At 30.4% G+C, this 144,179-nt stretch overlaps 10 protein-coding genes, 3 long non-coding RNA genes and 3 pseudogenes across 38 annotated transcripts; 7 read left to right on the forward strand and 9 right to left on the reverse strand.

Annotated features, from left to right (window-relative positions):
* The first annotated feature begins 344 nt into the window (after positions 1–344).
* Positions 345–2,652, forward strand: LOC149889088 (uncharacterized; annotated as a pseudogene). The gene is made up of 2 exons (XR_016453050.1): positions 345–609; positions 816–2,652. The product of XR_016453050.1 is annotated as an uncharacterized LOC149889088 (transcript).
* Positions 2,653–16,811: 14,159 nt separating this feature from the next.
* On the forward strand, positions 16,812–17,506 carry LOC149889089 (uncharacterized). Its single transcript, XM_090089183.1, has 2 exons — positions 16,812–17,107; positions 17,287–17,506. Exons 1-2 carry the CDS (start codon positions 16,812–16,814, stop codon positions 17,504–17,506), a joined length of 516 nt encoding a protein of 171 aa, XP_089945309.1.
* A 6,165-nt stretch (positions 17,507–23,671) lies between these two features.
* Positions 23,672–24,519, reverse strand: LOC149889090 (uncharacterized; annotated as a pseudogene).
* A 3,871-nt stretch (positions 24,520–28,390) lies between these two features.
* Positions 28,391–30,609, reverse strand: LOC149889091 (uncharacterized). Its single transcript, XR_016452758.1, has 2 exons — positions 30,154–30,609; positions 28,391–29,864 (listed from the first exon to the last, which is right to left on the reverse strand). It is a non-coding gene; the product is annotated as an uncharacterized LOC149889091 (long non-coding RNA).
* A 1,569-nt stretch (positions 30,610–32,178) lies between these two features.
* On the reverse strand, positions 32,179–36,286 carry LOC149889092 (uncharacterized). Its single transcript, XM_090088187.1, has 5 exons — positions 36,040–36,286; positions 33,968–34,441; positions 33,557–33,801; positions 33,225–33,382; positions 32,179–32,527 (listed from the first exon to the last, which is right to left on the reverse strand). The coding sequence occupies exons 1-5, from the start codon at positions 36,263–36,265 to the stop codon at positions 32,506–32,508; spliced, it is 1,125 nt and encodes a 374-aa protein (XP_089944313.1). The 5' UTR covers positions 36,266–36,286; the 3' UTR covers positions 32,179–32,505.
* A 3,743-nt stretch (positions 36,287–40,029) lies between these two features.
* On the reverse strand, positions 40,030–61,547 carry LOC149889093 (uncharacterized). The gene is made up of 3 exons (XR_016452742.1): positions 61,430–61,547; positions 60,145–60,284; positions 40,030–41,134 (listed from the first exon to the last, which is right to left on the reverse strand). It is a non-coding gene; the product is annotated as an uncharacterized LOC149889093 (long non-coding RNA).
* LOC149889094 (uncharacterized) lies at positions 58,560–59,547 on the forward strand (annotated as a pseudogene). Its single transcript, XR_016452726.1, has 2 exons — positions 58,560–58,949; positions 59,019–59,547. The product of XR_016452726.1 is annotated as an uncharacterized LOC149889094 (transcript).
* Positions 61,548–62,797: 1,250 nt separating the features above from the next.
* Positions 62,798–72,410, reverse strand: LOC149889095 (uncharacterized). 12 transcript variants are annotated; one of them, XR_016452736.1, is made up of 7 exons: positions 67,786–68,558; positions 67,120–67,445; positions 66,942–67,030; positions 66,621–66,768; positions 64,451–65,518; positions 64,102–64,291; positions 62,798–63,489 (listed from the first exon to the last, which is right to left on the reverse strand). It is a non-coding gene; the product is annotated as an uncharacterized LOC149889095 (long non-coding RNA). The 12 variants fall into 12 exon arrangements; XR_016452732.1 differs by adding an exon at positions 72,191–72,410 and having other exon boundaries at positions 65,214–67,030; positions 67,786–68,387; XR_016452738.1 differs by lacking the exon at positions 66,621–66,768 and having other exon boundaries at positions 65,214–65,518; positions 67,302–67,445.
* Positions 63,443–87,593, forward strand: LOC145188862 (uncharacterized). Of its 3 annotated transcripts, XM_090088185.1 has the most exons (12): positions 63,443–63,551; positions 72,405–72,676; positions 72,978–73,021; positions 80,390–80,483; positions 81,491–81,657; positions 82,792–84,628; positions 85,008–85,138; positions 85,318–85,528; positions 85,922–86,079; positions 86,752–86,866; positions 87,116–87,206; positions 87,288–87,593. In XM_090088185.1, the coding sequence occupies exons 2-12, from the start codon at positions 72,542–72,544 to the stop codon at positions 87,524–87,526; spliced, it is 3,222 nt and encodes a 1,073-aa protein (XP_089944311.1). In that variant the 5' UTR covers positions 63,443–63,551; positions 72,405–72,541; the 3' UTR covers positions 87,527–87,593. The 3 variants fall into 3 exon arrangements, 2 of the variants coding, with proteins under 2 accessions (XP_089944311.1, XP_089944312.1); XR_016452723.1 differs by lacking the exon at positions 85,922–86,079 and having other exon boundaries at positions 87,288–87,409; XM_090088186.1 differs by lacking the exons at positions 63,443–63,551; positions 72,405–72,676; positions 72,978–73,021 and adding an exon at positions 78,832–79,569.
* On the reverse strand, positions 77,646–78,703 carry LOC149889096 (uncharacterized). The gene has a single exon (XM_090088189.1). The coding sequence runs from the start codon at positions 78,662–78,664 to the stop codon at positions 77,723–77,725; it is 942 nt and encodes a 313-aa protein (XP_089944315.1). The 5' UTR covers positions 78,665–78,703; the 3' UTR covers positions 77,646–77,722.
* A 349-nt stretch (positions 87,594–87,942) lies between the features above and the next one.
* LOC145188863 (uncharacterized) lies at positions 87,943–89,713 on the reverse strand. The gene has a single exon (XM_080065363.2). It carries the CDS (start codon positions 89,514–89,516, stop codon positions 88,065–88,067), a length of 1,452 nt encoding a protein of 483 aa, XP_079921489.2. The 5' UTR covers positions 89,517–89,713; the 3' UTR covers positions 87,943–88,064.
* A 6,387-nt stretch (positions 89,714–96,100) lies between these two features.
* Positions 96,101–98,432, reverse strand: LOC145189070 (polyadenylate-binding protein 4-like). Its single transcript, XM_080065634.2, has 2 exons — positions 96,864–98,432; positions 96,101–96,713 (listed from the first exon to the last, which is right to left on the reverse strand). The coding sequence occupies exons 1-2, from the start codon at positions 96,889–96,891 to the stop codon at positions 96,409–96,411; spliced, it is 333 nt and encodes a 110-aa protein (XP_079921760.2). The 5' UTR covers positions 96,892–98,432; the 3' UTR covers positions 96,101–96,408.
* Positions 98,433–100,654: 2,222 nt separating this feature from the next.
* LOC149889097 (uncharacterized) lies at positions 100,655–101,596 on the forward strand. The gene has a single exon (XM_090089185.1). It carries the CDS (start codon positions 100,655–100,657, stop codon positions 101,594–101,596), a length of 942 nt encoding a protein of 313 aa, XP_089945311.1.
* Positions 101,597–101,839: 243 nt separating this feature from the next.
* On the forward strand, positions 101,840–104,090 carry LOC149889098 (uncharacterized). 5 transcript variants are annotated; one of them, XM_090088200.1, is made up of 4 exons: positions 101,840–102,338; positions 103,504–103,591; positions 103,695–103,772; positions 103,857–104,090. In XM_090088200.1, exons 1-4 carry the CDS (start codon positions 102,294–102,296, stop codon positions 103,865–103,867), a joined length of 222 nt encoding a protein of 73 aa, XP_089944326.1. In that variant the 5' UTR covers positions 101,840–102,293; the 3' UTR covers positions 103,868–104,090. The 5 variants fall into 5 exon arrangements, with proteins under 5 accessions (XP_089944326.1, XP_089944323.1, XP_089944327.1 ...); XM_090088197.1 differs by having other exon boundaries at positions 103,868–104,090; XM_090088201.1 differs by having other exon boundaries at positions 103,713–103,772.
* A 3,759-nt stretch (positions 104,091–107,849) lies between these two features.
* LOC145189454 (neuroglobin-like) lies at positions 107,850–118,865 on the reverse strand. Of its 6 annotated transcripts, none has more exons than XM_090088192.1 (6): positions 117,670–117,800; positions 113,174–113,401; positions 112,954–113,017; positions 109,129–109,393; positions 108,523–108,751; positions 107,850–108,156 (listed from the first exon to the last, which is right to left on the reverse strand). In XM_090088192.1, the coding sequence occupies exons 4-6, from the start codon at positions 109,332–109,334 to the stop codon at positions 107,974–107,976; spliced, it is 618 nt and encodes a 205-aa protein (XP_089944318.1). In that variant the 5' UTR covers positions 109,335–109,393; positions 112,954–113,017; positions 113,174–113,401; positions 117,670–117,800; the 3' UTR covers positions 107,850–107,973. The 6 variants fall into 6 exon arrangements, 4 of the variants coding, with proteins under 4 accessions (XP_089944318.1, XP_089944319.1, XP_089944321.1 ...); XM_090088193.1 differs by lacking the exon at positions 117,670–117,800 and adding an exon at positions 114,231–114,442; XM_090088195.1 differs by lacking the exon at positions 117,670–117,800 and adding an exon at positions 113,919–114,161.
* On the forward strand, positions 114,283–120,744 carry LOC149889099 (phospholipase A2 imperatoxin-1-like). 2 transcript variants are annotated; one of them, XM_090088191.1, is made up of 5 exons: positions 114,283–114,457; positions 117,459–117,616; positions 117,693–117,749; positions 118,861–119,069; positions 120,054–120,744. In XM_090088191.1, the coding sequence occupies exons 1-5, from the start codon at positions 114,444–114,446 to the stop codon at positions 120,264–120,266; spliced, it is 651 nt and encodes a 216-aa protein (XP_089944317.1). In that variant the 5' UTR covers positions 114,283–114,443; the 3' UTR covers positions 120,267–120,744. The 2 variants fall into 2 exon arrangements, with proteins under 2 accessions (XP_089944317.1, XP_089944316.1); XM_090088190.1 differs by lacking the exon at positions 114,283–114,457 and adding an exon at positions 117,040–117,230.
* The last annotated feature ends 23,435 nt before the right edge of the window (positions 120,745–144,179 follow it).

A 144,179-nucleotide genomic window follows, 5' to 3' on the forward strand; every position in this document is an offset into this window, starting at 1 on the left:
AGTAATTTTTGAATTTTAAAATGGTATAACATTACTCAACCATAAAACGGAGTAATATTTTCACAAATTGCCTGACTGTCATAGGTTCAATTGTGGTGTGTACAAACAGTTTATTAAGGTTGGTTTTGATATATAAATAAAGTTTTGTGAAGTGAATTATTATGAAAAATGTAGTTTTGCAACGCCTGCTGTGATGTATAAATATAGTTTTGGGACGTCAGTTATGTCGTCTAAATATAGTTTTGAAACAACAGTTAACAATAACAAATTTCAATGAAAAAAAATTATTTTAATTTTAGTTTGAATAATTGTTAAATCTTGTTTGGTAATACAGTTTCTTAGTCATGGCAAACAGCTAACAGTGCTCCATTGGAATCAACCTAGAAAGTTAATGTCATCTCACAACATATACATCGTTGCTGGGAATTGAACCTTTTGAAGATATTCCTGAATATGAAAGAGAAATATTAATGTGGAGGACTGGGCTCTCAATAATAAATGTCAAACCAACAACTTGTCTCCATCATAAACATATTTATTTGAAGCGTTATACAACTAAATTAACACGATGTTGCAATCTATTTAATAAGCATAACAAAGTTATAAAAGGTATTTAGAGTAATCATAACTTTTAGTTTTGTGAAAATGTCGTGAGCTACAATAATGAATTTCTTGGCAGCCAAATTCTATTTTAGCTATATTTAACCTTTTAGCTGACTTCTGAAAGTGCACTATTAAATGCCATACAACTTTAAACTTTTTAAGGTTTTATTAAAATTTTTATACATATTAAAAGAACTCTTCCCTTTTTATAGGTAGTCTTCGTGAAATCAACTTGGATACAGCAAAGTACCTATGCAGTAAAGCCAAATTCGTAGTTCCAGGTAAAAAACTTTGTTCACAATGCAGACATAAATTAGCGTCAAGTGAAGAATCAGAAGAGAACGAGTTGAAGATAAAATTAACTGAAGATAATATGGAAAAAGAAATTACACTGGAATCAACAAGATCATTGCTCAACAGTACTTTATGCGAACTTGAAGTGACTCCTCTAAAAGTTAATTACCCAAAACCTCTAACAAGCTTTCACTTGGAAAGAGAAAGATAAAGCAAATTGAAGAAACAGTTATTAAGAAGCTTGCAACTGCTCTGGATGTACCGAATCCGATTTTGTTGCACCAAAAAATGAAGTTCTAAAGGAAATTTAAAGCAAAGCTCGTGATCTAGACTTCCTTGTAGAATGGTTTCTAACAGAAGGCAGCAACTTCAAATATTGACATTAACCCCAAAATCTTGGTCTATCAGAGAAGCAGCAGAAGAGTTTTCAGTGTCCAAACACAACGTTCAAAATGCAAAGCTTTTACGCGACCAAAAAGGCATCATAGCATACCCTCATCTGGTTGAACGGCATCGAATAAGTAAAGATGTCATAGAACTTGAAAAAATATATGTCAAAGAAATTAATTTTGTGTAACTTAAAGGAGCTCTATGTGGCAAATAAGACAAAGTACCCAGGCCATAAGATCGGTTTTTCTAAATTTTCCAGTCTTCGGCCTAAATGGTGCATTCTTGCTGGTCCAAAAGGTACACATTCTGTTTATGCGTGTACAATACACCAAAATGTTAAATTAATGTTGAGTGCTATAGGCCTTGAAACATCTTACCATGAAATCATTGAAAAGATTGTCTGCAGCAGAAAATCTAAAGTTTGCATGATTCACCGATGCAATTGTTGTCCTGGCATACAAGCTGCCCAAAATTATTTACAGCAGTACCTTACACAAAATTATGATCCAAAAGAGCGATATGACAGTCATAAAAATGAACAGTCAATGGATTTCAAACAGTGGACAGCAACAGATAGAACTGAACTATTAACAATAAAACTTCCATTAAATGAATTCATAGAGCTCCTGTGTGAAAGCTTGATAATATTACTTCTCATTCATTTATAGCAAAATCACAATCTAGCTATCTAAAGCATCTCAAAGAAACAATTAGTATTGATGAGGCTATTGTACTGGCAGATTTTTCAGGGAATTACACTTTTATAGTACAAGACGAGATAGAGAGTAACCATTGGAGCAAGAGCCAATGTTCCCTTCATCCAGTTGTCATCTACTACAAGAAAGTGAAATTGGAAATATCTTCTTTTTGTATAATTTCAGATGATTTGAATCATGATGTTGGATTTATCAATGAAGTTATGCATAAAACCATTAATCATATAAAAACTCATCTTTGTTCCACAATTACAAAAATTCATTAATTTTCTGATGGCTGTGCAGGGCAGTATAAAAACTGTAAACATTTTTTCAATTTATGTCACCACGCTCAAGATTTTTCTGTTTATTGCATGTGGAATTTCAATGCAACAAGCCATGGCAAATCTCCATGCGATGGAATAGGTGGCACTGTTAAAAGGCTTGTTGCAACACCTAGCTTGCAGAGTTCAACCACAGGTCATATACTGTCTTCTCAAGCAATGTTTGAACACTGTCAAAAGTCAATCAGTGGGATTACGTTTGTGTACGTCACTGCTGAAAAAATGGAGCTAGTAAGAAACAAACTTACTGATAGACTACTAATAGCAACCACTATTCCTGGGACAAGAAGTTTCCATCACTTTATACCATCTTCTCATTCAATTATAAAATTGAAAAGGGTATTCGATGATGATGATTTTGCACTAACATTTGACTTCCTCAAAAAACAAAAACATAAAATTATTAAAATTGACAATGTTATGATGTCACAATACCTATTTTGCAAATACGATGATTTTTACTGGCTTGGTATGGTTTCTGAAACTGATAAAGAGAATGATGACTTTATGGTAAAGTTTATGCATCCACATTATCTAAGTCGGTCATACTACTGGCAAAAGCGGGATGATAATTGCTGGGTGCCAAGAATTAATGTCATTTCTCTTGTTAAAACACCTTCAGCATCTTCTGGGCGTAAGTACCAAATCTCAAAAGAAGATGAAATTCTATTTGAACAAGTAGTTAATGATGTTATTAACTGCCGTTTAATTTTCTATTGTTTTAATCTGCGTTATTTGATAGGTAAAATCTTTGGAGTTAAGAGGTTGTATTATTCAAATCCATCAAAAATCTATAAAAAAATTAATAAATAAAATGAAATAAAATGAAACAAAATAGTTAAAGAGTAAAAGTAATCCTCACGAAGAATCTGCGTCCTGAGAGATTTGACGCAAATTTTTCAACGTCAGGTAAAGAATGGGCTCACTGTTTTAAAACTCTCGAAAATTTCTTTTTATCTCAGAATCTAGATCTGATGAAAAGTTAAGAATATTAACAAACTTCGTATCACCAACCGTTTATGAGAACATAACCATTTCACTAACTTTTGAAAATACGATCGACGTTCTCAAACCTCAGCACGTAAAACCGGAAAACGAAATATTCACTCGGCATCAGCTAGCATCACGTAAGAAACAAACTGGCAAAACACTACATGAATGTATTCAAACTCTCCGAACTCTTGCAAAAGTTTGTAACTTTAAAGCATCAACTTGTCAGAAACGAGGACACTTTCCAAAAGTGTGTAAATCAAATAAAAACCATTAGCTATTACTATATCCGATGATATACTTGCAATGATTAGTGCTGGGGCAGCTAATTGCCTTTCGTATGCAATTCGGAAAGTGGAAAGAAATGGGTGGAACGTTTCTGTATTAATAGATACTGGAAGCTCGGATGACTTTATCAACAAATACAAAGAAGATAATTACCAAATCCTATTTGCAAAAAGTAGCAGCAGCGAATCGGTGGCATCATCATCACTCAGTACAAAAGTCCAAGGCTATTGCAGGATATATATGATTTTCCAAAACCAAAAGTATAATGATATCACCTAGTCAATCTTACCTAACTTATGTGCTGATATTATCCTCTGTCAAGCTTTTATAAAACAGCATAGCAATATAACAATCCCTTTTGGAGGAATATTACCTCCTTGATCAGTTTGTAGCTTAAGAAATCACAAATATCACCTGCATTATTATTTGCATAAATACATAAATCTTTCCAAAGGTTGCTGACCGATAGCAACTAAATCCCGAAGATCCAGGCACGTTAATAAGCTGTTCATTAAACTCGAAATTAAGAAACTATTAATAAACGAAAATATAGAACCAAGTAACTCACCTCGGAGGGAACAAATTGTAATCATTACAAATGAGCGACACAAAAAACGAATGTTTGTTGATTATTCCCAAACTATAAACAAGTTCACTTACCTTGGTACCTATCCTCTACCTAAAATAGAAGATAAGATTAACGAATTGTCCAAGTACAACTTTTTCATTCTCTTGATCTTACAAGCGCCTATTATCAGATACCACTTCTAATAGAAGACAAACCATATGCAGCATTTTAAGGTGATGGCAAATTGTATCAATTTACTTTCTTGGCGTTCGGTTTAACAAATGGCGTTGTTGTTTTCCAACGGAGAATTGACAAATTTATAATTGAGAACTATTTAAAAAACACCTAGTGCAATTAGATAATATTACGGTGTGGCTCAAGCTGAACACGACTCCAATTTAAAGAAATTATACAAAGCAGTGAAGGGGAACAAGTTTACTTTTAACTCTAGCGAAAGTGTAATTTTAGTTAGTTCAATTAATCTACTTGGCTATTTTTTATCTCATAATAGCATAAAGGCAGACGCAGAAAGATTGCAACCCATGCTTAATTTACCTTTACCGCTAAATAGCGAAGAATTACAAAGAACTGTAGGACTCTTCTATTACTCAAAGTTTATCCGTAATTATTCTAAAAAAATTCGTCCATTTTTACAGTGTCTAACATTCCCATTCAATCAGCAAGCAACAGACGCTTTTAAACTACTAAAGAACGATATTGCGAATGCTGTTGTAAAAACAATTCATGAAAAAATCCCATTTGTTCTCATAACGGACGCGTCTGATTTTTCGTTGGCTGCATCATTAAACCAAAATGGTTAGCCTGTGCCCTTCCTCTCGAAATCTCTAAACAAACACCAAACGATTGTGAAAGCCTTTCGGAAGTAGAAACATTATTTGACCGGACGCCATTTTAACTTAAAGAGCGACCATCAAGCTATTTCGTATAGTTCAATCAGAACCATGGAGATAAAATTTAAAAACGATAAAGTTATGCGATGGTGTACTAAACTTGGTTGCTAAAACTACGACATACTGTATTGACCAGGTATGTATAACCAAAGTTATAAGAAAACTATAGTTAGGAAGCGAACAAAAGCGCATTGTTTTAATTTTTTCATACTGTTTTTTCTCGTTTCCGGACTTCGGAACCTGCCAAAAAGATTGTTGTTGTTAGCAATTGCCTGTTATTTTTTTAAGTTGTCTTTCTGTTTTTATTGAAATTAATTTTTTTTGATATGCCTGGTGAAAATTGAGCAATATTTGGTTGTTCAACTTCAAGAAGGCACTAAGGTATTAGCATTTTCAAAGTTCCTAATCCAACTCATGGTGCAAATAAGAAATGGAGTATTGAGCTAAATGGAGTAAATTTTAGAGACAGACTCATCGATGATTCTTTTAAAAAACGAATTGATTCTTTCAACCTTTATATTTGCGAGCTTCTTTTTACTGAAGATCATTTTTGGGTTTACTCATCTCGAAAGATTTTAAAGGATGGAGCATTTCCAACTCTAAATCTCCCCAAGAAAAGTATTCAACAACAGTGAAGTTCAGTATCCATTACAAAACGTGAGGAGTTTTTTGTGACGCAAGAGTTGATTTCTCGAACTACAACGTCATGTTACAAATCTTTTGATGATTTTACAAAACGTATTTTAAAGCTCTCTCTTGTTGATTGTCGGAAAATTTCTTTGAATGATAGATTTGTATTAATTACTTGTAGTTCTCCAGAGCATATTTTACCAAGATATGAAATTTATGTCGACGAGTTGCTAGACTATTGTATAAGAATTTTTTGTTGGATGTTACCAATAGATCATCTTTTGTACATTCAATATAATGGATCTTTTTAAAATGTTTCTTTATCAAAGTTTATAAATCATATTGAAACTCTTGTTCTTTGTCCTGGTGTTGAAGTAAAAAGTTTAGACTTAATCAACCAAAACTTTAAATTTGAAAAACATGTTATAACTAAAAAATTTCGCTACTTACTTTTTAAGCAACTTCCTCTTAAACCTAGATTAAATCAAGATGAGTTTTATCGTTCACTTAATTGTAATATTTTAATAAAATCCCAGAGTTATTGTTATTCATGCCATTCTTTGCAACTTAAAACTAATTATGAAGTAAGTAATAAAAATAAAACTTTAAACCAACCTGCAAAGCTGAATGCTCCTCTTAAATTTACTTCCACCGAGCGATCTAAATTAAGTTCGCAACAACATCATTTAAAATGCAATCAGCTGGAAAATAAGATTGAACATATGAAAACAGTTTTGAATATGGAAAGTGAAAAAATTAATTTAGAACTTGATCAAGACCTCATAACAGTGTACTCTAGTTTCAATCGAAAAAATATTCCAGACTTCATGAAACTATTTTGGAATGAGCAGCAAAATTATTTAAAAGCTTCTAGTCCCTGTATTGTTAAGTATCATCCTATGATAATAAAACTTTGTCTCAATTTAGCAGCTAAATCTTCGTCAGCATCAGGGCGCGACAAATCAACGAATGTGCGAACGTCTGCTAAAAAAAAGACAGAAAAACGAACGTAACGTTCCTTTACTTTTTCCAAAACAAAATTTGGCGTTATATCTTGATATAACTTGAAGAGATATCTTGCTGGAAAATGAACCTGAATTAGCAAGTATAAATTTCTTGTTAGAGATTATGCTAGCTTTCAGCGCTTCAACGGCAAGTTGTGAACGCAGTTTTTCTTTTATGAACTTACAAAAAAATATTTTTGCGAACTTCATTAAATGATGTCACTTTAGAAGATATTATGCGTATAAAGCTTGATGGCCAGTTAATTGAGGACTTTTTGCCCCAAAAACATGTCAAAAATTGGATTGACGCAGCAGTTGGTATTAGACATTTTGATGGTCATAAATTAAAAAGTTCTAGCGATTCTTAAATCCATTTATATAAATATAAAAATTATATATATATATATATATATATATATATATATATATATATATATATATATATATATATATATATGTATATATATATATATATATGTATATATATATATATATATATATGTATATATATATATATATATATATTAGGGTGGTCCTTATTCATTACAAAAAAAATTTTCTTCAGTTTTCTGACGGGGCACCCCTTTCAATGGTTGACGTTTATGAAAAAATAATTGTACTGAAAATTTTATTTGAAAAAAGTACATTTTAGGGGTCTCTACCGCAGAGTTTATATCTATAAAAGTGCCCACAGAAGGCTCATATGCTCAGTATTCTACAATATGAATGATTAGGACAAATATGATCACAGAGCACAACATTGCTTTATTGAAGCACATTTAAACAACTGTTACAGTGTTACATATTGTAATTATTATTGTCCTTCTGTGTTGAGACTGTCAAAGTGACAAAAACCGTCTAGTTAGTCCATTGCCAGGGTATTCTTCGCTCGATCAGGAAATCGCTGACGGTACTTCTTTACAATTAAGAGAAGGCACTGTTTCTGCTCCTCATCGTTTGTGTGCAGCTTGTTGTATTCGTCCATTAAGGTAACTCCACGTTCTGCTATGTCATTCACAACTCTCATACTACTGACAGTGTTCTTCGCCAACTGATAGTCAGCATCTGCAGACCAGAGCTTCACATCTTTGTTGAGGAAAGTTGACGGTAGACCAGTGATGGTGAAGAATCTACGACTGCTCTCGGTTACAAAGTCTTCCAAGTTCTTGGAGCTCACCAGCGTAGGATCAACAGTTATCCTCTTCAAAGGATATTCTGCACCCGGTGCTTGCAGGGCACTGACCATCAGACGTTTAGTGTCATCGGAGACTTCGTCATCAAAGAAAGCCAATGCAATCAGTTCTTCTGACAAGTACCACAAATTTCCTAAAATTTTCTTCATTGCGATCTGAGAGACTGCTTGATTCTGTGCCTTGTATTTGTCGATCTCCTTGATAAGCTCGAGATCAACACGAGGCGAAGATGGCGCTGACGGCGCTCTAAACCAGGCCTTGACATACAGAGTCACTGTGAAAAGACACACGTCTGCTATTCCCTTCTCTTCTTTCTTTGTCATCTTGAACTGGCTTCTCAGCATCCATATTTTCAATGAATATATAGCCTTGGCCATCCATCTGGCTTGATGCAGTCCTGCCGGAGCTTTGAATGAGCATCCTTGAGATGGAACACCTCCCAGAAACATTATTGTCAGCTCTAGCAGTTCGCGATAATCATCACGAGGCTGAAACTGTTGCAGTTGGTTTTCAGCAAATGCAATAATTTCATTTGCAACACTGGAAACGGCACTCTGCACGATGTCATTCGAACTAGATGCCTGAAAGTTTGACCGGTCAATGATTTCCCAACTGCTTTGAAACCTTTTAAAAATCATAATGTCTGAACCCTTTGAAGGGCCAAGAGAAAGAGTAACCGTTGCCTCTAAGACTATTTCTAAAATGTGATGACGGCAAGCAAACCAGAGCAAATCTTTGTCAAACTTCTGCTCCAGTAGGATGCAAGCACCATTTCTTGGACCACTATTGACGGAAGTAGTGTCGAAGCACACGCACTTGACTTTATCAGCTATGCCCCACGCTACAGTTACATCATAAACAGCTGTTGCTGCAGCTTCTCCAGTTCCAGATGGCAGCTTCGGTACACAAAGAAGTTGGTCAACTCCTAGTCCAGACACGAGGATTGGAAGCCGGTCCACAATTTTTTTGCTACTGATATCTTCCAGCGATTTCCCATCCCAGTGTATTGTTAGTGGAACTGTTGGCTTGAATTCTGCTTTCAAGTTCTCTGCCATTCTCTGCCTACATTTCATCCTTTCTCTTCGAATGGACGATCGATTGATATTAGACTCTGCTAGGTCATGATCGAGGTGCTGCAGAGCTGGAGTCAGGACTAGTGCAGCATTTCTATCACTGACCTTTGCCACATCCAGACATACTGCTAACTTGTCATTCAGTATTTTGTGTGTGCCACGTTTACGTTTAGTTCTCTTTGAAGTTGTGGTTGATGATGGCTCGCCAAATGCTTCATTATCATTACCAGACTCCTGTTCGCTTTCGGAATTCTGAAGAATAGCTTTCTCCTCTCTGGCCACTCTGTCCTGTTCTTCTCTCTCTTTTCTTCTCTTGAAGTTTTCTTCTCTACTGTGAACATCTCTTTCTCTTTTGGCCATGGCTTTGTCAACACGTCCCATCTTACCATGTCGTTCCGCCTCACGCTGAGCTAACAGGAACTCCCTGTCCTCCTGCATGCTAATCATCTTCATGGCGTCCGCATGAGCAATGTCAAAAAGACTCTCTAAGCCATCCTTCCATTCTTCTTCCTTCTTCAGTAGACTTTCAGAGCGCTTTGCTTTATTTTCCTTATTTTTCTTCAGTTTGTCATACTCATGGAACAGACATTCAACTTTTTCAACAACGTGTTTCTTCAACCGTGTCGGGATGCGGGCTTTAGCCCACACTTCAAGAACGTCATTAGTTGTTGAATGTGATGCTTCATGAACGGTCTGTTTGGTGGCCTCTTTGTAATAGAAGAAAAGTGCCATGACTTCCTTCTTTGACGGTAACTTTGTAGAGCTGAGAATTTCAGACATTTGGCCTATCAGCCACAACTCAGTTTCTCGTCTTGTAGTTGGTTTCGAAGTCCTACAGCAAGTATTGGCCATCTCCCTTAAAATAATAAATTTTATTTGTTACCATCCAATTTAATTATTCAAATTACATGTAATTTCTAACAAAAACTTATAGAGCTCAGAAAACTAACTGACAAAATTTATGTTATGCAATATAAATAAACAACAATGACATGAAAACTCTGACAAGGTCTAAAACCAATAAATAAAATACACAATTATGTGCATAAATGAAAAGTCAAGTTCGATACTATGGCACTCAGGCAATTGATATTAATTAACAATTTAAAATGGGTTTAGCACATCGGATCGGTCATTCTGTCTGTTTTATAATAATTCATTGTTAAATCAATATAATTTGCCAAATAATATTTAAGCAAAAATAAACAAAGAAAACACTCACTTTTGATCCAGTATCCACTAGGTCAGTTGTTACGAAAGTTTCCCTGAGAGAGTCAGTAGTCACTAATTCAGATTCATCAAATATTATTGTTATATTGAGTGTCTGTCAGTGTCTGATTACAAATGGCTGACAGCTAGTGAAATGCATTCTGGATAATTTAACAATGAATAAGTAACATCATATTGATAAATTATGCAGGCGGTATAGTGTGCAGTGAAAGAGTTCACCAGCATAACAACTAGTGACATGCAGCCACGGAACCCCACATGATACTTAACTATTATATATGTGGTAGGGACCTCAAAATGTTTTCAGATTTAGCTGATTTTTTTGTGAATTTTTTATGCATGCATATAAACAAAATTCAAGGGTGCCCTGTACAAAAATCAAACTTTGAAAATTAAGGACCACCCTAATATATATATATATATATATATATATATATATATATATATATATATATATATATATATATATATATATATATATATATATATATGTATATTTTAATGAGACGTCATTTTGCGATTTATTTCTTTAGTTCCGTTTATTTTAATGTCTTCACGTTTATACGTATATTTTATGAGTTAATAAATTTAACGAGCTATATTGAAAAAAAAAGTTTTATATCGTTGGATAACAGTTTACAATCGTAGCATATTAAAAATCAATAATTTGCGCGCACTTGCTTGAAAAGTTGTTTTGAAAATATGACAATTGATTAAACTCAATAAGCATCTTTGATATATCCAAAAACTTATTAACTAGAATAAAAATTTATTTGAATATGAAACTCCCTTATTTGACATGTATCTCTTAAACTAGACGTTCGTCAATAATATAAGATACGAACGTCAACGTCATTAAAAAAAAAAACGATTTGTCGCGCCCTGACTAAAGAGCCTTCATTTGCTTTGTTGGTATGGAATGCCAAGTGCCTCAATCAAGCCTTTTAGATCATTGCCATATACCGAAGAGCTAAAAGAATCACATTTTTTTAATAGAACTTTTCTCCATTTCTCAACAAAAGTATGCAGTTTCTTTAGAGAGGAGGTTGCTCTGACTAAATCAGGAAGCAAGAAATTATGCATTCTTTTTAGAAAGACTAAGATCTCTGACCAATTTCTCTAGCTAACTTTGAATGAGTGGTCATGGCAAAGTCATGCTATTCAAAGGTTCATATGTCACAAATGTGTGAGTGTCCTCCCCTTCTATAACCTCCATATCTTCTTCTCGGTCAGTTTTTTTCAGGTGTAGAAGGATCTGAAACTCCTGGACCATCTGGCAGTGATATAGTGGCAGAAGGAATATCAGGATGAACAATAATGTGCTTGTTCCTCTTCTTTTTGATACCTGAAAAAAAGTTTTTCATTCTTGATTTACATATTTTTAGTATAGCCGACCCCTGTTTTGACAACTTTAACACAATTTTCATTCAAAGAAAATCCACAGTTTTTGTACAGAATTAGAGTTTTAACAGGCCACCAAAAGATTTTTATAAACATATTTTTGATTTGTGAAGAATTGTATTTTTTTAAAATAATTTTAATCTCATATTGAAGACTGGTCATGTAAAATATGGATTCTGTCACAAGTTTCTTGCCTTTTCTCCACGCCATTGGTACACTAAGTGGCAAACAGTCTGTTAAGCCCTAACACCAGCGCATTGAGGCCACAACACAGGCTTTGCAGCACATGTGGGGCAAAGCTTCTGTCTTAGTTGCCCAGCCTAGTGACAAAAATAATGCGCAACACTTTACATTAGTTGATTATGAAGAAAACATTTCTGCTTATTGCTCGGAACATTTTATAGGTCAAAAGAAAGTAAAAAAAGGATCCAGCGTTTATTATGGAAAACATGGAGTCACATTCTGTATGCTAGAGTATCTCTAGAATTCATTTCTTTTTCGTGCGAGCTTTGTTGGTAATGTTGGTTTCTTTCTGTTGACTTTTAAGTTTTGTTTTCTGAATTTCTTAGAAATTATAAAATTCTGAAAAAACTTTATCTCCTCTGAAATTTTTTGAAATTTAGTGGGGTAAAGTTAGTTTCTCGTTAAGTATGATTATCTCTCCAGGATCAAACCGCATCAAAACGAGTTATCTAATCTCAAAAGGGTTTTCTTTAAGAGCAAATTTTTAGGAGACTAAACTTAATTTCGCTTCTTATGAGCATGCAGCTTGGTTGTATAATGTAACGCTTCAATCTTGATTAAAGAACGTTGGATAGAAAACTTCTCCATCAACCGCGAGATCCAGAAGAGAAAAGAACTTTGAGCACAAAAAAAATCATTTAGGAAAACATAAAGTTAATTCTAAGAATATGGTTGAAGTATTGTTGCTATCATTCTTTTGTCTTCAAAGTCTCTTAAAACTTAAATTTTACTCTATTTTGTTTTCTAATGTTACTTCAGTCTTCTTAACAAAAACACAGCATTCCCAAGAGGTTTGCTGTGTTTAATCAGATGAATAGAATTCAATAAATATCGTGTATTACCCAATTGCAAACGTGTCGAATATTTATACAGACTATCCTTATGAAAGCTCTGGAACAAGCCTTGCTGACATGATGCGTGTGGGTTTTTTTTTTAAATTGAAATTTTGTTTTACAAGAAAAAAGTTTAAGAAAGTTTGTTATCTTCTTATTCAACTAAATGAGTTAATACAGTTGCGTTTTTGAAATTTATTAAAGTTAAATTTTGATTATTTATATTTATTTAAATATATATATATATATATATATATATATATATAGATATATATATATATATATATATATATATATATATATATATATATATAGATATATATATATATAAGGTAAGTATGGGTATTAAGACCCGGCGGGTAATAAGGCCCACTAATCCAAAGTTAGGGAAAAAATAAATTGTGAAACTTTTTTTCGACATTAAAATATTAGAGTTATCTGGTTTTATCACTGGCAGCAAAAAAAAATCAGCATTTCTTTACCGCGCATTCGACAAAGGTGTGCCTTAATACCCATACTTACCTTATATATATATTATAGGGCGTCCCAGCTGCCCCACAAAACTCGAAATTTGGTCGTGGATAGCTGGATAGTTTTTGGTGAGGCGTTTGGGCCTAAAAACAGCAACTATGAACTTTTTTCTGCAATCTGATCACATATGAGTTTGCACAAGCGACATAAAGTTTGATACTGTGAAAAATATACATTTTTCGTAATAATATCTTACAAATATTTATTTTATCTTTGTTTAGTATTGTTATTTAACTAACTTTGATGATTTTTCAGATTACTAATGATTAATATATATATAAATGTATCATAATGGAAACTAGACATAATGATTGATATATAAAAATGATGTTAGGGACCACTCCTGGTATCAACGACAAGGAAATCAAGGAATATAAACAACCAACAAAGAAGCAAGTAATTCTTTGCCTGCTTGCAAACCTTAAGGGTTTAATGATGCATTATCTCTTACAATTGATAATGTCCTGAAGCATTATTTGAAGTCGAATATCCCTCCATAAGTGGAAGAAACAATATTGGCAAAATAGTTAAAGAAGAATATGATGAATTAATGAAATTAATGAAATACAATGAAAATCGAAGACATTTGGATAACCCAGGAATCAAGATATTTATGTCAACTTTAGATGGTACCATAAAATTTTATAAGAAATCTGTTTTCCAAGATATGGAAGTTCAAAAACGACATAAAACAACAAAGGAAACGAATCCATCGAATCAGGCATTGCTTTCATGCAAAGCATGATAACTGATAGGAAAGCATCTTATTCAGGAATTGACAAAACCCATTCAAAAGTTGTTGAGAAAAAGCAGAAAAGAACCTATGATAAAGTTTTTCCCAAAAGAGACCATTCGATAATGTTTAAAAAAAAATGACGAGTTTGAGTTAACCAGTAGTTTTTGTGATAAATAGGTTGGGGGGATTGCTGGACCCTGCTCGGTCTGCTCTGAAATTGAACGGCGACACAAAAGGAAAATTAAATCTGGTGAACACATATTTGTCGCACATGATATTCTCAAGAATTCAAATGTTATTGCCTGGAGTGTGAGGAATAACATTAGTAATACTTAGATGAATTCATTCGTACACTTGATGATATTTGTCTGCGGAGGAGATGTTTCAAAAATAAATCTAAGTTCCGGTTCAGCCCATCGATATTGAACATCAGTACTGCCCCATATCACCCAACAAATAAAAGACAAATGGAATCCATCTCTAAAAATGATGGTACATTGGGACGGAAAACTAATGGTTTTCCTGGACTAAAAAGACACCGATGATCGTCTACCTGTTTTAGTATCGGGAGTAAATGGAACTAAACTTCTTGGTGTGCCAGCCCTTCCAAGTTCAACCATAAAAACTGATCTGAAACATGGTAACGTTGTCTCTGTTGCAACAAAAAATCTGCTTGTAGTTTGGAAATGCGACAAAAACATCATAGGCATGGTCTTCGACACAATATCCTCGAATACAGGTTAGGCTTTAACATAGCAATTATTTATTAAATTTTGTGAAACATTAATAATTTAATTAAATTTCAAATCAACAAATCATTTTTGCAAAAACTCTAAGATTACAAATACTGTGGAGGTTTCAGTAATGGACTAATTGTAAGGCTATTAGGTATAGTTTTATTAAAGAATTAATTAATTCACTCTTTACATTACAGGACAACATACTGCAGCATGTGTCTGCCTGCAGAAAGAACTAGACCGCCCCTTGTTGTGGTTTGCATGCCACAGACATGTAGGAGAAGTCATGCTTAGCGACTGTTGGGATTCATTAAATATAGAGGCTTATCTGGTCCAAACATTCAAATTTTTAAAAGGTAAGCCTAATGTTTTAACAACATCATTGAAAAAAAAGATTTTTTTAATTGATTAAATAGACTTGCTTTAATTAGTGATAATGATTATAAATTGTTGCAGATTCAAGAGCCATTACTTATAACTTCCACCAGTTAAATAAACAAACTTTTACTATCCTGAACTTCCTAGAGAAACTGAAAAGGAAAAGAAAGCTTAACAAATTGCTTCCGTGAATTCCTAGCATTAGATTTCACTCGAGGAGATTACCAAGAACTTATTGAACTCAGCCTGTTAGTAGTTACAAAAAGATTCGAACCTCAGAAGTTTAGCATGAACCACCCTGGAACATTGCACAAAGCAAGATGGATGGCAAAACTTCTGTACACTATGAAAAGAGTATTATTGTCCGGAAAGATAATTGAATAGTATCCCAATTCAGAAGTTGCAACCAAAAATCAAATCAAGAAAATAGAAAGTTTCTGTGTGTTTGCTGTAAATGTCTACGTGCAATGGTGGATTAAATGCCCACTTGCAGCTGATGCCCCAGTTAACGATTTGATTTAGTCAAGAAACTGAAACAGTTTGCATACCATGATTTTATAATTGCTGGCAAGGGAATAAAAGCTCTTAGCAGACATACTTGGTATATGAATGAAGAGCTTGTTCCATTGGCTCTTTTCTCACAAATGGTATCAGACAAAGACAAAGAGAGCATGAGGCTCCGGCTCCTCCAATTTGAAAGTGCTGGAAGTACTACAGATCGCGTGGGAGCAACCTTCGGAAAGCTTAACCTTAAACCAATTTCAGAGGAGATTAAGTCACTGAGTGATTTGATTGGCCCGGGATCAATGAGGTTTTTCCATATTGTAAATGCTCCCTATGAGTTTCTTCAAACACCAGCCAATCAATGGACAAAACTGGACGGTTTTCTTGAACTGAAGACAATTGTTTAAATTCTTCAAGTAGTCAACAAAGCTGCTGAAAGAGGAGTAAAGCTATGTTATGATTTCTTGGGTGTAACAATGGTTGAAGAAAGGTTTCAAGATGTACTCCAAGTAGTTAAAATTTCGCGAAAAAAAGTTCCAGATCAGCGGAAACTATTATCTTGTTCTCAAGAGAAGTCGCATTTCCTAGCTCTGGATAATGATTAATGATTAAATACGTAAATGAGTTTTCCATTTTTATAATAAACAATGAGCATTCTTCACGATATTACATCATTCAATGGAAAATATTGGGTTTTTCATCCCTTAATTTGTATTTTAGTCTAAAAAGATGGTATTCTATAACATAACGTAATCTTCAATTTGATTGTCCTGGCTCAATTTCTTTAAAGTCATAAAAACACATATATTCCAAGTGTATATACAGTATCGGACAAAACATGGAGGATAAACTCAAATTTAGAACAAAAGTTGATCAAATTCTAAAAAGAACTAGTAAAACAATTGTAAATATTAATTTTTAAATAGTTCATTATGTTCTTAACAAAATTTAAAACGTTTGAATCATACTAAGAATCACAAAAAAAATTTATAACACATTTTTCTCAACAAACTACATTTTTCCTTGGACAAAACAAGGTGGACAAATCAAAACGAAGCTTTTTTTTATAAGATTTCATTGTCTTTATTCAATTTACCGCATTCTTTTGTTTTCACTTTTATCATAACATTACTCTAAAATAATAAAATAGGTTTTGGAACGTCTGGCCAATTATTTTTTCAATTAAACTAATAATAGATTTAACTCGTGATATATGGGGTAAATTGCAACTTAAAATGGCTTACAACAAATTAGGAAGTGCTTTACGTGAAAATATTGTTAAAGATTTTAAATGCGGAAAACGTCAAGCTCAAATTTGTAGAAAATATAATATAGCTAAATCGACTGTAAGCAAAACTGTCAAATCATTTGGATCTCGTGACTGCTATAAAACAAACCATCGGGGCGGACGTCCAAGAAAAACATCACAAAGGCTAGATCGAATAATTGTTAAAGAGCTTAAAAAAGATCCATTTTTGTCATCCACAAAATTAACCGAAAAACTTGAACTACAAATCTCTGTAATCGCACTGTGCGACAAAGAGCTAACGAAGCAAAATTGTTTTCTCGAATGCCTGCCAAGAAACCGCTAACTTCCTTTAAAAATAGAAAGCTAAGACTTGCGTTTGCCAAAGCACACCAAAATTGGACTGTAGACCAGTGGAAAAACATACTTTTTAGTGATGAATCAAAATATAACCTTTTTGAAAGCGACGGCAAGAAGCGAGTCTGGAGACCAAAGAACACCAGATTCAATACTAAATATACCAAGAAGAGTGTTAAGCATGGAACGTCTGCTATGAGATGTTTCTCAGCACTAGGAACTGGTCCTATACACAAAATTAATGGAATTATGGACCGCTTTGTTTACAAAGATATAATGGAAGATGTTATGTTACCACATGCTGAATGGGAGATGCCCCTAAAGTGATTTTTCAACAGGACAATGATCCCAAACATACCTCAAAAATTGTAAAACAATGGTTCAAGGACCAGAATATCACCAAAATGGAGTGGCCTGCACAAAGCCCTGACTTGAATCCCATAGAAAATATGTGGGAAATAATTGACAATAAGATTGAGCGTGCAAATGTGAAGACCAGTGAGGAATTATTTGAACAAATCGAGAAGGCCTGGCGAGAGATTGATATGAGAATTGTTGACTCATTAATTGCGTCTTTGCCTCGAAGAATGAATGCAGTAATTAAAAGTAAAGGAGGTCCTTCCAAATATTAAGTTAACTTTTGAAGTTTTTTGAAAAATAATAAGTTAATTTTTGTATTTTTTTGAATTTTCAGTCGATTTTTTGAATGTCCACCTTCTTTTGTCCAAAGAAAAATGTAGTTTGTTAGGGAAAACATGTTTTAAAACTTTTTTAGCGATTTTTAGTATGATTCAAAAGTTTTAAGTTTTGTTAACAACATAATAAACTAAATAAAAAATAGTATGTTCAATTGTTTTACTAGTTTTTTTTAGTTTTTGATCAACTTTTGTTCTAAATTTGAGTTTGTCCACCATGTTTTGTCCAATACTGTATGAAATACAGTTGCAAAATTTTGAACAGCGATTTTCCATAAAGTTGGGGCAACTGGGACGCCCTAAGATAGATATATATATATATATTTCAACTTGGTTGACAAAGTTCACTTTGGATCTAAAGATGAATTTTTTTTATATCTTCTGCTTCGTGACTTAAGTTAAACTTCAGATTTATATTATGTCTAAATAAATTATCTTAAAGCAACCGAAATTTTAAAACCAATATATCTCAATATAATATATAACTATAAAAATCAGTGTTAAGTATGTTTAAAAAAGATATTGTGTGTTTCGAATTTCCTTTAAAGTTACAAAGGAAATAAAACATATTTGATGATATTTGAAAGTTTATTTACAAATAGATTTGCGTCTTCCCATAATTAAAAGAGTTTAGAGTTTTATGATTTCTACTCAACTTTAAGAAGTTAAATATGTTCACAATTATAATTTAAAAAGTTTTCTTTGAACGCCGTGAACTTTTTCGAGGTTCATCAAAAACAACGATATATAAAAGTCCTTTTCTGAGCGCTACTTTTTTACATTTGTGCTTTTCACGGGAAACCAAATGTTAAATCAAAAATTCGTGAGAAAAAAACGAGATATGTTCGCATCTGAATAAAAAACTAGATGTGATACCAACTCAACAAAAAATCAGACGTTTCAAACTGAACGAATACTTTCTTCTTTTATGGTTTTATTAAAAGCAACAGTTTTTTGTTTTTTATTTATTGTGTTTTCGGTTCCTTAAATTTACTGCATCTTTTTTTCCTTTATCAAAGTAATCGCAATTTGCAATTAGTAGCAGTTGAAGTTAGTACTGCTATTTTCTGGAATCAAAGTTTATTAAAAATTATTTCGCTTTAACTGTAAATTGTAGAAATTGCTATAATTAAACATAATTGCTTCAATAAAAAACATGAAAATTTTGAAAGCTCTATTAATGGAAATTTACATAGTGGCGTAGCAAGGAAGGGGAATGGGAGTCTGCCATACCCAGGGCTCCACTCGTAGTCAAGAGCCAACGGGTAACCAAGACAAACAAAGTTTTCTGGAAATTTTCAGTTTGTTTTTTCAATGATTTCTGGGAAACGATATATTACAATGAATATATTTCTATATTAAATGTATATCAACAATGTAGAACTGTGCTTGGCTTTTCATTCAACAAACTTTCTTGAAATATCTTTTTCTATTTAGCATTTAAATCTTTTCGTTTTTGATTTTTTCAACAATAAACCCCTTAACTACAAAAGTTAAACCCTTAATCAAAAAGCGGCTCATGACAGGAGTTGTTTCAGGAAGTGTTTTCAGGAAGGTATTATAATTACGCTGTTCTTGATAAACTGGTTTGTTTGATGCCTTTTAATTTTACAATCTTAAGGTGAATAAATTTTTTGCATTAATTCTGGATGATAAAACTGAACAAGTCTTTTGTCTCATTTACTAAGTAGAATCCAAATTAAATCTCATTTACTAAGTAGAATCCAAATTATTAAGTAGAATCCAAATTATTAAATAGAATCCGAATTATAACTTAAACAAATTTCTATAACTATTTAAAAAATTATAAAATGAATGAATAAATTATAAATTCTATGACTCAAATAAAAGAAAGTAAAAACTAGTCCTTTTGTAAACGAGTTATTTTTCACAGTTGAATGAAACGCATAAATTTGCTCGAGAATTATTCTAATGAAACTTTTTAAGTGAAATTCAAGAATCTGCATTTTCCCTAGGTTTCAATTGCCGATGCTTTGCGCATTCCCAGCTAACACAAAACGTTCAAGAAACGTTCGTAGAACGTAAGAAACGGTCGGGCACGTTCTAAGAACGTTCTAAGAACGTTTCTACCGTTTTTCGAACGTACTCGAACGTTTTGTGTTAGCTGGGTCAAGATGCCCACTACCATGCACGCGCTATTTTATGATTGTGCATTGTAAAAGTGGTGGCTTGACATATGTGGTGACTGAAATTGCATCTACAACAACAGAGCTATATTTAAGCGGAAATAACATATCAACCTTTCCGCCAGACGCATTCCAGTCGTTAACTTCATTAAGAAGACTTGGTTTGAGGGACAACGAAATAACGACAATTACATCTGATGCATTTAAACAATTAACTTCATTGACTGACCTTGATTTATCATCCAAAAAAATATCCATTACTCCATCTGACGCATTCAAGTCATTAAAATTCTTTATCTTCCAACCCGTGGCCTAAAGTATACTTAAAGTATACGGCCTTATATTCCGCATTTTTGCCGAAAAAATAGAAGGCCATTAAAAAGAGTTACTGCGCTATATAAAGCAAAGCAAATAAGCAAACAAAATGCATTTATTCTTAAAAATACATTCTATTCAACAACATCAAAATTTCGTTTTAAGAATTTTCATTTAATTCCTTATATTTTTCTAGAAAAAAAAAAGGAAATATCGTTCATTAAAAACTTGTTCATTTTATTTATTTATTTTTAATCATGCTTTTTTCGTTGCCTTTTTTTGAAGCAAACTTTATTGTCCATAATATTTCCATCAGTAATTATTTTTCTTTTATTATTGAAGAATATATTACTGATTGTTTTGTTTATGAAATTTATCCCAAGTTTTTGGTGATCAGAACAAAGGATATTTTCTTTGAATAAAAATGTTTTTAAAATAAACTGAGCAGTTGTTCTGGCAAATCGGTGTTGTTCATTGCATCAAAAGTAAAGTCTAAAATTGCAAAAGCATCACAAGTATAATAACTCAGATTGGTGGATGGTAAAGTCAATCTTCCCCTTGATAAAATTTCAATATATTGTTTATCTGGAAAATTTTTCAATAATAGTGAACTTTTTCCTGTAACGTGAACGTCTAATGGAGCATCTTGATAAAGTATTTGCAATGACATCATCCTCTACACAAACCAAAAAATGTACACATCGTAAGAATACGCTTCCTCTTCTTCAAAGCCATGATGCATCTTTTTCTGCGTGATGAGAAACTGTCAATCTTCCTCAGTTTTTATGGCTTTTTACGCATCACAAATAGCAATATTAAATAGGATGTGAACCTGGGCTCTAAATGTCATATTTTCAGCTAAATCTTTGTTGAGGTTTACCTTTTGGTTGCTTTTAATCCTTTTATATCTGAAGATTGATCAGGATTTACTGTCCGGAATCAATTTTCTGGATTGGAGTTTGACATAAATTAGATAGTTTTCTTCTGGAAGTTAATTTTTCTAAATGACATTTAAGAATGTAATTTAAAACCTTAAGTTTTATTGATTGCCGAATTAAAGCATATCTTATGTGATTTTAGATCTTTGGAGTTGCATTTTATGATGAATGCTGGTATGACCGTTCCGAAGTTAACTGACGAAATCGGCTGACTGCCATGGACCTGTTGGAAAAGAACGCAGTATCATGGTTTACATCTTCATTTAGTCAACTTTAGACTATCTTTGCAGATATTGCTGGATTTTATTTATTTTTGGTGTTAAATGGTGGTTTGTGAGAGGATGGGGTCTATATTAATGTTTTATTCAAACAATGTGCGATACGATTTTGTTTTATGTTTTGGGGTGTTTGCAAACAAGAAGCACTTTAGTAATCTCCATTTGTAAACATTTTATTATTGTTACTTTTAACATTGTTATTTTACTCGTTTTAAGTTCATATTGTTACGGAAAAAAAAAATTTGCTAAATACATCTAAACGTTATTTCTAAAAACCAAAAAAAAACCCTTTTGTTATACCTTTCCGTTACAAGTGAAAAGATTCAAGAAGTTATTTTGCTTTTGTTAAGAGAAGATACAATTTTTTTATAGAGACATTTTCATGGCCTACTATATTACACGGCCGTTTATGTTACATTCTAGACGCCGATTCTTAGAGGCGCAATCGCGCAAAAAAAGTAACATTACAATAGATAAAAATGTAAAACTTGCATAAGATTACCGGTTTAAAGTGGACAAAAATTGTGTTGTTAAATACAAACAAACTCGACATATATATATATATATATATATATATATATATATATATATATATATATATATATATATATATATATATATATATATATATATATATATATATATATTTATATATATGTTTGTATTTTAGAAAGTTAATAAGTATTAAAAAAGCTGAATCATACTATGGTTAACAAGATTTTTGCATATGGTTGTAAAACTGGATACATCGTTTTTTTCGAAGAAAGTAAAGTTGCTTCTTTTCATTTCCCTTTAAAAAATCAACTGTTACTTAAATTATTGGGTTCATTTTATAAACTGTAGTGATTGGGTGCCTTCATAAAAACCTCCTTAGGAAAGTATTTTAATGAAAAGTACATTATCCGTGGTATAAAATGTAAGCTAAATTGGAATCTTGATCCTTTTCCTGAAACTTTTTCAAGTGAGTGCTTAAAGCGTCCTTCCATACTGCCATCACTTATTGCTTTGAGAAGACCACTTATCACTTTTATTTATCAAGAAGATGAACTTAGTTCTTGTTCTAAAAATGATAAAATTACTGAATGGAACAAGTTTAGTAGTAAACATTCACCGGAGATCTTTCAATTTAAAAAACACCTCAATTGTGTAATTCATTATATTTCAATATTTGATCCAATACCTCGTTTCCATCGGTTCTTGAAATAAAAAAAATTGAATATTGTATAAAGGAAATAATGTCCTACATTTTCCGTGGTTAATTTTCCGTGGTTAATTTTCCGTGGTTAATTTTCCGTGGTTAATTTTTCCGTGGTCAAAATCTCAATTTAACTTTTTTTGAGTATGTTAAAAAATCTTGAATCATACATAAAAATCATCGCTTCTTTTAATAGAAATATACTTCTTTATGAAATAAGTAGTCGAATATACTGTAAATGCAAAGGCCAACAACAATATTCTACCTGTAAGATTAGACATGTTTTATTGTTAAGATAAAGATGAGAACAAGTTTAGGAAATTTTACTTGAATTGTATCCATTATCATCAATTTCAAATTTCAAAAAAAAAAATAAAATAAAATAAAACAAGGTAGAGTTGATGCAATAAAGGTTGTTAAAACACTGCGTGAGAAAGGTTTAACACACGAAGATTGTAGAATTGAAGATATATAAGAATTGTAGATGAATTTCATCTTCAGACACAAGCGCAATATTTTAGTAGTATTTATGTAGGGGCTGATGACAGGGGTACTCTTGTTGGATATATTATCATATCCTTGTGCGCGACAGCCGTTTATAGGAATATTATACCTCTGTAGCGTTTCAAGAATTAAATTACCCATATCTTCACCAGTCTTCTTATTGCAGTCAACAAATGCAAGAAATCTTTCCGTAATTTCGAATTTGTTGGACTGAATAGTAACGTACCGTAAAATAAATGTAGTTTGTTCTATATGCGCAGAATTGGGTGTTGGGTCTACAATAAGGATATAATATTTCACTGTTTTTCTTTCCTTTAAAATACAAGTTCTCAAGTAATTAGCACAGCATGATATGAATTCATTTTGAATGTCTGCCGATAAATAATGTACTTGCAATCTCCGTTTTTCGTTTTGTGTCTGCTATACGTTTTTAAGATGTTTTTCTAAATTCGGATTGTAATGACTTAAAAGTTCTAATAACCCTAGAAAATTTCCATTGTTCGGATCTCTAATCAAATGAGTAACATTCCTAAGGGCCAATTCACACTCAGCAAGAAACAAAATTTCATCTAATAATCGTTTTAATAAATCTTTCCATTTCTGTGTCTCATTTTGTATTTGTTTTACTATATGGTAATCAATTGTGGTATGTTTATTAATACTTTTTTCTAAATTTCGCCACGGGATATAACAAGATTTATGATTGCTAGATTTTTCATGGTCAGGTATTCTGTCATATCTTTTATACCCTTATTAGCCTACCAACCATTTTCTGTAGCGAAAATTGATTTTAGCTCACGAAATTTATAAAAGAAACGACAAGGAAAACAAAACAAAGCATTTTTAAATTTGCTCCAAACTAACAAATCACGAAAAACAGTTTCTTTATTTTTTAAAGGAAAGCTTAATAATCTACAGGATGTTGTTGAGTATGGTTCTGCACCTCTTAGAACGGCATCTTCTACGTTTTTGGTGTTACATTTAATTTTACCACTCCAATATTGATGTTGTTACAGCCAGTTTAGAAAGAAAGTGTCAAAATATCAGATTGCACTTCAAGCGCGGAAATTCCAACAAAGTCCGTTTCATTTCTTGCGCTTAATGGGTCCGCATCAATATTTCCATTATCGCAAAAGTCATTGTTCGGCGTTTTTGAAGAAATTGTAAACCCCAAATTTTCAAGTGTTTTCATACCTCTAGAATTTTCTTCATTTCTTTTTTTGTCGCTCTTTACGTTTATCGTATCCAGATTTATGGCGAGAACTCATCTTCTGTATTTCAGAAATTAAAACGTAGCTCTTTTGTTAGCTATTAATACATTATTTATAATTAAAGTTTATGAATAATAACATATTTTTAAATAATATTAATATCTGAATAATATTATTTTGTATTTAACGCAATTGTAATATTTATCAAAAGTTTTAATTTAACACGTGTATGTTATTTACAAGTTGTAAACTAAAATTAAAATTAAAAATAAACGCTGACAAAAAACAACAGCAATTTGTGTCTAAAACGAAAATTTAAAAATGCAGCATTAATGAGAAATCAAGTCATGCAATCTTTACAATTATAAACGTTTTAAAAAGCAAATTAACAAAAGAAAATTTAGCGACATCGATTGAAAAAGATTCAAATTTTAATTTTACAAAAGAAAAATAGCAAAAAAAAAAGGAAGCATATTATGTTAAAAACTCATATATTTTTTGTCTTTAAGATTTTTTGGAAGCAATAAATAGATTTGAAAAGTGATGAATAGATAAGACTTCATGAAAAAAAGATTATTTGTACACACACGAGGCCCCGGGAATCTTCCCCGTCCCCCCCCCCCCCCCCTCTCGAAGTCCACGCTCTGCACAAAGGAGTTGTTACATTTATTATAGTTTAAAGAAATCTGTTACTTTTATTGTAAAAGTAATGCCTGGAGTTACTATAAGCGGTAAATGGCTTTCGGATCACATATCAGTTTCTATTAGTTTTCTTTCTCTATTTGATTTAAAGTTCAAGGATTTATTACTGAAAATCATGAAGCCAATATAAGTGCAGTTAGTTTGCTTCATTCCAAATATTGTAATAATTCAATTTTATTTATTCATCATCCTGATAGTCCAAATAATAAAATATGCTTATTTTATGATAATGTTCTCATTATTAAAATTTTAAGAGGCGGTCTTACTGTACCATTATTTTCACTAAAGGATTTCATATGCATATATGCAACTAAATAAGGTGTTAATTTAAAAGACGCATCAAGCTTTGTTTTTTCAAAAAACTTCCCTACATTTTATTTTACTTGCGATTTACACAAAGAATGGAATTTTAACTTTTCTTCTTAAACCATAACGTCTTTTTTAACAATAAGCAGAACCTAATCAATGTCACTGTACGAAAAGATGATAAAAGTCTTAAAAGTAGACTGAGAGAAAAATGAAGTTAAAAAAATGAACATTATAAATAGATAACATAAAAATAGATTAAAAAAATGTAAAAAGAACAAAAAACTTAACCTCTGATTTGTTTGTAAATTCCCAATGTTGTTTTCAATTTAAATTTATTATTAACAAATATAAAAATACATATTAGATTCAAATATATAATATATATATATATATATATATACATATATATATATATATATATATATATATATATATATATATATATATGTTTATAAATACATAAATCGCTAGTATAAACACAAAAAAATGCCAGTTATCTGTGAATACTTTTTTATATGTACTCGTAATATCATAATTAGTTCGGATGAGATATAATATGTTTTTTCTCTGTGATTGCGCAGCAATCTTTTTTTTAAATAGGCTTATAAAGATCGGCCTCTAATATGAAATATACACGGCCGTGTTATTTTTGGTCATGACATATTTTACGTTTATACGTTATGCCAAAAAACCAGGGATTTTATAAAAGGAGTGTTTTGCATTCCCTAAATTGATTGAAATTGAAATTACAAACTCAAAACAATAAAAAATATAATTAAAAAGCGCTCACTTTTGGTCTCAAATATTGCATGAAAATCTACTTTGGTATCAACGGTATTAATAATCCGAAAGTTGCTTTTCTTCCTGATATATTTTGATGAATTTAAGATTCGGAAAGCTTCCCTGCCGGAGCAACTGAAACAGGAAGAGTTTGTGAAAGCTATGCATAAAGTTCAAAGGCGATCATTGCAGCTTGGGGATTACATAAGCTTACAGAGCTGTCAAAACTCTTAACGTTCACCGCCCAATCAAAGTTCTTTGTGATAAAAATGCTTAAAGGTAGGTTAGTTTGTATATCTCAAAAACACTGAGCTAAAAAAAACTCTTAAAATCTAAAAAACTATACGGTTTCCGTACTTGGAATGGTTACATCTTTGAAGTACCAAAACAGGTTTTGAAGAAAATATGAAAGCTAATTATGTGATTATTAACTAAAAACTTGATTTGATGACATTAATTTCATAATTAATTGGTTTTTTTCTTAAAAACGCTTATACCACAAGCTATTTTCAAATATTTATTTCCTTTAACCAGTAGGTAAGTAAAGACATGGTTACTTTCATTTGCTAAAAGAAAGGTATGTGGGTGGGGACAACACAAAAAATAACCTTGTTTCAGAAGTATTAGCACTTCCTTTAGATGTTAAAAATATGTCCCGCTCCTTGTTGGCTTTTAAGATGTTGAAAAATGTAAACTTTATAGTGATAAAGCCTTTTTTGAAAAAAGAACTTGTTTATTGTGCTGAAATATCAATGTTAGTGAATGAAGTGTGACCTTCATGAATAATTTATTTCTTTGAACCTTTTTCATTTTGTTGCATGAAATTTCGTGTTGATATTGGCTCATGATATTCATCGTGAACTAACTTGAAATAAAACCCTTAGATTTTAAACCAGGGAACCAGATTTATACTGGTTTCAACAGATTGATCATACTAGGGATGGATCGAAATATAGAGAAAAACCATCAAAGTTCATGCTTCACTTGAAATCATATGCCAATGATGTATTTTTCAAGAAATATTTACTTGAGTGAAAATTTCATTTCAAAGGATCTTTTTTTTCTTAGAGTATCTCTACAGACAGAAGATTCCATCAGGTTGAACATCAAAACAAACATCTAAAGGAGTGCACAAAAGCTTAAACAATTTACTAATAGGGATTATTTTTTCTGAGAAACTACTCATCATGGTGACGAATTAGGAGTTACATTTTTTTAGTACAGATCATTGAAACAGTAATACAGATCAGTGAAACTAAAAGGTGTCTTGAGATTTTCAAGGATACATTTACACATGATTTAACCGAGGCAACTCTTCAGAAAGGGGTTACTAAACAAAGTAATGGGAAGAAATGATCAAAGCTGATTCTTTATTACATTCCAAAGAAATGTGGAGTTGAAATGTTAATTTCACTGTGTCGACAAATGTTAACAAAACCTGAATGCAGACATTACTCGCAAGCTGTTTTCATCAACAATTTGAATTTGACTTGAGTAAATGGTTGATCATTTTTAAGAAGTTTACAGGACAAAAACGCTTCTTGATGAAAGTTTCTTTACACTATATGAACTGCTAAGGGAAGCGAGTATTTTAAATATAAATCCACACTTGCTACCAACAGCAGCATACAATTATTACCACGTTTGAGATACCAGATGGAATTAGAATGCAAACGTAATTTCACAATAATAGCATGAACAAGCTGTTAGAAAACTCACATCAACAGCTTTTTTTACCTACAACTGTTTGTTTTGCTTTTGTTTGTAGAAGTATTTGGGGATGGAAAAATCCCGGGCATTCTCAATCTTGGGTTTTCGGGATTGAAAAATTTATTTCTGTGTAATCTCGGGGTTAAATGGAAAACAGAAAAAATCACTGGCGGTGAAGTATGAGAAGAATAAACTTTTAAGTACCAATCAAGCACTGAAAAATGATGAATTTATTGTTAATATATATATATATATATATATATATATATTATCAAAAAATAATCATTTTTTAGTTAACTAAAGTAGTTTATTTACTATTTATTTAGGTTTATTAATGAACCTAAGTAATTTAAACTATAAAACAGTACATTAAAAAAATAACAACAATATAAATAAAAATAATAATAAAAAATAATATAAATATGCATAATGAAAAATAGTATGAACATACATGAATTATATTTATTTTTAAAAGTACACCTTAAAAAACTGAAAGCGTTAATCATTTCCTCTTTTAATCGAGTTCGATTTTTCGAGCATAAAAACCCAGCCGGTGAGAATGCTCGTTTGGATTCCACACTTGTTGGCCGTATAGATAGTATATAATTATATGCTTTTTGAAGGTTGCTACCTCTTGTGGCACCACTTTCAAATAACGACATCTCTTTTTGAATTTTAGAGGTTGTACTTTCTACCCTTATAGACAGTGTTTGTGCTGATGCGAATCCTTTTTCCTTAATTTCATTTAATTCTTCACTAATAGTTTTGATCTTATTACTTGACAAAGCCTCGCTCAGTTGAACATCACTATCGCTATTCACGTCTGCTGATGTAATTATATCTGCCGAGTTTAGGCGCTTTATTTAGGTTTATTAAATACTTTTTATTTTGGGCACTCGGGTTTGATACAAAAACATTTGGGATTTTCGATAAAGTAACCTGGGCATTGTGAAGATAATAAACTATGCTGCTTAATGATGTTCTCTCTTTAGTTCGGTGACTCAAGGCGGCATTCAATTTTCCAATTTCAATTGTTGTTGTTTTATTTTGGTCATCACAAACTCAACGTTGACCAAAATAAAACAACACTAAATGCAATGTTAGCTGTAATTAAAGTTGCGTCTCTTCGACAAAGTGCTTCCACAGCTGTTTTAACGGGAGTCAAAAGTACTACATCTGATATGGTTCGATATTCGTTTTTCTTCATCTTAATTGAATAATCAAAATTGGAAATCTAATTTAAAATCTAGAAATGCTTTTTAAACACAATATTTTAACTCGTCAAATCGTTCAAGCATAAGTAACAAATTGCTCTTTTGCAATCCATAATTAAATGGATGACATTTCCAAACTCAATTTTTACGTATTTTTGTAAACAATTTTCATTTTTTATTATATTTTCATTTTTTTATTTTAAAATTTTTTTACAATTTTCTTGACTTTTGTTTTAATAGGTCCAATAATTTGATGTTTAATTGTAACCTCAGATGATTCATTAAATAAAAATGAATCGTTCGAATCTCGAGTACAATCTTCCTCTTCATAAACGTATTCTCTATTACAACCATCATCTTTGTCTTCATAAACGTATTCTCTATTACAACCATCATCTTTGTCTTCATTATCGTTATTATTTAAATTTTCAAAAACTGTGTTCTCATCATTTAAACTTTCATCAAGTTCTAAGTGACTGGCTTCTTTTTTGTAAAGAACTGATATAACTGCCAGCTGTAGACCCTGGGCAAAGCATAATTTTCGATCAATTTCTGGAAGTTTTTCAAGTTTCTTTATAACGCTTGCACCATCAGTCGTAATACCAATGGTATCATCCTCAAGGTTTATTTTAAAGTGGCGGAGTCTTTCTTTTAGAAGTGAAAAGTACTATTCTGCTGGCATAGACCCTAAAACACGAATCAAAACTAAATTCCAATAACTTTTCAACTCATTTACACTCACCTTCATATATCTGCAGTTTTCAAAAAAAAGTCCATTCATTAAGTGTTAAGGAAAATTTAGAGCCTCTTGATATTTGATCAATTATTTCCTTTAACAGTTGGTTTTTAATCTGCTAGAAGTAGTCTAATACCAATTTTTCTGATAGTATTAAGTGATTTTGGGACATTTTTATATTCTCATGCAACTTACCCGGCTCGTATGTCAATGGAATTACAAATATACTAAATGATTTACCATCTTTTGCTGCCATACGTGTCAACACTTCAGACAAATTTCCCGCTTTTATCGATGTTGTTGAAAAATAACTCGTGATTTTTGGTTTGTTATTTTGAGGTTCTTCTTCTTAATATTTCGAACTTGAAGCTCTCGTCGATGGAAACTTGGTGCTTGCAATTGCGGATGTTACTTTAATTTCATTTTTAGTTAGTAAATAGGAATGTAGACCTTTTATTGATCTACCAGCGATTTTCAATATTTTTTTGCATGTACTAACTTTGCACACGGCTCTTTCAAATATTCCTCTCAAGAAATGTCTCCATATATAAGATTTGTGGTGTTGAATTCAACGCTGTTCGTTTATGATATTTACTAATTTCTTTTACTGTTCTAAAATTCTTAAGTTATTTCAACTAACGTTTCTTTATCAGATCAATAATTCTAACTGAATTTGTTACTGTGAAAACGATTACCACTTTGAATAGCTGTAAAAAAAGTTGATTTATTTAATAAACCTTCTGCATTTTGAAAACTTCGTTAATTCAAACCGTTGCAACGGTTTCAACGACGCGTTGTTGAAGAATTTTTGAGAATCACTCATACATTTCGTCGCGTAAGAATTATAGGGTTCTATCTAATTTTTTGTGCTGTTGTAAGAATTTAACTTTCAATTTTTCTTAGTTAAAATGTTTTACTCCTGTCATTTTTTATAATTAACACTTTTTTGTTACTTATGTTTCATAATTAAATCGATAATTTTTTTTTTAATTTTTTGTTGTTATTACTAATTGTTAATTAAAACTTTTGTTATTAAAATCTTATAAAAAAAAGCAGTTAAAAACTCTAATTCTTATGCGACGATTTGAAATTAAAATGAAGCCGAAAATTCGAAATTATATTAGTTAAAGCATTGCAAACAGAATAAACACCTATAAAACAAATAGTTTACCAAAGACTATATTTTCTAGACACTTTATGATGTACAAAAAGTTTATTAGCTTTATCCCGAATGTTTAACCAACGCTGGTTGCGATTTTTAATGCACCTGTTACTGTCGCCTGACATTCACCTTTCATGAACTGATGTGTGTTCAGCTTTCCGATCGAAATGATCGAAAACTTATATAGCAACCACACACTGATCTTTATTTTATCCAGAACAGCTCTCCAACATCAAGTTTGCATTAACATTATTTGCTCATCAATTATTTAGGATTTATCCGATTTCTTTTTCCATCAGCTTCTTTTTTAATCAACGTGATTTTTATATTCTTCAGAAAGAGATGATGTACCCGTTAGCTATGTCTCTTCATTTTTAGCATACCAGAAATTGACCTTTCCGAGATATAAAAACACTTAAATCGAATTCTCTTCGAAATAATCTTCTTAATATTTCATGTTTCGGTATATTCACAAAAGGTTACAAGATTTTATCATTCACTTTCTCCATATAAGTACTGTTTAAAGGGTTCATACATTTTAATTATGGTGAAAGTCGAATTTATGTATTGCCGTTTTATTGATTTGCAGTGAATATTAGTGAATATTAGATTTATATAGGGAAAAACATAACCCTTATCATATTCTGTTACCAAGCTGGTGCTTTTTTTGCAGGAATGTTTTTGTCCACTCATCAGAAATTGAACAAATGCTTTTATAATTTTCAAGTTGAACTCTCATATTTTTGTAAACCTCGCGTTCCTTATGTTTTGCTTATGTTTCACGTTCCTTATACCCTAGTAGCAAGCAATATTGGAGCTATATTGGCCCATTATTGGCATCAACATTGGCGCATTATTGAGTACAATATTGGCACAATATTGAAAAGGGCTACATTGTGCGATATTGCGCCAATATTGATTTATAATATTGTACCAATATTGGCTAAATATTGGTACAATATTGCCTAAATAGCTTAATTTATTAGTGTTCTCAAACATGCGCCAATATTGATCTAAGTATATTTAGATCAATATTGGCACATTAGACCCATATATGGGTCTAATGTTGTTGCTTGTAGTAAAAACATTCGCGCAAACATTCATGAATAATAATGCATCAATTGGTGCATTATTACGTTGACACTTTATTAACACTTTTTTATTATTACAATTTCACAATGTTCTTTTAATTATTGACAAGCGAGAAAAATAAACATTTAAATATATATCAATTATTAGACAAAACAAGAATCACAAGCACAATTAATCAATTATTAAAATCAATGTCTATATGTTCATTGTCGATACATTGTCTATCTGGATTAATCGTTGGCACCTTTGAGAAACGATTTTTTCGACCTCCATTCCTATCTCCAGCTTGTGCAAGAAAACAGCTCATCCGATCTCTGATTTCTTTATCTGTACATTTATTAAATTTCTGTTGTACAGCAGCTGTAAGGCAAAAATATTTTATTGGTTATTATTTAACATACTATATATAGTATTTTTCTTTAGCTATTCAATATCTCAATTAACTAAAATATAAACAATAACTTTAGTTACTCTTTACAGCTAAAGAAACATAATGTCTCAAATCTTCAGCTTTAATATTCTCTGAGATTAATGACTATATCTATAATCTATTTATTAAATATTACAAAATTCGATAAAAATTCTACAGTACAATAAATTATAAATTAGATCAAACTATTGTTTTTACAAATCTTTTTCAAAATTTAGATTTTAGCTAATTAGATTATTTTTCTATTCTTCACTTGCCCAAGGCCGAGGGGGCCGCTTCAGTCGAAGAGGCTACTCTTTTTTTTTTCTCTCTTCAACTAAAAAAGAGGTTTAAAAGTTGCAATTTATATTTCTAGAAACAAGTTTTAGATCAGTAAAGATAAATTTTCAAAATAAATCAGAGATTTGTGATTAATCTCAAAAATCTGAAGTTTTGGAAAAGTGTAAAAATTGCCTCCCTTCCCATACAAATAATATAAAATAAACAATATGCAATAATACAATAAATAATTATTATACAATAAATAGTAGATATTAAAACTTTAAATGCAATCATAACTTTTTAAATTTAAGTACCATAAAAATAATAAAAAAATAGGTGGTTAATTTAATAAACACAACATTTTACCTATCACACTTATATAGCACTAAGCTTATAAAAGACTTTTTGTTCTTTCGGCCTTGCATAGAGTATTGCAGGCTAACCTCTTTTGACAATAAAGAAGCCATCACATTCGAAGTCATCTTTTTATAATCTTCCCCACCGACTAATACCAATCTGAGAATCTAATAGCCAATATGCACGAATAGATTTATTATATAAAACATTTTACTAAATTTTACTAAATTATATTCCACAATAAATTTAGCTGACCTCAAAGCAAATACTAGTTGTATGATTACAAACTGTGTTCACGTTAATGTATATTATATGTGAATATATGAGAATATATAACTTACAAGAGAATTCATTTTGTCTTTATCAGACAATAGCTGCTCTGTGGCCAGCAAATCATCATTTGTTTCAATAGGAATTTCCCATCTTATAATTGGCATTGTTTGACCAGCTGCTGATGATCTAGTAGTACTTGAAGATGATAACGCAATAGTTATCATTCGTTGCTCCATAGAGTTCAATCTTTGGTTAACCTGCTTGATTTCATATTGCATGCTGGAAATCAAGCGCAGACACTTTCCTTGAAAAGCTGCAAATGTAAAATTGATATCATGAATATAATATGGTAACTATAATTCTAATTTCATATTGATTGATTTCTTAATTGCTTTTTTAACATTATGCCATAAAAATATATATAAACAATATACAATAAAACTATAATAAAATAGTAAAAAAAATACACAAAATATTACCAAAAACTGACTTGCAAAGGTCATCTATTGTATTTATGGGTAATGGGAGAGGGATGTAGTCTTCACTACTTTCAGGCTCTTCGAAATTGTTCAATTGAGGAGATGTATTTTTAATTATTGAATCTGACTTCTTAATGCATGCATTAGTAGAGCTGCTTGCAATAAATGTTGGTTCGTAGTTTTCACTTGCCGCAATCGAAGAAATGCTGCGTTCTTCCTGGCTTGTCTGAAAACTTTTCGAACTACCTGATTTTAGATTCTTTGGTTTTCGAAAGATTTTACTCATGGGAATCGCTTCTTTAAATGAAGGCGACATATTGATGTTTTCACAGTCATGAAACTCATTAAAATTTTTTGAAGATTTTCTTTGTCGCTTTTTTAGAGGAGCAATATCAAATTCATTGCTTTCGTCACTTTCTATATTTGAAGTATAAAGAAGCTGTTCTGCTTTTTCATTTGCTCCTAATAATGTATCTACAAAAAAAGTTATATAAAAATATGTAAATAATACCTGCTTAAATATATAATAATTGCTTAAATAAATTACTAATCTAATACAGTACTACCACTTATATTTTATATTTTTCATTGTCATGCTAATGTCATGCTAAAAGCATTGTCATGCTTTTATTTATTTTTAATATATTCACCTCATGAGTATAGTCAGTAGGGTTCTTATGAGCCCTTATTGTTTTTATACACCTCTATAAATTCTATAGCTACAAGCACAAACCTTGACAAACAAAATGGAAACAAACAAATGGAGCAAATTTGTTTCTCTGCATTTCACAGTAATCTCCTAGATGATATTCATCCTAGTGGTAGTATTGCAATGAAAGTACGCAGACCTGATCTGCATACCAAATTAACATCAGGACTTAACTTCTCCATAATGTCATTTAAATGACATTATGGAAAACCATCCAAACCACAAAAGGATGTAAAACTTAAAATAAACTAAAACATATAATAGGTTTTTTATATACAATATAATAGGTTTTTTAAAAGTAATAAAAATATTTGGAAAACACTTTATATTTTCTTTCTAATGATATGATAATTATCTTTACCTTTTTTGTTTATTTTTCCTTTTTTTTATTATAAATTTTATTTTCATGTTTACTGGTTTATGTGTGTTTTGTATGTTATATGTCTATATGCTTATTATTAGTCATATTATTCCCTTCAATATAATATTATATTCAATACAATATAATATTGTATTCAATACTATATTAAATATAGTCATACAAGCCCTTCTGAAAATAAGTTTGCAGAGCTTTATCAGAAACATTGTTCCACGTCTCTAAAAACAATACTGAAAAGATGCATGCGCAGAATAAATCTATATTTCTCGAAATTGCCTTTTAAACTACCTAGCATTTTAAGGTGCTTTACCTAGCCTTTAGAAGGTACTAATTCAAAAAACTATGTTGTTATATATATTTGAGCCAGTTTTACCTCGGCATGATGCTGCACTGCATAAACCATAATATTTTGGCCCCTTGCTCTAATCATGAGAGGGAAATAAGTTTACAAAATACTTTTTAACTATTATTAACTAAATTAAAATTCATGTACAAATTTAAAATTTCATGCACTAATCTTTAAGTGTTTGAAAATTATGACTATATAAAGTTTGAACGCCCTTTAATTTTAGAGGTCATTAAACTATGGTGGGTCATATTATTTAGTAATATGAAAAATAAAAATAATTTATAGTAATAAAAAAACAAAAACAAAAGAAAAACGTATGTATAAAAATAGTTAATATTATATCATAATAATTATGATACAATATTAACTATTTTTATATATACATTTTTTTTGTTTTTTTTTATATATAAAAAATATTTTATATATATAAAAATAGTTAATATTATATCATAATAATTATGATATAATATTAACTATTTTTATATATAAATTTTTTTTTTTGTTGTTATTATTACTATAAATTATTATGATTTTGTAATAATAATAATAATTTATATTATTGTAAAAAATGATTATAGAAAAATAAATATCTTGTTATTGTTGTTATGTTATTGATTACCATTACATATGCTTACTAGAATTTCCCAGCAATCTAACAGGCAGTTTCTCCCATAGACTTTCATTAGGCATCACACAGTCAGATATGAGTTTTCCAACATGTGACATAGACTTGAGGTGACTTGGCCACCAAACTTCGTATGAACTAAGTAACCAACAAGTTGGCACAACTTCCATGCAACCTTTTTCATTTTCTTCAAAGGACACAATAGAATATTTCTTTTGAGAGTTGAGTTTCAGCATGTTCAACTATTACATAAAAACATACAAATTTTAAAAGTGGTAAAGGAAACAATTGACTAAGTTATAAATTAGTAAATAATAAATAAGAATAGCCTCTTTATGTGTAGTGGCTCCATCAGTTTTGGGGAGGTGAATCCAATAAAAACAAATTAAAAATAAAAATAGAATGCCTATATTTACTTTATGAACCCTCTTTAGTACATATTTTTTTACAATATATACACATAAACAAGAATCCCCTAGTGGGTAATTATTTACAAAAATAACTGATGACAATTTTATAACTATAACTTAAGACAATTTTCATACTATTTATAATCATCAATAAGTAATAACAGTACAGTGTGCTGTTTTATGCAATGATAATTAACAGTAATCTTAGTGATCAATGGCTGATCCATGAAGTAGAGGATAAACTACAAAATAATCTTGTTTCTGAAGAACCATACATTTTGTTTTTATTGCATTTAACTGTATGAAAACTAATTTTGAGGATAGCTGTGAAACCTTAAATACATTAAAAGTATTGGACGGACAAGGATATAAATAAAAGTTCATGTGTGTATTAAAATAATGACCAATTAAAATAATTCTGTTGTTCCTACATTTAACAACATTTTTAACCACAAATAATTTTCCAGAATCTAAGAGCACACAGTTGTTACAGGCATCTAGAGTTAGTGTAAAACCACAGTACACAAGTTTTTCATATTGAACGCAATCCATTCCTAAAGTAGGACCTTTAAAGTGCACTTTAGACACTATAGGCTCATAACTACATGGTTTATTAAAGGTATAAGATGTTGTACCTACTTCAGATAATCTTCTGCAAACTTGTTGCAGTGGCAAATTTCCATTCCTGAGTAATTTTTTTAGTCCTCCTAAGGCATTTTCAAAAGGAAACGCACTAAAGTTATCTAATGGTCCATATTTTCTTACATCATCACATATGTGTGTAAGACTATGCAATGTATAATTTACGGAACTTTCACCATACAGTTCAGGTAACTTTTGGACAAATTTATTTAAAAGTTTCTCAGCATAATCTATATAAGTGCTACAATACTCAGAACTTATCAAAATAGACACTGCCACATGTAGTAACATGAAGTGGTGATATAGTCGTGATTGTAGACGTCCTCTCAACACTAATGGCCCTAAATAGCAAAGAAAAAGTCTAAACTCTACTGCCTTCCATCGATCAATATGTTTCAGACTTCTTGGCTTACGTGCAAATTCAAGGCAAACATGTTTTGCTAAAGTTTGTAAATCAATGGAAATATTTTCTGCAATTTGAGCACTTATTTTAATATTTCTATTACCTCGTAGCCAGTGCATAAGCAACCTTCGCATAGCACCAAGACATATCAAGTGCATGTATTCTAGGGGCACATTAGAAACTAATCCAACATTAAGTGGCAATAAGGGTGACTCTGTGTCTTGTTTATGATGCTGCTTTTGTAACTGAGAAGCAAATGATTGATCTGTGCGCTTCTTGGCATTTAACTCTGGAAAGACAATTTTATGTTCCACATACTTTCCTTTTTGCACACATCTTTCACAACCGTAATATGCTGTATGTCCTTTAGTACATTTTATAAAAGCACGAGCTGGTGCATCGCAAATAAAACTATGAATATTTATAGAAAATTGACATCCATTTACATTAATGCCATTCTCTTTAACTGTTAACAATTCAACAACAAATCTTTTAAAGAATTCAGCAGCAGAAGCTGGCTTGATAGTACCAGCAAAGATAGAAACTACTAACGGCTTGGAAAACATTTGTCCTACTTTAGCAATGAACAAAATTGGCCAGAACTGCTTTGCAGAACTTTTATATAAAGGCAACCCATCAATGTTTATAAGCATTTCAACTATTTTAGAAGTATAAGATGCTGGATGATAACTTGCCAATAATATTTCAAGCTGGTTTTTAATACCTATATGTAAGTAATTGCCATTGTCACCAAAAATATCGTTCATATCTCCAATGCCAGAACATGGTTTTGTTTGTAATAATGTTCTAGCATCTTTAGGTAACGCATGATATGGAGACAAAATTTTTAATAGATCGGTTAAGCTGTTTTGACAAATATTGTGCTTTAATGCCCATTGAACAAGTGATTCTTTAATGCATGGTGTTCTTTTTGTTTCTTCATTTTCATTACTAGATTCTGATGAAAAATATATTATATTTTTATCAATGTGTAGCTGATCATCAGAAAATGATGAAAAATAATCAAATTCTTTATTAGTAATGTCATTTACACTTATCTCATCATATTTACTATCCCATGTATTATATTTCTCATTGTTAATCACATTAAAAGTACCATCTATCACTTTATTGGTTGTAGTTTCACTTGTTACATTAACCCGTGTAGCCAGGTTATCTAGACTAATAGCATTTTCAATATCCTGAAAATGTCGTTTAACAGCTCTTGTAACAGATTTATATTTTGACCAGCGATTTGAGTTACTTGCATTCATAGCTAGTTACAAACCGGAAAAATAAAAAATAAACTAATAACAAAAATAATAGAAACATATATATATATATATATATATATATATATATATATATATATATATATATATATATATATATATATATATATATACTTTTTCAAATAACCTGAAATTTTTACCGAATGTGCTCTATATTATAATTATTCAAAATCCATTTCACAAAATTTTTAAAACTCACCAGTCAATTAATTTTTATTGTTTTTTTGAAACAGTTGAATTTGGATTATTACATTTATTCACAAATAATTTCTCAGTTAGTTATACTTAATTGCTTTTGAAATATCTGAAGTTAATTCAAACAATAAATTTCAGAAAAATTTGACCTTTTGTAATGCTTTTGGTTACAAAAAACTGATATAATTGCGGGTTATTATACTGTTTCTAAACTTTTGCACGGAAGCCTTTTAAAAAAAAACAATAAAAATTATTTGACCGGTGAGTTTTAAAAATTTTGTGAAATGGGTTTTGAATTGTTATAATATAGAGCACATTCGGTAAAAATTTCAGGTTATTTGAGAAAGTTTGTGAAAAGTTATGCGTTATAAACTGAAAAAAAGTAGGTGTTTCTAAACTTTTGCACGCTACTGTATATATATATATATATATATATATATATATATATATATATATATATATATATATATATATATATATATATATATGAACATATATAAATAATTTGTATATTATGTGTAAATTATGTTAGTGTGTTCTAAAATTAGAGTGCTCAAAGAACAGAGCAGTAATAAATTAGTAAAATGAATACAAATTATATTATAATATTTATCTAATTACTAATTAATTCTATATATATTAGTTAAAACTTTAAAAGAAAAGCTAAATAGGTGTTTTTAAAAAACATCTGTATAGCTTTTCTCTTAAAATACAATTTATTAAAAAAATAAATACGAATCTTTTTTACTAATAACAAGTGTTAATTAGAGACAAGGCCTTGTCGCTAAACGTTGGTCTAACGTTAGCAGGAATTATTTTAATTTTACAATGTCATAGGTTTATTTATACATGTCACTAATAAACCCATGCCATTAAGAAAATTGTAACACTAAATTAAAATAATAAACTCTTTTAAATAAATCTAATTGAGAAAAATGTGAAATATTGTGATGTCTTCAAAAGGCGAAGTGAATAAAAAAAATTATTGCTTTTACTCAGTAATTGGTCAGCTTTACGTAAATAATAATTTTAGCAATTTTGGTTAAGTTTTTATTCACGTTAAGCTGAGCAATTTCTGAGTCAATTGCTTAACTTTACGTGAATGAAAATTTGTGCTTAACTGCTAAAGTTTTTGTTCACGTAAAACTGACCAATTACTGAGTAAAAGCATTGAGCAATTACTGAGTTAAATTGCTTTTTTTTATTTACCCGACCTAATTAGGTCGGGTAATGCGAATTCGCACATTTCAATACTTTAAAGTATTGAAATGTGCGAATTCGCATTTTGCAATATCGGTTTTTTAATAACGAGCCAATATTGGCTTTATATTGCCTAAGTTGGCCAATGTAACTAATATATTACCAATATTGGCACAATATTGCAAATCTTGGCCATTATTAGCCAATCTAAACTATATCGGAGCAATATAGCGCCAATATTGCTTGCTACTAGGGATGTTTTGCTGTTTCGCGTTCCTTATGTTTTTGCTCGCGTTCCTTATGTTTTTGTAAACCTCGCGTTTCTTTTTGTTTTGCTAAAAAACTTTGTTGATATTTTTGGTATTGTTGATCAATCTAAGATAATTTCATTGCAAAGTTTTAAATGTATCTCTTCAGAAACTGGTATCAACCCTATATAAATATTAAAATTTGCTTCTACAATTTTCAAGCAGAACTCTCATATTTTTGTAAACCTCGCATTCCTAAGGATTTTTTTTTTTTGTTTAAAATTTAGAACAAATTTTTCGCCGGCAGCCAGTCAATGGAAGATAATAGCTTCTCAATGTGTCTCGTGTATAACCTGCATCTGAAGAAAGCCAATTAAGTTCTTTATAACAAAAATGGTTGGTTTTAAAAATCCTACTTTTGAGGGAAATATTCATTGTATTTGTATCGGTATTTAAAGTTATTAGGAAGCTTCGCCATTTTAACAACCACAACAACAAAATCCAAGCGTGTTTACAAACTACTCCTTTGATTGATGTTTGTTTTTACGCAATGGGTATAAACACCAATTGCCTGTTCTGCTATTGACTTTTTCTGTTGCAAGTCATTTTCTTTATCAATAAATATTTTGTCGGAACCAACATTGTTTGGTGGGTTGTCACCGTAAAGAAAAACGTCGGTAGGTTAAAAAAGATCATCTAGCCATTGAAATGATTCCTAAAGGATAATTTTGAAAAAAAATGAACTCGTGCACCGCTGGAATTTTCCAAACTCTAAAAAGACTTTGTGGATACCCTGTATAACCGACGATATACAGGGTATCCACAAAGTCTTTTAAGAGTTTGAAAAATTTATTACAAAACCAGTTTACGAGATAAGCAAGATGTTTGTTGAAGTTTTTTTTCATATAAAACTTCTCAAGAAAAAGCACAATATGTATTGTAGTTTAATGAAACTAAACCGAATGTTCAGACTCAACGAAATTACAGATCTAAGAATAGAAGAGGTCCACCATCCTGTCCTTCTATTCGTGCATAACGCAAGAAATATATGGAGACAGGAACAGCATTGTATAAAGAGAGGAGTGGGCGACCAAGAACCTTATAGGAAAATATCGATCGTGTTTCACAAGCCTTAACTCGTTCTTCTAGGAGGTCCATCCGCACTGCTGCCAGAGAGTTACAACTACCGCGTTCAACAGTGCATATGGTCCTCTACAAGAACTCACGGTTTTATGTTCACAAGGTGCAACTGTTACAGGCTATTGAGCCAAATGATAGACCTAAACGAAGAGAGTTTGATAGACCTAAGGGAAGAGAGTTTGGTGAAGAAATGCTGATACGCATTTCTGAGGATGAAGCATTCCTCGAGCGAGTCTGTGTTAGTGACGAGGCAACTATTTATGTTTCAGTGAAATTAAACAGACACAATGTAAGAATTTGGGGGTCAGAACACCCTCATGAGACTAGAAGCTTCACCAAAATAGTCCAAAAGTGAATTCATGGTGTGGAATTCTGTTTAATTGAACAATCTTTTTTTCTTCAACGAGACAATAAAATTACTGCAGATGTTTACCTTAACTTTCTGACCGATTGTAGCATCACGACAGATTTATCTACAACCAACCATTATTTCTTGCAAGATGGTGCAGCACCACATTGGGGACGCCATGTTCGTCAGTTCCTCAATCAAACATTTCCAGACTGATGGATTAGTTTTATTACCACTATGTTCGCCAGATATTACTGCCTTAGACTTCTTTTTATGGGGTTATGCAAAGATATTATGTATCAAAGAAATATAGGGTAAGGTTGCCAATATTGTACCCCCTAAGACAAAACTAAAAAATGTAGGTAAGCTGAGTGAAAACATGGATTTTCAATAGGATTTCATAATTTAGGGATTGTTTGTTGTAAAGATGTTAAAAAAACTCAAAATTTAAAAAGCGTTAAGTCTCGAAGAATCAAATTAAAAAAATAGCGCTAAGAGTACAATTAAGGAAACTAGATCCTTAATTGTACCATTGTAATCCAATATTGTACCACTTTCTTGATTTCAATTACTTTACAGCTATGCAAATATTTTATGATTTTAGATTTAAGGAATTAAAAAAACTGATTAAAGGAATGGTTTTTATAAAATCAGCAATTGGAAATATTCTGATATAACATAACATAAAACCTAACTCCCCATAATATAATGAAATGAAGTTTTTTATTTAACAAACTCTATGCAACTTGAATTTTTTTTTCTTCTGGAAAATGCCAAAAACAGGTATCACCACATATGGTACAATTTTTATTTAAGTTGTATGTTTACCAATGGGTTAGCTAAGATTAGAATAGAGGAGGAAGGTAGGTATTAAAGAAAGTTACACTAAATAATGTAAAACAATATATACTATATCTGTTTTAAAAACAACCACACTAAATATTGTAAAAAAAAATACATAAAAACATTATTTTTGGCAAAAGTTTCAGATATATTGTGTCTGTTTTTGATTAACACCTGCACAGCCATAATGACACCAGCCTTTACATATTGGTAAAACTGAACTAGAGAGTGCATCTTTTTAAGGACTGCTTGTCAATACAAGAGTAATACTAAAATTTTTTTTTTTTTTGTTTAAGTGGTGAAGTTCGTATTGAAAGTATGGATATTTCTCTAATTGAAATCTCGAAGGGGTTTTGTTAAACTTTACACGCATTTTTTTTAGCGGTCAGAATGGTTGCGTCGCACAGTGGGCCAGGTGGTAGACAAAACCTCAAAAAAAAATATTCGAAATACTTCCAACTACTTAGTATATTATGTATATAAGAGCATAATGTATGGTTTAAAACATTATTTGTAGTTTGATAGTACATCATAAATGTACAAATATCATTTACAATTGAATATATTTAGAAATTCATTTATTAATTTTTATAATAGATATATCACCTACAACTATGACAATTAATAACCTTTAAACTATTTAACATATGCGAAATTAATTGACACATTATTAAAATTCAATTTTATAGCTTTACGAAAAATACCACCACAAATTCCAAGGTCTTGTATTAAACTCACAGTTTCATTTTGAAATATAAAGGCAAGATTCTTATTTATAATATTAAAATATTATATTAAAAGTGGCGCATATAGTTTAGAACCTGCTGGAACCGCTTATTAATGTTAAAATAAGTTAATACAATATATGTACAGCCTGTTGGTGGTGTTTAATTCTGCTCTTAGCTGCCCCTTTAAGTTTGGTAAACATTTAAAAAAAGATAATATATAGGGAAAAGGCGGTTCTGGCGCATGAGCACAAAAAGCATGCACAACGCATCAATTTTTTTAATGAAAGTAGTGTCTAAAATGCATATTTTGTTGTGTTTGAAGGTGATTTTGATGAATTTTCAGTTTTAAAAAGCGTGCATCCTTTTAAAAATGGTTTCTTCAAAAATTTAAAGCCTTGTTTTGTAGTGACCGATGGCGAAGGTGGTGTGAGTGCTATCATTCAATAGGATCCTTTTGTCGTCGTTAGCGCTGAGTGCGACCTTGTTGATTTCTTCGGTGTATACGTCATGTTCATGGGATCGGAAAACGTTCATGGTTGCAAGCTTTTCTTCCTTATTTATTAGGCAGTCATAGTAGTCTTGATGAGTGTTACCACAAGGTGTTGACAATGCTTTGAAAGTCAAGACCTTCATTCAATTTTTTCAGGACGTAAAGACACAAGTGACCGCAATAAGAGGTATTACCAAACTGTACTCTTTCGCTGTTGTAATAAACGGGGCTTTTTAAGTAATCGACCAGTTCGACAAGAGGAGGTTGTGCGTATGAATCAAAGCTGTATTTCTTATCACCGTCTTTGTACCAGCACACCCAATGAAACCCTTCAGTGCTTGAGTCGCCCGTGTTTACAATGCCGCATTCTTTTCTTCTCGGTTTTTTCGGTAACTCGTCTCTTACGAAAACACCTAGAAAGTGTTTCAGTTTCAGCTGTTTAGCAGCCTTTATCAGTTGAAAGTTGGTTAAGGCTTCGTTGGGTAAAACAATTCCTTCAACGTTGATCATTTTTTAAATTTGTTAAAAAGTTTAAATCTACAAAATCATAGATTTTCCATGGATTCGAAGAATCTAAAGAATGGAGCCTAAAATGGGTATGCTATTAAAGGGTGAGTTTGGACCGAGAAGTAAACCAGAACCAGAAATAAGAGTGGTTGCAAGCGTACCGAGCAAGGGGAGTAGAGCACCGATGAATCCTCCTGTTATTTCATGTCCTTTTCCAGTTTTAACAAAGAGTCCTTTTCCAGTTTTAACAAAGAGTCCAACGCCTTGAGTATTTCCAATCCAAGGTTTTAAGAATAAGCCTGAACCAAATTTGGTTATTTTTATTCCTTTTCCATCTTTGCTCAAGTAAAATGTTTTGGGTTTATTATGATTGACACCTCGTCCAGCGATAGAATCAACCATAGCTGAGCCGGCAGATGAAGCAAGTCCGCCTAATAAACCTTTTCCAAGTACTGGAGCTGCACGAGAGGCAAGCGTTTTTAATAAAGGTAAAAGGGCGACGATGAATCCACCTTCTACTTTTGCGTTGTGCATGAGTTGAGTTTTGCTGAGTTTAAGCGTGACACCTTTTCCAGCTTCGTAGGCTTTTCTAATTTGGTTGAGTTGTGCGTTAGTGACAGCAAGAACATGTTCGCCGTTCAAGTCTTGATGAGTGAGTTTTATGCTGGTTGCAGTTTTATCATGCATCGCTTTTTTAATTTTATCAGCTTGTCCTTGCGAGATGTTGAGTTTAATGTTTTGATACATTTTATAGAGTTAAGAAATTTATTTATTTTACTTCTCGAATGTGATAACGGATTGTAACATCCTCTCCACGAAAATCAACCAAATCTCCATTGTTATCAATGATGCGAGTAACCATGGTTGAAATTTCAGGAACTTGAACAGGAAGATAAATTAAATGCATTGGTCTTTCGATGATTTTGTAACCAGGGTCAACTTGCGGGTAAAAGGAGTAGATGCAGTTTAATTGCTTACCATTAACGTAGGATGATCCGATGACGTTATTAACAATTCTAATGGTATTGATGCTTAAAATTTTAGCGATATGATCTGACTCGCGTTCTAAATTGGAGTTTAATTTTCTTTTAGTAAACCCTAAAACTGAGGCGATGCTGTTCTCCACGTCAAAGTCAATCAGATAATTCGCTCCAAGTTTAATGGTTGATTTTAAGGTGTTGACATTCACCGCAATTTGAAGGTTGCTTGATGAGTAGCTAATTTTATTCGCAATAATATAACTTCCACGTTGAGCCTTTTGTATGGTGGATGAAATTGACCTTTGCATAAACTCATTGATGCCTTTAATTTCGTAGCTTCCGTCAGGGATGATAACGGTTTCCCAATCAGCACCATTGTTCATGCTGTATTTGAGTGAATTATTTTTGCTGTTTATGTTTGGAATGCTGTTATAGGTCTCAAGTCCGAGAAAAGCCATTTCGTAGCTTTTTCCTTTTTCAAAAACGATTTTGTCTAAAAAATTAGTTGTGATAACACTTGATTTATCATCTACATCGATTATAGTACCTGACATTTTTTATGTCGAGAAATTTTTTTTAGATCCTTTTTATTAGTCGAGAAAATAAAAATCGTCAAACCTGCTTCGGTATTTTCCATTATCTTTTTCAGAGGATAGATCAATGACGACAAATCCACGTTTTATGGACCAACAATCTCTACAAAACTTTCTAAATTCTTTTATGTCCATATCACATGAGGCGTGTATTTTATAAATTTCACCAACAGTTCTATTGTCCTGAGGGAATAGACAAATAAAATTGGCATTGGTTCTAATAGCATGCCCATCAAGATCGAAAAAATTTTGAGCAAGGTAAAACATGTCGACGTTGTAGTGCCTTCCGTGCGTTTAATATTTTTCACACATGCTTTGCTTAACTCCTTTTAAATCGTCAAAGATCATCAAGTTGTTTTTGGTTTTATCAAGTTCGGAAAGGTCAGGCACGTCTTCTTCACTTTCGAAAAAATGACACTTAATGTTTTCAGAACCTCCTTGGAAAGAATTTTTTGAAAGTTCATTAATCGAATCTTTAGGGTTTAAATTCAATTTTTTCATTTTGTTTTTATTAAGCAATTGGCAAATGAGTTCTTTTGAAAGGTTATTTTCAAAGCCTTTTTTGAGTATTTGATATTCAGGTTGGAAAAGGGATTTACCAAAGACTTGCAAGTGGTTATAATCCAGCCATCCAGGTCTTAATAACAGGTTTAACATCAATGTTGTTTTTCCACAGCCAGATTTTCCAACGATGAGTCCTCGAATGTCTCTTGGAAAGAATTTGTTATGATTTCTTGTGCTTTCTTTATCATATGACAAATCAACAATGTCCATTTTTATGTTAAAAAAACTTATTTATATATGTTAAAATGTACTGCGTTAAATGCAAAAGAGAAACTGAAACCATTCACTTGAAAAAGGAGATGACAAAAAACAATAGACCTATGTTGAAAGGGACTTGCGACTCTTGCGGAACGACCAAATGTCAATTTATTTCTTCGCATGCGCTCGATGGATCATCTTCTTCGAGATCATCTGCTACAAAAGGAGGTGATTTGGTCGAATCGATCAATAAGCTATCGAGCAAAGTGAAGCTTCCATGGGCAAAATTTCCAGGAGAAATGCATATTCCAGGAATGAACTTTGCAGGACCCGGCACAAACCTGGACAAGCGACTGACTTCCACGGACATGTATCAAGATTGGAGCAAGCCAGTAGACAGAGTAGACAATGCAGCGTATCACCATGATTTAGCTTATAAATATTTAAACGACGTTAAAAGCAGAAATTTAGCAGATCAGATGATGCTTGAGGAGATGAATTCGATTCCCAATCCCACTCAAAGAGAAATTAATGAGAGAAAGCTTATCGCTCCCATCATCAAAGCCAAAGCAAAATTTGGATTGGGTGTAAGTGATTTGAAATGGACAGACCAGCTTGCAGAGGAGCTTCATAAACCGGTGATTCATCATTTTAAAAGAAGAAAGGTGATTGTGAACGACATGGATGAGATATGGGCTGCAGATTTGGTGGACATGCAATCGTTTTCAAAATTCAACAATGGCGTGAAATATTTGCTCATGGTGATCGACGTGTTTTCAAAGTATGGATGGATCGTTCCGTTAAAAAGCAAAACAGGCTTTGAAGTAGCTGAAGCGTTGAAAAAGATATTCCAAGAAAGAAAGTGCATCAAATTGTGGGTAGATAAAGGAAAAGAATTTTACAACAAGCATGTGAGAGCGTTGGGTGTTCAATTGTATTCCACTGAAAACGAGGAAAAAAGCTGTGTCGTCGAGCGATGGAACAGAACGATGAAAGAGAGAATGTTTAAATATTTTTCGGCCAACAATACCAATAAATACATTGACGTTTTGGATGAGATGGTGAAAAATTACAACAACACAAATCACTCTTCCATCAAAATGACTCCAGTGGAAGCTAGCGATGAAAAGAATAAAGGTAGGGTATGGTGGAATCTGTATGGAAAGGATCAAACATTACCAGCAAAACCAAAATTTTTAATGGGTGATCAAGTGAGGATTGTAAAAAAGAAGTCTCATTTTGAAAAGGGGTATACACCGAGATGGACTGAGGAGGTTTTTACCGTGTCAAATGTTTAGCATACGAATCCTCCCACGTATAAAATCGCTTATGCTAACGGTGAAGAAATTCAAGGTACTTTTTACGAGCAGGAAATGCAAAAGACGCATCAAAACATATTCAGGATTGAAAAAATCGTTCGTAAAACAAAGACCAGATCGTTAGTCAAATGGTTAGGGTATCCAGACTCGTTTAATTCGTGGGTGAACAACGATGAATTAATCAGTTTGCAAGATCCAAAAAGGATTTAAAAATTCGAAGATTTTCCAGGATCATGAAATGATCTAAAATTATTTTCTTCATCTTGAAAATGCATGCTCCTCACAAGTTTTTTAGAAATGTTGCCTCAGCTGAAGTTCACAGTTTGGAATTGCAACTAAAATTTTTAGAAGAGAGGATTAGAGAGTTGGAAGAGAGAAAACCAAGTAATATTATTATGTATGCGAAAACGTTGGATCATCCACCCTATTATAACGACAAAGGACAGTATGAGATTTTTGCTCAGAAAGATATTAAATTTGCTGCTCTCTCACATACAACGATAGCTTTATCCATTGGGTTGAAGTTTGAGAAAGGTATTGCAGTGGTGACATTAATGAACAAAATCACTGAGCAGTTGAATTATAGAAAGAACGAAGTCATTATTTCAGAGTCTGTAGAGAACGTTATTATGGACGTGAACAGCAACAGCAAAGAGGACGTGATTGTTAAAAAGGGTGAAAAGCTCTGCACGATTACGCACATTGATTTAAAATAATCTTTCTTAATGAAAAAATGGAGATATTGAATGAAAAAATTTATCCAGTTCTTCCATCAGCTCCTGTAGATGAAGGGCATCGTCTTCAGAAGATCGGCGAGATTCAGAAAGAAATAGAAACTGAAAAAGTGAAAAGAATGGCTTTGAGCAAAAAGTACCATCGCGTTTTCAGGATCATTTCGAATGCGGACAATACGATGCAAGGATTATGCATAGCATTGGGTGCGACTGGAATAGGTCTTTTGTCAACGATTATTGCTAGTCCTGTAGCGATTGCGTTTGAAGGTGTGGCTATTGGAATGGGTTTTTTATCGATTATCGGAGGTCAAGTGAATAAAAAGATAGCATTGAAAGCGGAAAAGCATGAAAAGATAAAAGTGCTGGCAGAGTCAAAGTTGAACACGATCAGCGAGCACATTTACAAGGCGTTGGTAGATGGAAGAATAAGCGATTCAGAGTTTCAGTTGATTCTTGATGAGCTTCAAAAGTTTAAGACCTTGATGGAGGAAATACGAACCAAAACTAAAAAGGGTATTGATGAAGTGATGAAAGAAAACGTGATCCAAAAAGGTCGAGATGACGCGATTCAAGCGTTCAACAATATGTTCAAGAAAAATTAAGGATCCAAAGGATTCAAAGAATCTAATAAACATTAATGTGAAAACTGATTTATGATTTTTTATTAACGTATTTTAAAAAGATGCCTTTTTTTAAAATATATGATGCTAATAAAAGGGACGAAATTGTGAAAGAAATTAATGAAAGAAGAAAGAGGATTCATCAAGACAGCATCAACGGCAACATTTTAGATGCTGATTTTCAAGCTAATGCGAGCAAGCTGTTTAGGCCGCTCATCGAAAGCAACGAAAAGATGCTTAAAGGAAAGTTTGTATCCAAAATGCCTTTTGAAGTGAATAAAGTTGGAGATAAAATGTTCATCGGTAAAATGGAGGTTGAAATGGATGGAGATGATATTATTGTTGGTGATGAAAGGTATGAAAGAACAAAAGGTCTTTGGGAGCTCATGACAAAGTTTGAAATACCAAGCGAGTATACAGATGAAGATTTGGAGAATTATGAAAAAATTTTAATGGACAGTGATGCTATACGATCTGATACGAAGCCGAATAAACCGAAAGCTTCAAGAAGACCAAAGTATCAGAAACTTATTGCTCCTATTTGGGAAAAAATGGTGCGTATTGAAAAAGGGAAAAAAGGTCGTGGAGTGATTATTCTTCCAAGCGATCCGAATGCGCTGGTGGAAAAGCTTGAATTGAGTATTGCTTCCTGGCATGCTAGAAATACGGGATCTAGAAATGTAGCTGTAAGCATTTGCGATGAGTTGTTGAGACAAAAGGAAATTAATAAAAGTGAATACAAAGCGATAATGAAGACGATTGATAAAATTTAACGCCATTAGATGATCTAACATGAAAGGATCTTAACGAAAAATGCTCATTGTGAACAAAAGAAGATATGTGAAAAAGAACGTTGTTGGAGGAGGCGGTATTCTAGACTTGATTAAAAATTTCATCAAAAGAGCAGCTGCTTCAAGTATGTCAAAAGCAACAATGACTATGCTTAAAAATGCTGCATCAAGCAAAATTGGACAAGAAGCGATTACAGCTGCAAAATCTGCCGGTTCAGAGTTGGCTCTTTCTGCCATTTCTGCTGCTAAAGATGCGGCTATTGATAAAGGTAAAAAGACCATTGAGAAATTAAAGACTGGTTCATCCATTAGTAAAATGTCGAAACAGAATGCGATTCGAATCCAAGACCTAGTGAAAATGGGAAAAGGCATGAAGATCGCTTGAAGGATGAGTGTGAAATGATATAAAAAAATTTCTTTTCTGTAAAAATGATAACTACTGATCGATTAAGACTGACTGATAAACCAGAGAATGACAGTGGCATTGAAAAATTGGATTTTTTTGAGTACCTTCCGACCAATCTTGATTTAAATTCTTCAGGCACAATCACTTTTAAAATTGACTGTCAATCCATTAAAACGCTGCCATCAGAGGCTTACATTCTTATTGAAGGAGTGTTGAAAAAGAGTGATGGAACCTTTTATGAAGCCACAGACAAGATCGCCTTGGTGAATAATGCTTTGATGTATTTGTTCAACGACGTGACTTATGACTTGTCTGGAGAGCAAGTGGAAAGAGTTATTTATCCAGGTCATGCCACTACCATTCTTGGAATAGTAAAATACCCTCACGGATTTCAGATGACAGATGGTATGAAGCAAATGTGGATGATGGACACATCAAATCTTGTTGAAAATGAAGGATTTAAAGTTAGACGAGACCATTTGTTTGCAGACACTACATCTGTTGGCGCTTTTTCGTTCAGGATACCTTTAAGACACATTTTTGGTTTTTGTGAAAACTATGATAAAGTTGTTTATGGGTTTAGACACACCATCACCTTTACAAAGAAAGAATGTGATGATGCGATTTACAGAGCGGAAAGCGCTGGTATAGGAATGATTGATCTTAAAAAATTCAGGCTTTATATGCCACGCGTTGAATTGAGTGTTTCTAAAAATGCTGAATTCATGAGTTTAATAGCTCAAAAGATACCTATCGAAGTAGCTTATAAGTCAAACAAATGCGAAAGACAGCTTATTCCTGCTGGTCAAACAGAATTTACCTGGTCGCTTGGAAGGAATTCATGAGTTTAATAGCTCAAAAGATACCTATCGAAGTAGCTTATAAGTCAAACAAATGCGAAAGACAGCTTATTCCTGCTGGTCAAACAGAATTTACCTGGTCGCTTGGAAGAATCACCGGAATAAAGTATCCAAATTTTAATTACGACTTGAATTTTGGAGAAAAGAAAGTGACCATGGCTTATGCAGATACGTTTTCTTTTGATGAAAAATATTACGGCACAAACGAACTTGTTTGCCAATCTGGGTTGTCCTTGTTTCATTATATAAAATTGTATCCCTTGTTCTTTGTGGATATCAGCAAGCAAAAAGAAAGAGTGGCTTCAGAAACAGCTGAATTGGTGATCAACCTTAAATTTCGAACTTCAACTGTTGCAAATACCGTTATCTTTGCTGTGGTGATCTCTGATAAAATGCTTAATTTTGTTTCAAATGGAACTCACATGACTGCTGTTTATTGAGCAAGATCCATGGAAATGATTTTTTAACTTTTACCGTGTTAAAAAATTGAATTGACTTAAAAAAAAATCACGGCGTAAATAAAATGTATTACACAAAAAAGTTTTTAAAAGAGTTGCTGAATGAAAACGGTGTTACTAAAACAGCTAAAAATATGCCAACGTTGTTGATGCTTGCGATTGAAAATAACTTGATCAGTAAAGAAGATATTTTGGAGAGAGCCACAGAAAAGAGAAAACGTCGACCAAGAATACATGAACCTAAAGAAAAGAAGCTTGCTGATCCTGTTAAGAAAATCACTGTGAGATTGACCAACGTTCAAACAGGTGAGGTGACTGAGTACAAGTCTATTTACAAAGCGGAGAAAGAAACTGGTCATGGATGGAGATATTTTAAGCTTCGAGATGGAAAGGTTGAAAATGGAATCAAGTTTGAATATTTACACCCTTCAGAAAGGATCTAAAAAAATTTTTTTTCTTCCGTAAATAAAATGAGATATACAACGTTGTATTTGAAAAATTTGCTTAGGGAAAACGGAGTCACCAAAACCTCAAACAAATTATTAGGTCTGATGATGCTTGCAGTTGAAAATAACTTGATTAGTAAAGATGATCTTTTGGAAAGTGTGAAAGAGTGCAGACCAGTTGGTAGTCAAAAATGGGACTGGCTTTGTTCAGCAAGAAAAAATCCAATCACTGTGAGATTAACCAACGTTGAAACGGGTGGGGTGACTGAATACAAGTCTATTTACAAGGCAGTGAAAGGAACTGGACATAAATGTGAATATTTTGCTAATCGAAATGGAAAGGTTGAAAATGGAATCAAGTTTGAAATTATTTACCCTCGCTGATTTTTTCAATTCTTCAAAAAAGAGTTGAAAAATAGATTTACAGCAATGGCTTTTCATGAACATGAAGAAAAAAAGTTTGCTGAAAAAGTTTTTTCTGAAAAAAATTGAACTCGAGTAGGATCATTTACGACGATTAAAAAATATGGGTGCTAATATTAATGAATTAGAAAAAAGAATGGATGAGTTGCGAGAAAAAAAAGAGTCTATTAGAGAGGTGATAAACGCGTTAGAAAGAGAGAAAAAAGAACTGGTTCTAAGAAGAAAGGAGGTGTTAGCGGAAAGAAAAATGAAATTCCCTCTCAAATTTAAAACGTGGGAGGAAGAAAAAAAAGAGATTTTGGAAGATCTTGAATTGTCTGAGTTGAAGAGAAAAGCAAGTTCTCCCGAAGAGGTGACTCAAAAAATAAAAGAGATAAAAGAGAAAAGAAAAACTCCAATGAGTGAAGAGATGAAAGCTGAGAAAAAAATAATTTTAGAAAGAGGTAGAGAGCTCTCGATGAAAATAAAAAAGGTGAAAGAAGAAATAAAAATGCTGCATGGTAAAATAAAAGATATTAGAGGAGAGATGTGCAAATTGTGTACTAAAATAATGGATTTGAAAGGTGAAGGCAGTAATACAATTTTTGAAAACTTGCATAAATATAAGGTCTTTTCGAGGAAATGAAAAGTTTGTTGAAAAAATTGAACTGATCTAAAATCATTGACAACAATTTAAAAAAATGAAAAGGAAGTATGTGATTGAATTCGATGAGATGGGTCGTGCTCATCTGTTTGACGAAGACAAAGAAATTCATGCGGCTGGATGTGAATTTACTGCTCATGACGAGTGGGGAAGAAAGTATACGATTAGATTTGATGAAATTGGTCAAGCGCATGTATACGACTCCATAAGCGAAATTTTTGCTAATTATCTTGTTTCATAAGATCCTTTTTAATTCTTTTTTAAGAATTGAAATCGGTTGTCATGGTTACCATCGTAATTTTTTGCGGAAGACTTTTCGAAGAAGCCGACAGTGTGCCGAGATTTTAAAAAAATTGAATTGACTTAAGGAAAGTCACGGCGGAAATAAAATGAGTCGCCAATCTTCAGAAAACACCGAAAATTTTTTTCTTTCACTAATAAAAATGGAAGATAAATCGAAAGTCTCAATGGCATCATTACGAAGAGATGCTAAAAAAAGACACATCAAAGGCTATACCAAAATGACAAGTGAACAGCTCGTTGAAGCTATAAGAACAACAAAACCTGTCATTGGTGTCAAAGAGCCTGTTAATGATCGAAAAGATCGAAATAAAATGACTGTGAAAAAATTAAAAGAGATGGCTAAAGGCCGTGGTGATATCAAAGGTGTCTCAAGAATGAGAAAGGCTGATCTCATTGCAGCTTTAAATATTACCATCATTGGAAGTGGTTCACGTAGACGAACGACTGAGGCGAGACCGTTGCCTGCACCAAGACCTGTTGTTGTAAAGCCGCCAATTGCTCCAAAGCCGTCAACAATTCCACCTGTTGTTGTGAAGCCTGTCATTGCTCCGAAACCTGCTCATTTGCAAAAACCGGCGCCTGCTACTGCAGCAAAAGATGGCTGTTTTCAAGGTTTAAGGCAACTGCTATTAATGCGCTTACTGATGGCTTAAACAAAATAAATGCTCTCGTTGATCCTTTCATTCCAACCACGGTGAAAAATGCAGTGAACAGCGTAAAAAGCGGAGTGGAAAAAACGATCAAGTCAATCAAAGACGTTGCATTTGCTGCTCCAAGTCCTGTTGTAAAACCTCCTATTGCTCCTAAACCGCTTGAAAAATCTTACACCATAAAGTTTAATATGACTAAGCATTCAGCAGAGCGCTCCACCAGACTATTTTCTTACGAGCCGTCTTCTCAACATCAAGATATTGTTTCTTTCTTAAACTTGGTGAGAGAGTCTGTTATTCAGACCATGCAAGGAGAAATCAACACAAAGGTAAAAATGACTCTTGTCTGTGAAATGAAGCGTGTAAGCATCTTAACAGGCGAAGAGACTACTCAGATGGCCAACTTTTCATCCTTCATGGAAAGATTACTCAAGGGTACAGATGTGAGAGCGCTCATGAGTCAAATGGAAGAAAAAATCTTGGAAAGCAGTGCCAATTACAACAAGATGGGATCCAATTGCGTATTGTCTAAGATTTTAACAATGGATATCAGCTTTACTGATTATGAGCCTTTTAATGGATCTTCTTACATGGAGCTACCAGTCAAGTTGAAAAACAAAAAAGCCATCATCAACATGGAAAACAACGACAATGAATGCTTCAAGTGGTGTGTCACCAGAGCTCTTAACATGAAAAATAGAGACAACGAAAGAATTGATAATGAGTTGATTAAACAATCGAAAGAGCTTCATTGGGAAGGAATGGAATTTCCTCTAAAGGTGACTGATGTTGAAAAGTTTGAGAAAAATAATACTGACATTAGCGTGAACATCTTTGAGTATGAAAAGAATAAACCGCAACCTTAGCAAATATCGAAATTTCATGATCGAAAGCATAATATCGATTTGCTTCTTATCTCAAACGAAAAAACAGCCATTACTTCCTCATTAACAATTTCAGTCGGTTTGCTCGTTCTTCAGCATCAAAACATCAACATAAAAGATATTTTTGCAGAAATTGCATGCATGGTTATGACCTTGAAGAAAAGCTTTAAATCCATCGAAAATACTGCTACGATAACGCTCCAATGAGAATCGATCTTCCAAAAGAAGGGTCGACTGTTCAGTTTAAAAACTTCAGCAACACCATGAGAGTTCCGTACTGTGTCTATGCCGACTTTGAAAGTTTCATCAAGCCCGTTGATAACAACACTGAATATGATAGTAAAGAGTCATACACCAAAAAATATCAAAAGCATGTTCCAAGCTCGTTCTACTATTACATCGTAGGACCTGATGGCTTTAAAAGTAAACTTGCCAAGTACACAGCTGAAAGCGAAGACGATGACGTAGGTGAAAAGTTTGTTACTATGATTGAAAATGACTTTTTAAAAATTTATGACGACATCGAATCACGGAAAGAACAATGGGAAAACAAGAAACCTGGACTGATGAGATCAAAAGAAGTTTGAAGCTGCAACTGAATGTCACATTTGCAATAAAGATCTTAACGGTGATAAAGTGTGGGATCACTGTCATTTGACTGGAAAGTACCGTGGTGCTGCTCATAAAAAATGCAACTTGGATTATCAAATTCCAAAATTCATACCCGTTGCCTTTCATAACTTGTCTGGCTATGACAGTCATTTGTTCATCAAGAAATTAGGTGGAAAAAAGGCAAAGCTAACTTGCATACCCAACAGCGAAGAAAAGTACATTAGCTTCTCGAAAAGCATCGAAGTAAAAGATTCGATTAATAAGAAAGGAAAGCCAACAAAAGTGTATAGAGATTTGAGGTTCATTGACAGCTGCAGGTTCATGCAAAGCCCTTTGGAAGATTTAACTGACAACCTTGTTAAAGATTTGTGTGAGGAGTGCTCTAAATTAGACCCTAAGACATGCAAAAAGGACTGTCTTGATAAAAAAGACAAAAAATGCAAGTGCAAAGCCAATTGCAAAGATTGCACTACTAGAAGATTTAAAAAAGGAGACATCATGTGCAAACATCTCAATTCATTCTACAGCGGAGAACAAAGAAACTTGCTGCTAGGAAAAGGCGTTTACCCTTACGAATGGGTGGACTCGATTGAAAAGTTTTCCGAAACGCAATTGCCGTCAAAAGAAGCCTTCTATTCTAGACTAAACGATAAACACATCAGCGAAGAAGACTATGCGCATGCTCTAAACGTTTGGAAAGTATTTGGATGCAAAACCTTTAAAGACTATCACGAGCTGTACAACAAGTCCGACGTTCTTAATCTTGCCGATGTCTTTGAAAATTTTAGAGACACTTGCATGGAATATTACAGTCTCGACCCTCTTTGGTATTACACCTCTCCTGGTTTGGCTTGGGACGCTATGTTAAAAGAAACTAAAATTGAGCTGGACTTGATCACCGATATCGATATGCTCCACATGATCCAAAGAGGAATACGCGGTGGAATATGCATGATCTCGAATCGACTTGGAAATGCCAACAACAAATACATGTCAAACTATGATCCTTCAAAACCATCAACATTTATTCAATACCAGGACGCCAACAATCTTTATGGATGGGCTATGAGCAAAGCTCTTCCCGTTAGAAAGTTCAGATGGATGACTGATCTTCAGCATTGGCGCAACATTCCTTGCTTTCTCAAAGTTAATTTGAGCTATCCTAAAGAGCTTCACGATCTACACAACGATTACCCTTTGGCTCCTGAAAGATTAAAAATTGGAAAAATCAACAAGCTCGTTCCAAATTTAAACAACAAAGAAAAATACGTCATTCATCACGAAAACTTAAAACTCTATGAACGACTTGGCCTTGTCATCACCAAAGTTCATCGTGGAATCAGCTTTGAAGAAGAACCTTTCATGAAAAAATACATTGATGGTAACACCAATAAAAGAAAAGACGCTAAAAACGAATTTGAGAAGGATTTTTTCAAACTCATGAACAACTCCGTCTTTGGTAAAACCATGGAAAATATTCTAAAACATGTCGATATTAAACTGGTTACCACAAAAAAAGAAGTCTTGAAACTATCCAAAAAGGAAAGGTTTAGTCGTGCGCAAAACCTCACTGCCATTCACATGAAGAAAACACAAGTCACTTACGATAAACCTGTTTACTTGGGAATGAGCATCCTCGACCTGAGCAAGACTCTCATGTTTGAACACCACTATGACTACATGAAACCTAAATACGGTGATCGATTAAAATTACTCATGACAGACACTGACTCGCTCATTTATGAAATTGAAACAGAAGACTTTTACAAAGACATTGCTGATGACGTAGAAAGCAAATTTGACACGAGCGACTTTCCTAAAGACCATCCTGCCATTCAAAACGTTGGATTCAAAGTAGGTAAAAATAAAAAGGTTATTGGCATGTTCAAAGATGAGACCGGTGCAAAGCAAATCACGCAATTTGTTGGACTTCGACCCAAGCTCTACTCTTACTACATCCCTGAAGAAAAAAGAAGATGAAGATAAAGAACAAAAAAAATGCAAAGGGGTTAAAAAGAACGTGGTCAAAAATCACCTCACTCATCAAGACTACTATGACTGCCTAATAAATAAGGAAGAAAAGCTTGCAACCATGAACGTTTTCCGATCCCATGAACATGACGTATACACCGAAGAAATCAACAAGGTCGCACTCAGCGCTAACGACGACAAAAGGATCCTATTGAATGATAGCACTCACACCACCTTCGCCATCGGTCACTACAAAACAAGGCTTTAAATTTTTGAAGAAACCATTTTTAAAAGGATGCACGCTTTTTAAAACTGAAAATTCATCAAAATCACCTTCAAACACAACAAAATATGCATTTTAGACACTACTTTCATTAAAAAAATTGATGCGTTGTGCATGCTTTTTGTGCTCATGCGCCAGAACCGCCTTTTCCCTATATATATAAGATATTTTCGTAAAATGCTATTCGCGACAAACCTATTTTTTTGGTTTTAGGTAATAATAGGTGCTGTGCTTATTATACTGGCCTATTTAAATGTAGCTGAAATGAAAATAATGGCCATATTCTTGTTATATTAGTTTATAGTGGTTGCACTAATTATATTAAAATCATTTTTTTGTAGTTGATATGAAGATAAGTGATGTCCATAAACGTATACGGCATGACCAACTAAAACCTAGTGATAAATCATTTTCTTTGTCTGTAGAAGCTATTCTAGTCTCTATGAATTTGAGTTCTACTGGATGTGCTGCGTTTTTAAAAGTATATTAAAAGAAATGGAAGGATGCAAACCGGGGAAATATAAAGTTGGAAATATAAGGAAATATAAAGCCTGCATTCCTGGATTAGGTTTTTTGAAATGGTATTACATATTGGATACAAGCTGGAAACTCAAAAGTGGCAGTCTAGAGCTATTGAAGATAAGGAAAATGTTAAGCAAATGAAGAAACGTATCCAGACAGAATTTATGAACCAAATAGGACTGGTTGTGGATTTCCCAAAAAGTGGAGGATCTGGTAAGTGAAATTACATAAATACTTGTATATGAATCATCAGGTTAACTATCACATATATGCAATTTGTAGGTACCAGTAATGATGGAAACACCGCCCGACGAGCCTTTGCAGACTATCAATCAACTGCCAAAATTTTGAAAGTAGATGAAACTCTTTTATTTTATTTTACATCATTCTAGTCACTTTATCATCTGGATTTGAAATTGGTACTGTCAAGTTTAAAGAGTTTTGTATTACTGCTCTTAAACTTTACATATCTAAGTATTCCTGGTATTACATGTCACAATCAGTACACAAAATTTTAGTTCATGGCCATGCCATTATTGCTAGACAGTACTTGCCAATTGGACTGATGTCAGAGGAGGCACAAGAGGCCTGCAACAAGGATTTTAAAAAGTTAAGGGAAGATTTCAGTAGAAAGACTTCTAGAATAGATACAAATCGCGACCTGGTTAACAGACTACTTGCATCTAGTGATCCTGTCATAACATCATTAAGAAAAGGTCATAACAAAAATAGTAAGAGTTTTAAAAAAATCCCCAGTGAAGTTCTGGCTTTGCTGAGGGAATCAGCTCCACCTTCTTCTTATTCTTTGTAGCTAAATACAATTTGTTGTTTGATTTTTGAAAAGAAGTTTGATTTAAAAAATTTTTTTTTACTAAGTCTATTAATTGTAATTTTGTTATTAAAAATTAAAATATTCTTGATAAAAATAAATATTATTTCATATATAATGATTATTTATATATCTAAATGGATTTGGGGAGCAATTGGGTAATAATTAGGTTTTGTCCACCATATCCTATATATCTGGCCCACTGTGCGTCGGTACAATTTAGGACATGCCTTGAGGTACAATTTACGCAACTAATCTGACATTCAGTTAAATTCTAAGTATTTATTTTAAATTTAGATAAATTATGCTTTAACATTAGTACACTGAACAAATCATATCTTCTGCTTTTTTTAGAGAAATACGCTTAGTCATAAAAACCTAGAATAAGAAATCTTCAATAACAAACCAACAAGAGCTTATTCTGGGCTTATTGAAGTTGGATGACAAAAAAAACAGTTGACTACTTAATTTCATTCAGCAAAGATAAAAAATAAGTTAAAAAACTTTTTGTGGGTTGTAAAAATAACGAGTTGTGTTAAAAGTGCAATATAGGCATCGGTACAATATTAGCAACCTTACCCTACGGGATATTGATGACTTGAAGCAAAGAATTCGTATTATCTTTGCCACCATCGGATGGATATGCTACAGCGAAGATGGCAAGAAATAGAGTACCGACTTGATGTCCTTCGTGCAAGAAATGGTGCCTATATTAAGGTCTATTAAAATAGAGTTAAAAAACTTTAACAAATATTTATTAAAATAAAATCAATATTGTTTAGATATCTCATAAACTGCTTTTGTAATAAGTTTTTCAAACTGAACAGTGACTTTGTGGACATCCTGTAAGTATGTATGTATGTATGTATGTATGTATGTATGTATGTATGTATGTATGTATGTATGTATGTATGTATGTATGTATGTATGTATGTATGTATGTATGTATGTATGTATGTATGTATGTATGTATGTATGTATGTATGTATGTATGTATGTATGTATGTATGTATGTATGTATGTATGTATGTATGTATGTATGTATGTATGTATGTATGTATGTATGTATGTATGTATGTATGTATGTATGTATGTATGTATGTATGTATGTATGTATGTATGTATGTATGTATGTATGTATGTATGTATGTATGTATGTATGTATGTATGTATGTATGTATGTATGTATGTATGTATGTATGTATGTATGTATGTATGTATGTATGTATGTATGTATGTATGTATGTATGTATGTATGTATGTATGTATGTATGTATGTATGTATGTATGTATGTATGTATGTATGTATGTATGTATGTATGTATGTATGTATGTATGTATGTATGTATGTATGTATGTATGTATGTATGTATGTATGTATGTATGTATGTATGTATGTATGTATAGGTTGCGCAACAATGGCATGCAAAGTACTGAGTGTAAAATTGTTTTAGTGTCAGCGTTTAAATTAAGTTTGGTAGGCGTAAAAGCTTTTGCACTTCGCAACATTCAGTGTTCACCCTATTTAAAGAACGTTGGTCTGAGATTGTTTTATTTACGCGAAAAGAAACTGTTTTCAACAGAATTTTCATGACCACAACCTCTTAATTACGTCAAGTTATATGAAATAATCTGTAGCATTAAATAGTTTTAAAATGACTGTAACAGTACTTCTTAAACAAAACAAGTTCAGCTATTTATATACGAGGAGAATATACTTAGATAATTCATAAGGAATTTCTACAATCAATTTAATACAACAAGAGTATTTATAAAAATAGTCTTTCTATCAAAATCCAGAGCCTACGCATGAACTGTAGATTTCCAATAATTAGCAATTTATTTGCAAAAAAACATTTCTTACATCGTTCCATTCAATTTACGAGGTTGAAACAGAAAGTCAAATTTTGACGCGTTTCAAAGAAATAATTCAAACTAAACTCTGTTGTAGGCGTTCACTAGACAACCAAAAGAAATCTATTAAAAGATGCATATTTTTTAATCAGATTTAGTTTACGTTAAGATAAGCATGCTTTTAATTGCTATTGGATAAAACCTCAGATAAAAATCTACTTAAAAGCTAAAAACCACTTAAAACTACTTAAAACTCGTTAAGCTTTTGTTACAAGTACGCAGTTTCAGACGCACGCTCCCGCGTCTCTTTGTTCTAGTACGTCACTTCGTGTTTTAAATCTAAATACGCATGCTATTCTTGGTGGAGATATATAAATCTGTTTATCGACAAAACATAAATGAAACACATCTTTTTGTTTTGTTGTTGCTAAAAACCTCAAAATAATTTTTTTTTTTTGGGTCACTTACAATGTGGGTTACAGATTTTTTTTAAGAAATTTAAGAAATTTCCCGCGAATACTTTAAAAGGCATCGTGTCATGTTTACACCCTCTTACATGTTTATTGAATAAATTGTTTTTTTTAATTTAGGAAATACGTTGAGGTCTGTGCGACACTATAAATTAAAAAAATCCGATCTTTTTTTATGCATGGTGGGTAAATAAATAAAAAAGCTATTTTTTAGTTGTTTCAAAAACTTTTTTTGACTTATTAAATTATTCATTCATCAAAGACTCTAATTAATCAGCCATTATTATAAAAGAAGTAGAATTCAGCCACCATTGGCTGGAAAACAATCCCCCTATTTACTTCTATAAAAAGTATAACTCACTCTTTAATTATAACTTTGTCAAAGTGCATCCTTTTCGGCGAGAAGACCGATAAAGCGCTTCTATTACTAAACTTTATTGCGTGTGTTTGTTACTATAGTTACTAGACACTTTGAAAAGTAGCGAACATTCAATTTCGTTTTGCAAAAAATGGCATGTGCATTTCTCTGTACTTCGTACCCAGGTAACTATTAAAACATAACTATTCAAATAAGCTTTTTATAATAATTTTTTACAAAAGAGTTTCCTTCGTTTGAGTTTTTTTCCTTCATTTCAATTGGTAATTTTAACAGCACCAATGGGAATTTAGTGCTCTATAGGTTTTCAATCAAAACAGTTTCTCTCTCCCCCCTCCCACCCTCTCTTTTTTCCACAACTCATTATAAGGTTTAAACTGTTTCATTTTCTCCAAAACAATTACTCAAACAGAAAGAGTTTTATTAATGATATCGTGCAAGATTTTTTCTTTTTCCCTTTTTAAAGTTTTTGTCGTCTGGCGATAAATCTATATCGATATGCAGGCTTCAAACGTAGATAATAGATATAATAGCCGAATGTTCGCATTCTATTTTTGATTGAACTAATAACGGAATTATTTTTTACACTACAATTATAAAATTGATAAAAAATAAATAAAATAACAAAAAAAAACATGCGGATAAAATAAATCCATGCTCTCGATCATACAAAAAACATGCGGATAAAATAAATCCATGCTCTCGATCATACAAAAAAAAAACAACCTCAGCATGAACCTTCGCTATCACCAAGTTTTGATTTCGTTTTAATGCAACTAAATAGTTCATTTTTCGGAAAATGATTTGCACTTCTTTTGAGCAGACGTTGTCAACGCTTTATTTTAACCAGCGATGATTTGACGCGGTTACAAACGAAAACATTTAATTCTCAATCTGCAGCTTAAGTATCCGCACTCGCCATGAGCGGTTTTTCCATAGAGTCGTAAATTGATAGTTGCTTTAACGTCAGATTGACTTTTTCTACTATTTCTGAGCCGTTTTCTTCAGCTATCGCATTTCTTCGTTGCTTTAAACGATCTGAGTTGGCAATTGATTCCCTGACTTCATCAGTTATTTCCTCCACTTTTTCTGCCATACCTTTCAAACTTTATTTGGTCGGTGAAGTAGCCAGTGCACGAGTTTTGTTTTTGAATTGTAAACAAATGTTTGGATACATAAAAAAATTTGATGGTGGCTACGCAGATGTTTTTTTAATACTTTCCACTGTAAATAAAAGAAAAGAAAAGTAAATAACGATGAAATTTCTTCTCTTTGTTAAAAAACAGGTAATTATATTTTGATCTTGCGAAGATTTATTATCTGGTATTGAATTTCATGCTGAAGATTTATCTGCTAAGTTTATCGGGGAAAGTTTAAATCGAAAATTTTTTATTTTTTTATATGTGCGTAAATTTTGAAAAACACCTTATCGTACGGAACACACAAAAAACTTTCGTTTTTATAAATTACTTTTCTCAAATTTATATCACAATTTAATTATTTATTTTATATTGGTTTAAAATTTCTTTAATATTTCCTTCATATTTATTTTCACATTTATTTCATATCTACTTCACATTTAATTTATAATTAGCTCTTTTTATCTATAATCCTTTATTTCATTTTTTATTCATGTTTTTATTAAATGTATATTTCATTCATTCTTTCAAAAAAACACTACGTAACAAATGTAATTTATAAAACCACTTGAAAGCCGTAAGCTCCAAAAACTTGATTTATTTTTCAAGAATTCTTTTCACTCTGAAAATTCCTAAAATTCCGAACATTTAAATCATTTGCATGCTCCATTAAATATTATGTTGGCAAAGTTCTTACTTTGCAGTTAAATCTTGAGTTCGGCATGCTCTTTAAAACAGCCAACCACTTGACGCAATGTTTTATTCTTATCAGCCATCTTTATTTTCTTTAACAACAAAGTATTTCTTTTTTGCAGAAGATTCTTTCATCAAAATTATCAGCAAGAGTATTTTTGCTGCTCGCAAGAAACACACGTTTTAGCAAATAACTAAAATAACAAAATTTATTCCAATAAAAATGTAAACAAAAAAATAGTTTAGGAAGGAATATTTCTTAACAAAAAACTTTCAATAAAAATGGGGCTGGGATATTCATAAACCGATTCACAATCGTAAAAGAAATCGCACAAAAAACAAATGTTCCGTACTTTCTCTTCATTTAAATCTTATGCTTTTGAACTTTTCGATTTTTTAGTCATTTTTCAACTTGCTCTAAAAGTATTTATCAAAGAAAAAAAAAAGATTTTCTGAAATTCATTTTTTTTTTCTCGTTAACTATATTTATAAACGAAAAGCAAAAAGTGATTTTTAAAAATTGTTAAAAAATTTTGCAAAACAAATAGCATTTGAAATTTTCTTGAAAAACGAAGATGACGTAATTGCTCAAAACATAGAATGACGCATTGCTCTGAATGAAGGACCTAAAATAGAGATTTTACCCGTGATTTTTCATGTGAGTTTTTAGGTAAGGTTAAAATTATTTGAGGCGGGAGAAGTTGCATTTAATTAAAGTGAGTGTGGTCATAAATTCATGTGTAACTGAGACTTTTCGTTTTGATTATTTTGAACTTCCGTAAAATTAACGTTTAATGACAATATAATAAACTTTCAAGAAAATTTTTAACATATTTTGTGTACGGCATGTTTTCCAAATAGTGTTTCACAGAAACCCAAAAAAACGTTTGACACATAAACACAAAAATGTTGCTTGTATATTGATGCAGCAGCATTAATACAAAATTTCTTCGCAAAAAAACTTTCACCACATTTTCTATTACTATAGCTATTACAAATAAATATTAACGTTAATATATAAGCTCAAAAAATACAAGCCTTAGAAACTATAAGGTTTTACCAGCGCTAATTGAAAGAAAAACAAAAACAAATAAGCTAAATAATTAACCAACTCGCCTTTTAGCAGTTTGGATCATTTGATACCCTCCCCTGTCCATGAAAACTTTTCCTAACAAACGCCATGCTCAAAAGATTACATTGTAATATTGTAAATAAGTACAACGAATGTCATTACTTTTGCATTTGATCTGATATATGGGCAAATATCGACATAAACTTTAGGAGATGCTGATGAGTGAAAACTTTGTACTGCCACGTTTTTGAGTATTTATAAAAAATTTTTCCAGATTTGATAAGATATTGGATTGTCGGTTAAACTATTGCAGGATGCTCTTCATTTCTTTGAGAGAGGGTTGCTAAAGCTATAAGTAATCAAAAAATGTGTTATTAAAAACTTATATAAATTTATGGTGATTAATTCATAAGGTATTTCTTGGGCGATTGAGCCTCATACTTGGGGTAAATTGGCGCATGGGTTGGGGCAGATCGGGTCTCAAAACAATTTTTCGCTAAGTTTGATGTAAGAGGAGTTCATTGAGTGAAAATAGTTATACATCAATGAACGATGGTTATTTCATCATAGCATTTAATATGGTTACTACATAATACTTGGTCACAGATTAATCCTGTCTTCATTTAATGGGGCTAGAAAATAGTTACTGTACAAATATTTATTAAATAGACCCTTGAGTTTTTTTTTATGCAAATCACTGAATCCACTCTGCGTTTGGAAGGCTTGCGGATCTAAGACGCTAAACATTCTCTTTCTCTGGACCTATTTATTCTCTGTTTTCAAGGCTTAGCTTTTTCAAAAGTTCTCACTTCTTATTTAAAACTAGTGAGCTAGTGCATTAAGACGAAAGCAATCAAAACTAAACAAGGCCGGTCGAACAAAATTAACGAATTAATCTTTTTTTTTTTAAATAATTACTGTAAGTGAAATTGAAATGCTTAATTATGAATTAAAATGATGTGAGATGATAAACTACTTGGTGAAAACTTAAAATTTTTGCTTTTATTTACAATTATTATATAAGTATAAATAATAGGTTGGACATAATAATTGTAGCATTGATTTTTTAATGTTATATTACAAATAGTTTCTTTTATTAACACTAAAATGATGTAAAAGTAATTGACTGGTGTGGTTTGGATTATTGTCCTGCATATAAACCCATTTGAGTGGGATATCTTACTCTGCATATGGTAACATAGTGTTTTTTAAACATTTCGAGATAAATATTTTAATCCATAGTTCCCGTCAATCTTGCAATCGTTCCTACGCCATAATATGAAAAGCAAGCCCAAATATTTATTTTACGTACTTTTTTCTAAGAAACGCTTAAGTTTAAATCTTCTTTTAACGTGACGGAAAGTTATAAAAAGAGCGGCAACAGCAGTATGTTATACTAATCTGTCTTCATACTCTCTCGATTTTCTTATTCGACCTGTTGTCTTACTTACATTTTTTTTTTTTTAAATCACTTCTGATCATCGTGGAAGAAAAACCTAATACTTCATAAATAGATTCATATCTTTTTTCCTTCTTCATTTAACTTTATGAAAAGATGTCCTTTTTCTGCACTACAAAGCTTTACCCGACGTATATTTTCTGTTTACAAAATAAATTTATTTGATTATTTTACATATTACATTACATCAGCACTAAAATTAATCTAACCTTTGATTAATACTAAACACAAGTAAACAAACGGCTAATATAAACACACTGGTAAGAAACAACAACTTTGTTATTTTAACCAAAAAATTTAATTACGCTCATACGTAAAATTTGGGACATCCACAAAGAAATTTGAACAAATGTCATCTCTGCTTTTTACTCCCACCATTCATTGTTTGTATTACTGCTATGCCTAAATTTGTTAATTTATATTCAAATTTAAAAAAGAATTATTAAAAATAACTATTTTCATTACTTTTATTATTTAGTCAGTAGTATTACTTTGTCAAAATCTGCAGGTGGGTAACTAAATGCTTGATATATTTAATAAAATTTTAATACGCCAACCAGCCTCAGGGAATGGGCTTGTCAATTCCATTTAGCCCATGACGAGTAAAGTGGAACCTAAATTGAACTCTCGAAATCAAGTGAAAACAGGATACACTATTGCCAAGCACACTAACCGTCAAAGCCGTAGAAACTAATGTTCATTTTTCGGCAGATTTTTCTGCTGCAAGTAACACGATATGTATTAGCAAATATTTGACGTCATTAGGAGAAAGACCCATAGTATGTGTCAAGCATTTCTTCCTGTTCAGGTTGAAATCCTGAAAATCAAGAAAAAAAATGTGCCGTACAATTAAGTACCATATTGCACATTTACTTTTTTTAAATGTAATACTTGTTAATAATATATATTTTTCCTTTTTTAAATACCATATTTATATATATATATATATACATATATATATATATATATATATATATATATATATATATATATATATATATATATATATATATATATATATATATATAAATACCATATTTATATATATATAAATACCATATAGCATATCTATTGTTTTTACATTCTTACATTGCATGAATTTAAATATTACCTACATAAGATGAGATCATGTAAGCTAAAATGAAATTATCAATTACCTATTGATTTATTGGGATCAATTCTTGTCTTGTTTTAAAACTGGTAAAAAAGCTTCAATAAAAGTTGGATTTAACAATATATTACAAACACTTTTTTCCATCAAGAATTTTTTATGAATCAAAAATAATTAAAAAATGAAAAAACACGTCAAAGTCAAAATATACTTCTACACTTCTAGGCATCCCAAAAACCTAAAATTGAAAGTTTTCAGAGCGATAGAGAATATGATTAACTACCCTAGAGGCCTTATGGAATAGGATTAACTTATAAACCTAATTTTTGTATTTTAAATCAAATCTATATTCAGCACATATTTGGCTACCATCTAAATACGTTTCATTGGAACAGAGAGCTGTAAATTTACTTTGAAAAAAAATGCCTCAACAAACACTCTCAATTCTTCGTGTAATCAGCGATACTGTGAACACTGACGATAATTTGAAGACCTGAATCAACCTCGATTTCTGTCTCCATGATTATAACAGTTTACAAGCACCAATAGAAAATAATCGAGTGCGTCGCTTGTTTTGAGAAAAATGCTAACAAAACCAGTAAAGTGCTATTTCTTTAATATGTGACAAGCAGGCATCGTGTCAGTTTGCTAAAAAGTAAATGTTTCCCATCCGATATATAATTCACTAACATCAGCTTCAAATAAGCAATATTTTTAAAAAAAATACGTATATTTTAAAGAAATTACACAAAATATTCTAAAAGAAAATACAATATATGAGTGTTTTACAGAATTTAATAATCCACGTAAGTTAGCTGTGTCGATTGCGTCACGAAAAAAATCAAAATTTTAAAATTTATTCAGAATTTTTTTTTTTTTTTTTCAAAAAAATATATTTTTTTTCAAAACTGAAACTTAAGATTAAAAGGACTTTACAATTTTTAATTAATGCAAAATTAATGCAGCTACCAACAGCTGCAATTATAGCTTTAATCGGAATTTTGAGCACTTATCCTTAACAATGACTCTAGCATTTCAACCCACTGCTAGGTGATGACAGTCTTAAGGACGCCAGTGTTTGTATGGTAACAATCATAGACCCTGGCCTCAATTTACGCTCAGGTTGATATATCTTGGGAGATTAAATCTGGCTTTGGCTGGAAGTTTACGGTATCAGACAGCTATCATTGCCATGTGACAGAAAGCGTCATCTTGAAAAAGATGACATCTTTTTTCCTGAATGAATCCAAAAACCATAACATGTGTTGGATGCTTAGACTTTCGGAATGATCTGATGGCATCAAAGACTTGTTAGGCATTCTTCGTGGCCGATGATCCAGCAAAAGACGAGCTAAAAACGGTTAGTTCAACAGTTGCTGGTTCATCGACAAAATATTCGTATAAGATCAACAAACTTGGAGTTTTTTTTCCTTCAGATTTATGGAAGGTTCCAGTCTGAGACCGTCAGTAAGAAGAAAATTTTGGGTTCTTGCCAATAACATTGTATCAATTTTGCATCAACTGACATTTTCTTTAGTCAACTAATGTTGCTTACACACTGAGGTCTTTCCCTTCTCACCTGATGGCGTCCTGTCTATGAGACTTTTAATGGAAACGAACGGCTTGGGTTGAATGACAACAGAAGTCTTCTTTCTTGATCTTGGCTAAATTTTGACATGTTTTTATTTTTATAAACTGTTTTTGATTTTTTAAATTGTACTCACAGGTGTTCCAACTTATTTCATCGTGTGTGGAAATGGGATTTCCGCATGAAGCAAAGGAAATATCTCTTCAAGTGGCTCTCATTATAAGGAATAATATTGTTTGGCAATAAAACTGTATATCGCTAGTTTTTAACAACAGCTTAAAAATGGAACAGTTGTTTTTTACCGGTACGCAACTATAAAAAATTGTCATTTTTGTGAAGCAAGTCAACTTTCGCGTTGATTTTATTAATCTATATACTAAATAAATATTGTGTTGTCTACTTTGGCAAAGAACTATAGTAATGTTACATATATATATATATATATATATATATATATATATATATATATATATATATATATATATATATATATATATATATATATATATATATATACATAAGCGCCGAGTCCACGGGATCAACAGCGGCCCCTGAAAATTTATAAACACAAAAATATCTATTTGCCCCGTTGATTATCCATGATCATACATTATTAGTGTTCTGCTGCAGCTGGTAGAAGCACCAGCGAGTGTGAATTGTACACTTTGACAGTCTTTTCAAGTATCAAGGCAAGTTTTCATAAAATCTGTCAAATGTTTCTGAATTCCTTCAAAGATTTTGCGCTGACGGCTTTTTTTGGCGAAGAACATTTTTGGTTTGTTTGTTACTTAAATTTAGCGTTGCTTAATTTACTGACAACCCTAATTTAAAAATTATTCGAAAATTCGTACAAATGACTTAATTATGACAAAGACAAAAATAAAACATTCTGTTCAATATGTGAAAGGAACGAAACTCACAAGGTCATTTATTCAAAGTTCAGCACAAAAGGATTTAATAATTGGAAAAAAGCCATTTAAAAATTTTGTAGCTTGAAAAATCAGCAAATCACCAGTTAAATATTACCAAAGAATCTTACAAAGATAAAGGTATAAATATATCTTCACAAATTTCGCCCTTGCACCAAAAATGTATAAAGGAATCAAAGAGAAGCTCTTGATAAAATTATTTTTAGCGTTACCTTACTCGCGAGACAAAAACTACCCCCATTCGAGGTAATTCAGATGAAGCTTCAAATTTAAGTCGGTTTTTAAAAGTTAGAGCTACAGATGTTTTGCAATTGAGTTCTTGGTTATAGAGAACGAAATATAAATCGATTTTACATGAAATAATAAACCAATTGCTTCAAATGATAGCATCTGTAATAGTCAGAGTTATTACTGCCAAGATCAAAAAAGTTAAATAATTTTCAATAATTCTTGACGAGACTTTAGACATATCTGTAATTGAACAGGTTTCATTATGTGTTCAATCGGTAGACCGTGACACAATTAAAATTAAAGAATATTTCTTAGGTTTTTACGGAATTGACAAACTGATTGTAAAACCCTTTTCAAAGTAATTTGTGATATGTTAACCACATTAGATTTACCATAAATGACTTAAGAAGGCAATGCTTTGATGGTGAGATTAATTTTTCGGGAGTTTGTAACGACTTACAAGCAAAAATAAGAGTAATCGAATCTAGAACATTATTTATACATTTTCAAGCGCATTCACTTAATCTCGCAATCCAAGACTTTATGAAGAATGCTATCGAGGTAAAATATATTCTTCAGCTTAATAGGAAGTTAATTTATTCATGAGACCATTTTGGCCCACACAATGGCCGTTGCGATACACATCACTTCCATCAATACTGAACAATTATAAGGATTTACGAAACAATTTTTTCTGAACTGTCTCATACTGAAAAAAATGGATAAGGCAGATGCATTTATTATGATGAAAATTACTAGTAGCATCCTAAAACATTTGGAAGGAGCTAATAACGTTATCCAGAGTAAAAATCTACATTTAAAAACATACACTGGTAATATTGATACATTGAAAAACAACATTTAAAACATGAGAGAAAAATTTATTTCTGTCAAGTGGGAAGATTTAAAAGAGGAATGGAAACTTCTTAGTTTAGATCAACCGAAAGAACCAAGGAAAAGAAAGCGACCAATCAGATTTGACTGTGGATTGACAGAGCCAAACATTTTCACTGCAAAAGAGTGTTATAATAAAGTCTACAAAGAAGTGATAGATGTTGTTCTAGTTGGTCAAGCATCAAGGTTTTCTTCTGACGCCCAATTCTTGTTATTAAATACCAAGTCTTTTCTAACTAACTTAAAAGTCTCACCAAAAACAATTGGTGACTTTTATAAAGATAGTGTAATTGTAGAATTAAATCAACTTAAACTGCTTGGGGACATGTTTCATGACATAATTAAAGCCAAACATTTCAAAGTAGCATCTTTCATGGATGTCTTAAATGTTTTGAAACGTCATGAAAGAAGCATGATTCATCTAACAGAGCTAAAAAAATTCGTGCACATAATTATGACAGTTTCAATAACGACATGTACTACAGAGTAATCATTTTCTATGCTAAGAAGAATGAAGACATTTTTAAGAAATACAGTGACCTAGAAGAAATTAAATCACTTTTCCATTATCAACTGTCACAATGAAGAACTGGATATTCTGGATATGGAAGACAACCATTCAAAGCAATACTTTTGCTATAGAAGTTGTTAGCTCATAAGTTAACAAAAAATACCATTTTTAATTATTCATATAGGAACGGAAATTTTTGCCTCCTAGCATTTCCGTTCGCCCCATTTTGAAAATGTATGTATGCATGGATGTATGCATGTATTTATATATGTTAATGATTAAAATAATCGTTTCATACCTTCACTGAATCTTTTATACTTAAGATATTCATGTTAAAAGACAAAAGAAAAGTGATCATAATAGTTTTTATATGATTTGTATGTGATAATTACATTTAATTATTTTTCTAAAAATCTCTTTTCTATAATTGACGTATTCGCATTGAATTTAAATCATAATCGAATTCGATAATTCAAATAGTAAAAAATTAATAATTCTGGTTTATTTTCCAGTGCAAAAAAAACCCGCCTGGATATCTCACGATGTGCATATTTTGGAATCTGCTTGCTTGAATACGATAAGAAACGCTTCGCAGAACACCCTGTCTCGCCAAACAGCAATTAAACGACAACAAACGGAAGTTTAAAAAATGCTTTTAAAATTCTTTTTCTTATTTCTCTTTTCAACAAATATTTGTTATTTATTTCACATAAAATCAGAATCGATAAAGAAAACTCGCATAAACAGGCATTTCGCCCAAAATTCGTTAAACAATAACACACGGGTGAGTAAAACTACTATTTAACAAAATCTACAACTTTTATCTACAACAATAAATGAAGAAAGAATTTTTTTATTTAAATAAATAAATTTTTGGAGTTACGCATTGCTGATTATAAATACCATTATTGAATTTTGATGTCTCTTCTTTCTAAGTATATCTGACGTTGTATGCAAATTCAATCGAGAGTTTTTCATAAATTCGTCTGAAGAAAAACGACTTTGCGCACATTTATTGTACATTCATCACACATATTTCTTTTTTTTTTTTTCAATATCAATTTTTTTGTTTTGTTTTTTCCTAGTGCGGTAATAAAAACAAAGATTGTCTAGAAAACTATATTCACAGGTAATCGTTTAATTTAACTTTTGTTGATTCTGATTAATTTTAATCCAATTCATAGAATATTCGGCCCATTCAAAGATATTCAGAAAACTTTTAATATAAGAACGTGTAAAAGCTTTTTATTGTTTTTTTATTGTTTTAAGTGGAAGCCAAGAAAGATCAATCTGCAAATGCATTTCAAAATCTTGAAACATATTTCAAAAGTCATGTTCAAAAGATCTTAAGAATTCACCAACATTTTTTATTACGCAGTAAGAACATGTGTTATTTCCATGTAATTTAGTCACCTCACCACACCTTATTCCCAGGGCTGTGGAGTCGGTAAACTTCATTTCCGACTCCGAATCCGAATCTTTGATTTTATCATGGACAGACTCCGACTCCGGTTCCCGACTCCGACTCCTTCATAAGTCATAATTTGTAACAACAAATTTACTGTAGAAAAATAATATTAGCTATTTCATCACCATGATATCCGACCACTTAGTGCTTTAAACAATATTTATTAGAAAACAATTTCTGATCAATTTTCTTCTCTGAGCTCCTGTAAATATATATGCAATAAACTCTTATACAGTTACTAATAAAATTGTGAATTTGTCATTATCATGTTTGAAGCATAATCGGTTGGACAGAAAGAACTTTCTTTTTTAAGCTCATATTCTTGAAGAATCTTTTCCACCAAGACCTGGAGAAATTCGCTGATGTGATGAGCTTGGTGTCTTTTACTGCCAATGTCTTGGTAACTACTTTATTTTTTTTTTTTAAAACAAATCTGATATTGATTGCAAAATAGTCGACCCTGTGAAGAAACACAAAACATCCCTTGAAAGATTCTTTAAGTTCTTCTTTTTTATCAGCTTCTTAATTTTTCTTTAATTTTTTAATGCTCTCTCTATCTCCAGAGAAACGCTAAGGTTGCGGGTCATTTGCCCATTCAGATCCATAAAAGCTGGTCTTGAAAATAATGATATAGGCAAACCACCCTTTGCAACTACTGTCATTGTCACAGTAACTTTGTCACTGAAAGATTTCTTGCAACTGATGTCTGCAAGGTTCTCTTTTCCCTTACTTGACTGGAGGTGATGCCAACTGGTTCATTACTTAAGATACAGTCTTTTCTTTCACTGTTTTGAATTTTTTAGAAATGAAAGTGCTGTAAATGTCTCTTTAAATTGGAAGCTCTTGTAGGAGTATTTTCATCTTTGCCTGATATCGACACTACAGCATTTGTTTTCATCTGGAGCGTTTTTCATACACTGACAAACAAAATGTTTTCCATCTTGAGTTATAGGGAATCGTTTAAGTACAGCAGACTTAGCAGGAGACTTGTTCATTTGTCAGTTATTTTCTTAATTGTGTGCCCACAATTCAAATAACAATTATTTTTCCTAAAAACAATTGTACATAATTATTACAATGTATATACATATCAATAGATATGTTACACAGCTATCCACTACGTATACCTGCATGTTAGAATTATATTTGTCCTAGAAGAAACACGTGAAAACTGCAGATGCTATGTTTAGACATCAGTGGGGTTATTTATCAAACTAGTGTAAAGCAGAACTGGCTCAGTTGCCCCTAGCAACCAATCAGATTTCAAATTTCATTTTCCAAAGAAGCTGTGAAGTTAAATGAAAGCTGGTATTTTCTTGCCAGGGGCAACTGGGCCACTTCTACTTTACACCAATTTGATAAACAACTCCCTTTGTGTTTAACGTAGAAGCTGCACTTTTTGCAGACTACACATCTACATAAGAGATTTACAGCTGAGCACAAGTGCTAAACTTACAACCAGACAAAGCAACACTTCTTCATAATATCCTACATAATCCTGAGGCTAAATTATAGTGAATAACGCAAATATTTAGAGGAATAATAAACATAGTAAAAGAGCTAACAATGTCAAACACAAATACTATAGTAGTCAGGTAGTGTTATTCCTTATGTGCTACCACTTTACAAAAGAATAATGCAAAGCTAATTGAATATTTACAGTCTTTCTGATCTGTGAAGCAGCTCTTTTGTGGTTGGTGGTGGCACGCCTAGCTTTTTACTAAGAATATGCAGCACAGTGTCAGACAGTGTAAGACGGGAGTTGGGGTATCATAAAGTTATCTTGCATAAGGCATGGTGGAAGACAACACAGGGAGGTATTTTGTGATTCTCAGTAATAAGCAGCAAAACACCCTGTTGCTTATCACTGTTTGAAATGCCTTAAACTAACATATCAAACTCCTGGTCCTCCAGTTGTTTCAAACTATTATTCCTATTATGTCTGGTTATCCTACAGCTATAAGAGCATGTTGGGACTTGCAGTTTTGTAACAATTGGAAGGCTAGAGTTTGACACTGTTGCATCGGGATAGATAAGGGCTAAAGGCCAATTGACCGGTCAGTTTGACAAATCTTTGTTTGATAATAGTTTTAAAATCATGTTCGAAGAAAAAATAAAAACTTTTTCTTAAATTTCTATTGTACTTAGTTTGTCATTGACCAATCATAACCCCTGAATTATCACTGAATTTGTGTCATTTACCGATCATTTACCTGTGATTCATTTTTAATCGGTAAACATGGATTTTAACTTACCGTTGTGATTAAAATTTAAAGCGTATTTCCAAAAGATACATTGATACTCTTGTTTTTTTTTTTTTTTTTTTGCATAATATTACTTGCTGAGAACAAAAATAATTGATTTGAAATTTAATTACGAAAATTTAGGCCTCAATCCAAAAATCCGACATGAAAATTTAAGACCCGTTTCAAAATATGTAGATACCTATGTCAATACTAATTTGATTGAAGATCATCATAGATTTTAGACTTACCGTATATTTCCCTTATTCCGAACAGTCCCTAATTACGAACAGCTTTTGCTCACTTATAGTTACATCTTTTATTTTTGTGGGATTTTTAAATGGAAAACTGATTAATAAATTGGAAGACTAGGGTAATTCCGAACAGATTTTGGAATGCACTTTTTTTTGCCAAAGTTAGCGTTTTTACGTGCAAGTAATTAACAACAATATTTAACAATAGTATTTTAGTGACATTAACTTTAAAACTAATAAAGGCTTTTAACCATTTTATTGAATTTCTAAACGTCTTGTTTATCTTAACGTTTGTTAATAAAGAAAAAAAAATGTCAAAGTTGAAAAAAAATGAAGATCCCGAAAGAAAAATTAAACTCTGTTTGAGGCTATCAATAATAAGATGTCATTTTTTTTTTAAACTTATTACAAAAAAATAAAGGAAAACAGGATATAATTAATAGATAATGCACACTCTGCACCAACACAATGTTAGACCCTTACATTAAAAGAAAAGTATTTTTAAATTTTAAAAATCTTTTTACCTAACTCTAATCTAGAGGTCTGCGCTGGTATAAATTATCTGCTTTTTTAAATTGAATGTCATTTTTTGGGATTTGACATGTACGTTCGGAATTAGGAACTTGTGTTCCTAATTCCAAACGAAAACTTTACTTTTTAAATTTAAAAACTAGCAATATTTTTATAATAAATATACTTGTTGCTTTACATGGTTCGATTCAGTTTAGGTTCCAGTCTATTTATTTTAAAAAGTTAGTATGAAAATCAAAAAGCAAGCCGAGTTATTCAACTTTAAGTGCAATTTTGTTCGGAATTAGGGAAATCTACGCTAATCTTTAAGTAATGAGATATTGTTAAAATCTGTTATTTTTATGGTCCACAAATTACCTGTTCAAAAGAAATCTGACAGTGGCGCTACTCGACTTTCTCCCCCCCCCCCCCCCCTATTTTTATGATTGATTCTAATAGAGAATTTTATGCTGATTAAGAATCGTATAAAAACATGGGTCTCAAAATCAATGGAAAGTGCTCTAATCTGAAGTTGAAAGTACAAAAATAAACGACAAATCTCTAATATTCGCCATCTTGAAAAAACTAATTCTACGGTTGGTTTTATTTTCAAAAGCAAAAAATGCCAGCCCGGTTTTTACAACAAAAAAAAATTTTTTTAGGTTTAATATGAACGGCTAAGTTCCCTCGAGTATACACTTTTTTTTTTTTTTTAAAATAGGAAAGTAGTACTTAAATCTTAAGAAACTATTAGTATTTAGTTACTTTTCGATAAGAAACATATTTTATTAAGGTTCGAGGAACATCTCCTAATTTGTGTTCTGTTCAGGGACAAACCTTAGGATTATATGACAGTGATGGAATTCAAGCTATTTTAGCTGACAATAAAACGTGATAACATGTTTTCAAAGTTCATTTTATGTACTTTTTCTCACTTTCGATAATTAAGCAACTTTTACTACTTTTTAGTATTAGAGTTGAAAAAATGTACTCTTAAAATAAGAAACTTTCTAGTACAAGCTCATTTGCTTCGTTTCTTATGTGCAATCGGACAGAAAAACTAGCTATAAAGCGTGTTACTCTTGCGAAACATGATTCCTTTTTATGAATTTTAAATTTATAAGAGATTTTATGACAATTCTCAGATAATATTAAATCTTTAATAATAAAGAAAGAGTAATTGAAAAGACAAACTTCCTTCGAATAATAAAAATAGAATTCCTTATGTTCTTTGCAAAAATGTTTTTAGTGAATGTAAGTGGCTATGAAAATAGCCGTTTTTTTGATTTACCCAGTCCTCGGCATGAATTATAATGCTAGTAACGTTTAATGCACACAGTAAGCTTTCGAGGAAGTCAAACAGGATACGCTGCCACAACCTGATCCCAAAAATGAAAAAAACGATGTTCGGGGAATCTCTGCATCCACATAAATTCAGACAAATAGTCAGCTATCATTTCACGGTTAGTTGGTCCCATCATTGATTTGATTTTTGCTTTCGCTCGACACCACATAGCTTCTACATGATTTGTTGTCACGCCAGTCAGAGGTTCTACAAAGTTTCGAGTGTGGTTGACAGTGCCATGTAAATATGCAGGAGCTTGCAAATCATTATAAGCTGCCCACATATCACTCCAGACAATAGAGCCAGGAAGTATCCATTGATTTATGATTGGAATCAATGTTGCAGAGTCGCGATTTTGGACGGGAATTAAAAAGCCTTTTTTAGTAGCAGGTTCATATCCGCCAAATATCCACTGCTGTGGGATTACTCTACCAACGTGATACTTCCTTTGACAGAAAACAGATTCATCTATTTCAACAATGCACCCTGGACCACCTATTGGATCAGGGTTATTGATGAAATATGAGACACAAATATCTCTGCAAAATTGATTCCAATCAACAATGGTGTCATCGCTTCCTATGTTAAGCTCTTGCCTTATATCGCTAATTGATAATCCCCGACTCTTACCTGCACTTCTACCCCAAACGTAAGTTAATCCTAATATTTGCCAAAGTTGTAGGTGGGATTTCTCAAAAAAGCTGCCTTTTCTTATGCTGAAGGTTCTTTTGCACCGCTTAACTTGACATCTCCAAATGAACTGATCGATTGATCCATTCTTCACTTGCTGTGTGCAGGCCACGTTACATACACTACAACGCATACTTTCGGCGAGTAAACCATAAGTTCTGCACCAGTGGATTGTAGCTTCAATGTTGTATTTGAATTTTGCTCCTATTTCTGTTAAGGAAAGAGAGTCAAATTCGTTTATTGTTGGTCTTCGAAGGGCCATGATATTAAGATAAATAAACTTACTAGACAGTTAGTACTGAAACATTCCTTTTTATATGACAGTTACAATGAAAATAATTTTTCACGGGGGGTTAACTTAAAGTATTAGAAAAAAAATCAACAGTTTGAAATAAGTACATTTTTAATGCAAAAAGTTTAGTAATGCTAAATTTATTTTAGTATATAACCAATAAAAGATTTTTCAACTTATTTGATAAAAATTTTAAAAGATATTCTAGACAACAAAGTAATGATCCCAGCTAAACCAAATTTGCGTGATAAATTTAAATGTCAATGAATTCTCAAAACGTTCCATAATTAGAAGTTTTTGTTATGAATATAAAAACCAGGTTGTTAGTACTTTTAAAAGATAACTTTTAAAACAAAAAAAATCATTTTTCAAGATGGCGAATATTAGAGATTTGTCGTATATTTTTGTACTTTCAACTTCAGATTAGAGCACTTTCCATTGATTTTGAGACCCATGTTTTTATACGATTCTTAATCAGCATAAAGTTCTCTATCAGAATCAATCATAAAAATAGGGGAGGGGGGGAGAAAGTCGAGTAGCGCCTCTGACAGTTTCAAGCTCTCAGTTTCGATTTCCTCGAAATGAAGAAAAAAAAAAAAAAGATAAAAACTAATTCCAAATGCTGAATGTCACAAAAGACAATAAATTGTGAGTTGCAATTACCATTTAATTTTGAAAAAGAAAATAAAGGAGGTATTTTACTAAACGGTTACCATCCATTGGGCAAAACATACCGCTTAATCAAACCCCACCCATCTTGACATAAAACAAATCTTGCTCCTTTCTATTCTTAATATTTTCCTCAAGACAAAAATATCAATCTTTTGGGAAAATGACTGATTTTGGCTGAGAATAAAGAAAAGTATGTGTGACAGGTGTGTATTATGATTCATATAACCATTCATTTGTGATAACAATTTTATTAAATTGGGTTTCCATGTTTTTTTTATCAAAATCAATAATAGTTTATACTTTAAAACTTATGGTGCGAAACATAGCTTTTCAATAGATTGTTAGAACTGATAAGAATCAATGTTATGGTCAATTTAGATGAAATAAATTTATTTCATGTCACTTACAATTTTAATACAATAAAGGGCAATATACAGGGGATCACTGAGCAATATTAAGATTGTAAAATAGATTTTGAAAGTTGTTCAAAATCATTATTTGCATTCATTTAAAGTATTGAAATATATTTTCATATTCATAAATAATAAAGTTAAATACGATAAATAGTGAAGTATAAAATTTAATTTAATACTTGAATATAAGTTTTCTGTAGCTTCACTATTAATTTTGATTTTTGATAAAAGGACCCCAACCTGTATATATGAAATATTTAACCTATAGATATAATATTTACACAGTAGGAAGTCCTGTTGTATAGTTAGTGATAGTTTTGCTAAAAATCATTTTGAGTTTATTTCAAATTATTAAAGAACTTAGAAGATTTTGTAATATGTGTCTGAGCTTTGAAATATATTTATAGAATTTGAAGTTTATTTCTGGAAAATGAGGAAAATATGGGGTTTTTAGAGTATAAATAATTTTGAAATATTTCCTACTACATGTGCAGACTGACCTTTCTTAGCTTCCATATGGTAGACATAATCTATGAGACTGGCAAGTCTCTTTACTAAGATGTGATGTTATTAACACTGATGATTATTCTTTTTATGCTCTTCGTTTCAGGCATTTATTGCACAAACAGAAACATGCAAATAAATTTATTAACCGAGGTTTGAACATAAGTAGTGAGAAAAAATTTATACAGGAAGTTTTAAAGGTAAATTTGTTCTTGTCTTTTTTTCTATTGCTGTTCCCTCTTGCTTTTCTTTCTATTGCTGTTCTCTCTTGCTTTTGAGGTTTAACTCAACAATGGTTTAAGTTTCAATATTCATTATATTTACATGTAGTGTACTTCTTATGCAGTTTAGAGGTTATGTAATACAAAATAGCACCAGCTTTCCTAAAATTATATTTAAAATAAAGTGAAAAACTAATTTTACACTTATGTAAAAGGTCATTGAAGTCTTTACAAATTACAAAGTTAGATTTCAAGTCTACAAATGTAGGTGTTATGTAATTTAAAAAAATTTTAAAATATATGAAATGACAAATAGAATATTTTACAAAATAGCACAAAAAGAGATATGGAACATAAGATATTCTAGGAGACCTGAGGTTCCACAGAACACAGGTTGAAGAACACTGCTCTAGAAGCTAGAGTTTTAAAAACTTCTAAGTTCTCAACTTTATTTTAAGTTTTTAACTATTACTTCTAAACTATACAATATTTATAGTATATTACATTTAACATAAAAACTCTGAACTTTTAATTTTATTTAAAAATGAGCATTAAACTTAACTAAAAGGTTAAAATTAATTAAATTTAGTTTAAATTTAATAGGTTAAAATTAATTGAAAGTTTAAATTAAAATTGAACATTAAGCTTATTAAAAATGTTCCATTCCTAAGTAAATCTGTTTCCTAGTAAAATTTATGTTAAAAAAATCTCAAATAAAAACCTGAGGCAAAACAAATAAGATTTTGGAAACTAGTATTAAAATAAAAATTAACATTCTTCAACACACACTCTCTAGCAATTTGGCTTTAAAGGCAGCAATAAAAATTGAGAGAACAACAAAAGCAAATATAAAATGTTGAATGTATTAAATTATATTTGAAATAACTTTTTAAACATGTAATGATATGAAGATAATGATGGCAAGAAAATGGCTATTTGCATCATCTCATCAAACTGAAGCTTTTATTTGATTTTGCATGATTCAGATTATGCTTGATGACAATGCAGATACATTTCGAAATATCAATGAAGATGACATACGCTTTTCAAAAGACCTTATTAACACTCATAAAAAAGCAGCTTGGATAAAGCACCATGGAGAAAACAATTTTCATTCTTCTGCACTTCACAAACACAAGAAAAAGCATAAAAGGTATTTTTATGCTAATATTCCTGCTGTTGGTATTTTTGAATTTAATTTAAATATATTGAATTTCTTGTTAAAATGACAATTTAACATATAGTTTTAGTAAAATGACTAACTCAAAAATGCATTTATTTTATAAGTTGTTTTCAATAATCATAAAGCAATCATTTTTTTTAAATCTGTGTGTGTTCATTGGACTGGTTATTTCTAATGATAATTTTTTGTCAATTTTTAGTAATAGTAATAATAATAATAATAATAATAATAATAATAATAATAATAATAATAATAATAATAATAATAATAATAATAATAATAATAATAATAATAATAATAATAATAATAATAATAATAATAATAATAATAATGATAATAATAATAATAATAATAATGATAATAATAATAATAATAATAATAATAATAATAATAATAATAATAATAATAATAATAATAATAATAATAATAATAATAATAATAATAATAATAATAATAATAATAATAATGATAATAACAATAATAATAATAATAATAATAATAATAATAATAATAATAATAATAATAATAATAATAATAATAATAATAATAATAATAATAATAATAATAATAATAATAATAATAATAATAATAATAATAATAACAATAACAATAACAATAACAATAACAATAACAATAATAATAATAATAGTAATAATAATAATAATAATAATAATAATAATAATAATAGTAATAATAATAATAATAATAATAATAATAATAATAATAATAATAATAATAATAATAATAATAATAATAATAATAATAATAATAATAATAATAATAATAATAATAATAATAATAATAATGATAATAACAATAATAATAATAATAGTAATAATAATAATAATAATAATAGTAATAATAATAATAATAATAATAATAATAATAATAATAATAATAATAATAATAATAATAATAATAATAATAATAATAATAATAATAATAATAATAATAATAATAATAATAATAATAATTAGGATGATAATATAAAAAATAAAAACATTTTTGTTATATAACAGGCTTTTTTTTTCAATTTTGCTATATATTGATTGATTATTATCTTATCATTTTTTGTGTTTCTTACAATTGTTTTTTGCTCTTTAGTCAACCAAAAAATCATCTTGTAAATGAGCACTCAAGTAATCTTCTTTTAAATGATCACTCAAAATATTTTCAACCTATTCTACCTGAGTCAACAAATCTTGTTTCCAAAAAATCATCAATTTTTGATGTGGCAAAAAACAGCATACATCAAAAGATATCTCCTCAAACAAAAAATAGAGTTGAGAATATGCAAAATGAAAATGATGTAAAAATTGAAAATGAAGAGAAATTTCAAACAAACAAGATGCACAGTAATACAATAAAGAAGGAAAAAAGTTCAGTTAAAACCAGTAAACAAGAACTAATTGTTCACACTTATAGTTCCAACATTTCTGTAGGAAAAGTAGACAAACCAATATATAGCACTACAGAGAAAACTAACTTTCAAAATCACCATTCTGTTCAAGCTAATGCATCAAAGGATAATTTTCAAATAAGTAACAGTTTTTTTAACAAATCAAAACATATTGATGAACCTTCGCCTCATCAAAAAATAGCGATATCATATGCGATCGGTGATCAAAAATCAAAAAATGGCTCTGGACTATACCAAAATGTTAATCCTCTTTCTAATTTAGTTCAAAACTTAAATATTAACAATGATGATGATGATGACGATGAGGATGACGATGAGGATGAAAACCATAAAAGAAATTCAGTTGAAAAATGTAAGCATGATCAAATCAATGCAGAAAAAAAACACAATAAAATTGGCTACAAAAAAGATTCTATTACTAGTTGCAAAGAAAATCTGAACAATAAAACTACATGTATATCCCTTCTTAAATGTGATTCTATGACTGAAAATTTGAGAAGAAAAAATGTCTCTGCATTAAATGCTACATCTGAGTTTTCAGTTAGCAGTTTAGTTAACAAAAAAAGGAACATCTCAGGCTTGGTGTTAGATAGCAGCATTACAGACCTTCATTTTGAAAGTGAAAGCGACGCTCTAGCTGAAAAAAGAAACAAACTTGGGAAAAAATTATACATGAAAAAAACAACTAAAGAGGACAGAAAAAAGATGAGTTCCTACAATAATAAAATAGTAAAATCTAAAAATTATGCTGAAAATCCAGAAAAAAGTTTATCCGAAGATCTTCTAAGTATTGATGAGCAAATTGTAGCTTTAGAGTCTGGCTGGGATTTAGAAGATGGAATGAATTCATCAAAAGAGGAAGAGAAATCTGGAGATGGAAGCGGTGAAAATGAAAACATGTTTTACTCAAATGACTTTTATAAAGAATTTGACCAAGTTGTTCAAAATAACACAGATGGAGTTAGAGAGAATCTAAGCAACATAAAAGCCAGGCAGTTAGTTAATGTAAATCTCAAAGGCAACAGAAAAATACTTTTGAATAATAGTTCACATAAAAATAACAGTGAGGATAGAGAACTATCTGAACAAAGCTTCAGACTAAACCAGATTGATATAAATAGAAAAAAAATGCGAAAAAGTAAAAACAAAAAGTTTCTTTTAAACAGAAATGATAATAAAAAACTCAATTCACAAGAACTTTATGATAAGCTGGAAACTACAAAAAATCTGCAAGTAAATTGGAATGATTATGTTAACAGTGCCCAGCAAAGCATAGTTTATCAAGGAGTTGGAAAATTTCAAAATTCTTACAACCCAAATTCTCCTATTAATCCTGTATCATTGCCACAAGAAAGTTCTCTTCCGCAGATAATGTATCAAGCATTACCAGCAACTAATTATTTGGCTTATAGATTCCAGGAACCCGTTATGCCATTAGGTGTGACTTCGTACCCTACTCCACATTATAAATATCCAACAGTGAGTTATGGGCCCTCAAACTCAATTCCAACTCCCAAAAAGGTACATATGATGCAAAGATTTTTTTATAGAGTAAATATTTTCTTATTTTTCAAGTCCTAATAAGATTTTCAAATGTCCTTGGGTGCATTTTTCTAATTTTGTAAAGACTTGTTTCTTCTGAACTTATGAATCAGTAAAACTCTGCATTTTATTTAAATTTTTTCACAAAGATTTTTAATTGAGCTGTTTAAGATTTTGACCTGTGCTTTATTTCAAAGTTTAAAAAATCATTTTCATTTAGTGTTGCAGTTCTCTGCATTTGAATAGAATATTTGTAAATCAACTTTATATATTTATAAATAACAACAAAACAAAAACGAGTACAAGAGGAATTTTTTTAAACAGATTTGTTTTATAAATTTGTTAAAGTTTGATTTAGGTTCCAGACTGGGCCATCACTGTACCTGATGGTAAAATAAAAGCATCTCGTGTATGCAAACCTGGTCCTATGAAGCCTGCTATCGGAGGGAAACCTAATTGTTTGATTATTGGTGATTCCATCGCTCTTGGGTAAGTGTATAATGATGGAAGGATTTTGTTTGTTCTTGTTCTTATTGTTTTGTTAAGAAATGCCATATTTTTATTCTCATATTTCTTTGAATTTGATCTTTGACTACCATTTTAAATACTGGGATGTATAATATTTAAGTACTGGAATGTATAATATTTTTTAAATAATAAATATTTAGATACAGCTACTCTGTAGCCACTGCTTTAAAAAATCATTGTCAGGTGCAACTTACACCATCATCAAAAGCTGGAGTGGCACTCGATTCCTCTTATGGTCTACAATGTCTCGATATGTTTTTAGCGACAAGCGATTTAACGCCGACTTATTACGATGTTATTGTTTTTAATTTTGGATTGCACGATATTGATTATCTTGAAAAATATCCAGAGGTTTGTTGTTTGTTACAGGATTTTTTTGTGCGGAGTTTTGAAATGAAGAGAGATTTTGTATGTTCTGAGAAAAAGAAGTGTCGAGAATATTGTTTCCAAGAACTTACAAAAAATATTGCGTTTTTTTTCTGGCATATTCCTCTTACTTAATGTTTGGTAAAGCTAAAATTATTTTTCTACTTCTCCATTAAAGTTATTGTCTTTTACAAATTTTGTAAGATTGTAGAGTTAATTAAAAATGGCTGTACTTAACCGCGAAATTTTACTTTGGTAGATAAAGAAAAATTCAAATCTAACTGGCTAAGAACATATGCATTGAAATATATTTGAATTTTTATTAAATAACAATTAAAGAACTAATAATGAAAAGTTTCGTATAAAACTGATACTTAGGAACATAGCAGCATAGAGCGGTATACTCATAATCTTCGAAAAATTAAAGAAAAACTTCTCGCTACTGGAGCATCATTAGCGTTCGTACTTTCTACTCCTGTTTCATTTAATAAAAAGAAAGACGATCTTCTCAAGACCTACAACCATGCCGCAAAACTGTAAGTGCCGGGGACGTTTATGACTGCTGTGGTTGCCCATAACTTGTTTTATTATACAAACAGTTTTTTTACAAGTGTCCAAAGCATCCTACGCACAAATTTACTATTCATGAAAGTATAATTCATGTCACGAATTATGTATTTTTTCAAAGTTTTATTTTTTTGCATGGAAGTTTTTGTAAAAAAACCTTGAAAATATTATCTCATAATCCGGACTATAAACCTGTCTGTCATACATATTACACTTAGTGAGCAAGCTTTCTGACATTTAGAACTTTTTAGATCGATTTGCATGTATTAAGCATATTAATCAATATATACGGCAACGAAAATGTAAACACAATCAACATGAACTTTTTCGTCACTGATCTCTATAATAACTGGATAGCGTAACTCCGAGCAAAACTTCTAATTTTTTGACGCAAAAATCTCCATATTGGAAAGCCCCAAAAATTTAAATCCCGTAAGCTTTAAGTTCTGTTTTTCGACAAATCGCTTCAAATACACAGTATCAGTTTTCAGCGTTCTGGGGCTTTCCAACATGGCGATTTTGGCTTTAATTTTGATATTAGAGATGCGCTATTCAGTTATTATAGAGATAAGTGTTTTTCGTTTTTATTTTTTTGTTGCATTTTTATTACTACTGTATATTTTTTTTTACCTATTCGTTAGAATCATGGAAGAGAAGCCACGGGTATTAACAGTTAATCTTCATAAGTTAGTTACAAAGCAATGCGGTCATGCTCCGTTTGAAAATTGCTTCATGATGAAGAAGCCACACGACGTTGTAAGTTTTTAATATAGAAGTCACCAACCAAATTTTAAACTTATCAATTTTGCCCTTATAGGATTGTAAAGATATAAAAAAGACATAGTCATGATTAAATAATAAAAAATAATCATAAATAATGATCATAAACAAATAACTTTAAACAAGCGACAGCTTCAGTAATTTGCAAAAAAATATTCATTTTAAAACAAAATATAAAACTGACTATAAATACGTTTCGTATTATTGAAAAATTATTTCTTTTAGCACTACGGTGTTACAGGAACGATAATATTAGGAAAAAGAATTGCGTTCGCTATTAAATATTTGTTGGATAAGAGGAAAGATTCAAATCACGGTAAACGAATAAATTTAAATGTTTTCGCTCTTTGAGTTTTAGTGAAAAAGAATAAATAAAGTATTTAAATATTATGTTTAGGGAAAATGCCGGTACCGAAACACATTGTTGATTTGTCAATAAACGCTACTGCATGCCCCATACAAGGCGACCAATGCCCTGCTCGCATGACCTGTACCGCCAATATTGTTTCAAGATCTGGCAACGCGTGTTGCTCTTTGATGCACGCTGTAGATTGTGAAGATTCTTGGCACTGCTGTCCGAAAGGCACAGTATGTCATCCAGGGTGTTCCGATCTTAAATGCTCTTGTATCAAATAAGTTATTTAAGTTATTTAAATGGTGTAACAAATGTGTGTGCATTTGTATGTGTATATATGCATGTGTATGTATATATATGTATATATACGTATATATACGTATATATATATATATATATATATATATATATATATATATATATATATATATATATATATGTATATATATATATATATATATATATATATATATATATATATATATATATATATATATATATATATATATATATGTATATATATATATATATATATATATATATGTATATATATATATATATATATATATATATATATATATATATATATATATATATATATATATATATATATATATATATATATATGAACGTTTGCATACGTTCATATATATATATGAACGTATGCAAACGAGTTTAAAGTATGAGTTTAATCAAATAAACATAGGAATATGTCTTTTTAATTTTTAACTGTAAATACAGTTGTAAATAGGATTTCATGTACATATTTAAAGATTTTATATTATAAAAATAAATAGCAAATGTTATAATTATTTTTTTTTATGTTTTTTGATCTATATTTTGAAGTAATATCTTAACACACAATACTTCTGAAGAAGTATTCTTTCTTTCTTGATATTTTATTGATGCCAGATACAAAGCTAAAATTAACGACCACGAAAAACCAAACACACTTGTAAACAAAAATAAATTTCGAGCGCCGTAAGATTCGTACAAACTTCCGCCTATTTTACTCCCTAGAATCATTGAAATTCCAGAACTCAATGAAGAAGTGATACCAAACATAGTTGAAAGAATATTTTTAGGAGCTATAGTTTTTAGATGTTCGGATTTAACTGATAAAAACAAAGACAGACTGCAACCGTGTAGAACGAGTTGGAGGGGGATGATTAACCAAGGATTCTTTAAGTAAGAAAACGCTAAAAAGCGACACGACATTAGTAGGTTTGAAAACAGCATTGCATTAAATGTTCCGCGGAGGACTCTTATAATCCAGGATGTAAAAAATAAAGCAACTACTCCAGAGCTTGATCCGGTTGCTACTGTTAATCCGATGATGATACTCGGAGACTTTAACTGTTGTTTTAGAAAAAGAAAAAAGTAATTAAGGTAAACACTATACATGATGCTACTAACCAACACCGTCAATAGAAACAGAATCACATCAAGCTTCTTTATCGTTTTCCACAAATCCGCTTTTATATTTCCTACTACTTGTTTGGTAGGCACCTGAACCCCTCTATATAGATATTGTGAGCTGATGCATCCGCAAAGTAGAAATCCAACGGAAACGATGTAGACAGCAAGGTAACATGACACGTTGGTTTTGGGGAAAGCCTCCAAAACTTTCCCCGATATCGTGGTTGCGCTTCCAAAGCCTATTGCAACAAAAAGAAATTGCCTGCCGAAGTTCGCTTTTCTTGTTGACATTTTTGTTTTTTCAATAACTGCTGCATCGACGAAAGTAAAAATGCTTCCTCCGAAAAACGAGCCCAAGAATAACAAGATGGACATTATGTAAGTCAGTTGCGTCGAAGATACATAGTCATTCCGTTTTCCTGTTTGGATCGTGTAGGTTTTGTTGGTTTTAAAAGGACACTGATTTAATTCTTTCATTCCCACTTTAGCGCTTATAAAAGGGGTGGCCACATTAATTGCTCCCGAAACAACACACAAGATTATTAGTATAGTTTTATATGCACGGGTTCTATCAGCTACTAGCCCCCAAAATAAGTTGCCTGTCGTTATACCTACATAAGAAAATGATAAAACGGTACCGGTCTGTTCAACGCTCAAGCCAACACTTGTTAGAAATATTGCGATGTATGGTAAAACCGACGATCGTTCTGCTCCAAGGAAGAAATATGTAGCTTTTGCAGGCACCATTTCTTTATCAACTAAATACCATTTCGCTTCTTTTGAAATATTTGGATCATCCTCAGTGATCTTCTGATGTTTAGATTTATCTTCTAAAAGAATTTGCTCGGCCATTACTCAGCCATATATGTAAAAACAAAATTCTTTTTTCAATACAGGATATTCTTTTTCGATAAATTACAAAACCATCATTGACTGAGTTTGTACAACAAGAAACAACGCACATGTTGTATCATGTTACATTTGTATTTAACGGAGTGTTAACAATCTTTGTTAAAATTTTAATTTCAACTTTTATTTGTATAAGCATTTATCTGATGCCAAGTAAAGTTGCACCAAATTAAAAGTTGGTGAGTTTTTAAGAACACAAAATCGTATAAACAGAATATTTGAAAACGGAAAAAAAAAAGAAAAAAGGTAATTGCGTACAACGAAGAAAACACATCTTAAGTTAGTCTTGAATTTAAATATTTAGCCTTAACTTAACTGCAAGTCTAACATTTTTAGAGTCAACAATCTTAATTATCATTTCTGCTCGTTTATGATGACGAGATAAAATGATTTATCAGTTAAAAACCGAATTTTAAAGTTCTATTTAAACTTGCATTTTAACTTCGGTGCAAGTTTTTCACGTTCATTATAAAACGAACGTTTATCGCGTTCATTTTAAAACGAAAGTTTATCGCGTTCATTTTTATAAACTTCGCTGAAGGATATTTTTTTTGAGTAAAAAATAAAAAACTAATGGAGATTTAAAAACTTTAAGTTGGGTTTGGTTTCGGTAAACGGTTATTTCGGTTATGGTCAAATTTTGGGAGTTTAATTTTAATTTGTAAATTCAAGTTTTAAATGCATTTACTAATGAATAAAATAACTTAATAGTAACTTAAAACTTCGTAAAAAAGAATAATTGAAAACCGCAAAATCATTTGCGAATTTATAAATATTTGATTGCAACAAATAAACAGGCGAGCAATAATTGATTATAAGTTTACAATTATGGGTTTTATGAAAAAATCCACCAAAATTAAAATTTAGAAATTAAAAGTGAAAACCTTGATGGTGTAACTGAAAGTCAGTCATATCATCTAAATCAACTCTAATTTAACATAATCAGTTGCGAAAGTGGTGAGTGGATTCATTTCAGTTCGCTTAAGAAACTCAAAGCATAATATAAAACTTGAAAAAATAATCTGCCATTTCTGGGTGCAACATATATAACTTTATACAATTAAACAGCAAATACTGTAAAGTTGTCCTCAATGAGTCCGAACTCGTCGCATTCAGATACACATGTGAACCACTTAAAACTTTTTCGAACGTTTGTAGGATAACAGCGGTCTGGAATTCGTTTGCGGTTAAACAAAAAACTTTTTTTTAAGTTTAAAAATTTTAGTTTCACATTTTTGTGAAACAAATCTTTAAACTTATATGTTTTTAAGTTTTATGATGAATTCCCCAACTTTTAAAAACAGAATATACTTGCATTAGTACTGAAGTGAAGGCCAAAAACTTAATTACTTAAAAAAATTGTACCAACATTCCGTCTGAGCTTTGGATGAATAAAAAGATATTCAAGGTAATCCTAACTAATTGTTGTGTCACATCAGAGATGTGCATCAAATACGACTAGTTAGATTTGATTGAGCTGAAATATAACATCCGTGGGGTTGATATTAAAGAGGTTTTTTATACAATTCTAATTTTCTCCCAGCGCAACTCATCAAGAACATTTTAAGTAAAACAATAAATTATTTTAATAGGACAAAAAAAAAAAGGAAAAAAGACGTTTCCGATTCTCAATGACTGAATTTTTATATAAACCACTGAGCTTTTTGCTTGAGGGAAAAAACAAAAATTTTTAAAGACCACGTCTGGACTATTTTTAGTCTACAGAGGGAAAAAATATTTCAAAAGTTAAAAACATTTCAAAGAAATTTTGATTTAAAGACACTTTTAACCATTTTACATTAAAAAAAAAAAAGATAAATGAAGATGGTTTTCAGAAAATTATTTGAATATTTTCATCAACTAAAAGAAGGTAATAAGTTTTAATCCTAATGCTCAGCAGGAGATCATCTTGCTGTGATCATCTATGCTTGAATCAAACATAGAATATTTGCTTGAATCATAAAGAAAAAAATTACAAAATATCCTAGAAGACTTTGAAAATAGATTTAAAGACTTGCATATAGTTAAATTGATTGTTAATTTTTTAATGAACCCTTTTATATCTAATCCCATCAAAGATAAATCTACAGCTGAAATGGAGCTGTTAGATTTCCTAGAAAAAACTTTCATGTCACTAAGCTTCATTTGATTTTTGAAGAATTGTTGATGAACTGCAATATCCCCGAGCAAATCAGATTCAAATTTATTTTATTCAAAATTATTTCTACTTCTAGGGATGAGTTAACTTGTTTAAGCCGGACAGTAGTGCAAAGATCTCTTCTTTTTTATATACTTAATGAGAGCTTAGCAAGATAAAATTTTGTTTGTATTTTAATTCAAAATCAATGCAAAAAAATTTGACTCTTAAGAACTTTCGCTGGAATTTGACAACAATTTGACAAACAACTCTCGCTGGAATACGATAACAACCGTTAATTAAAAAAGGAAACGTGAGGTGTTTGCTGATTTTAAGCGACTCTATACTTCCGTATACTTACTGTGAACCGTTCGTAATAATAAGAAAATTCATATATTTATATTTTAATTTAAAACAGTTTCGTCTTAGCTATATATTTTAATAAAAAACAAATGATTCTTCAATTACTGTTGAATTTAACAGCAATAGTATAATCTATTGCTTTTATTAAAATATATAGTAAAAAATAAATTTTATTTAAATATATAGTGAATATAATCAACATTTGTTTATACATTTAATTAATACTCGAATATTTTTTATCAGCAAAAAGTCAAATACTTTGATCCTTATCCACAAAATTTTTTTTTTTTTTTTTAAATTTTTAATCTTGAAATCTTTAACTAAAGAGACTGGGAAGGAACATTTAAGTATTTACAAGTTCAGAGAAAGGAATTTGAAAGATCTTCATGAAATTTTTGAAGCGTTTACACGCTGTGCACCAATGACGCACTTCTTCAATAAAATTTTGCTTCTGATTTGTTTTTATATAACAAAAATGTTTTGGTCTTTTCAACGACACCTGTTCCAACCAAAATAAAGATTATAAAATTTTAGAATCTTTATTATCAGTTTTTTGGGATTATGTATGACGGTTAATTCTATTACGAAAAATCTCTGCCGTTGCTGCAAAACGAATCAAATTTTTTTCCCTTAAAAACCTTCTTCACATACTCTTTTAACTTGTTTAGCCAGACACATTTTTAAATGTCGAAAATTATAAAGATATTTTCAATATTAAAACAGAGATTAAAAAACAGCTCTTGTTTTCAAAAATGAGGAGGCTTTTGTCCCCTTAGCTTGTTACCCTTTAGCCCTAAAAGCGTTCTTTCATAACATGAAGTAGAGTACATATTTTTGTTTGCTAGCAAAGCTGTAAAAATAAAATCCTGAATCAAACGTTTTTTCATTTTTAATTTTTAATAATTCATTTTTAATAATTCAATAGATCATGATTTTTTATAAATACATGGGTCCATGGCCTAAAATTGTAACTTTTTATAAAATATTCTTGACTTTATACTGACCTTTCTTAGATAGCATTGCGAGGTAATCTGGAATTTTTCCATATAAATTACAATTTTGAAATCTTTAAATTAAATTTTTTTTGGGTTTGAAGTCAGATTCTCTGATTCATCAGATAAGCAGTCTTCTCATTCTTTTTTCTGGAATGTTGTTCGATTGGTTGCTTCTGCTTTAACAGCATGAGGCGTTTCCCACCAGTATTTGTTAGATCAATACAACCTGTCTTTAAAGTTGCTGATACGCAGTTTAAAAACTTTGTGGAAATGTTTGGAACTTGAATTATACGGATCTTTTTTGTGACTAACAATTATTGCAAAAATGTTTTATCATTTGATGATTTACGCAAAGTCATAATTTCATAATGCGTTATTTTCAAACTATTATTCTGTTTATCAATTTGTGCAATTATTAATTGTTGATGCTTTACATCTCCGGAAGAAATTTATTTCGTTTTCAATTATATTGAGTTTGAAATTTACTAAAGTAAGAAGCTGAGTTTGCTTACTTAAAAGTTGTTGTTCTTTGACTAATAATATACTTTTAACAGCATTCTAAAACTTATACTTCTAAACTACCTGAACATACATTTTTACTTATGTATAAATCTCTTTTTACAATCAGGCAGAAATCAGTTTGAAACAAAGGTCGCAGTAAAATAACCTGAAGAATAAATTTCTTTTAACCGCGGTATAGGGGAATTCTTAAGGATAAGCATTTAAAACATAACAAATATAAATAAGTAAATCATATAGGCATTTAAAACCCAAATATTAACAAACGTTAATATCTGGCTTCAAAGACTCTACTTTCCATGTCTACAATAATTTTCAATGCAGATTTTATGCTTCTTGTTACAGGAACTGAGATACAATCCGAGCTTAGTAAAAGCCGCAGTCCATTGGTTAAAAATAAGTTATTTTCTTTAACAATTTATTTTGATTTTCAACCTGGGAAAGGTATTAAAGTTTTCACGAAAAAAGAACAAGAAGCATTTGAGAAGCAAAACTGTTTCTTAAAAAAGAAACAATTGAAAGTAGAAACAGCTTCGTGTTTAGGAAAGTTGGACCGGAAAACTCACCACTCAATATCCGTTATAATCCCTTTAAACAAAAACATATTTTGATATCATCTGTTTTTAATGAAAACGTTTTCTCAAGTGTGCACTTGAGTTTAACTAATCCATGACAAAGTCTCCAGATCGCGTTAGAAATCCTAAGATTACATCAACAGCATTACATTATTCTCACTTTCTTCCTTATAAATTAAATTTTTCCTACATCAACTTGAACATTCAGCACCTGGCTAACGGTACGGATTTCGCGCTTGTGCTTGAATTTGTGCCGCCATTTGACACAACGTGTTTGTATATTTCAAATCCTCCACCTATATAGTTTTATTATCTTTTATTGATTATTCTCTGTTTAACTAGGATTTAGTAAATAGCGAGGGTTGTAACTTCAAATATCGAAATATTGGGGTGGAAAGAGATTAAAGGTGGCCTTTGTCAATTTGTTTAACACCCATCAATAATGTTGTTGTGTGACCGTTTAGATTACGAAAACAATTTTTAAAATATAATAACAACAATTTTCAGTTTTTCGATTACAAAAATAGTAACAAAGGGTAGTGATAATTAGAAATATTTGCACTTTTTTAATGTGAATTGCGTTTGGCCTTTAAAGAAAATTTCAATTTTTTTCCATGTTTTAGAATCAAATTTCTTTTATATTTTGTAAATAAGCATTTAATAATTTTCAACACGAACCGATTTTTTTGTCGATTGCTTTTCGACCTGCACATTTTTTGTGGTCTCTAATCTTTCTTAATGTTTTATGATTGATAGTTACTATGATACATAAGAACCTGTACCGTGTTTTAACTAGTATAAGGTTGCGAGGGCAAATATGAGGAGGTGTCATGGTCATAATTGCTATCAATTGAAATGCGAATCTGGCGCCAGTTTATTGTAGGGTCGTTGGAAAATAAATTTTTTGAATGCTTCCTTGTGGCTCAGCTTTACTGTGGTCAACAAAGTAAGATTCAATTATGTAGGTTGCCTAAGATTGTGATCACTATATTGTTCATTTATTGGATAACATTTGTAAACTAGTCAACAATTTGAAAAAAATAAAACAATAACAAACGTTTACAAAAACAATCGTTACGATATCATAACAAAAATGACGACGGGAATGAGACCACTTAAAATTTTTTATTTATTTTCGATAATAAGAAAAGATCACAAAGTCTGACAAATATCATCAGTTTATCTTACCATCTCATCTTTTTAGAATTAATTTGATGTTCTTATGGTTAGAGGATGTTTACGATAGTATACTCCCAATCCTTTTTTTTTGTAACAGCAGCTTTAGGCACCTTTGAAAGCCTGGGATTGAATTTGGAATTTGAGTCTTTCAGTTCATAAACATAAGTTTTTTTTGAGATTAAGAAAGTTGAAATTAGACCAACATAGATCAAAAATGATTTTATTAAACTTTATGCATAAAGTTTTTTATAAAATTAATGAAACAGAGTCGAAAATTTTAAAAGTAAAAGTTAAAAATTTTAAAAATAAAATTATCAAGTTTTTAAGGTTTTGTTTTTTTTATCAAGCATTTAAAACTATACGACGTCATGAAACTCTAAACTCCTTCCACTTTATACATCCCTAAAAAAATCTAACGCCCTAACAATTTAATAACTGATCTTCTTTTTATTTCGTATTTTAATTTTTGCAAGAGATTTCTTATTGCAATAGCTATCCAATTTGAATTAAAAAATATGCAGGGGTTGAAAATACCATGAGTCAATTAAAAAAAGAAATTTAAAAAAAATGAAATACTTGCAATAATTATTAGTTCATCGTCACGAGCACTTATCACCTTAATTATCACCTTAAATTTATCGATGAAACATTTACTTAAGCTCAAGAGTTTTACTTATAGCTTGCTTGGTTTCAAAACGTTTCCTAAACGCCGGATGTTTGTTGATTATCAGCCGTAATTTTATTACCAGATTATAATTATTTAAAAACAAAATGGCCTCACACTGTATTTATAAAAGTACACAAAGCCTCTTAATGGCGTAAAAATATTTACATGTAAGCATGGTTATTTACATAAATTTTATTTATAAGCGTATTAGTAATTTAAAAGATATACATAAAAAATATAATATATCAAATAAACTTATAAGAAGCGTTGTAAAATAGTCAGAAGCAAAATCTTCTCAGCATTTTTTTATTAAAGGCTCAAAAAATGGACTTCTCTAAGTGGATCTAGGTTTTGTAACTTGATTTCAAATGCTCCAAATAAGTTTGGTTTCACATTCTTATCAGTTGCAAGGGTTAGAAGTTTTTGTAAACAGATTCCTGTAAGTTACCAGAGATTTTCTCTGCCGCTTTATCTGGGGATTATCAAGTCCTGCATAAATGACTTTTGATAATAACCGGGCGCCATTCATGTGAGAGATTGCCCGAAGTGCATCTGCTGGTGACATAAAAAAAACGGTTGCTGATCTAACCTTTTGACTTTCAGGAGTGATTTCTATCTTTGAAATTTGACCAAATGAAGAGAACCTTTCGCGCAAAATTTTGTCATCGACGTCAAGATCAAGATTCTTGATAACAACTGGAACTCCTTAACCACAAGAAAACTATTTAATTATAACAATAATAATAGTAACAGTATTGATAAATATCATAAAAAACGTTTGAAATTTAATAAAAGTTTCTAGTTTAAACAAACGAAAAAATAAAAACATAACTGATATCAAAGCATCAGCTTCACCTTCGTATAAGTTCGTACTTTTTTCCATCGTCCTAAAGAACGTCAAAGGTACTCTTTCTTCCAACCAAACAGTATCAACAGTGAAAATTTCCTGAAAGAAACTGGTAGCAAGTTACTGAATCTTGAATTAAAAAAAAAAACACAAATGTAATTGATGCTTCATCAAAATTATCCCTTACAAACAAAACTGTTAAATATGCTTGGTTGTCATAACAACGAAATTGAGGTGACGTAGGTGACATAATTGGCTGGTTTTAATGTTTTTTTTTAAAAAAATCAAAACAAATTTTTAGAATTTTCGAATTATTTAATATTTTTTTAATTTATATGCATGTTTATTTGATGCGCTCGTCATGTATTTTATTTGCAGGAGAACATCAAAATAAACTGATCAGTTTACTTACAATAAAAACAAACGATTTGCTGAAAATATCAAAACTTTTTTATTGAAATTTTATTTTTAAAAAACAACTTAAAAGCTTAGCTCTACAAAGCACCAGCAGTTGATGGGAATTTTACCGAGTATCTGGGTTTGATTTGATTTTTAATACGCTCTTGGGTTTCATACAAATTTTCACAATTTAAATGATGTGGCTCAGGATCTTTGTACGGATCAAAAATATTTTGAAGGATTCTGCCGTGCTCCGATAATCTTACTAATAAGGATTCTGCCGTGCTCCAATAATCTTACTGATATTGAGGCTAAAAAATGGGATGTAAAATTTGCGAATTTTATATCTTAAAAAAAACATCATGGCCACATTTGCTTAAACTAAATTGTTTGAAACTACTTTTGCTTTACAGCTGGTTGTCGCCAACTTGGTTTCGCTCACCCAGATATTTATCGATGAGTGTAGTGGACGGTTATACTCAGCAAAACGGTTTGTTTGTCTAGAAAGAAAATGTTTTGTGATGCAAATGAAACAATAAAAGAATCAGCAAAGGTTATTTGTAACGAGAACCGCTTCTATTTCAAACGGTCTGCACATTTTCAGACCATCCAGATGTTAATTTTTATGCGACTGACTACCACGAAATGCTTGATTAATCACTAATTTAATTTACTACAAGAAGCAAATTTTATTCTTAAGCAGATTTAACTAAACTTAAAACGGAAAATGAAGTTTTAAATGTAAACAAAATTTATTAATTAGTTTAAGCTTCGTAGAATTCATTTTTCCCGGGTTGGGTGGCTGTCTGACAAACCTGTGAAATCCGGGAAAATATCTAATATTTAAATATACCTCACCTCAATATTACGTAGGATTGACAAAAAAATGTGTGAGCCACCAACACATACACTAAAAATCTGTTTGATTGCATGATTTTTTCAGGCTAATTGGTTACGAATATTTAACTTTTAATGGAGTTAGAAGAATCCTTTAAAATTTTTATCTTAGAAAAATTCTATGAAGGTAAATATTCAAAATAACAATTTAAAAGTTCGCAGTTTATTATTAGTCTTCCTCTTATTATTTATAGCTAAAAAACTTCAATTGTTCGTCCCACAAAAAAACTTCTTTTTTGATAAATAAATAGGTGCTTTAAGATTGATAAAATTTGATGAACAAATTTTTTTCTTTATAACAGGAAGAACATTGTAAAGGAAACTGGGGTGAGAAAAGGCGAAAAGGTTTAGGAAACTGGGGCGAGAAAAGGCGAAAAATAAGAAGTGAAAGGTTTAGCAACTTTTTTTTTTTTGCATTTACTTTTATTGCGAAAAAAAAATGTCTTTGAAAAGATATGGCACCGTATTGCAAAGAAATTTCTTCAATATTTTAAAAAATGAAAGATGTGGCTTCGGATCTTAGTACGGATCAAAAATATTTTTAAGGATTCTGCCGTGCTCCGATAATCTTATTAATATGGAGACTGGAAAATGGGACGTGAACTTTGCGGATTGTGATTCTCAAAAAAAAATATCATGGCCACATTTGCTTAAACTAAATTGTTTGAAATTACCATTGCTTTGTAGCTGGTTGAATACGCGCCAATTTGGTTTCGCATTAAGTAACGCCACCCAGATATTTATTCGCATTAAGTAACGCTCACCCAGATATTTATCGATAAGTGTAGTAAACGCTTATACTCAGCTAAATGGTTTATTTGCTTAGAAAGAAAATTTTTTGTGATCCAAACGAAACATTAAAGGAATTAGCAAAGGTTATTTATAACGAGAACCGCTTCTATTTCAAACGGTCTGCACATTTTCAGACCATCCAGATACTAATTTTTATGCGACTAATTACCAAGAAATGCTTGATTAATCACAAATTTAATTTAATCCAAGAAGCAAATTTTAATCTTAAGCAGATTTAACTAATTAAATTTAAAACGGAAAATGAGGTTTTAAATGTAAACAAAATTTATTAATCAAAATTTAAGCTTCGTAGAATTCATTTTTCGCCGGTTGGGTGGCTGTCTGCGAAATATGTGAAATCCGGGGAAACATCTGACATTAAAATATACCTCAACTCAATATTATGTAGAATTGACAAAAAATTGGGTATGAGCCACCAACACATACACAAAAAATTGGGAGTGAGCCACCAACACATATGCAAAAAATCTGTTTGTTTGCATGATTTTTTCAGGCTTATTGGTTACAAACATTTAACTTTTAATAGAGTTAGAAGAATCCTTTAAAATTTTTATCCAAGAAAAATTTTATGAAGGTAAAAATTCAAAAAAATAATTTAAAAATTCGCAGTTTATTATTAGTCTCCCTATTAATATTTATAGCTAAAAAACTTTTGTTGTTCGTCCCACAAAAAGAAATTTTTTTTAGATAATTAAATAGGCGCGTTAATATTGATAAAATTTGATGGACAAATTTTTTTCTATATCACAGGAAGAACATTGTACAGAAACCTGAGGGGAGAAAAGGCGAAAAAAAAAGTGAAAGGTTTAGCAACTTTTTTTTTTTTTTTGCATTTACTTATTGCGAAAACAAAAGGTCTTTGAAAAGATATAGCACCGTATTGTAAAGAAATTTTTTCAGTTTTTTATAACTTCCCAGACAGCTACGACACTGGGCCAGAATTCCGGCGAATCATCGCACGCCGTGACGACAAGATTAGTAACGGGCCAGTACTGGCCCGAGTCTGGCATGCTTCTGGCGAGTAGTCGTACGCCATTGCGATGGCATTTGATATTGGGCCAACAATGGCCCGATTGTGGCGGCTACAGAGTTTTGGCCGAATGTCGTTTTGCCATAACCGCCATTATTTTGAATATTTTCTGCGTCATCCATTATGATTTTATAGACGCGAAGACAAATGCTTACAAGATATATTTCGCAAATTTCTTGCTTTTGCTGTTGTTTTTTTATTATGTTATTATTACAAAACGTATTGTAATAATAATAGCAAATGTACGTTTGCTATTAAAAAAAATGTTGCTTTTTTTTTAAAACGTATAATTATGGGCGCTAATTTACTTTTCTACCCCCCTATTTTTATTTTTGATTATAATAGAGAATTTTATCCTAATTAAGAATCGTATAAAAACATACACCTGAAAACCAAAGGAAAGTTCTCTAATTTGATGTTGAAGTGTCAAAAAAATATACCAAAAACGCTAATATTCGCCATCTTTTTTTACAACACTTTAAAATTTCACTATTTAATTACGCCGCCTGGTTTCTGTAGTTTAAAAGTAATTAAAATTCTCATGAAAATTCAGAAAGTATTCATGAAAATTCCGATGCAAAAAATTTGCAAAAAACAAAATGTAATTATAAAAGACTCTCTCTATAAGAAATGTTTCTTTATTTCTGTTTTAAAATTAAAATGGCGAATGCTAGACGACCGACTATTATTGAATTTGATAGCCTTAATTTACCGGAAATTGGTTGCAGGTTTAAAAACAATAATAACGAGTGTATCCGTTGGTGCAGGGAGTTTGGTTTACTTGCTATCAGTATGATCTGTCCTCGATGTAACATCCAGTGCAACGAACAAAATAGTGATAATGTCGATGGAAAGATTTGGAGATGCATGCAAAAACAATGCAAAAAGAAAATAAGTATTCGTGTTGGGAGTTTTTTTGAAAGATCTCAACTGAAACTTTGGCAAGTAATAGGTATTACTTATATTTGGACTCGTAGTGCCGGAAAAAGTCGTGGCCTTTCAGTAGAAGACATTCAAAAGGATTTAGAAATTGGTAGCAATAAAACTGTTGTTGATTGGAATCAGTTTTGTAGAGACATTGCCGTTACTTATTTCCTTAATAACCGTGTGCAATTAGGAGGACCAGGTTCAATAGTGGAAATAGATGAATCACTTTTTTCAAGAAGGAAATACAACCGAGGTAGAATTGTGGAAGATCAATGGATTTTTGGTACGTACGATATAGCGACTAAAGAAGGGTTACTCATTCCTGTAGCGCACCGCGATGCTACAACCTTACTACCCATCATCATACAATGGATTCGTCCTGGAACTGAAATATGGAGCGATATGTGGGCAGCATACCGAGGTTTAGCAGCGCAAGGCTTTCAACATGGTACAGTAAACCATACTTTACATTTTGTTGATCCCGCAACAAGTGTTACAACAAACAGGGTTGAGGCAATGTGGCAAAGAAGCAAAGCCAAATTTAAAGCTATGTTTGGGCCCACAAATCGAGAAATGATTCCCGATTATTTGTCAGAATTTATGTGGGCGCAACGTTTTAAAGAACATTCTTATTTTCACTTTTGGAACCAAGTTGTAGATGAATATCCCGTTTGAATAATATTTTTGTATATTTTGTATATTTTAGATAAACATTTGTTTATCTAAAATCATTAATATATTTTTAAAAAAATCTATATAATCTGAAAATAAGAAAAAAAGTTATTGAAATTCGAAGTTTTTTCAAGAAAAAAATACTTAAAAAGAAAATGCATAACAAATTTCTCTATAAAATGGTTTAGCGAAATAAAAACCGGGCTATAAAGTTTTTTTAATAAATAGTTTCATGTTTACTGCATTAATTATTAACTTAGTAGTTTTGTAAAAAAAGATGGCGAATATTAGCGTTTTTGGTATATTTTTTTGACACTTCAACATCAAATTAGAGAACTTTCCTTTGGTTTTCAGGTGTATGTTTTTATACGATTCTTAATCAGGATAAAATTCTCTATCATAATCAAAAATAAAAATAGGGGGGTAGAAAAGTAAATTAGCGCCTAATTATGTTGTAATTAGAATTGCAATTGCTACATCCTAACTCTTTAAGTGACCTTGGTTGTAATCTATTGTCATTTACATTATAATCATGAAAGGACTTTGTCAATTGTTACTTTTCTCATTTTAGCAATTCAATATAAGAGTGAACCATCCAAATTAAATCTTTATATATTTTTCCATCTTAACTTCGGGATAATGTATTGTTCTGTTACATATATAGTTAGAGTTATTTTAAAAAGCTTGAAACAAATATTTAATGAAGATATCAGTTGTGAAATATTTAATCTACAAAACTCATTTGGTGAGATAATTGTTACCCCCTCATACATATCTAGAAAAGACAATTTTCGTGCTATAAGTGAAAAAGTTGTAGATAATAATGATTCAGTTTTTGGAACTGTTGTTAATATATTTTCAGATAACAATGTTATTGTTGAAACTGAACTTGGTCATATTTAAATTTTAGTTATAATAATGATGATGAAATATTCTCATCAGATTTGACTACCCTATTAGCTGATTGGGCTGTTCAGTTTAGTGTTAATCTGACTGCTTTGTCATCTTTACTGTGTATTCTCTGTCTGTTTCATCCTGATTTGCCTATTTAAAAAACTCAGCACAATTTTATAGTTGCATATCAAGCAGGTGGTGATTATTTTTGGTGGTGGTGTTTAAAAGTAGCAAAATATCATTTTGGCCAGTTTTGTGTCTTTTGCAAGGTTTTAATTTTAAAAAACCTGTGTGATTCAAGTCTGTTAAGAATCACATTTAGTATCACACTTAGATAAAGTTAAACACATTGCAATTTTAGATGACAGAATTCTCAAGTGTGTATTCAACAAGTTGATGATGGTTTTGTTGTTTCACCCTTACTTCACTTGTTATAATTTAATTTGTTGAAATCTGTACTAAGTCTATTTTCTTACATTATTACTGACAAAATCAATATGCTTATTTCATACATAGTTTTATATGAGGTAGTAATTGAAATATTTAACTTACTTAGGTTAATTTTTCTTGTGTCTTAAGTAATTTTCTTTCTTATAATAACAGTTTTATAACAACATTGTCTATATTTATGCATTTAATAGCTGCTGAATGGAGAAATTACATTTGGTAAATGTAATTGGCATAGAATTGATTCCCATAAATGTTTAATGAATTGTTTTTGATTTCATATTTTATTTGCATTAGATTTTTGAGATACTTTGGTATTTTTAGTATATATATGTACACTACAATGTAGTCATGAATTTAAGTTAAAGGTTGTAATTTATAACTTTTAAGGTTGTAATTTATTGATACTTGTATTATATTCATTAAATTATTTTGTCAATGGTCACTCTCCTCATTTTTGGAATGCACTATAACTATATGTGTATATATATGTATGTATATGCAATAAAATGCACATTAACCTATTGTTAAAATAAACAGTTTCATTAATTTTTTCCTCTTAATTTTAGTTTTCAGGGTCTTCATTGACATTCAATCGATGTTCATCTGTCAGACGGATTCTTGCCAAAGTGAGTGAAGGAACACTTCATTGCACTGGTTAGTAGTAATATGCTTAGAATTTATACTTTCAGTTATTTTAAGTTATTTTTGTAAATGTTTATTTTTATTTTACTAGAATTTTAAAAATGAAATTTCTAAGAGATCCTGATTTTTACAGCTGTTAAAAAAGAGCTGGTTATTTCAGTGGAAAACTTGAAGAAGAAAAAGATTTTATTGGGTAAGAAGAAATCTTTATTTTTATTTAATATATATTTATTTGTATGTGTTCAATTGTTATATTTATAATTTTGTCAAGTTAAAGTTTGTATTTAGGTGCTGTAAAACTAAATCATTTAAACTCGGGAGCATCAAGCGAAGAGTTTGAGCGTTGGCTGAAGAGTATTTTCAGCTTTCAGGAGATCGAAATGGTGGACGAAAGGCTTGAGAAGAACGAAAAAACCCGTTTGATAAATAGCACTATTTCAAACTATCAATAATATCTGTACTGTTTAAAATTATTTTTGTCAATTTGAGCTGGAATAAACATCAAAAAATATTTACTTTTGTATTTGCTTTTTGTGCGATATCACATTAGAAATGGCTAATAATAGTGCGTTAGTGAATTTATATTGGTTAAAAATAACGGGTCAGTGCTGGCATACGATCACGGATGAATGCTGGAAAATGATCCCGGGCCAGTGCTGGCTAGCGATGCTGGGCCATTGGCCGTTTTGACATTGGGCCGTGATCAGTTGCCGGCATCGCGCCGCTGTGGCAAGCGGAACTGGGCCAGTATTGGGCCTCTAACGGGAGGCTGTCTGGGTTATCAGATTTGAAAAATTTGCACAATGGCTAAATGGTTTCTGGTTGCACAGCAAAATAAAAATTCAAAGTAAATGAGAATTATCAGATTGTAAAGAGCAATGGAAAATGTAGCCTCGCTCTAGTTTGTGGATTTAATGGTGGAAGCATAGGTACCTTAGTATTAATACACACAATTATACTCAAGGCAATTATTGAACTTTATGTCTCATCCAGATAATAATATTTAATCAAAAGGTGTAAAGATAAATTTAAAAATTATTTGTACCTTAGCAAACTTTAAAATTCTCACCCTGGTAATAAACAAAGCTGTTTTCAAAAAATTCAAATTGTTAATTCCGGAAAAAAAGTTATGAGAGCAATAGTTTTTATTGAATTTTTAAAACAAAAACTACTCGTACCAGTGTATTCGTAAAATACAGATAACTTACACTGAAGAACAGTAGCAACTTGCTGCAGAACAAAGAAAAAAAAAAAAAAAAGCGAAATATTACTTAGTAAAGCTTCAGAGGCGTACTACATACCGAAGACAACTTTTTACAATAATGTGTACAACAAAGTCCAATCACATGGTAAAGGTATAGGCAACCATGTTATGTACAGTATTTGATTTTGTTTCCGTTTCAGTTCTTATCAGTTGAGCTGATTAGAGGATGCATCATTTAGCAGATTCAGGGATATTACAGAAAGTTTGTAGATGTCACTATAAAAGTATAGAAAGTTTTTTGGTATCTACAAATCAAAGTTATCTGTTTCCACAAAACGCTACGTTTACAATATTTAGTTTCTAATTAGATTTGTTCTCATTTTATTTATAGTTATTTTAGGTTGGTTTTCTAAATACCTTACATGTTATCAAAAAATATAACCATTTTTTCCCAAATCGTAAGACGAAAAGTAACTTTTTCCGTAAAAATCGATTTTTTAAAATAATTTTTTTTAATATTCTTAAATTTTTACTATAGAAAATAATTGAATTTTAAGCGAAACCTGTTTACTCTTAACCCCAGTTTACTCTATGTAACAAACAAATTTACAATTAATTTTTTTATTATTTAGCATTTTAAAGTGCATGTTAAAAAAACAGGCCAGAAAATTTTATAATAGAAATATGTGATAAAAAAAAAAGAAAGAAAAAGGTGCACCTAGTTTTAAGTAAAATTTCATTTTAGTTTCTTCTAAAAAAACGTGAAAAATCTGTTTCTTCAAAGTTAGAACATTTTTACTTTGGAACAATATTGGTGTTCTTGTAAACTTTAGAAAAACTAGATGATGACACCCAGAGAAAAACTGGATGATGACACCAAGAGAAACTCTAAAAGTGAAGGTGCAGTAAGGAGAAAAATGCTTGGTCAATGGAAAAGTTGAAGTAAATAGCTTTTAGTGATGGAACAAGCTTTGAAAAGCAAAGCTCATGTTAAAGTATTTGAAACTGAAATTTGTAGAAATCGCAATATCGTACCGAGGTGAAGTCGGTGACGCCTATTTTTAACCATTGCATACAAGCAACGTTTTAGATTTAAATCTGAAAGTTGTAACAACTGAAATGTGACAACTGCGTTGGTATATGGTACCGCTCTAATTTTCATGGAGTAGATTTGTGTAATTCGAAATCATGCAGATCACTTTCGTCTCTATATAATATTCTTTTATACAGACGAAAGTGATCTGCATGATTTCATGAGAAGGAAGATGATTATTTAAAATGAACGGTAGCAATATCAACAAGATGTCGTTCCAACCTATAAATTGCCACACAATCAAAGCTTCTAAAAAATATCGCATGTTTCGTGTAGCAAAAATTAATTCAAAACAGTTTTTCTTGAATATATGAAAACTTTGAAAACTATTGATTGGTTCAAATTATCAGGGATTTACAGAAGAGTTGGGTTACACTATAATTAGATAAGCTCGAAATACCTGCTCACGCTAGTTTTGAATAGTTGGATAACTTCAAGACTCGCGCGCGAATTAATGTTTGTAAACTTGAATCTATTTGAGAATTCACACTGAAGTCTCGAGTTTCTATTTTAGTACAATAAAGAATTTCGTTTAGATAAAGTTGATTTATTTTGAACAAAAAGAGATTTTTGATAACATAATGGTTTTGATAACAACTTCTAAAAAATGTGATAAGAACTAAATGAAATCTTTTAATTTAAGTGTAAAATTAGATTATTCTAAATTTAAATTTTTTTAAATTAGATTATTCTAAATTTAATTTTTTTAAAATTCTGATTAGTACTTATAACGTTTTTTATTTATAGCTTTATATTTCAAAACTTAATTTTAGTCTGTCTTGAAAATTAGATTTACAATTTTATTGTTTGTAATTAAAGATATATTAAACAAAATCTCTTAAGGTTGTTCATCCACGGATTTTTAAAAAAAAGCAATTGTTTCACCTACCACCAAATTAAAATTTCTATTTTTTTGCAGTTTTAAAAAATGATTAATTGTCTGTTACTTAGGCTTCTATATTTGCTACAGTTACAAATTTTTTTATGTTATGATGAAAGCGTCCTTTTTTAAGTTATTATTTAGAAAACCCTGTGATTTTTCTTCCTGTCTATATTAAGATACCACACAGAAAGCCTAATTAATTATAAATTAATATGAAATTTTTTGATGAGATAAGAAAAGAAAAAGTTATATTGCACCTAAATGGCTGAAATAGTATAATGCTTAATTATAAAAGTTAGGCTATATTATGCAATAAATAAATGTAATGCTTTCTAAATATATTTTATTTTTGTTTGAAAAATATAAATATATTTTTAAAAGTATTTCATTTTCAAATCCACTTCCTCCTCCCATTTCATCTCTGCAGAAAGCTAAGAACAAACTTGCATAGAATGACGAGTAAAATTTGTTTCAATCGTCACATAAAAAACACATTGTTAGCAGATTGTATCTATCTGATGACTTAACTTGATTATCTAATAGACACATCAAATAAAGTAAAAAAATACACCTCTGCAGAAAACTGAGAACAAACTTGCATAAAACGACGAGTAAAATTTGTTTCAATCGTCACATAAAACACACATTGTTAGCAGATTGTATCAATCTGATGACTTAACTTGATCCACTATTAGATACACGTCAAATAAAGTAAAAAAATACATTATTAAATATCTCTTTATTTATGCGCAATAAATAATTTAGTAGTAAAATAATTATTAAACATTAAATTGTAATTGAATCTTTCTTCATTTATTGCCAAAATATAACATGAAAAAAGTTTTGCTATGTGCACGACATCTGGATGTGAGAAGAAAGCGTTATATTTAAAATTAGAACTTCTGTAGAAATTTAATTTATTGTAACACCCTCGCTCCAAAACACTCCTACTGACGTCACTTTTACAAAATTGCGTAAAGATTTAAGAAAAGTTCCCCTCATCAAAATTCAACACGATTTTAAAATCTTAAAATCGAGAAGATTTTTAACGAAAATTAAACGAACTAAACAACATCAATAAAACGTTATGTTAAGTTGACTTGTTATATTCTCTGAAACAACACATCATTTGAAGAAAATGCTTCCTTTCCTGGGACTCCTTTCATTTCCTTATGATTTCTACACCTACTACGTTTAAAATTTTTTTTAAGCCATTACTTTTTTGACACCGGACGTACAGTTAAGGCGCACGTTGCGTCTTCGATTGATCTCATTCTTATTCCCAGCCTTACGTTTCCAGTCATGAAGCGAAAGAAAGTATCCCATGCATTCCTCGTCATTACATCGTCTTCATTTATTTTTGCACATACAGCAAAAGACAAACTCGATCCAAGCGCCTTATAGAAAACAAACAAAAGAAATGCTCTTCAATTTATCAATAATCTTGTTTATTATTTAAATCTTAACAAAATAAAGAATGAGATTAAATAGGATAAAGTTGTAACCGCCATTACGTTTTTCTATTTGCTCAAAATATATTTAGTCTCTTCTTTATCTCATTATAAAAAAACTTCAAGGCGATTTAATTTAAATGATTATTAATAATTTATAAATAGCATAAGCTTGTCTTAAACGCATCGAGCTCCACCGTAACGGGGGTGGTATAATTATAGCGCAATCTTATAAACTTATTTTTATAACTTTATATAACACTAAGAGTTTTATGTTTAAAACCTCTTAAAAAATTGTAAAAGTTTTCTCACTGTTGCGAACTTTTGCTGAGCCCCAAGTTCATAATGAAACCTTCCCAAATTTATAAGCGTTTCCACAAATTTGGCTTTATCTTCAGCTTCATTTAATACATTTTCAATTACTCGCTCAAACTTTTGCATGTGCGAATTTAGTCCTGGTGAATTTATAAGACTCGTCTCATTTACATTCTCAAGTTCGTAATGAAACATTTGTTTAATCTCAGGATAAGTAGAAAACCACCTGTATATTTGGAATATAAAACATGTTGTCAACCCGGGAAAAACATTTCTGCTTGAAGATAGTATATAAAAACTATATATGAAGCATATAAAAGTTTTATACTTTTTCTACAAAATTATATAAAAATATATAAACATGGATTAAAAAATATGTAAAAATGATATAACAATTATGCAAAAATAATATAGAAGTTACATAAAACTTTTTTAAAAATTATCTGAATAATTACTTAAAAGTTATTTAAAATTTATATAAAAACTATAAAAAAAAAAAAAAAATCATTAAAATAAGGTGTAAAAAAATTATATAAAATAATACAAAAGCGAATTTAATTTCTTATAAAAATTACATCTAAAAAATGTAAAAGATGAAAAAACCTATGAAATGCTGTTGCGCAAATACTTATCCATATCGGTTTGATATTCTTCCAAGAATGCTGCAAACTTTCAATTTCTTTTTGAGAAATAGGAAGCCTTAAAAAGTGAACTTTATAGCCAATGGTTGTTGTGATTTTGTTCGGAAATCCAGCAAAATCGTTATTTACCAGGTTGATTCCGGATGAGACGCATTCACAGTTACCCATTTTACTTTAAGAGTCTTTTTTCATGAATTTTTCGGACGTATAGCTGAACTTGTAAACACCTGTACAAAATGTTTCGAAATTGGAAACAGATGACAGATCTAATCTCGCATTATCATTTATGCTATAATAGTTGTACTATTTTTTTGATATAAGAATAACTTTTTATAAAAATAATGAATAAGGACAGTAATAGTAATAAGAACAAGAAGAAAAACAATGTGTAATAATAATAATAATGTGTAATAATTAATAATAATAATAATAATAATAATAATAATAATAATAATAATAATAATAATAATAATAATAATAATAATAATAATAATAATAATAATAATAATAATAATAATATTAGCAATAATAATAGTAATTATGATAGTAATAATTATTATTGTAATTATAAAAGAAGTAATTATAGTTGTAATTATAATTATAATATTTTGTTAAAAGTAACATAATTAAGTAGTAATTTACATAGGTAAAAAATATTTTAAAAAACTTGTTTCATTTTTGCACGAAGATGGGATCTTCACTTAATGGTAAGAATGGTCACTAAATATTTCACTAAATAGTTTATTTTAATATATTTTAACATATTAACTTTAACTAAATAATGCGGATATTCACTAAGTAATGCATCAAAAGGTCTTTCCTAAATGGGACAGTCAGTATTTTTTAAAATTAAAGCAAGCTGCAAATTGATATCTGAACAATGATAATGGAGAAATTTTATGTAAAACAAAAGTTTTAATACATAATTAAAATAGTAATAAAAATATGTTGTTGAAAAATAATTAGGATTTGTCTATCACCGTCATAAAATGTTTAGGACTCGATTACTACTTTCAATTTAGAGATCTTTAGAAATACTTATCTGCTTTTAACATGTTAAAGAAGTTGAAACTTTTGAATTTATTTTTTCTATTTTTATCAAAACTTTAAAGTGTGACGATTGTGGAGATTGCAGTCATGATTTATGAAAATTCAACATCTTTCTAGTAAAGAACTTTTAGCATATTAGAAAATGCATTATTCATAGTTATTTAAAATAAATTTTCCAGATAAATTTCAAATTATTTAGTTTTTGAATATGTTCCATTTTTACTTCGGACGACTATTTTTTAACCTCTATAAAAAAAAGTTGATTTTTCTTATAACTAATCTTCTTCTTAAACCAAATAGATAAATGAAGAATTCGATGATGAAGAAGGCTTTTTGAAAAGATGCTTACTCTCAAAATCTTTGGAGGTTCAAGAATAAAGATGATACGTTTTACCTGAATATTATTTTTAAACGTGTTTGTATAATAAAAAATTCAAATATTTTAAACTTTTATAAAATTTCATTAGAAAAAGGGTTCCTTTCAGATATTATCAGATTAAGAAAAACACGAAACCTTGATAGTTGCAATCCGAAAGTAATTTTTTAAATAATATACTTTCCTTCTTAACTACTTTGAATAGGTTGCAAGAGCCCATTTTTATTTAAATAAGAGCCAAACCATTACCTCTTATATTTGCCTCAAAGCAAGTTCATTAAGAAAAGTGCAAGAAGTAATATTTAGGAAACGAAAGTTTTGTAATACTTTTGTTTGAAAAAAAATTGACAGAAATTACTGCTACCAACAAAACAATCTATGAGGACTAATCTGGTGTGACCTTAAAGATATTAGAACTCTTCAATCTGCTTCTAAAGAATGCCAAGGGGAATGCACAATGTCTTCTTCTTTTTTTTTTTTTACTTTTCCTCAGCTATAATGTCAAGTCGAAGGTGAGATGATCGACGCTTGCCTTAGCCAATTAACGGTTGAGCTTTGCAATACTACAGTTGATCTTATTCATAAGGCCGAGAAGCGCACAAGCATTGTTTTTGATGAAGGGTCCAGAGAGGATGATGGAGAGAGGATGATGGAGCAGGTATATCTTGAAACGCTGTAGAAAGAAGGTTATCAACGATTGTGGTGTAAGAGTAATTGCTCGTATCACCACAATCAACCTAAATATACCAAAAAAGGAAAACAAGAGGCAGTTTCTGCTCTGGTTGATAATTTTGAAAATAAAATAATTTCTATCCAAAAGTTGATAAAGCTGAAATGTTGAAAAGCGAAAAATTTATTTGGTATCTACATTTATTTCAAGCTTTTTTTTTTTTTTTTTTCTTTCTTTCTATTTTTAAAGCTGTCGATGCAGTACGATACAAACCTTCGAAGGGTTTTAATTTTCGAATTTAAAACACTTACTTTTCTTATTAATGGCTTTTTACATCATAATATATTAAAGTTATTTTGTTGTTCACTATTCGTAGCATTAATTTAAAGATTTTTGTACATTTAGGATAAAATTTGCTAAAGAATTTCTAAAATTAAATTTTTATTTGATTTATAGATTAGTACACAGTACCTAGTACATACTACCTAGTAACAGGCCCCAAGGTGATTTTTTGGGTTATGTTTGAAATATATTGGTAAAACGCGTTTGACAACTCCGTAAGCGTCTTTTTTTTTTTCTTTTTTTTTTACAAAAAAGAATTCGGATTTTACTTTAACTATGGCGAAAGATTAAATACTAGTAAAAGCATACAGTTAACGGACCAGATACAAATAATAAATTTGCATTATATTGAAGGGAAAAAGAAGTTTTCTAAAAAGGAAGACCAGATATCATTTGTGAACCATCGATTAGTAGTTTTGCAATTATACTGATTATACTGAAGTGGAATTTGGGTATAAAATATGTGAAGATTACAGGGGAGATCTACACTTGTCCTGAGAATTATGTAATTTTTTATTTGAAGAATTCAGTAGTTTTTAGTGTGAAGCATTTTTAAACGCTAAAAACGGCTGATTTTCGTTGGTATAAGATAAGCATATGATTTTCATATTCACAATCCAAGTACGAAAAGTTGTAAAATTAAACATCTCTGGTTTTTCCTGCGTAACCTTCATGTGTTACTGAAGATCTTTATAGATAAAAATTTGTTTGTCTCGTTTTGTCAAACAATTTTTAATTTAATTAAGTACAAATTCTTCTATAGAGTGTTTTCATAAAACTCCAATTTTAATATCTCAAATATTTCTTAGAAATCTATTTTCTTTTTGTAAAAGCTAATATATAATGTAATCAAGTAATCAATTCTTGGCTTTGCTATGGTTCTGTATATTTTAAAAGGAATATAAATACGTTAAACAAGAAGACAAACTTTTGTCTTCTTGGTTCATCACTTTTTTTGTTGTTACTATAAGTTACTTTGTAAATATTTTGTAAATATTTTAACGGCAAAGTAAATAAACATGCATTTGTTTAGGCAGTTTTTAAAAAATTTAACAAAAGGTATTCACTGACAATCTTGTGCCATTAAACTTTAACGGGTTAATTGAAAGATAACAAAGAAAATAAAACAATTAAATATAGAGGAGTGATCGCAGCCGAATAATACGAAACAAGTTTGTAATCTGGAATCATTAGTTAAATAAACTAGAAAAAACTTGACAGAGTGCGTACTTGACGTACTGAGTCACATAAATGAATGCTTCGCTGAAAGGCACGAGTCGCAGCACAAGAATTTAGGTTCCAGGAAGCAATTATCATGGCAATATCAATGGAAATGCAAATAAACTTACGTCGTTTGGATCAAAACACTATCACTCGAAATGAAAAAAAGTCCACAACAAAAAACTGACTTTTCTAAATGAAAAAATTAAATTACTTTGGCACATTTAACTTTATAAATTTATATATTCCTACAAAAAATAATCAATTTATTTATTCCGTGAAAACAATTTAATATGAAAATAGTAAATATAAATTGATGCTTTGTTCTTTTAAAAACCCTTCTTTCACCTCAATGGCCTCACTCCACGAAACTAGTACCATTCCTAAAATATCGGAATTTGATTTGGAATCATTAATTATGCAACTTATTCTTTATAATTGAATGTTCTTGTTTCATTCTTGGTGCGAATCAAACTTCGTGCGCCAAATCGTACAATCAAAATTCTTGCGTCAAACTTCGTGCGAACGTTCTTGTTTCATTTTGCGCCCAGCCTTCTCTACAAAGTCTTTATCTTCCTAAAACACAAATCCTTGTCTAATTAAACGTTTCATTGACGGCATTTAAGTCTAAAGATATTTTGAGTCCTGGTTAAGTGCACGTTTGGAGCCGATAGCATAAGTTGTCACCTTTTCACTGGATGAATTTAATTTTTGACTTTTTGTCACAATACGGTAGCTCTGCTCATACATAAATTGTAAACCGTCATTTTACTAGTAATTTTACTTCATCATTAAAAGTATGTAATTTATACCAATATTTTACTCACTTACTGTTATAAAAATGCGTAGTGCTGCTTTAAAAAGATAAAAACAGCTTTATATATTAATTAATTATTTAGTTAACCTAAAAATGCAGATTTCTAAAAATAGAGTTAAAAAAACCCTACATTTTACAAAGTGAATAAATACAAAAAACGAATAATAGCAATAAAAAAAGAGACATTGAAGTGACACAACCAAGCTCATCTGAGCTACAACTAAAATGTAATAAGGTTTTTTGCTCTGATTAATGAATGAATTTAAATACACTGACTTTATGTGAAGAGAAACTGCATCTTTGAAAAGAAGAAAAGATTCATCTTTTGAAACGCAATTGAATACTTAACAGTATCACGAAAATTTTATGCATGAACTAACCAATCACGGACCATTAACTTACTAATTACAGATCATGAACTAATCAATAACTGACCATAATTTTTTTTTTTTATCTGCTAATACTTTTTTGTTGCTACCGAGCAAATATTTAAAGAGTTGTAACAAAAAACCAGAAAACCATAACAAGAAACCAGGCTTTTTTAATACGTTAACTAAGATTCAAAGAATTAGTAAAAATCTTTCTTACGAAAAAATACTCTTCAAACAAACTTTGTGGTGTTTTGGTTTTGCCAGTTATTGTTTGAAACCATATTTGAAATTTCGTCAGTTATGCAACAGCTTTATAATTTTCACATTTTTTTAACCTCGCATTTTTGTATGAAATGTTGAAAGAGCTTTCGAAAGAAACTTTTAAGGATAGAGCCGTAATGTTAAGTTTAAATTTTTTTTTGTTGAAGCTATGAAAGAAAAAAGGTTGGTCTTTCATTACTAAACGTGTTGTAAATTTTTTTATATGGTTCAAATTTGTATGTTGAAAAATGAGATTTTGAAATGTAGGCGGGGAGCGTAAATTAATTTTTAATCAAATTAAAAGAATTGAATATCCTTAGAACAACAGAATGAGCGCGAAAAATATTTCTAATGAGAACGCTACACTAGTCGAAGCAGTTCGTTAACTATATATTATTTATAAGAATATTTCTTCTATTTAGATTACATAAGTCATAAAAAAGTTTTCTTAAAAAAGAACTTTTCCGTAAATTCATGCTTAGTAATTAAATTAGCTAAAAAAAAGTTCCCTTATTATGTAAAATTTTATTAATATATCAAATCAAAATTAAATCACTTACAGTATTTTTTTAAAACTTTTAACTTATAATTAGAATGGACAACGGTAAAGGGGGTTTAATGGGTTAAATTTAATTCAGGGGTTTACAGTTAGGTTGCAGTCCCCCACGATAATAAAAGTAAAATCAGTTTTTTATCATTTTTGATGCAGAATTAAGAGCAGAGATAGGTTTTAGTGTACCACTATATTTTAGACTTCCCTTACTACTGTCATAGCAACGGCTTTATTGTTTTTTTGAATGGAAATCGAGCTTTAAATACGTCTAATTTGCATAATCTTTTTACCAGTACTCAAACCAATCGTTGGATAAATTCCATAGCTCTAACAGTACTTATTAAAAAATTAGAACTTTAAGTGTTAACTCAATCTTCTTTACCTTCTATATCTCCAATTACAAGTCGATCAAGTGCCAAGAAATTATGCTCAAAAATATACACTACTCTTTTAGGTACTTTTCTATTTTGAAAATTGCGTTTAATACTTATAGAAGTTGTCATGAATGTGAAAATGATATTGTTTTACAACTTCGTGAAAAAATTGGGATTATGCTTATGACTAGATGTGTTTTTTAAAAACTATGATGAAATTACAGACACTTCAGCTATGAATAAACGACGTCTAGAAGTCAATACACAAACTGTTGTTAGTTTTCAAGAAACAGGAATTTGGCTTGCTGCCATAGAATTATTTAATCTTTGATTGAATATGGTCTGACAAAAAAAAAAAAGTTGCTGGATCAATTCATACTGTTTAAGTTGAAGCTGCAGATAGTTGCTTGTCAAACACAGCAAAAGACACACATATTGTTGTTTCTATGGATATCAGCAGCAAAAATGATATTATTATTGACTACTGTATTTCTGTGGATGGAACATGACAAAAAAAAAAAAGGTTATTCAGCCATTATTGGTGTTGCAAGTTTGATATCAACAAAGAACTGAAAATGCATCAACAAAATTGTTTTACCAAAGTGCTGCAAGGAATGCAAGTGTTGTGACAAAAGAAAAAATAACTCTGGTTATATTAACTGGCAATATATTCACATTTGTCTCATGCAAAAGCTTTGGGATTAATGGAATCTGCAGATATTGTTGAAATATTTGGACAATTTGTAAAAGGGTAAACTGAAGTGTACATTTTATATTGGAGACAGAGAAACATTCTCCTATAATTATATTGAAAAATCTCAACCATATAGCCTAGCTCTTAGTATAGGTAGAAAAGAGCGGATTGGTCTTGTGCAAAAACATATAGGAACATGGTTTAGAAACTTTTGTCAAATAGTTAATTTAAATTTACTATCTGTTGGAAAAAAATGATGGGTAAAAAATAATTAACTTACTAATTCATTAATAATTTACAGAAATGCTATGGGGCTGCAGTATTACAAAATCTCAACAGCATATATGAATGAAAAAGAGTGTTTGGGCAAAACTTTTCAAAAACTCAAATGTTGACGAAAAAGAATGGCATAAATTTTGTCCATGATGTATAAATAACAGTTGCATGTGGACATCAAACTAACTAGTGAATCATTTAGTAAATTAGAAAGTTAAACTGAATGTTCCATTAGCAATAATGAAAATTTTAAAACCCATATTTAAAGATCTGATTTCTATCAAGTGTTTGCATGAAAAGACCCAAGATTAATGTGGCAATCAACAGTTTTTATATGGAAAATATGTTCTAAAGATATTAAGCTGAAGTATAGTTGAAACAGCTGTATTATCTGCTGTTATAAAATTTAATGACAAACGAAAACTGGAATTTTAGAGAAAATTTAGAGAAGAATGAGAATCGTACTTTCCTGAAGAGTTTTTTAAAATGAGAACAATTTTATTAATTTTATTTTTTCTTTTTTTGTTTCTATTTTTCTAATACCTTGCATAAAATCCCATTTTTCAATTTATAATATAGATTTTGATTTAAATTTCCAGCAAATGTTTTATAATCTGGAGTTAGTACTTAACGAAAGCCTAATTCATATTTTAAATACTTTTTAAGTATATGTATTATTAGTTTTATTGTTTTTTACAAAAATTTAAATATCTTTCTAAATAATTATCCATTTAGTAGTACTCTTGACATACCCTGAAAATTTGGAGTCATTAATATTTTGAAAAACATTGTCATGTTTTAAATTTTTTAAAAATGGCTTCCTAAATGCCTAATTATTCTTTTCTTGTTTTCTTTCTTTCTTTTTTTTTTATTTTAAATAAATGTTTAGATATAATAAAAACAAATTTGATTGTAATTATAATTACTCTAACAAAAAAATTGAGCTGTTTCATTTTGAAGGGGTCTGCAACCTTAATAGGTTAAGTTTCATCAAGAGATGAAAAGAAATCGTGCAAAAGGCAACATACCATACAAAGCATTATCTTTATTGCAAACAGAGTATGGATAATTAATATACAATTAATATATCAATACAATATATAATTAATATATAATCTACTTTTTAAGTTATAAAAGATAACTCTCTGCTTTTTAAATTTTTAAGTTTATTATTATTAAATTAGTTGAAAAAAACAAACAACAAATACAAATATGAAATAATAAATATACTTAAAATATGCATATGCTTTAAAAAGTGTTAAGTCATTTTAAAAACTTATCACCCAGGCTCTTATTGCAACTTCTCTTCGCATTACACGTCATCATTCGAGAGGGGACGAAGGGCCATCTCAACGGAATCAAAAGCAAAAAAGGACAGACTGAATATGCAGAGGCAAAACTGTGGATCAAAGCACTGCACAACAAATACGTATCGCGAATGCTAAGTATCATTTTATTTTTAGTTGTTAAGATTTTCAGAAAATTTTAAATGACTTACTTTTTTTTCCTTTTTTTTCCCAGCTTCGTCTAAATTATTTGATGATGCTGACGGAAACCGACGCAGAGTTATCAAATACGGTAAGTGTTAAGCGGAAAAAAGTAAATTCCAAGGAATAAAGCACAAATTTGTACATCGGCTATTTGAAACAAATCGAGTTTAAAAAAATTTATGTCTAAACATACAAATTTATAAGATTCCGCATAATAATTTGCAATAAACTCACCTTCTGTTATTTTATTTCAACCCTTCCAAATATTGAGCAATAGTTCTATTCAATTAAATCTGTGAAATTTTATATTTCAGAAAACTAGAAATAAGAATATAAGAATATTAGAAATACGAAAGTACGAATATAAATTTGTCACACAAAAACTTCGCGATGTTTAAAACGCTAAAAACGATATACTTTAATAAACTTTAGAAAACTCGATTAATCTTAAATGATGGCAACAAATTAATACTTCATTTGTTTAGAAAAAAATCAAGCGCTGATGCTTAGTTATTCTAACACAACTCGTAAAATTTTAAAAAACATTACAAGAAAACATTTTAAGGAATATTGTAATATTGTAAGGAATGGAAACAAATAAGTAGTAAAAACCAAAATCAAATTTAATAACCAAAATAGCAATAATATACACTGGTTTAAAAAAGTATTGCGGTTAACAAGTCGTAAATGTTAGTACAAATATTTTCTTTAACACAAACGTTGGTTGATTGAAATTTGCATTTATTAATTTCATGTAACAGATGATAAAAAAATGCAATGAAATAAAATTAATGAAGGATCTATACACCTTTTAGAGAGAATTTTATAAAATGAAAGAAATTATTTTACGTATAAGTTTATTTTAAAAGATAACGCGTTTCAGTGAAAGTTACGATGTGATTATCGTTAGTGTGACATCATTGATTAAGAAGCTTTGTTAGCCTTATCGTCGATCAATGTCATTTTTTACAAGAAAACAACTATTTTAGTTTGAAATGTGTCTATATTATTTTAGCCAAACATTCATAAACTCATAATGATCACGCTCATCATCATTTTAATATCTAACTATTGAAAATGTAAACTTAACTATTTAAAAGACCCTTATGGCTTCTTGTTAAAGTAATTTATTGCTGACCTAATTGTTTATGAATAAGATCATTTTTTTTTTTTTTTTTTTTCAAAAAAAAAAATCGTAGGAAGTAAATGGTGTGGAAGGTATTTTGAAGTAAAGGAAAGATCAAAAGTACCGCAAAATATGGCAGACTTAGACGATTGTTGTAACCAACATGATGATTGTCCATTAATAGTTCATAACAACGAACAGCGTTGGGGATTTCAAAATACCGTTGGCTTTACTCTAAACGATTGCAATTGCGATGACAAGTTTTATGAATGTCTTAAAAAGGTAACTTTTTAATCCCATTTATCAGCGTCACACTTCTTGGAAATGATATAAGATTAAAAATGTCACGATGCAGCATGAATCACATTTACATGTTAGACATTAAAACAAATTAGTAGATGCGACATATTAGAAACTTAATAGTTTATTCAGTTTGTTAGTTTGGTCTCATTTAAGTTTTTCTTTTATGACGTCCCTTACTTTTTACACAATAAGCTCAACGCGCTCTCTGGGCTGCGTTATGCTAATTATTATCTTGAAACCAGGCTCACGCTGCACAAATAACAATTAACTGCTGTAGTCACAGCATTTGCAACTTCTATATTATGTTTTCTCGTTGTGCTTTTAAATAAAAACAGTTTTCTTCGATTTTAATTAGAGACATTTAATTACAATGAACAACTTTAAACAGGTTAAGAAGACTGACTAGAAACACATGTTGATATAATATATTTCATAAAAACTATAATTTTATGATTTGTTGGTATTCGTAATATTTCCCATAATGTTAGAATAAATTAAGTTTCTCCTTCAACTTTATCTCAATTATGATAAAAAAATAACATCTTTAAAACTCTCCAAAGCTATGCACGTTTCTTCAGTCCGTGAGCATTTTTAGCAGATATGTTTAATGTTATCTTGTGAATTATAAACAAAAAATTTGGGTTAACTAATTAAGGTTTTGGCTAACAAGCTTTAAATAAGGTTAATTTACTGTTATTAACCAAAAACAGTATTAGTTGGGTTAATGGTAGGATTAATAAATTATCCAAGATGGTAGCCATACGTTTTTGTTATAAATAGCCATTCATGTACGTTGTTCAAAAGGAAGTTTAAACAACGGCTGTTTTTATGCACAATTACATTTCTATATCTATGAAAATCTTTGATGATTGTTTTTTGCTTGTTTTTTTTACTTATTAAAATTAAAATATCTAGTTTTTCATTTTAAATCGGTTTTTAACTCAGTTTCATGATTACATTTAGATTGAAGGCATCGAAGGTTATGCCGCTTCGGCTGTTGGTAAAGAGTACTTTGATGTTTTGAAAACTCCGTGTCTGGTAATTCCGCAGCAAAAAACTCCACCTACAAAAGTGAACAACAGTTATCCACCGATTGCTACTTCCGAAGACATTTATCCTGGTGTAGTAACTGATGCAGCGGAAATAAGAAAACCAAAAAAATTTGAAACAAAGTAAACAAACAAAGTTTTATAAACTTGAAAAAGTTAATTAGACTAAAAATAGCGAGTCTGGGCCCGTCGTTGAGTCATTTCAAGTAAAAAACAGCCCACAAGGCGAATAATCAGGCGGAGATGTAGGTACAAAGCGAGTATAACTTTAGAGACCTTATTATTCCAACCAAACGAATGTCAACTGAAGATGGCATAGTATTCAAGTTCATTTTCAGAAAAAATCATCAAGAAAAATTACGACTGTGTCTTACAGATCTTAACCTAACCAGATTATTGCTACATTTTGTTTGTTGCAAAAAGGAAAACAGCTTCTAATTTTCTTAATAAAATAATTTTGAATTGTCAAAGTCGGTTGCACAAAAAGAATTACTGAAGATTTTACAAAGGAGACAAATTCACTTTCTCAAACGTTTTGGTGTAGCAAACGTCATGTATTTTATTACGGTAGATAAAACCTTTGCAAAAAGTAATATCTAAAATAATACTTTGGTTGTTTCTAATAATTAACCCCGATTTTCCAAACAACCCACCCCTAACAGTTTATAAGTCATTATTGCGGCTCGATAAAAAACAGGTTTGAAAAAAAATATTTATCAATGACCCGCCATCTGTATTTAAATATTTGCATGCATCACAAACAAAGTCCTATCAAAAACCCGTACAGTATCAAAAGTCCTTAAAATTATACAAAACCATATCATTTCCACGCGTTTAAAACTTACTAACATATACAAAGATTTATTTAACAAAATTTAATCAGGCATAAAACAAAATTATATATATAAATATATAAGGTGGTCAACTCCAAGCCAACGAAGCTTCTTTAAGGGATTTATGTTAAAATTAACACTTTAAAATAAAAAAAAAGATCAAAACTTGCCTAAATATTCAACATTTGAATTCGCTTTAAGGCGTTACTTTAGGAGAAGTTATTTCCGTAAACGATAAACCTACGGTGTTTCAGCTAACATATGTTAATTTAGGAACCCGAACGGATTTATTAAACCAGCTAGTGTGATTCCAAAGTGCATAACAACTTTTAGTTTTACCAAGGACGTATTAATAGATGGACATTCAACTCAATGCTATAGATCAAAGGCGCCGCTTATTGGCCAAAAACTATGCGTGTTTCCTTAATTTTTTAAATTCCAGATAAAGATATTCCGTCGTCTGCCTGTCAAATTTGTTTCACAATACTTCCCTCAGTAAACCCGTTATAAATATGCATTTACTGAAGTTTATGTTTATAAAAGACAAAAAAAAAAAAAATAATCTAGAATAGCTCACAAATCTGGAAAAGGTTAATTTGAGCTATGAACTTTGCTTAACAAAAATTTAACTTTGTTTAAACTTTGACGTCTAAAACTAGGCTTTTTCACTAAGGCTATGTATGGTTTACTAGAATGGATAGTGTGAGGAGGGAGAATTAGATTAAAAACAACGATCGGAAAAGACGCACGCAAGATGAACTCGTCCACTCTTTCTACAAATAAATGATAAAGCAAAAAGATAAAAATTTAAGTTGAAAACAACAACTGAGAAAAGACATTCACACGGAGACTTTTTCAACCTGCCATATAAATAAACGATAAAGCGGAAAGAAGAAAAGTTAAAAACAACGACCGGAAAAAGACTCATACGCAACGATTCATCAATCTATCACGTAAGCAAACGATAAAACGGAAAGAGGAAAAGTTAAAAACAGCTCAGAAAAGACATAAACACGAAGACTCACCAACCTGCCATATAAATAAATGAAAAGGTATCGCAACTGGAAAACAAGCTAAAACTATAAAAAGCTCAAAAAAAAAAAAAAAAAAAGAGTTACGGTTAGAAGAAGAGTTTTAAAAAGGAAGAGGAAAACGAAGTCTTAAAGAGAAGTAAGTTTGAGTTTATAAGAAAGTTTTAAGAAGAACTTTAGAGAGAGAATTTTTGTGATTGAAAAATACTTTGATGAACAAACAGTTTTGTAAGTGAATAAAAGAGAAAAAGAAGAATAAATTTTTGATAATCAGAAGAAGATTTTGATATTGATTAAAGGAGAATAACCAAATGTTTTAAATGAAGAAGAGATATTTGTAATAAAAAAGAAGATATAAAAAGAGGACTAATTGATATAAACAGTATTGAACACTGCAAGAAGCTTAAGAGAACATTATTTGTATTTATATAAACGTAATGAATAAAAGAGTGCTAACCGTTACACACTAATAGAACATTTATTGAGTTTTATTTTATAACAGTTTATACTGAGGATGGCAAATAGAAACATAGCCCTTTAACGATTAAACTTTGCCCATTTCTAACCAAACTATCCCAAAACCAGGCTCTTTCCTAACCAAGTACTCCCCACGCCATCAACCTTCTTCCCAACCTCCACATTTACCTTTCTACACAACTCTACAACTCAAACCTCCCTAATCCCTAACCTTCATCATTATCATTTTTATAATGGATTGTAGCTCAATCTAGATATTATTCTTGTGAAAGATGCATTATCAAAGGTTCTTGGGAAGGAAAAGTAGTGTTTAATGAAAAAGAAGAATTTTGTAAGCTGACAGATTGCAGTTTTAGCTGCCTGTTGTATTAGCAACATCAGAAATATAAGTCTCCTCTTATAGCTGCTGGCAGGTGTGGATCCAGGAATTTTTATCAGTGTGGCCAAATTTTATTTTCATGGTTGAAATTTTGATGAAAGATCGATATTTGAATATTTTTTCACAGCATTTATTGATTGAATAAAACTTCGGCAACGTATAGTAAGAACCGTAGTGGCCTTGGCAGGAATCTCTATAACCAAAATCCGTAAATTACGGCAGACAAATTCAAATTTTAAGGAATATTTTTCAAGCGAAAAAACCCAAAACTAACGTGGCTGCCGTTAAATTTAAACTATGCGGCCATTGCCATAATAGCCACCCCTTAGATCCGCGCCTGGCTGCTGGTATTAAATGTGTTTCCAGATTCTGCTTTGAATATATGCATTTGATTTGTCTTGGAGTTGTTTAAAGAACCTTGAATTATTTCCGTAAAGGTTCTATGGCTAGGTTATCACAAGCACATATTGTGAGGGCGGTGGATTTAATTATTTTTATTATTATCTTAATGTTTATTGTGTTTTGCTATAAAGGGGAAGGGGAAGGTTCGGGTTTGGTGTTATGGTTTGGGTTAAGGTTTATTTGTATTAGGTATATGGAGGTTGGGAACTAGGTAGATGGTCTGGGGAGTATTTGGTTAGGAAAGGGCTAGGTTTAGGAATAGTTTGGTTAAGAATGGGCAAGGTCTAATCAAAAAAGGCTTAACTTAAATTCGCCGTCCTCAGTATATTCTATAATATAAAACTCAACAATTGTTCTATTAATGTGTAATGGTAAGCACTCTTATATTTGTGTGACGTAAGTGTAATAGCGCGGATATGCTAAGGTGCGCGGTAAAGCATCAAACTTTTCAATAACAATATTTAACGCATATAGTAATAACAACAATAATATTAATAATCGAAATGCAAACAAAAGTACTTACTACTGGTTCTTCTTCTCTTACTTATTTTTCTTAATAAATATTCTCAAAAATTCTCATCAATATATATACTCTTAAAATTAACTCATGCAAATATCAATAAATCAATACAGGTAATAACGCTTATTTAAAGTTACTCAAATATCTTTCTTACCAAATCTTCTCGTAAGTTTCTCTTTAAAATCTTCGTAAATACTTCTCATAAAATTCTCTTTAAATCTTTAAAAATCCTTTTCTCATAAATTCCTCTTTTAAATCTCTTAAAACTCTTTTTATAACAAAATTCTTTTTCTTCTTTAAAATCCTCTTTAAATCTCTTAAAAACTCTTTCTCTTAAAATTCTCTTTTAAATCTCTTCTTCAAAAACTCTTTCTCTTCTCCCAAAGACTTCACTTAAAAACTCTAATTCTTCTTCTCTTAACTCTCCCAATAAAAGCTCTCTTCAAAAACTGTCTTCCCAAAAACTGTCAGATTCTTTCTTTTTTGAGCTTTTATAGTTCTCCATTATTATTTGTTTCGTTGCTATATCTACTTATCATTAGTTTACTTGACAGGTAAATAGGTCTCTGTGTGCACGGCTTTTCTTAATCGTTGTTTTTTTATTTTTGCTTCATTAGTTTTCTCGTGTTTTATTTATATGACATGATGAATAAGTCTCTGTATGTCTTTTCTTAATCGTTGTTTTTTTATTTTTTGCTTCATTAGTTTTCTCGTGTTTTATTTATATGACATGATGAATAAGTCTCTGTATGTACGTCTTTTCGCTGTTTTTAACTGTTCTCCCTCCTCACAATATTTTACAGATCTCTGAGAAACTAATCGAATTTAGAAATTACATTGTTCGCTAATGATAAATTTCAACATGGATTGGCAGAGAGGCGGAAAGAGAAGTTTTAAAGAAACCCATCTGTGTATTGGTAAGTATCTTCTAACGCTACTTTCCAAGAAAACAATAATTTTCTTGACCTCTTATTGTTTTATCAATTTTCTCTTTTTATCGGCTGTCCGAGAGACATATCCAAAGGAATCGGAGAAGACAGTCCATAAATTTATTCAGGGCATGTTAAAAAACGCACCAGCATCACGAAAATCATATTAAAAATATAATCATGTTCTCTTTTTTGTGAATGCTGTGAAATATATTTCTATAGTAAATCATGACTCTTTGTTTCAGTTTTTGCATTTGGATGGTTCATATTTTCACACCTTTCGTCACCACCTTCCAGTCTCCTTCCAATTCAATATAAATATATATACTTATATTGTATTGGAAAGTTGGAAGGAGACTGGAAGGTGATATATATATATATATATATATATATATATATATATATATATATATATATATATATATATATATATATATATATATATATATATATATATATATATATATATATATATAAACCTTCTAGTAAACGATTTGTAAGCGATTAGTAAGCGATTAGTTCGGAATTCTTTTCAAAATTAAAAGTTACATTACCTTTTTATAACTTTTTTATAACTTTTTCGTTTATGCTATAAAATGTTTTCTTTAAACTTGTTATTGACTCTTTATTTTCATCTTTCAGTTTTGCAAAAAAAAAAAATGTCGATAGGGAGGCCACTGGTGGCGGTCTCCAAATCAATTTTCCTCTAAAATATCTTCTGACGGCGGCTGCTAGTAGCTTCCGCCTTCTAAAAAAGTCGGCCTTTCATCAGAAAGTTTTTTTTGCCGCCGGGATGCGTTATCAACTCTGGACTATTTTATTCCAAAATATTTTGCAGTTTTCTTTATCTCAAAGGTGATTTCGCGGGATAATAGCTTCTTTTTCACAAAACTCATAGTTTTATAAAGACTAATATTTAGTGAAACTGACCCCATTTTGCATTAGCGCTAGTTTGGTGTTACGCCAGTTTGCTCTGTGACAAGATTGCTGTTACGCAAGTACGCATTAACACTTTCGCTGCCAACTACGAGTATACTCGTAGTAAGTTGGCGTCATTTATTTGCCAACTACGAGTATACTCGTAGTAAGTAGGCGTCATTTATTTGCCAACTACGAGTATACTCGTAGTAAGTTGGCGTCATTTATTTGCCAACTACGAGAATACTCGTAGTTATACTAACTTATTTCAAATAACATTTATGCATGACTGGCTTTGTCGGCTCTTTTTTTTTTTTTCTTAGCTTCATATTTGGTTTCAGAAAATATTACATTCAAGTTTTTATTTTAAAAATCCAGGGAACATAATTTAAATGCGGATAAATACAGAAATAGCTTTAAACAGATAAAAATAAAAAATTGATATTCATTTAATTTTATTTCATGAAAATTTAAGTGTAAACCTATTCTGCTGAATGATACATTCTGAAACATTCACCGATACATAGCGGAGGTCTATTTTCACAAACAACACATTCATATCGTGTTTCTTTACGTTTTATTTTAGAGCAGACTCGACATGGTTTTGTTGGGAATTTTTTCTTTTCATTCGGTGATATTGAAGACAAGTAGTGGAAGTTATTATTGGTGATTCGAGGCACAATTTCATTTAAACGTTCACTTAATAAATCTGTAACAACTAATTCTCTAAACTTAAGCAAGGATATTGTTTTATCTACTCCATATTTGCTGTTTAGACAGTAAGAATTAAACAAAAAAGTATCAAAGAGATGAAGTGCTACTTTTTTATACCATCTGATCGTCTTTCTTAGGCAATCATAATATGATACCATTTGTTCCGCCCTATCTACTCTAAAAAAAATATTAATTTTAATCTTTAATAACATTTGGTTTCATTTTCTTCTCCCCTCTTCTGTTTGTCACTTCAATCATTTGCAACGAATGCAAGTTGCTAATCATTAGCACGTCTCTTTTGTCTTTCCATTTAGCAACCACTACACCCTCTCTGCTTCTGGTTATAACGTCTCCCTGTTTCAGTTTTGCTTTTGTACACTCTTTTGGATTTGACTTTCGGTCAGTTCTTAAAGTACCACATATATATGTTTTTTGATTTATCATGTGCTTTGTTAATTCAAAAGAACTGTCAAAGCTATCGGTGTACAGGTGATAACCTTTTCCCAGAAATTTTTCCATTAAATCTAAAACAATAGCTCCCGTTTGACCCAACAAATGTTTATCGAGAGTTGTTTCGTCAGAGTAGATTTTTACTTTTAGTACAATACCATCTGATTCGCAAAGCTCATAGAACTTGATACCATATTTATGTCTTTTATTTTTCACATACTGCCTAAATAAAAGACGTCCCTTCCAAAGCATCATTGACTCATCGATTGATATATTTTTATTAGGACAGTAGATGTTATCCATTGCATTATTAAAGTGATCGAGAAGTCCAATAATTTTACACAAGCGTTCACTACCCGAATCTTCATTGTTAATAAAATGCCAAAACAGTAATATTAGTTGGAATTTATTTCGTGACATTATTCTAGAAAATAAGGGAAATCTATAGAGACTTTTCTTAGACCAATAGTGTTCTAAAGATGGCATTATGACACACCCCATATGAAGAAGAACTCCAAGGAACTGCCGCATATCTTCTGAATTTATTGGTTTCCAATCTTTAAAACGTGAGCTTCTTCTGAGGGGACGCTGCTTATTTATTTCTTGCGTTGCGTAGCGATTAGTTTCAACTACCATAGTATTTATAAGCTCTTCTGTAACAAATAGTCTAAAGAAATCTAATGGTTTCTTGCTCTCCATGTATATCTTCAAACCAGGATTGGCAGTAAATTGAATTTGTTTTATATTATTCGGCTCATCTTTCCATTGGTTTGAATTTCTAGATGGACTACCCGTTGTTTTAGCTCTTTTCGGCGGCATTAAAAAATCTTCTGCAGTGGCTGCTAGATGAACTTCTATGTACTGATTGTCATCACTTTCTTCAGTGTTATTATCTTCAGAACCTGATTCTGATGCAGTCAAGCTCGAAGACGTTGTAGTATAAGCGAAAAATGAATCCGAATCTTTAATATTATCATCTTCACTATCCTCATAGTTTTCCGTTATCATATGTGCTGATCCAACTGTGGAATATCTATGTTGAGCTAATAGGAGATAGATAAATTTATAAATTATCTATTTATAAAAAAGAAATTACTCATCTATAAAACATATTAACTAGTATACTGTGTAAAAAATTCGAAGTGCACACTAAAATGTTTTTTAATGTATTAAAAAACATCTTATTGTGTACTTCAAATTTTTTTTCACATTTTTAATAACATACAGTATAATGTAGCTATCAAATATATTTTAGCTTCTAGTCTAAAAAACACAACGATTTAGAATTAAGAAAACAAAATATAAATTACCTTTTTTACTCATGATAACTGCCAATGTGCATTTGCAAAAAAGTTGAAACACTATAATAATAAATAATAAAGATGTAAGTGAGAACTTCAAAGTTGTAGTTAAGAAACGTAAGATATAATTGAGAAATACAACATGTAATTTAGAAGTCGCATTATGTAAGTTAGAACATGGAAGATGTAATTAAGAAACGTAAGATGTAATTTAGAAGATGAAAGTTGTAATTGAGAAAATGTAATATAAATTTCAAATTACATATTGCAATTTCTTATTAACCCTAAAAGGACGGAAAAAAAAAGTTACGCTAAGGACGGCTGGGGTATTAAACTACCCCAACTGAAAATATAGGTTTTTATACGAAATATATTGAACTTTTTAAATTAAAATACTTGCTTTTTACAGAAATATTAAATTTCTAAATTTTTTTTAAAATAAAAGTGATACTTAATACAATTTATTTAAATAAAAACAAAATATATCCTCTAAATAAGGCAACTATTGCAAACAATTTTGCTATGAGCCTTGCAAACGGAATGACTACATGATGCAAATTGCAGATGGGTTTTTCTGTCATGAACACGAGGACACATATAGCATTTTTTTATGTGCTGCTCTTGAATTGGTTGACCTTGATTTAATAGGTGATTTTGTGCAATTACTTGGCCAAGATTATTATTTGCAACTTTTTGTGGAAGATCATTTGCATCAAATTTTTTATTAAGACTTGTTGATAACTCTTTTAAAAATTCTCTTCTTCTATGAGAAGCCCCATTTTTATAATTTGGGTGAATTGACAAGAATAAAATCAAAGCATTGTATGCTGCAATATCCAAAATATTACAAAACATTGTAAATGGCCATCGATTACTCTTTCGGCGACTCGAGTAGCACCTGACAACCTGGTCTAACGTGTCAACTCCACCTTTATATTTTTTGTAATCTAGAATAATACGTGGTTTTTCATTATGGTCCATAACGATGTCATTACTGTAATGGAAGGTTGATAATAATATTACTGCTTTGTTTTTCTTAGGTACATAAGAAACTATAGTAGAATCATTTTGAAAACCAAAACTGCTTGAGTAAACTGGTCGATGTAAGGCTGGCAAGAACCTTTTTCGGTATTTCTCCTTTATTTTTTTTAATGGTGCCAGTATATGTCAATTTACCTCCTAGCAATGCCCGTGCAAGATGAATGTTTGTAAAAAAAATTTTCAGCTATTATATGTCTACCACCTCCATTTAAGTGATCTGTTAGTTCAAGAACTACTCGTGTACCTTGTCCAACATCACGTACTCCATTTACTCTACCAATATATGGTTGCAAGTTTATGCAGTAAGAGATTTCAGCATCACATAATATCCATATCTTCATTCCATACTTTCCTGGCTTAGTAGGTATAAACATCTTAAATGGACAACGTCCTCTAAATGTAACTATTTGCTCATCGACAGTAAGATATGCACTTGGATTGTAGTTGCTCTTACATTAAGTAATAAACATTTCCATTATATTTCTTAAAGGTGCAAATTTGTCTTCAAACCGTCTTTGATTTCTTGTTTCTCTCTCATCAAATTGAATGCATCGTCGCAAGTTAACAAATCGATCTCTTTGCATTGAAGCTGAAAATATTGGTATGCCATCTAATCTACTCCAAAGTTCTTTTATGCTTTGATTTTTAGAATGGAATACTCCAGCTAGGAGGAGAACTCCAATAAACTCATAAAGCTCATTTACCGTCGTGTCAACCCATCCTTCTAGTTTTATTCTACGAGCTTCAGCATTAGCATTAGTGCAGTTGACAATAATTCTAATTATTTCTGGGGTTATAAAGAGTTTAAAGGAAGTATCCACACTTTGACCGCAAACCTGAGCTGCAAACCTTGTTGGGCCAGTTGGTTTTCGAATAAAATTGTATGCACGTGGCTGAGCAGCATCAACACGTGGAAGTTTACTCCAAATTTCCTCATCATTCTTTGAGATGTTTTGATCTAAAATGTGATTTTCCTGAACAACTTCTTCATCACTTTCATCAAATATGATAGCATCTGATTCATCGTTAGCTGTAATATTATCTTCTTCATCATCTGTAAGGATTTCATCAGCTGAGTCATCACTTGAAGATAACTCATTTAAACCAAAAATAATATTATTAGTCTTGACTGCAGCATTTCTTCTTGGGCGACTCATTATATTATGTTTATTCTAAAAAATAGTTTAAGTGTTTATCAAACCAAATATGTGAAAAATATATAACAAACATTTTAGGCATTATTATTTTGTATCAATAATATAAATATTTTTGACATAAAAACAAAATATATGCAACATGAGCAAACTATTGTTGTTACAGTGATTGTATATATATAATGAATATATGGTATAATTTACTCATAAAAAAGATAAGTAATACCCTATACCTATTAAAAAATAACTAAAACACAAGCAAGTGTTAAACTAAGCATAATTTATATAACTATTTATTGATTCACTAACTAAAAAATGAGAAAACTTGCTTGGGGTATAAAAATACCCCAACCGTCTTTAACGTAACTAAATTTTCAACAAACAATATTATTGTCAATTGGTTAGTAAAACAAAAACATTTTACACTAACAACTTCCTTAAATGATAATAAAAGATGTACTGAAGTGGCAATTTAAATAGACAAAATTTGTTGATGTGGCAGTTAAAAATAAACTCCTTTGGGGTAATAAAATACCCCGCCGTCCTTTAAGGGTTAATATGTTGGGTTTCTCAATTGCATTTTTAAAGTATCTTAATTACATGTTGTGTTTCTTAATTACATATTGCGACTTCTAAATTACCTGTTGTATTTCTCAATTACATCTTACGTTTCTTAATCAACTTTCAAGTTCTCAATTACATCTTGAAAAGATCTAGTCACCGCAATGAGTTATACTCATTACGGTGTTACGAGTATTTTGGCACTGGAGAAAAAAATTCCTTCTCAATTGCCAAGCTACGAGAATACTCGTAGTGCTTTTTTTTTTGTCAGTTATAATCAAAATAAAAAATACTATAAAATTATTTTAGATTAAAAATATTCTATTTATTGAAATGTTGATATCTAGCCTTGGCAATGAGAATGAAACCATGTAAAACAGCTTCGGCAAAAGTTAATCATTGTAAACATTAAACCAAGCTATTATAATATATATATATATATATATATATATATATATATATATATATATATATATATATATATATATATATATATATACTGCAGTACAGTACTGTATATAAAATAGTGTTTACTGTATATACTATGACAGTATACACTATTGTATATGTGTATACTATACATAGTCTATGTACATAGACTATGTATAGTATACACATATACAATAGTGTATATATGTTGATGTTTTCGCTTTAGGTATTTCTTAGTATCTTCGCTAAGCAAACCTACTGATTTTACTGAAACCTACTTATTTTACTGAAACCTTTATTTATTTGAAATTGTACTGGGCTTACATCCAAATATTTAGATAATTTCACATTAGATTCACTACTTGGGTTTAAAACATTCTCATGAATAACAATCTCTTCTGGGATATAGTCCTGATCGAAATCATCAAAATCTTGGTTATGTTCTGGTAGATTAGGAGTGCCTTTGTTGTAATTTCGCACTTCGTTTAAATGAGAATGACACGTAACAGTGTCAATGGGAAGATTTTATTTATACATTTTAAATACTGTTGTTAACAAGGTTATGGGAACTGAGCGTGTAGTTGGTGCTTTTGTTTGTTTTGATTTATTATGATTAGGATGCTCACACTTTTTAGACAGTTTCCACCCAATACCATTGATGAACTTGTGATATGCACATAATTTTTCACCTTTATTTAAACTTCTCATAAGCCTATTTTCGATAAGATTTAGCTCATTCCATTCATGGTTTGTCGCATTCAGTTTTAAATTTGTAAGGTGCTTTGACACACTCTATCCAATTACATTATGGTATCGCTTATAAGAATTACAACCACCTTGTTGATTCAAAGTTGATTCTTCATAATTAATTATGTTAAGTTCTAAAATTGAAAATAAATAAAACAGTCGTAAATAAAATATCCATTAAATTTAGAAATTATTTTAAAAAATAAACATATCATACAAAACTAAAAGTTAATTCCAAATTCTTTCTTACCAACAATTATCCGGAAAAGAAAATGCGATAGCAGACAAAGTTGACTTATTTGCAATGTGTTTGTTTTCTTTATTATTCTTCTAGCAAATTTGCAATTTGTTAATTTAGTTGTCTTTGATTTTATACCTTTTCATAAAGTCAATCAACGTGAAGTTTATGTTGGAGATTTCTTGTTAATTTTTATTTATTGGATGACTCATGATAATATACCTCATGGAAATAAGTAATGTGTAACTATTAGTTTTATCAATGTTGTAAAGATTTGTAAAATCAACTATTTTCTTGAATTTAGTTACGAATTAGCCTGGCATAGATAAAAGTTGCATTTTTATCATTACAAAGTACAAGAATTAAAGTTTGTTATATCTTTATTATTCCCAATATTCAACATTGCATTATGTTGAAAATATTGGAAACCATAAAGATCTATGAATTGAAAACTACAAACTGATTTCTAAAACGGAAGTTATAATATCTTCAATGTATATTGTTTACTTAAAACTACACAATGTTATTCAACAACCCCAACAACGACTGCTACATCAGCAACTGCAGTATCAAACAAAGCAGGTAAATTGATTTGTAGTTTTTATAAGTGGTGACTTCTCCTTTTTTGTATACATTTTTAACTCTTTTTAAAACCTTATTTTGCAACACTTTATGCCCTCTGTAATGAGGATTTATCATTTTAGAAAGCGTTAATAGAACTATAGCTGTTTTTGTGGTAGCTATTTATTAGGGGTTTACCGGATATGATATCCGGATAATCCGGTATCCAGGATCATAGTATAACCGGATATGCAACATATATAGCCATCGTATATCTAGATATAGCCGGATATGTAATATTTTAGATAATCATTAATCCCACCTGTGTACATACTTTTATAACAATTAGGAATTAACTGTTTTGAGTAATATTAATAACAAAAGTAAAAATTAGGTAATATAATGAAATAATATAGTAATTGTGCAAATCTAACTTTTGAATGAGTGAACTCTTGATTACACAGGTCTGCAAAAATCATAAAATTATACAAATTTATATAATTAATTTTAAGTCATAAAATATTTTATTTACATTATATACAACTATAAATTTTTATAAAATCTGTTTTTTTTTTAGTTTCGAAGCTTTGTTAAGTGCTTTTTCTCTTGTTGGACGTTACATTTTCCTTATGCAGCATCCATTAGTAGTCGCCCATCATATTTGTATCAAATAGACCTTGATACCTTCTCTCCATTTCTTTGATATCATGGTGAAACCTTCCAGCTTGCTCTTCACTTACTGCACCAAGATTTTCCGGGATATAATCCAAATAGGAGTTCAAAAAATGGAGTTTTATACTCATTGAGCATCCCAAATTTTTTTAAATTGCACAACATATTTTCTACGATATTTTTTAAATCCGAGCCCTTCTGATTTCCTGTAAACTTCGTAACTACATCTTTAAAAGAATTCCATGCTGACCTCTCAACATAGTTCGTGATGTTTTTGAACTTGTTATCTTCCATTAGCCTACGAATGTACTGATCAACAATAACTCTCGAATAACTTACAAATGAACCAACAAAAACTATCTCCTTCAGCTTTGCTTCAGACATACCAGGAAATTTGCTTGAAAGGTGTTTTAATGTCTTACCATCTTTTAGCAAAGCCTTCACAAACTGCTTCATCATGCCAAGTTTGATATGGAGCGGTGGTAGAAGGACCTTTTTAGGAGCAACCTAAAATTCAAAGTGCACGTTTTTCTCTCCAACATTCAATGTTCTTTTTGGCCACACTTTCTGGTTCAAATGTTTAGCTTTATCACGACTATCATATTCACACAAAAAATAAAGAAATTTTGTGTAACCACCTTGCTGTCCAAGTATCATAGAAAATGATTTAAGATCCCCAGAAACTATCCACTCGAATTCTTTGTACTTTTACTTATCCAAAATCTTTATGATGCTTATCCAAGATTTATACGAGGAAGTCATATATCTGGTGCTATGTGGTATTATTGGAAGTAATCATTGTGTTGTTATTGTTGTGATGTTTTTGAGTTGATAGACAGCTTGACTTACCTTCCCGCTGGTGTCTATTGTTAAAAACGACTATTATTTAGTTTCATTACTGCAACTCACAGCCTCTAATTAATCACTAAAAGTCAAGATAAAAGATTTTGCTATAGTATTTGGTTTAAAGTTGAATTTTATTTTTATTTTTAAGTGTTGCCAATAGGTTTGCTCTTTCAATCAGATTTTAAGTTAACTTTTCAACAAATACTTTGAAACCATTGCAAAATTTATTTAACAATGTCTCAGACATTAAGTCTGTTATTTGTTTATGGGTACGCTTAATAAGTGCGAACTGGTCTAAGTCTGAAGCAGTTGCAAAACCTATCATTACTGCAAACTAGCATAAGTGCGCCATAAGAATTTGCAGAAATCGGCACAAGTCCGAACTGGTATAAGTGCAATGCAGTTGCGCTGTCTGACATAAGTGCAAATAGCTTAAGTGCGCCAAAAATAATTACAAACATTACCACAAGTGTGCATCATCATAATTGTGAACATCAAAATTTTATTAAAAAGTATTTAATGGACTCCTGCAACAAAACTAATATATATATATATATATATATATATATATATATATATATATATATATATATATATATATATATATATATATATATTAATATATGAACTTCAATAAATACGAATTCCCTCAATACTAATTTTTTATTTTATCTAAGAAATTTTTGCTAGATTATTGATACTAGCATCTTCAGCTTAATAAGTGAAAGCTGAAGATGCTAGTATCAATAATCTAGCGAAAATTTCTTAGATAAAATAAAAAATTAGTATTGAGAGAATTCGTATTTATTGAAGTTCATATATTAAATTTATTCAACTCTCATACAAGATGTCGTCATTTAATATATATATATATATATATATATATATATATATATATATATATATATATATATATATATATATATATATATATATATATATATATATATATATATATATATATATATATATATACGGTAAAAAAATATCCCCAACAATTCATTTACAAAAATAAATTCCTTAATTAGTTCCATTCTATTAACAACTCCCTCTCCGGGTTCATTAATATGTACCTTTGTTATAAAGTTTTATTAATAAATTATTTCTTGGGTTTCTGTTTTTTGGTTTTTCACGGGAGTGTAGTGAATTTTTATGTTACTTGGCTTCGATGAGCATTACGCTCTTAACTTTCAAAATAGCAACACTTTTAATATTATTTTAATAAATCTTCATGTTAATTTTCACTACACGTAACACCAAACTTTTTTGATAAATACCGTGAACTTTCACTGCACACTGAATTTTCACTGTATCTATCAAAAACGCTTCGTTAGGCACAGTGAACTTTCACTGTATTTAGCGAAAAACGCCCCTTTAGGTACAGTGAATTTTCACTGTATTTAGCAAAAAACGCTTTCTTAGGTACAGTGAAAATTCACTGTACCTAACACCAAGCTGCATTTCCATGCTGAAGATTTGCGAAAATACGGCAAGGACGTGCGTTAAGATCAATTTGAGCGTCTATAGTCGCAATCGCTTCAGACATTTACTTTTATTATTTTAATTTCTTTCAAATATAAATATATTAGCTCTCTTAATGTATTATATAAATGTATGACAAAAGTTTACTTAAATGAGAAGTTTTGTAATAAAACTCAAAGTCTGATATTTAAACTCAAACCGAACGAATTTTTTCACCTAATTATTCGAGACCTTCTTCTTTATCGACATTTTTCATCATGAAAGAAATGTTTGAAAAAAAAAAAAAAAAAAAAAAAAATGCAGACGTTTTATACTTCAATTAAAACAATGGCAAGTGAAACATTTATTTTGAGTTTCTGTTTTTTTATGTAATCTCAGAGAGAAAAGCAAAGAAGCTGCCAACACATTGAGAATTATAAGGCGAATAATAATCTGAATCCCGTTCACGTTTCAAAAATTGCCTTCTGAACCCATCTGAGCTAGAAGAACAGATTTAATTCCAATACTCAATTATTCTGTTGAGTTGAAAAACTTTTTCTCAGCATACCGTATTTTCATGTAAAATAGAAAAATAGAGACAAAAAAAAAAAAAAAAAAATAAAATAATAAAAAACGATATGATAATAAACAAGTTTAATAATTAATGTATTTATTATGAAGTGTTAGATTTTCTTACTATATATATTTACATTACATTATATATATATATATATATATATATATATATATATATATATATATATATATATATATATATATATATATATATATATATATAATGTAATGTTTCATTTTCGTTTAAATATAAGTTAATTTAAACAATTCTTCCATTCCCACATGAAATGATATTCTGTTTATTTATTATAAGCACATGAGTTCTTTTTAAATTTTTTTAATATTTTTTATTTTTTGTTTTTTATTTTATCTAGATAGCAATTTGTAAATTTTTACTCCGTTTTTAGAAACTTGCAAACTTGCAAATCTAAACTTTTTACGTTTTTCTTTCAACAAGCCAGAAATTATCTTTTTCGGTGCTAAAAAATAAACAACTTTATGAAAACATTTCTTAAACGTTAAAACATTAAAGTTTTAAAGCAACTTTATGTTTGGAGCTAAATATTCCAGTAGGTTTTTACATTACTGGAGTTGTTTATACTTACAGCAATAACAAGTGAAGTTGAATTCCAGCGACTTTTGATAAGATTAAAGAAATTCTCTTGGACCATCGAGAAATTCAGCGAACATTTAAAGTAAACAAGTCTGGAAAGAGAAAGCGGAACTTGTAATCCGACTTAATTGATACATTATTTCTTGTTTTTCACGTCGTTTCTAAGATTTGATGGTATTTGATTATATTACTTTGACGCTTTAAAAAAATCACGCTGTGTTTTCAGTCACTTCAGTTTCAACTATAAATAAATAGACAAAGTCATCTTTTTTTTTAAAACAATGTTGTTTTATTTGTAAAAAAAGTTTGCCTTTTTCCAAAAGCAACTTTTTATCTTTTAATTTAACAAAAGAAAAAAAAAAAAAAAAAAAAAAAAAAAAAAAGAAAGAAAATTATTAAGTAAATTTAAAGTTACAATTTTACTTATTCAAAGTCAAAAAATTTGCGCATGCAGCACTTTTTAAACAAGGTATAAAATATTTCTATTGACTGAAAGATTATTGGTAGCCTTACCGTAGTATTTTTTACGTGAAGAAAGATATTTGACTGACATCATGAATTAAATTTAGGTATTAGATAGTTAAAGTTGCCTCGTTGTTTCACTCGCTTTTTCAAAACTTTTCCCAGCGATGCGGATAAAAAACTGACGCCTTTAACTTGATTGTTTTTGTTACAAGTTGTTGAGAATGTGTTTTGTTCGCAACTCATTCCCTAATTTCAATACCCTGTCTGTACTTTCAAGTTTCATCAGTGACTTTCTATTTTCACCAGAGTCGAATCAATTAAACTTGACATACGATGAAATTCCGCAAAGTTTTTCAGCACATATTGATGATAATATTTTAATTTGCTTGCGGACTAAGTGCAAGATCATAAGTCTGAAACCATAAATAGTGGTCACTAAAATGTAGATACCAGCACGGACACTTTAAAATGATAAGAGCCTTGAGGAATTTGTACTTAACGTACAAGTTGTTCCAAATGGGTGGTTTTTAATTCACAACGTAAGCAGAATAAACAACTCAATAGTAACAATGTAAATCTACAAAAACAATGCAAATGAACAATACAAAAAACTACAGAGAATACTGAATCTGAGTTTTACAAAATTTTCAATCCTTTGCAAACTTTTAAACATTGCGCCGTTTTTACGAGCACAGTTTGAAGCAAAAGTTTGAAGTGCGCATGCGTAACAATGGAATATATATATATATATATATATATATATATATATATATATATATATATATATATATATATATATATATACATATATATATATATGTATATGTATATATATTTGTTTTTTTGGTTTTTGTACTGTTTTCCAATAATTTTAAACTCGCAAAAATATGCACAGATTCTAAATTTGACATATTATCTTTTTAGTGCTGTGTAACCTCATTGAAAGTTTTTAAAGAGAGTCATGAATATAGATAACAACAAAATTACAGAAAGCCCGCTTTGATTGCTTTTTAACAAACATTGAAAAAGGAATAAAGTGCAGCCCTCTATAGTGGTAAGTTGAAACAAATAGATTTTGAAATAATTTTAACATATTAACTTAAGATTCCACACAAATTTTTGCAAAAGTTGAAGATTCCTTCTAGTTATTTTATTTCAACACTTGAAGATATTTCAATTAAATACGTGAACCTTTTTTTTTCAAACATTTATTTCTTTACAAAAAAAATCAAATGCCGATGCTCAGTAAGTGATGTACAATTCTTAAATTTTTTCACACTTTTGGAGAAATTTATTAGGAATGGAAATAAATAAATTATAAAATCTAGAATAATGTCTAATAACTTAAGCAACTTATGTATATAAAGATTTAAAAAACTTAGTGGTTATAAAAAAGTGTAGCGGTTATAAATCGTAAATTTTAGCAAAAATTGTATTTTTTAATAAAAAAAAAAAAAAAAAATCGTGTTTATAAATTCCATGTCATGGATTATTTAGCATGTAATGAATACAATTGATGTTGTAGCGAAAACACATTACAGAGAGAAAGGTATTAAAGCGTGTACACGAAATGAATGTGAAAGTAGAAAAACAACTAAAAAAAAGTACTCCTCAATTTTTATTTCGAACCAAGTAATAATTTTAATACAATAATATAAGAAGATCAAACATTAAAAAAAAAAAAATTAATTATTTCTGTGGGAATCTAATAAAATTTCGAGCTTTTGCTTTAGTGGTACCTATAAGCTTGCGCACAGAATAAGAATCAAAACTATTTGATGCTTTTTTAAATGATATTTTAATATCTTTAATGTTTCTGCAAAGCTTTTTTGTTTTTTTCATTTTTCTTTTAATAATAGCCCAGTACTTTTCAATAACTCTCAATTCCGGGCAGATTTGAGGATTTTCTGTTTTAAGCACAAATTTCACATTATTCTTTTTATACCATTCCATAGCTAGTCTACAATAATGAATTGATGCTAAATCAGGCCAGAACACAGGTCTGTTATTGTGTGATTTAATGAGAGGTAAAAGGCGTTTTTGTAAACATTCTTCAACATATATTTGACCAGAAAGTGTGGACTGAGAAATATAAGGTGCTGATTTTTTGCCACAACTGCAAGTAGCTTGCCAAATCAAAGCTTTTTTAGCGAACTTTTCATGTTTTTTAAAATTTCTTATCTGCTTTTCCTCTATATTTGGCAATATAATAAACAGCACCAGGAATTTGTTGATGATCGTACTTGATATAAGTTTCATCATCTTCAATAAAACAGAAATTTTTAGAAATAAAATTGTCATACAACTTTCTGCCGCGGGTTCTTGCACTTTTTTGTTGGGTTTCAGAATGGTTGGGCACTTTTTGTGCTTTGAAAGAATGAAAACCATATTTGTTTCTAACTTTTGCAACAAAACTATGAGAAACTCCATATATTTTTGCGCGTTCCCTGAGTGAAAGGCTTGGGTTATTCTTAAAACTGTTAACCAGTTTTATAACTAGTTTTATATCTTTAAAACCTTCCTTTCTTCCACCACCAGATTTGCGTTTGATCGATTTTGTTTGAGAAAAACGTTGAATAACACAACTAACAGTGTATGGATGTATTTGCAACAATTTTGCTATCGAATTGTAGCTACTATTAGGATTTTGTAAATATTCTTTTGTCATTTTTAAAACTAATTTCAAGTTAAATCCAAAAACTAACATATTTTTTTGTAACCACAACACGTTGTAAACAAAATACAAAACAATTAAAAAGATTTTAATACAACCACTGAAAAAAAATGACCTGCTTATTCTTTCACATTTATTTCGTGTACACGCGTTAAATAGAGCGAATTATTTTACGTAAGTAAGGGCATGATTATCATTAGCCTCATCATTAATCAAGATGCTTCGTAAGCCTCATCATCAATCAATATGATTTTTTTTTTTTTTTAGAAGAAGTAAAACAAAAATTTAGTTTCAATATTAAATTACCTTAATAATCATATAAGCATTTTAATTACACTTGTTTTTTCATTATCTTACCATTTAAAATATTAACAAAAAGTATTAAACTTATGATTCATAAATTTATCTGGGTCAGCAAAATAAACCCAGTTTAAAAAGTAACAAATATGACCATTATGTTCAAAACTTTCTACCGAAGTTTTACGATACATACATACATACATACATACATACATACATACATACATACATACATACATACATACATACATACATACATACATACATACATACATACATACATACATACATACATACATACATACATACATACATACATACATACATACATACATACATACATACATACATACATACATACATACATACATACATACATACATACATACATACATACATACATACATACATACATACATACATACATACATACATACATACATACATACATACATACATACATACATGCATAAGTTTATTCCAGCATTGGGAGTTGTAATTGAATAGAATTGTAATTGAATTGTAAATGGCCGACTTACAACTGTAAATAACTCCGTAAATCTCCATTTCAATACAAAAAACCCGAACTAAAATTTCGTGGAAGTTCGGTAGAAAGTTTTGAACATAATGGTCATTTTTGTTACTTTTTAAACTGTTTATTTTGCGGACCCAGCTGTAAATATATTTTTTCATCTTGTTAAAAAAATCGTAGGAAGTAAATGGTGCAGAAGATATTTTGAAGCAAAGGAAAGATCAAAAGTACCGCAAAATATGGCAGACTTAGACGATTGTTGTAACCAACATGATAACTGTCCATCAATTGTTCATAGCAATGAATAGCGTTGGGAATTTCAAAATGCCGTTAGCTTTACTCTAAACGTTTGCAAATGCAATGACAAATTTTATATAAGCAATCTGACTTATATTTATTTTAATGTTTATTATCAAATTTATAACTATGGTTATGGTTAAGTTTATTTATGAATTTATTATTAAGGTAATTATGTAGTTTTTTAAGTTTCAAAGTTTGGTCTCACTTATGCTTCTTCTTTTATTACATCTTTTACTTCACACTAATAATTCAACACGCTCTCTGGGCAACGTTATGCTTAATTCCATCTTAAAAACCCGAACAAAAAACTGGTTGCTAAGGTGTGATTTTATCTATGAGCTTATATTTGCTTATTTTTATGTTAACACTAAGTTTGCGTTTGACAAGTTCTCATAGACTTTCAATTTTTAATAGTTCTCCTTGGTAAGGGTTTTTTTTATAAATTTTACAGCGTGGTACAAGGCATCGTCTTGGTCAAATATTGTTCTTTCACCATTAGGAAACCACTCTAGTAGTTATGGAATTAGACTGGTCTGCAGCACTGTCTTAGACTGATATTGTTTTATTGTTCCTTGAATAATGTAATGCCGACCAATATCCTTACATGACCTAACCATTTTAGGTGCTAGACGCTTAACAGTGCTCAAAATGCATTCCGGTTCGTATTGTTCTGCTGGTCTGCAACCCACAAACCTGGATTTATCTCTCAAATCTCAAAGATACTTTCATCGCTGAATACAGCCTGAACAAAGAAATCAATATTTTTCATTTAATACCTTTTCAAATACTAATAAAGTTTATGGAGTGCGATTAAGCAAAAGAAAAAACAGAGTGGTTCTTACCCCATGCAAGACGTTTTTTAATCATCGTGTTTTTGATTTTTCTGTCATATCTAGCACTTGTAATACTTCTTGAACCACATTCTCTGTGCTTTTAATGGATCCCTAACTTGAATTTTGTATTAACCCTTCTTACAGTTGAAAAGACTATATAATGCAGGTCTCTAAATATGACTCATAATTGAGTTAGAGCAGCTAAAGTCAACTGGAAATCTTTCATTTTACAATAATAAAACTGGCACTTTTAATCAATTTACAAACCCTAAATAATTCCTGAATAAGGGCTGGCCTCACTTTCGTAATGGGATAGTTGTAATATTAAATTTTATATTTTAATCAAGTTCGAAAGGTTATTTAAAGCATATCATTTTTTTAAAATGTTCCAAATCTTAAACAAAAAAGCAAATGATAGATTTAAATTACTCGTGAACAACAAAAAAGTAACTTTGATTTGAAGATTGTTTTAAAAACGCTTAGACTTATTTCTTCTGTTCCACAAATTATCATTCCTATACAATCCTTCTTCATAATAACAAAAAAAAAAATTCATTGTCACTTTTATTTCACTTTTCTGAAATCCATCACACCACACGCCTCTTCTGATAATCCACATATTAATGGTCTTAACTCCTGCCAACCAAATAAAGTTTTAGTTTTAAATTTTAGTTTTTAAACATAAATATTAAAAAAGTGCTCACTTCTGTTTAACATTACTCATATTAACATTTTTGAATGTTCATTTTTCACTTAATAAATCAGTTTAAAACTGATTTTAACTGTTCTATTTAACTATGTGGGCCCTGGGAATTATTATATAGAGTCTACATGTCACTCCATACTTTTGAACCTGGAAGGTTATATTGATGTATGTTTCAAGGTACATATTAGCCGTCACGTTATTTTTGTCCCCGACTTACAAACATTATCTATCTTAAATCAGAGATTCGTCAATCAGAGAGTACATCTTGGTCCTCCCATCGGTCTCAGATCATTAAAGGAATAGACAATGAAATGTTTCAGCTTAACTGATTCCAATCAACAATTAAATTTTGACTAACAATATTCAAGTCATATTTATCGTCTTCAAATAATAATCCCCTGCTTAGTGCGGCTTTTTCTACACATATATATTATTCCCCTGAATTTTTACGATCACAAATGAGACATTTCAAAGAAGTTACATTTGCTAATACTAAAAGTTTATTTGTAGCGTTCATTCGTACATTTTCAAAACATAAGATTTAAATTATTTTGCAAAATGCAAAAATAAGCACATAAAGGGAAGTTTATTGTTTCTGCAAGTAAACCATATTCTCTTCAAAAACGAATTGAAGCGTCCAAATAGTTTTTAAAATTGATGCAGTTTTGATCAGAGAAATGTAATTAAGCTAAATCACTATTGAAAATCTAAGAGCCATGAAGTAAAAAATAACTTAATACTAACTTACGTTACATAAAAAACAGTTCAAACAGATTTATTTTGGTGAAAAATATCCAAAGTTCTTATATTAATAGTTTCAAAGCGTATTTACTTGTAAATATTGACATAAATTTTTGAGTTCAATATGCTTAATTAAGTGGTTTTAAAATTTTTCATCAAAGATAGCAAAAGCAGGAAAAATTACAAGAGGCAGCAATTTAAAAGCTGTATTATATAACTTAGCGGTATATATATTTATACAGGCGCAGATCTAAGGGGTGGCTATTGTGGCAATTGCCATAAAGTTTAAATTTAACGGCAGCCACGTTAGTTTTGGGTTTTTTCGCTCAAGGGATATCCCTAAAAATTTTAATTTATCTGCTGTTATTTACGGATTTTGGTTATAGAGATTCCTGCCATGGCCACAAGGTTTTTATCATACGTTACCGACGTTATATTCAATCAATAAATGCTGTGAAAATATATTAAAATATCGATCTTTTATCGAAATTTAAACCGTGAAAATAAAATTTGGCCACACAGTTACAAAATCCTGGATCCGCGTCTGATATATATATATATGTATATATATGTATATATATATATATATATATATATATATATATATATATATATATATATATATATATATATATA

This window comes from Hydra viridissima, unplaced genomic scaffold, assembly GCF_058129835.1.
Source record: "Hydra viridissima isolate aposymbiotic clone 2 unplaced genomic scaffold, HvirCarnegie_v1 scaffold_5, whole genome shotgun sequence".
Taxonomy (NCBI): domain Eukaryota; kingdom Metazoa; phylum Cnidaria; class Hydrozoa; order Anthoathecata; family Hydridae; genus Hydra; species Hydra viridissima.

Bases quoted from the DNA above. Each gene is read 5' to 3' on its own strand.
- LOC145188862 (XM_090088185.1), top strand. From the start codon at position 72,542: ATGCTTTTAAAATTCTTTTTCTTATTTCTCTTTTCAACAAATATTTGT. The intron at 84,629-85,007 runs GTACATATGATG...AGTTTGATTTAG, and splicing joins CAATTCCAACTCCCAAAAAG to GTTCCAGACTGGGCCATCAC. The intron at 85,529-85,921 runs GTTTGTTGTTTG...ACTGATACTTAG, and splicing joins ATCTTGAAAAATATCCAGAG to GAACATAGCAGCATAGAGCG.
- LOC145189070 (XM_080065634.2), bottom strand. From the start codon at position 96,891: ATGGAAAAAAGTACGAACTTATACGAAG. The intron at 96,714-96,863 runs GTGAAGCTGATG...CTTGTGGTTAAG, and splicing joins AAGTACGAACTTATACGAAG to GAGTTCCAGTTGTTATCAAG.
- LOC145189454 (XM_090088192.1), bottom strand. From the start codon at position 109,334: ATGGGTAACTGTGAATGCGTCTCATCCGGAATCAACCTGGTAAATAAC. The intron at 108,752-109,128 runs GTTTTTTCATCT...CCAAATATACAG, and splicing joins TGCGCAACAGCATTTCATAG to GTGGTTTTCTACTTATCCTG. The intron at 108,157-108,522 runs GTGAGAAAACTT...GTTTTCTATAAG, and splicing joins CTCAGCAAAAGTTCGCAACA to GCGCTTGGATCGAGTTTGTC.
- LOC149889092 (XM_090088187.1), bottom strand. From the start codon at position 36,265: ATGCTGAAACTCAACTCTCAAAAGAAATATTCTATTGTGTCCTTTGAA. The intron at 34,442-36,039 runs GTAAGCATATGT...CTTTTTTTGTAG, and splicing joins TAGATTGCTGGGAAATTCTA to ATACATTATTAGGAGCAAAT. The intron at 33,383-33,556 runs GTAAGTTATATA...ATTGGCTATTAG, and splicing joins AAGACAAAATGAATTCTCTT to ATTCTCAGATTGGTATTAGT.
- LOC149889089 (XM_090089183.1), top strand. From the start codon at position 16,812: ATGGCTTACAACAAATTAGGAAGTGCTTTACGTGAAAATATTGTTAAA. The intron at 17,108-17,286 runs GTGCGACAAAGA...CCTTTTTGAAAG, and splicing joins CAAATCTCTGTAATCGCACT to CGACGGCAAGAAGCGAGTCT.
- LOC149889096 (XM_090088189.1), bottom strand. From the start codon at position 78,664: ATGGCCCTTCGAAGACCAACAATAAACGAATTTGACTCTCTTTCCTTA.
- LOC149889097 (XM_090089185.1), top strand. From the start codon at position 100,655: ATGGCGAATGCTAGACGACCGACTATTATTGAATTTGATAGCCTTAAT.
- LOC145188863 (XM_080065363.2), bottom strand. From the start codon at position 89,516: ATGGCCGAGCAAATTCTTTTAGAAGATAAATCTAAACATCAGAAGATC.
- LOC149889098 (XM_090088197.1), top strand. From the start codon at position 102,294: ATGAAGATATCAGTTGTGAAATATTTAATCTACAAAACTCATTTG. The intron at 103,592-103,694 runs GTTAGTAGTAAT...GAAATTTCTAAG, and splicing joins AGGAACACTTCATTGCACTG to AGATCCTGATTTTTACAGCT. The intron at 103,773-103,867 runs GTAAGAAGAAAT...GTTTGTATTTAG, and splicing joins GAAGAAAAAGATTTTATTGG to GTGCTGTAAAACTAAATCAT.
- LOC149889099 (XM_090088190.1), top strand. From the start codon at position 117,169: ATGAAAAGAAATCGTGCAAAAGGCAACATACCATACAAAGCATTATCT. The intron at 117,231-117,458 runs GTATGGATAATT...CTTATCACCCAG, and splicing joins TTATCTTTATTGCAAACAGA to GCTCTTATTGCAACTTCTCT. The intron at 117,750-118,860 runs GTAAGTGTTAAG...AAAAAATCGTAG, and splicing joins ACGCAGAGTTATCAAATACG to GAAGTAAATGGTGTGGAAGG.